The sequence below is a fragment of the Manis javanica genome, chromosome 10, assembly GCF_040802235.1.
Source record: "Manis javanica isolate MJ-LG chromosome 10, MJ_LKY, whole genome shotgun sequence".
Lineage (NCBI taxonomy): Eukaryota > Metazoa > Chordata > Mammalia > Pholidota > Manidae > Manis > Manis javanica.
The window spans coordinates 83,672,173-83,796,095 of NC_133165.1; the positions used below are offsets into that span (position 1 = coordinate 83,672,173).

Sequence of the window (123,923 nt, forward strand, 5' to 3'; positions counted from 1 at the left end):
CTGTGAATGCCCTCGTCTGTCCCTGCCCTGTTCCTAAAGGCCCTGGGCAGTGGGAGGGGAGGCTGGCCAAGGGGGGAGATCAGGGAAGAAGGGGAGGTGGGAGGAAGCCCAAGACAAACTTCCTTCATTTCAGCATCTGGCCTAAGGAGGGGCAGGGCTGGAGCAATTGCAGGGTGACTGCCAGCGCTTGGGCCCTTCCTCCCGCTGCCAGAGGGCACAGAAGGCTTCACCCTGGATGACAGAACCCAGAGCTGTCCGTGGCATGCAGGTGGGACCGCGCCCTAGCGGGACCCTGTGAAGCCCAGAAAGCCTTGTGTGTGCTGAGGACAGGCGTTCAGTTGCAAGGTGAAGCAGCCCTCCCCTTCCTTCCTGGAAATGATCCAAAAATGGACTCCAGATGCTCAGCAAAACTCACACCAGAGGAGGGCACAGGACATGAACTAGTTTAGCCCAGGGGCCCAGGACCAGGCCCCCAGTCCTAGGTGCACCCCACCGCCTCTCAGATGCTCCTTGAGCATCCCACTGCTCCTTCATGCCCACTTCTAGAGTCACCAGACCTGATGTAGAAGCCGTAGAGTTTGGAGTTAGCCTGAGCCTGTGTCTGAATCCACCCAGATATGTGACCTTGTGCAAATCACTCATCTCTGTGAATACAGATTCTTTGCTTGATAAATAACACATACCTCACAACCATCATGAATTAAATAAAATATCCCATGTGAATGAACTGAGGACAGTGCCCGGCACGTATCTGGAATTCCTGTAACTGCCTCATTCCTTCATTCCTGAACTGACAGGGAGCTTTGTCTGTAGCCCAGAGGACAGCCTAGTCATTCCTTTATTCATTCACCCTACTGATATACTTTGGGTCCTACTATGTGCCAGGTGCTGGAGAAACAATAGCAAGCAAAACAGATACAATCCAATCCATCATGGAAGTTCCATTCTTCTGAGGGAGATAGATATTAATTAAATGATCATACAAATAAAAGTAAAATTATACCAATAATGAGTGCCATAAAGAAGGGCAGCTCACACCCACCTGGTTGCTCCAAGGACTTCCAGAGATGGGCGCTAGGGCAAGCACACCCTTGGCATGGCCTGGGGCCGTGCTGGGGGCCTTTCTTTCCAGGTAGCTGGTTTCCCAGAAGCTCCAGTTCCCAAAAACAAATAGGGAACTTGGGAGGGGAAACCTGGAATGCTCCCAGATCCAATCCTGACCCAGGTTCCCCAGATAGTCCATCCCTACCCCAAAATAAATTAAGTCCTGTCAGGCTGCTTCCTCAGCAACACTAAGCAGCCTCCCCAGGGAAGACGGACCCTTCTACCACTCCACCATGAAATTCTTCATCATCCTGCTGCTGGCCAGCTTAGCCTCCACCTCTCTTGCTGTCCTGAATGGTGAGTCTGGCTTATATCACAACCCCTTTGTCCCTTAGAGGACATTGAGCTTGTCAGCTGGAGAGACCCGAGTACGAGGAAGGCTTTAATGTGTTGTGTGGAGAGGTAGGGAGATTCAGAACCAAAAGTTCACTCCTGGATGACTTCAGTGTGGAGACAGGGGACTAACACACATGACCTCAGGAATCCTGTACCCTAGAAAGCCTAGAGCTGGAACCAGAGGGGCCAACTGGATCCAACTGAGGGTGGACTATGGATCAACAGAGTCAGATTCGATTCCAGCCTCTGAGGACGCTGGACACCCCAGGCAGAGTCTACCCTTCTTTGGACCTCCCTGCCTCCCTCTGTACAATGAGGGCAAGACACACACACATTTTTTCAACAGCTATTTGTTAAGCACCTACTTTGTGCCAGACACATAGTTCCAAGCACTTGGGATACACTAACAAAACACAGAGACCTCAGTCATCATTGAGATTACATTCTAGGAGGAAGAAAGAGACAATAAGCATATTAAATAGACTACACCATATGTTAGAAGTGCTAAGAAAAACACAGAGCAGGATAAGGGAGGTCAAGAATGCTGGGACAAGCGGGGGTTACATAGGAGCATCCCACAGGCTAAACAGCTTGAGACTCTTATTTTCCAGAACCAGAAGATGAAATCTACTTAGAGGCTCAGTTTATAGATGCTTGTAAGTCTCATGTTAGCGTCCTTTAACGTACGTTGGAGATAGTAAAGATTGTCCGGGAGATGATGAATTCTCCACCAGACAGAGTAGTGGAGCACAGACAATCCCTCCTGTCAGGCCTTAATCCTTCCTACTGCACTAATTGGCCAAGATCTGAAGGCCAGGAACGATTTGAATGGCACTTCATGCTGGGCAGTCCTTAGAGGCGGGAGTGGGGACATCTCAGACCCAAATGCTAGCCGGTGAGGAGCTTCAACTCACCCTGAGATGAGGATGCTGGAGGGGCTCATCAGTCCCAGGCTCTGTTCCCAGCAGCCCAAAAGCCATGAACATTGCAGGAATCCACTTGGTGGATTATCTGCGAACATGTAAACAAGCTCACACTAGCTTCTCCCAGTTTACCTGGGAAAAGCCAGAGAAGGCAGACTCAAGCAATACCCGGAATTCAGAGGAAAGGAACCAATATTTGTTGAAGCTCTTCTCTGCACCAGACAACAGGTTGGGTGTTTGCATAGTTCATCTTTTTATTGGAGAGGTGGATTTGTTAGAAGTGGAATTCCTAGTCAACCACATTCAAAATCAGGGATGTGCCTCTCAGATTTGGGTGCTGGTATGGGATCCTCCCACTAACTGGGCAGTGACTCCACCCTGACCCCCTTCCCGTGTTAAGGGATATGACATGGTGGCTACTCTTACCATGAGCTCTTTCTCTGCTCCTTGCTCCCTCCATCTCCTTGGTCCCAGCTGCCCAGATCATCCCCAGCAGCCTCCCTAGAAAAGACCATGTCTCCAGTGAGGACATTTCTAAGGAGCCTTCCATCTCCAGAGAAGAGCTGGTTTCTGAAGAGGATGTGATCAAATCTCCCAGGATCCCAGAGAATCGACAACCGGATCTGCTTCACTCCGTGCTCCGGAAGGCCAGTTTCGGAAATGCTGCCCTTCAGTTAGAAGAGACTACAGAACTCACTGCCAAGGCTGGTAGGAGCCAAGGGGGAGCGGAAGGGGTTGTGGAGGCATTTAGCAGAAAAAGACAGCAGCTGGATGCTACCTCAGGGGAAAGAGTGGGGGTGAGGAGAGAAAGGAGGCTGCAGGGGAACAAGAACCAAAGGTAAATGAGAGTCAAAGGACCTGTAGATCACCTGTGCCAGCACTGTGGAAGGTCAGTGCCAGAGTGTGGGGCAGAGGCGGGGTCTAGCCTTACCCTAACATTTCTCTCCCATTATTCCCCAGCAACCACCTCAGAGGGAAAACTGGCCAAGATAGGCCATAAAATCGGAAAAAATCTGGACAAAACAGTGAAAGAAACCATGAACTATCTGAAAAGCCTCCTCCCTCATGCCTATGAAGTCATGAGGTCCTCATGATAAGGATGCCCATGGCCCACAGCACCCACACTCTGCTCACCCCGACCACCATCTCAGCCTCTTGCATCCCTCATTAAAGTGCTGCATCCTCAGCTGGCTCCATGGTGGCTTTGTTGAGCCAGGAAGGAAGGCCAAGAGGCCCCCACTCTACTGGGACCCTTCCTTAGTTACCCATCCCTTTGATTTTAAGCTTCTCCTCTTCCTTCACTTACAAACCTGTTCAAGTCTACATCCCACAATCCCCTTTGTGAAGTCTTGACCCTTCTCAAGCTGCCCCTCCACCTCATCAGTGCCCGCTGCCCCCACGCTCCCTTACCCCCGCCAGTCTGTTCAACTGGTCCCCCAAAAGTCATCAACCACAAACCCCATGGCTGTTTCCCAGTCCTGGCTCTCTTCACTCCCTCTGTAGAGCTGGACACAATTATCCCTTCTAGAAACTTTCTCCTCGCCAACCTCCCATGACACTGCACTGTCTGGTTCTGGTTCTCCAAGCTCCCTGTGCCTCTCCTGGCGGTCTCTGATGTGCACCCTCAGCTCCCAGCATCCTATCTTGTGCCTTCTTGTCTTCTCCCCACACTTCTTTCTCTACACCCTCACCTGCCAAGACTTCTGCTCCCCTCAGGGTGGATGACTCCCACTTACCTAACAAAAATCCACCAAGTATTCCTGTGTCAGACTCCTCTACCTAATATGTGCCAACCTCACCCCAACCCTGGCCAGTTTTCACTATAAAAGCATGTGGGACTTAGTGGAGGAAGACAAGCACGGGAAAATAAAAATCTCTTCCTTATAAATGGAGGACAGGCTGTCCATTCAAGGGTCCCCAGTTCCTGGCACAGGGCTCCTAACCCTTGTAATTTCCTAATAAGCACACTAGGAGCATCTCTTGTTCTAATATTTGGCCTTTGACCTGTCCTTGGCACAGGGCTCCTAAAACCCTTGTAAATTCCTGTGAAAAGAGCACCAGGAGCACCTTTTGTTCTACTGAGTCAACTCTGGGTGGGCTCCTGGACAGCCCCTGAATGGGGCCTGGTCCCAGAAAGACCGAGCCATGATTAGAAGCCTGGAATTTTCAGGCCCATCGCCCCACAACTTTTCCAGAGAGGGGAGGAGCCTGGAAATGGAGTTAATAATTGATCACGCCTCGATGAGGAAGCCTCCATAAAATCCCAGTAGTAGGTGTTTGGGGGAGCTTCCAGGTTGGTGAACACGTCCTCATACCAGGAGGGTGACACACTCCAACTCCACAGGGACAGAAGCTTCTGAGCTCTGAGCTTCATCTGGCTGTTCTCCTGTATCCTTTATCATGCTGTTTAATAAACTGGTGAATGTGTTTCCCTAAGGTCTGTGAGCCACTCTAGCAAATTAATGGAACCTGATGAGGAGGCTATGGGAACCTCAGATTTACAGCTGATCAGTCAGAACCACAGGGGACAAGCTGGACTAGCAATTGGCATCTGAAATTAGCGGGGTGGAGGACAGTTTTGTGGGACTGAGCCCTTAACCATTGCGATCTCACATTATCTCCAGGTAGACAGAGTTAGAGTGAGTTGAACTGTAGGACCCCAGCTGGTGCTGCAGAATTGCTTGTTGGGAGAAAAACCCCACATATCTGGTGACCAGAAGTGTAGTGTTCTGGGTGAAAGTAAAGAAATACTCACAGGGAGAAACCTGAGTCATTCCGATTCAGGAGCCATCTCTGATTTCTATTGCCTTGGCCCCACGACATGTGAAAAGATGTGCTCAGAAGACCCACAGAGTAACCAACCTACTGCCACGAAGGGCTGGTGCTGTCCTGGTCCAGGAAAACCTGGAATTGTGTTCAAAGCTAAGACAGACAGAATCATCTCCTTCTTTCCTTTGCTTTCTCCTGTATAGAAAGTTGTCACCTGCCCACTTTCCTTAGTTCACCCATCCTCCCCTCCAATACAAGGGCATACAACTCCACCCAAAACATCTCCCAACCTAGGAGGAAAGTTCTATTGGGGATCTTTCTCAAGCTGCAGCTTGAGAACGGCAAAAATCCTTGCCAAAATGACAGAGAAGGAGTAATGGGAGATGATGAGGTTCAAGAAGGAACTAAAGTGGAAGTTTCCTGAGAATATTAGATTAGCAAAACCAAAGTGTCTTAGAGATTAAAAACCCCAGACTCATCCTTCTGACCCTCCCATTCAGACATATACTGAAAATAACATGAGGGTCATTACCTAATGGGGAGCAAAGCAAAATACTCACCTTACTAATGGCTTGACAGATGTGCTGTAAACCCAAAATGTGGGATTCTGTAAAGCTGGATAAGAGATCTCACGCCAAAGGGGCCTCCTGCTCTCACCCTGTGCCCCCACCCCACCCCTGCCCGATCCAGGAACTGAACAGACACAGGGCCGGAGCAGCCACCCTCACTGTGAGACCATCTCCGACCCACACAGGAGAGTAAGCAAGGCACAGACAGGCAGGCCGAAAAGTATTCCCCCTAGCCTGCTCTCTAGTGGGGAGGGGACAGCAAAGAGGGAAAGCCCCCAACACAGAGCAGCCTCCTCTTTTCTCAACCTTTGGGCTTCACAGGTCACTTTGAACCTGAGATCAACCGCAGGTGTGGCCAGAGGGATAGCAGAGAGTGGAGAGCAGCATATTGGGGCGGTGTCTCCCACTTTGCAGACACTCTGCCATTTGTTGCCCTATCATATGGCCCACTGCTTCTTGCAGGTCCTACTTTGTGGCAGGAAGAAATAAGAAATAGATGTGCAAATAGGAAATGTGGAAATAGGTTTCCAAATGCTTTACACATATTAACTCATTTAATCCTTGCAAAAGACAAAAAGATCGTTATCCCCATTTTCAGATAAAGGAAGTGAAGGAACAGATTCTCACCTCTGCCTTTGTCTGTCTTCTTGGAACCAGTGGGGTGGCCAGTTTGCTGTTGCCCCCAAAAGCCTCTGAATTGGGTCCAGACAGGACGCTAATTAACTACCAGATTGTTCTGTGCTCTTAACAGTCACACTGCTCGGTTCAGCTAGCCTATGGGTCACAAAATAAGCACTACCTGGCAGTACAAAATGTCAAATAATTCAACACTAGCAACAAAAAAAAGCCCTAAATTTGAACCTTAAACCCTCTTCTAATTTTAAAAATAACAAAGAACAAAATTTAAATACACATTCTTTTAAATAGAAATAGAAGGAAATGAAATTTCTGAAAATCTTCCCTTCCCAGTTTCTTATTCTGCTCATTGTTAGCCAGTCCTATACTGCACAGGACTCCTAAGTATGTCCATTTGCCTAGACAGCCCCATTCCTAAAGAGTATCCATTTCCCACAAGGTCATTTCTCTATTTCCCCACCTGGACAAACTCTGTGACCTCTTGGGATGGGCGGGAGAGAGTGTCCTTTCTGTGGCTCCAGCTGTGTGGCAGAATGAGGTCTGGATGTGAAGGGAAAGGGTTGGCTCACACACCCTCCCTGTAACTTCAGCCTCCCAAAGAGTGGGTAGGGCTTAGGTCCCTGCTGCTCCCTCCCGCCTGGCCTGGAGCAGCTGCATCTCCAGACCTCTAAGTGTGACAGTAAGGGGGCTGTGGTGAGGCCTCAAGACTCCTAGTGATGAGGAGGGAGGAGAGCCGGCAGCCCGGGGAGCGCCCCTGAGTCAGGAGAAAAGCTGTTATGCTGGGAGGCAGGGGATTGGCTACATCCTGGTCTTTTCCCCGGAAATGTGGGCAGTCCCTCCAGCACCTCCAAAGCTGACTCAGTCCACCTCTGAGTGGCTCAGGGCTGCTCTCCTCCCAAGTCAGGGGAGTGGGGACACATAACACCCCGGAGCCAGCTCCACACCAACAAAACGTGAAAGAGAAGCATATTCTCAGGCCCCAGGGCAATTACAGGCCCAGGCCCAGAACCTGGTGCGAAGTTTTTTGTGGGTTGATTCTGACTTTTGGTTTTTTTCGTTTTGCGGAGGTGAGGGTGCTGCAAATAAAACTTAAATGAGAATTCAAGATGTAAGAGAAATGTTGTGGAGGGCTGGCTGTCAGCCACAGCCGCCCCAGGCGTGTATGCCCCACAAAGGTCCCTGATGGCGCTGCTGCAGGATGGGCCTGTCTCTGTGCTGCTCCTGAGCCTCATCTTCAGGGGCAGCTCACGGCAGCACCAGGGGCAGGAATTCGGCTTGCTCAGTCAGGGCAGAGTGCAGCTGGGACAGAAGAGGTGACGGCAAGCCATCTCAGTGGCAGTCTTCTCCTGAGATACGAGGACACTTGAGCCCAGCCAGAAACGAGTTGATTAATGCCAGCAGAGTGCCACAGCAGAAATTTAGTGCTATCTGTGAGAAGAGAGAAAACCTTGACTTCGCCTCACCGGGATGCCCAGAGACTGTGCCAGCTCTTTGGAGTTCCCAGCACGTGAACTTCAATCTTAACTGGGAGAACTCTCCCACAGAGAGTTTAATTTGGGCATTAAGCTTACCACTGGGGAGTAGGCACACATGCCTACTGTGTCTTCTCTCAAAGTAGGGTGTTTAAGACATTTCTGTCATCTTTGAAATCTAGAAATTTAAAACAAAATAGTGAAAGGACAAAAATTAGCAAGAATGTTTGATATCTTGATCTGGGTGACAGTTACATGAGTGTGTACACATGTCCAAATGCATCAAGCTGTACACTCAGATATGTGCACTTTACTGTATGTACCTCAATTTTTTTTAATTTTAATAAAAATAAAATAATGCTCCCAATAGTCCCAATTTAACTCAGAAGTAACTAGATTATTTCTTTCCTACTGAATTCCCTTTGTGGGTGTTTCTTCTCAGTAACTACATGGAGGGCCCTAACCACAAATCCCTGAGCATGTCCCCTCAGGGTGTGGGCAACACCAACCCCTCGCCACCAAATAACTGCCTCCCTTGGAAACTTGCCTAATAATACTCAGTGCTGGCCACGAACCCTCGCAGTCTTTTATGCCCTCACACAAATAATCTGAAGCCACAATTTAACAAACCACAGTCTCCACTAGTTTCCCGGGGTCACGCTCCCTCTAGCGGCCTCATTCTGCTTTGCACCGTTGTCAAACCTAGACCCTGTTCATCATCAGCTCCTATCTAGAAATGAATGAATATTCTGCTCTTTTCTAGTTCCGTCCTTAAAAGCATTTAGATGTGGAGACGGTTCCTCTTTCTCTTAATGTATCTCAAGCATGGCATCTAAGAATTCAACTTTTCTTCCAAGAAAATATTATCTTTCCTCCAACTCAATCAACAGAACTTCTTTTTTCTTTCCCTTTCTTCCTGGCTTTTCTCACTGTAAAACCATGCCTTGTACTTCACATGCACCCCGTGTTTCCTTGAGTCCCTAAGTTTGATCTCTACAGAAATAGTGTTCTGGACACAGACTTGCTCATTTCACTGTTATCCTTCAGGTTTGTAAATATGCCATTGAGTTTTTCTCCACTTTCATCTGTATTGGTTCTTCCTCCATACAAGGGGTCCTGGTCCTTCTCATCCACAAGAAGTCCACCACACCTCTTCTGAATTCCACAGCGCTGGCCAGGGCTTGCTTAATAAATGGACAGCCCAGAGGCTGTGCGGTCAGAAATAATTCTGAGAGTCTGTGGACAGGCCATAAATAAAATTCCTCCGTGGTTCCTTCTGTGGCCCTATATGCAATTCAAAACAAAGGAGACAATCGGGAACTAGGACCACCAACCTAGCGTTACTTACTGAAGATCAGCACAAATAATTTGAAGCCAAAATTTAACAGCACTATGCTCTGTACCCACATGGAACTGAGGCAATTTCATGCCAGCTTCAACTGCACCTAGAAAGCTGCAGGTCAGAGCTTGCCTGTACTGGAGGCCCCCAAAGCCAATCCTTGATTTCCCCACCAAGGCTCCAGGCAGGCCGACTGGCATGTCATCCCTCCACCCTCTGAATCCAGCCAATGGAGAAGGCTCCCTATGAACAGAGGGCAAAGAGGAGACCAAAGTAGCAATTTTATTAATGGCCAGACAAGTGCCAAACAACCCACAGCACTCTGACCTCTCTGGCAAGCTGAGCGAGATGCAAATCCAAAAGGGGCCTCCTCTGCTTCCTCCCTGCCTGAGCCACAAAACAGAGAGGAAAAGAGCAGGCAGCCCCCAGGGGAGAGAAGAGGAGGAGCGGAGAGGAAGCCCCATCCAAGCGTGTGTGTTTGCATCATGAGAGGGCAGCGGAGAAAAAGGCAACACAATTCAGGAACATTCCTGTTAATGCATTAACTCCAGTCCCTGGTGGAACACGTTCAGTTAAGTGTTCTGCCTGACCAGCTGCCCGAGGAGCCCACCTGCAGGGGGGAGCAGCTGCCGAGAAGAGATCCTCTCATCTTGTATTTGTTTTCTAATTACAATTTCTAATTCCAAATTACCACACATATACTGGCTTAAAACAACACACATTTGTTATCTTGTCATTCTGGAGGTCTGAGGTCCAGGATGGGTCTCACTGAGCTAACATCAAGGCGCCAGCAGGGCCGCAGTCCTGTCCAGAGGCTCTAGGGCAGAATCCTTTCTGTGCCCTTTTCCACCTCCCAGAGGCCCCCACATTCCTTGGTTCACAGCCCCATTCTCCCATGCCCAACACCCAGCCAAGTTCCTCTCACTTTGCCCTCAATCTGGTTCCCTTCTGAATTCCTCTTCCGTGTCTAAGGACCCTGGTGATTTCACCGGACCCACCCAGATAATCTCAGATAATCTCCCTATTTTAAAGCCAGTAGATTAGCACCCTTAGTTCCACCCAAAACTTTACTTCCCCTTTGCCATGAAACCTAACAGATTTATGGGCTCTTGGAATTAGGACGTGGACATCTTTGGAAGCCATTTTTCCGCTGCCTTGTATCTCCTGCCTTCATGGCATCAGTCACCACCCACACCCCTAAGGCCTTGGTACCCTAGGAATCAGTTGCCCAAGGCCTCAAACCATCCAGCTGGGTACTGAGGTCTGTACCCCATCCTATTGCTCTCTGAGGAAGGAGGGCAACAGAGTGCCTCCATTTCCTGCTTCTGCCAGGGCCAAGCCAAAACCTCCAGGACGCTGTTACGCAGACCTCCACCCCCGTTTGGCTCTAATCCAGCCCAGGCCTCTCTCTGCCTGGCCTCTTTCTCCCAAACCCTTTTATTGTGCCCTCTAGAATTCCTGCTCTATGATCAGCAGACTCCTTGATATTGCCAATATCCTGTTTTGAATGTTCTCTGGGTTGCCTAATCTTCGATAACACCTCACAACTCCCAGATAATTCCACAGCCTCTACGAGGCTCTCACAGGGCAGCAGCTTCTCCTTTATCACCAACGGCCTCGGAGCCAGAGAGGGAAGGGGGGTCCTCCTTGCTCCCCTGCGGCCTCTGCAGCACCACACCTCCTTCCAACTTCAAAAACTCCCTCATGTGAGGTTCCGAGCACAGGCCAGCACCCCCCAGCACCCCACCCTCCTTCGCTGGCGTGCTGAGCTCCTGTTTTACTCTACTCACTGGTCCTTGTCATCACTCCTAATGATACCCCACGCTCACACACGCGACTCTTAGCAGTATCCCAGCCTACACTTCGCCCCAGCAACCCCCCAAAACCACCAATTCAAGAATCCCATCTTCTGCCTACAAACTCCTGACCTCCCATCTCCCTTATTCTAGAACTCCAGTTACAGCAACTCTTTGACCTTATCCAGATATCCAACCTACTGACTCGCCCTTTTTTCCATCTAGCTAATGACTACACACCCCAGGCTTCCTTGCAGCTAGATGTGGCCATGGAACCAGGCTGTGGCCGGTAGGATATGAGCAGGTATGGTAAGGACAAATTATGGGCAGTGTGCCTGTCAGAAAGGAGGATGTCCTCCCCATTCCTCCGACTGGAACGAGGCAAAGAGACAGGAGCTGGAGCGACACTGTAGGCCACTACATGGAAGCCATATATTGGAAAAAGAAAGGGTTACAAGAGAAAAAGCCTGAGGCTTGAATATTGCAGAGCCCCCGTTGCACCATTTAACTTCTATTTACGCCATGGTATTGTGACCTTACTATTACGCCTGAACTAGTATCTTCACACACTTGTCCAGCTCATCCTCCTATCTCATTAAATATGACCTCTACGTATTCAATTATTCAAGCCCAAAACCTTCCAGTCAATCCTGATGTCGCCTTTCCCTCATTCCCCACACCAAAGGGGCCTTAGACTCTCCTCCAAACTGTATCCTGACTCCGTGCCTCTCCCTCCCCATCTCCACTGCCATACCCCTAGCTTCACCACCATGATTTATGCTTAGACTTCCACAGTGGCTTCCTGAGTAACCTCTCTCCCTCCACTCTTACCCCTTTCAGTCCATCCTCCATTCAGCATTTAGGCAAGTGATCTTTTTAAAGTATGTATCAAGTTGCATCTGTCAGTCTGTCACTTAAAACCCACATGTTTTTCAAATGCACTTTGAATAAAATCCTAACTCTTCACCAGGCTCCGCGTGGTCTGGCTCCCACCTCGTCTCACTCCACTCCCCTCTCAGTGCTCTGTGCACACACTGCCCTCCTCCGGGTCCTGGGACTCCCCAGCCCAAGGTTTTCATCCTTACTGTTCTCTCTGCTTAGAACCCTTCCCCTCTTGCTCAGTGCATAGCTGACTCCCTCCCACCCTTCAGGCCTCAGCTCAAATGCCATCTTCTCAGAAACAGCTTCCCAGGCCACCCCATTCAATGCCCACCCCATCATTTACTTCTGTCACTTCACCCTGTTTGTTCCCTCATTGCACTTACCATGTTCTGAGATGAATTTATTTATACCTTTTTTTACCTGAGTATATACTTTCTACCCCATGAAAATGTCAACACCTTGAAATCAGGAGCTTGTCAATTATTAGTATTCACCATTTTCTCTCTAGCACATTGAACAGTAATTACTGGGCAAACAGTTCAATGAATAAATCTGAATTAAATTCATGAATGAATTGAATGAATGAATGAATGAATGAAGTGATTGGTGACATTAGCTGCTCCTTCCTCAGTGCAGAGAGAGACTAGAAGCGTTCTCTCCCACACTCCCTACCTCCTGCATACCCTCCCCTCACCCCAGGAGACAGGATCATAAAGCCTAGAGTGATCTGGCCCTAAACCAGGACAGCCACTGATTCTCTCTACCACCAGCTCTATCTCCCCTGTCCCAGGGCCCTTCTCCTTCAAGGAGAATCACAGAATCTTCCATTTATAGACTCTGATGCACAGTTTCAGCACAACCCAAGATCCCAAGGTATCGAGTTAGAAAGAGTGAGCCCTTAAATGTCCAGCTTTGGCCCCAGACAGCCTCTTGGGTACTTCCACTGACAGAGATCTCCTGACACACAGTGCAACCTCCTCCAGACTTGGGTGGCTCTGATTGTAAGAGCATTCTTCCTTCCAGCCGGCCCAAATCGTCTTCCTCTCACTTGCATCGCTAGTTCAGCCTGGTAGAGCAGCCTGGGTAAGTTGGTGGTTTCCATGTGACAACCTTTGAAACATCTGAAGGCAATTATCATTCTAATAATAAATTCTACCATTTAACCAATGCTTACCAGGCACTGTGCTAAGCATTTTCTGTATATTAGTTCGTTCATTACTTGCAACATCCCTAGCATATAGGAATCATTATTCCCATTCTGTAGATTAGGAAATAAGCTTGAGAAGTAAAGCAATCAGACCAGGATCACTCGAGTGTTGGAAGAATCAGGATCTGTTCTGACTTCCGTCTGACCTCATCCGAAGCCCCTGCCTTGTCTCCCCTGTTGTGCCAAGATCCCCCCACCTCTAACTGAGTCTTCTTTCATCCCAACTGACAAGAAATCTGAATCATTTCTTCTCTGAAAAGCTCAAGTCTCCCATCTTCCCTATTTTCTCCGAGAACCTCCCCGAAGTTCCATACAATCCTTGCAGCCTCAGACCCTCTTCCTGGAGACTGGGGAGTCTCTTTCTGCTAAGAGCAGAAAATGGTGTTTTCCCGAAGTCCGCCCACTGGGCCCCGGTCTCCCCTTCCCCTCACAGACATCCCTGGCAACCCTCCCACCTCCTGCTTCCTCCACCTTCCTTGCCACCTGTCAACCTGCTTGTCTTCCAGGATATGCCAGCCTACCGCCCCCTTATTCTCATGCCTCTTCTTCCCCAAAGTGCTACTCATCCTTTAAAAAAAGCCTAACTCCAATTCCCCTCCACCAAAAAGCCTTCTCCAGCTCCTGCTCCTTTCTTGGGGTCCCCACTTGAAAGCTATAACATTGCATAAGTTTAAGGTGTACAATGTAATGATTTGATATGTGTATATGTTGTGAAATTAGTTTAGTTAACACATCCATCACCTCACATAGTTGTGTGTGTGTGTGTGTGTGTGTGTGTGTGATGAGAACTTTGAAGATCTCTCTTAGCTACTTTCAAATATACCACACAGTGTTATTAACCACAGTCACCATTCTGTACCTTACGTTCCCCAGAACTTGCTCATCTTCTGTAACTGACAGCTTGGGCCCTTTGATCACCTGCACCCATTTCCCCCACCCCTGCCCCCAGCAACCAAATCAGTCTGCTATTTCTATACATGGGTACAAAGCCCTTATTTCTGCGTCTACAACAGCACTTGCTATTTCGCTGCTTACCTTGTGTGTTCACAGGCCTGCCTCCCTGGCTGGGCTTCTCCAGCTCATAGAATGTGGCTTTAATCTCCAGGACCATTACAATGTAGGTGTTTAGTGAATGGCTGTAACTGTTGAATGCAAACTGACATTTTCAATACCTCCAGTGCAAGAACAGTGGTTAGACTGCAGAGAGAAGACAGAGCCAACATTGGAGACCAGGTTGAAATACAGGGAGAGCTGAGCCCCTCCACAAGGCTTAGCACTTGGGCACCACCTGCTCTCTGGGAACTGAAGGACAAACTCTAGCTCCAAAGAGTCCAAGGAAAGACGGAGGGTCTGAAGCATATCTGCTGCCCTCTGGTGGCCATTCCCCTTCTCAGCCATGGGTTTGGTGTCACCTTCCCCAATCTAAAGTTACCTGCATCAACATAGAACCTAATGCCCCTCTCTCCTGCACAATCCCAGATGCTTCTGTAAAACAGGATATTAACATTAGAATTTCACTAGACCAAAATACAATAGATGAAATTTCAAAGTGAGGTACCAAATCATCAATGAAGGATTTCAAAGGAAATTTTTAAGAACTAGTTTCTGACCCCCTCAGCCAAATCGAGGACATAAAAATGCATCATAGCAAAGGATTTTGTCAGGAGGAGATGTGCAGAGAAAGCTGTGCTGTGGGCCTCATACCCTGTCTGCCAAGGAAGAGGAGAGGAGCCTATCTGCTTATAGCAAACCTAGAGGACACCTGCATGGGCTACCCCAAGAGCTGAACATGTGGCCTCTGGACTTGGGGCTCCTGAGGCCTGGGGCACCCAGAAGTTTAGAAGGAGAGAGAAGGGCCAAGGAATGCCAGGTGGGCAGGCTGGCAGAGGCACTCTGGGATGCCCTGGGCTCCCAGAGTTGGCCAGGCAGAGGAGGAGCAGACTATGAGTCCTGGGAAAGAAACAGGTGTATCCCCATTCATCCATCTTGGGGGCTGTCGGGCTGCCTCAAGGGACAAAAGGACCCCAGCACTGAGGAAGGAAGCTCAGTGCCTGGGATAACAAGCGGGTGAACAAGGCTGAGAGCGAAGCTCTTAGCAGCCAGAGAGTGCCTGTGAGAGGCGAGTCACCAGAGAACATCAGAAAGGAGGGGGTGAGGATGCTACCAACTGACAGAGGAGGGGACAGAGTCCCACCTGACATAGCAACTCCCCTACTGGCTCCTGCCTGCTCTGCGCCACCCCACCTCTTCACCAACACACCTACCTCCCTGGGGAGCCGAATCTAGCGAGTGAAGGGCAGGGCTGGGGGCAGAACAGGACAGATACACAGAACAGAAGCCAGCCTCTCACCCCTTCCCCAGCTCCATCTGAAGCCAGGACCAACAGGCTGCTGAAGAGTGACTTTAAATAGTTTCAGGCTTTGATCCAGATACTGGCCTGGTCGTTCTGATTTCTGAATTGAGCCCATCTCTTACCTGGGAGTGAGCAGAATCTTCAACAGCTTTTCCTGGGTCTTCACCTAGGAGCAAGGGGAAAAATTAGTCCTCCCCACCGGCCCAGCAACGCCCAAAGGAGTGTCATGAAATCAGTCTCGGGTAATCAAAATGCAACTTTATTTTCATTACATGACATATTTTAGTTGTCATACATGTAATATATATATATATATATATATATATATATATATATATATATACACACACACTATAATATGTAATTACAATATATAATAGATACAATACAAGAACCCAGGATCTTCCCTTTAAAATCTCCTCGGCCTTCCTTCCCCCAATCGAGAGCACTCCAGCCCCCCTCCCTTTGCCTCTTTACCACCAGTAGCCTCCCTTTCCAGGCCTCTTGAGGCCCAGTGCAACCCCACCCAGAGGTCCAGACCACTTCCTCCACTTGGGGAGGGGGAGAGACACAGGGCCACCCCAGCACAGCCCCTGGAGTCCTCACCATCTCCCTGCCCTGTCAGCCTCTCATTATCTGCAGTGGGTTGAATAGCATTTCCAAAAAATTCACGTCCACCCAGAACTTCAGCATGTAGCCTTACTTGGAAATAAGGTCTTCACAGATGTAGACAATTAGGGATCTTAAGAGGAAATTATTCTGGATTTGGGTGGGTGCTAAATCCAATGACTGAGGTTCAGAGAGGGTAAGCCCCGTCTTCACAAGAAGAGGGGACACAGAGAGACACACAGAAGGAACAACGGCCATGGGAAGGCAGAGGCAGAGTGGAGCCAAGGAGCACCGGGGCCGTCAGACCCTGAGAGGGCCAAGGGAGGATGCTTCCCCAGGGCCTTTGAAGGGAGCACGGCCCTGCCAACACCTTGATTTCAGGCTCCCAGTCTCTAAATCTGTTGTGTTAAGCCACCCAGTTAGTGGTACTTTGTCCCTGCAGCCCTAGGAAACTAACCCACCCTCTCACCCAGGTCCTTCCAGCTACAGCAGCAATCAGTGGCTAACCCCTGTCAAGGGGAAAGCCAAGGCTTGGCTGGGGCCCAGCACTCTTTGCCAAGCTTGGGAGGAGTTGGGGAGGAGGGTGCTGTAACTTTCACATGACCCCCCTCCATCCACACCTCCCCTGCTGAGCAGCCCTGGGAGAGACCAGGCATCTGCTCCCCCAGCCACCTACCATCAACACGTCCAGAGCCCAGGGGGCCCCTTCTTTCTGCTCCTGGTAACCTACCTTCATCCTGTCCTGTGGCTGGGGAATTTTCCATCCACCCCCAAGTCAAAGCCATTAGATTTAATTATTAACAGGGTGGGTGTTAATTAGCAGGGTAGGGTGACCATCCATGCTGATGAGGACACAGCTGGACACCAAGAACAGCTGATCAGACAACGGTGGAGAGGAGCAGAATCTGGCTAAAAAGGAGTACGTGACCTGCAGAGAGCCCCGAATTCTGAAATCTTTGAAATCCCCGTTCATTCAACCCTGCTTTTTCCAGAGTCAAAGGGGAAAATATTGGCTAAGATGAACTCCTCAGTACGCATATCCATGTCTCAAATGCTTGATAGGTGCTAAATTAGGCACTTTATGGACCTGACCTCATCCCACCCCTCACTATAATAATAGAGATACCTGTTATTAACAGGTCAGAAAACTGAGGTTCAGAGAGGGTAAGCCATTTTCCCAAGGTCACAGAGCTATTAAGGGGTAGGGCTGAGATTTGAATCCAGGTAGACTGTTCCAGTGGTTGGTTTTTTAACCACCATGTTAGAAGGAGCTAGTATGGGGAGAGGGCTGCTGAGCAGCCAGAGGTTATATTGACCTTCCTCCTTTCTTGATGCACCTCATGCTTGTCCTCCCACTTTGTAGTACTCATCATTTATAAGTCTTTGGTCAGCCCACCATCACCCTGACTCTGCTAGGCTGTAAGATGCCAGTGGACGGGACTCTCTGCTTTGTGCTCCACTGTACCCCCAGCACTTAGCATAATGCCTGGCACACAGATACCCAGTAAGTATTGGTTGGAAGAAGAATAAATTCAACCTGTTAGAGGGCTGGGGATGGAAGGGGCTCGCTAGTGGCTAACCAGGGATTGGGTCTTCCAGACTAGTGACGATCAGAGTTAAAATGCATCTGAAGAGCTCATCAGACCCATGCTGCTGCTCCAGGCTCAGCCGTCACCCTGCCATAGCCACAGACCAGTTTGCAGGGAAAAGTACTGGCATGGGTTCTAGTTCTTGGGAGAGCAACTCCCCTCTCTGGCCTCAGTTTCCCCTCTTGCTCAAGGAGGTTGGATTGACTGGTCTTGAAGTATCTTCCACCCATCCTAGTCTGTGATTTGAGAAGAGGCAAGCACTTTGGAAATGAGCATCCCCTGTTTGAATCACCAGCTCTGGCCCTGTTCCCAGAGTGCCAGCTGCAGGGAGTGCACACCCATGCCTGGCAGAATTGCAGCTATAGGCTTTTTCTTGGACAAACCAGGATTTACACAGGCAGAAAAGGCTGGGCCTTCCAAGTCACCCCCTGAGAGGCCGCACAGCTACTCTAACGGTGCTGCTGGGACCCAGAAGTTCTGGACTTCTCTTGCAGAGAGGCCTTCTAGATGGGCTTTGGAGCCCCAGAAATGCACAGCCCCCTGCCGGGTGCCCACACTTCTGTTCCAGAGCAAGTTCTGCTCCCGACCAAGCCTCCTTCCTTCTTCCCAAGGCGTGACCCCTGAAGAGTCTCAGTCACTTCCAGAAGAACAAAGCCACCCTGAAGGAAGGACAAAGACCCACTCCCCAGTGAGAATTTTGGAGCATATGCCACAAGCTTTGAGATGATTCCAAAAGAGTTTCCAGAAATGTTTGCAAAACCCAGGCAAATTGGTAGGAGCATATGGCTTCCCGGGGGACCACTTGGATGGGGTTGTTGCTCCTCTGGGTGCATAAAATCAGAATCTGCCTCACAGAGCTGTGTGTGTGTGAAAAAGTGTGCATGCATCATGTACACAAGCAGGAGTTTACCCTGCCACGACGGCCAGGCAGGGGGAAATGTAAAGATGGAAGTAAGGTCCCTTCCAACCCTGCTTCTAAGACTTCCTGGCCATGTGGCCGTAACACCCCTAACTCAGAAAGACAAAATATTAGAATGGGAAGAAACCTTCACTGTCACCTTCCCTCTCTGTTTCGCAGATGAGGAAACTGAGAGCAGTTTGAGGAGTGAGGAAGGGCTGACCCAACAAGTTGGTAGCAGACGAAGGAATTGAACCCTGACCTCCCAAATCCCAACCCAAGCAACCCAGCTGAGCATCAGCTCTCTACATGATCCCACCCAGGAAAAGTAAAATAAAGACCCTAATATCTGCCCTCCCTCCTAATAGGTTGTGACGATTTGTGAATTCAGGAATTAGAAAGTTTGTGGGGGTGAGAAGGTGGGCAAATAAAAGTAGAAAGTGCTGAGAGCCACAAAGCCCACTCCCCCGAGTCCAGCTCCCAGAAGAGAGGCAGGTGGGACTGCATCCCCAAGTCACATCCTTGGAATCTTAAATATTTCACGGACCCAGAAGCACCCCACGTGGAAGCACCGCTGTTCCTCTGGTCAGGCTCTGACTGAAGCAAGGACATGAACACGCACATAAGATCACACCTCATACAGATACCTGAGAGCCTGGGGAAGGGGCTGTGCAGGGCAGGAAGGCTTCTAAGAGCAGACGTCAGGCCCTCCACATCTCCCCAGCCCTACAGGTGAGCAACTCTCGCCTCCTTCCACCCACAAGCCCAAAAGACTCTCAGCCATTCACCCCACCCAGGGCACGAATAAAGGTCAAAATACCCTATGCAGACAGACCCATCCACCCACACGGAGACCCCAGCACTACAGGCTCCAGCCCATCACACCCCACCTCCCACCACCCAAAACTGCTTAACCCACCTGACCCCAGCCTCCTCCAGGGAAGCCAGTGCCAGGAGCTGTGTCTCTCCCCTCCCTCTGCTCTCTCCACCTCCACCTCCACCCTAGCACCGGCTGCTCCCTGGACCCCTCTTCCCATACAGCCCCTCATCAGCCATCTCTCCAGAGCCTGAGCAAGCTGGACCCCTCTCCTTACCTGCAGCCTTCCGGGCATGCGGATCTGAGAATCTGGAGCTTGAGAAAGCAACATGAAGGGTGGCTGTGAAAATTCAGAAGAATTTCCATGACCAGGCCAAAGTCTGAGGGAAAGAAGGGAACATGAAAGAGGCCTGGGCAAACTGGGTGACTGAGCTGGGCATGGAGGCTTCTACCAGATATGTGACACCCCTAACTCTGCACTGCTGCTGGAGGTAACAAGACAACACGGACAGCCACTGTCCACTGAGGGCCTCCCCTATGCCAAGTACCTTACCTCATGTGATCCTCAGCCTTGCAGGAAGGGATTCTTCTCCCCAGTTTACAAACGAGGAAATCAAGGCTCAGGGAGGGGAGTCTGAGGCCCCCAGAGATAAGGGTGTGGGAAACCTGGCTTCAAGTACCAGGGTCCTGGTGGAATGGGGTAGGGGATGGACAAGTCACCTATTTAGAAGATACTTTGGATCCTGCTCTGTGTGGGCATGGTTAAGAAGTAGGTGAATGGAGGGGAAGCCAGAGTGAGCACCTGGGCCTAACAGCGCCCCATCCTTACCCTCTTGGCTTCACACCTCATCCCTCCACTATCACTATCATTATCACTTCTGGTGCAGGAGGCAGTCTCCAGGGAGGGGCTGGGCAACCCCACCAGCTCTTTTCCAGGCTGCCCCTGCTACATCCAAGAGAGAGCAAAGGCAAAAAGCTATCTCTACACACATGTTCATAGCACCATTATTTATGATAGCCATGACATGGAAATAACCTGAGCATCCACTGACAGATGGATGAAGAAAGAAGTTATGGTATATCTATACAATGGAATATTATTCAGCCATTAAAAATGAAGAAACCCTACCATTTATGACAATATAGATGGACCTGGAAAGCATTATGCTAAGTGAGATAAATCAGACAAAGACAAATACCATATGATCTCACTTATATGTGGAATCTTACAAAAAAAAAAACAAACTCATAGAAAAAGAGACCAGACTTGTGGTTACCAGAAGAGGAAGGGGGAAAGGGAATTGGAGGAAGGTAGCCCAATGGTACAAAGTTCCATTTGTAAGATTAAAAATTACTAGGATGAAATGTATAACATGACTATAGCTGACACTGCTGTGTGATATACAAGAAAGTTGATAAGAGAGTAAATCATAAGAGTTCCCATCACAGGAAAACTTTTTTTCCTTTATTTTCTTTTTCTTCTCTTTTTATTGTATCTCTATTAAAAGATGGATGTTAGCTGAACCTATTATGGTAATCATTTCACAGTATATGTAAATCAAACTATCATACTGTACACCTTAAACTTACATATTCATGTACATCGATTGTTTTTCAATAAAACAGGGCAGGGGTGGAGGGAGGCGGGTGGGAAAAAACACAGAGAAAGAAAAGGGGGGGGGTCATTCCTAGAGTCTAAGTGACAGAAATATGGGGCCAGTTGACATCATGCAAATGGAGGTCTGGCTGACCCTATACCCCAGCCTTGCCCTGAGAAAACTGAGCTGGGCCTGGCATGTGTAAAGAGATATGGCTAGAGGGAGGGCAGGGGAGGTTATTTTGGGAAATAAAAGGTGAGGGGGCCATGTGAAATCCAGGCCAGGGAAGAGCTTCCCAGGAGAGGAGGCAACTAAGTGTTGAGGTTGACCCCTTAGAGGAGAGAACGATCATAGGGTCCCCACAGAATGAGGCATGAATCTTTATGGAACTTTCCAGTTGCTTGGCTTAAGGCTAAAGAAACAGATCTCTGGCCCTGGCTCCTGCCCAGCTCCCCCAGAACTCCCTGTCCCTTCTCCTCCCTACCCTCAGTTCTTCTCCTCCCCCAAAGATGTCTCCAGCTTTGCCCCTTCCCAGTGCCCTAGCACCTCTCCTCTGTCCCCTGGTCCCCAGCCCCTGGCAAGATGCCCACCAGCTCCTATGAATATCCTCACTGCCTCACTCACTAGTACTGATTGACATCCTGGTCCTAACACCAAAGTACGAAGTTATTCACATAGTCTAACCTCCATCCCTTCAGTTACAGCAGATCATTTTCATCATTCTGCCAACAGTGGAATTGGAAACCATTGTCATCTGTAAACAAGCCACCCCAACAAAAAAAGTTTCCCTCTCCTGAACTCTCTCCTTGCACGCCTTTGCCTGCTCTAACTTAGCAAGCTAAAAGAGAAATTTATTTCACAAGCATTATTGGCTCCCCACCCGCATTACTCCTGCTGAGTCCCAGATGGCCCTCCCTCGCGGAGCCACTCCCATCAGCACTTCCAGAGAGAGGCTCTGGCTCTGGAGACCCTCTAAGGTCTTCGGTTCCCCTGCCGGCGGAGCGAACAGAGGGCTGCTGCTCAGACCCCACACCTCCCCCCAAAGGGTTCGCCTCCGCTCTAGTGTTTTCTTTTCGAAGGAAAGTCCCTCGCCGTGTCTAGCCTTAATCCCTCCTGTTGCACGCCTAAATCCCCTTTCCTTTTTTCCCTGAGACCATCCCCTTTAAGATCATAAATGAAATGGTCCTCTCGAGTGTGCTGCCTCCTCTCTCGCAGCGCCCCTCCACCTTCCCACCCGCTAAAACGTGCCCAGCTTGAAGTTCTTCCTAGCTGCTCCCCACCTCCTCCCAGTCCCTGCCCGGAACCTGCAGGAGACCTGGATGCCCGCCTGTGCCGTTAACTACCACCGGGACCGGAGCACACCAGCCCGCTTGCCCGCCCGCAGGGCGGTGACCCCTGCCGCCGGCGGCGCAGCCACGACGGGGTTAAGGCTCCGGGCTGGGGCTGGGGGAGGGGGCCGGGAGGGGCGGGTGCGGAGCCAATCGGAGGCCGCAGAGTCCCCGGGGCCGCGAGCTGAGAGCGCGGAGCCGGCAGCCGCAAGCTGAGCGCGCCGGGCCGGGGCCGGGGCAGGAGCGGAGCGGAGCGGAGAGGGAGCGCGCCCGCCCCAGCCCCGAGTCCCACCGCCTTCCCTCCCGCCGCAGCGCCGGCCCAGGGGCCTCCGCCCCAGCCATGGAGCAGGACAACAGCCCACGGAAGATCCAGTTCACGGTCCCGCTGCTGGAGCCGCACCTTGACCCCGAGGCGGCGGAGCAGGTGCGGAGTAGGGCGGGGCGGCAGGGGACTCGCCCCGCAAAGGATCAGGGAGCCTGGACTGGGGGATCTGAGATCCCTGCTTAGTCCTCCCCTTGCAGTGCGAGGGCGAACGCGCTCAGTTTGGGGGTCTTATATCCCCTCCCCCACCGTCGGGGCCACATCTCCCTGTATGTACTTCTTCCAGACGGACGGAAGGACCAGCGCCTCCACTCGAAGCCTGCCCCCCGAAGGTCGCTCTGCCTCCCTGCCCTGAGGGAGGGGGTCTCCCTGAGGACACGGCCCTTCCCCCCTTCGCCAGTCTGCATCCCCACCCAGTCAACCCCCGCCAGAGTTTATCAGCCGGGTGGGGGTGCTGAAGGGTACCGGCAGCACGGGAGGGGCCAGAGAAGAGGGCAGGTAATGGAGGGAGCCTGGTGCTGTAAGAGTTTAAAGAAGAGAAATCACCACCACCACCACCACCCGCTCCTCTCTAAGTGGGGGCGACCCTGCCAGACTCCAGAGAGTGAGAATAAGAAGAGGCTAAGGAAACTGGGGCAGGGCTGGGGGCTTTGGGAAGAGGGGTGATTGAACATGCAGGCTGAGGCTCCCCTCTTCAGCAAGTGTGTACACGTGGGTCCTTATTCCCAACTCCTGCCCTTTGGAGCTGGGAGAGGGGGTGGCATGAAGAGAATGGCACTGGAAAGAGATAGGCAGGGGCTTTCTAGAGGCTTTCTAGAGTCCACGCTGAGCCGTATGCAAGGGAGAAGCACCCTGCCAGCTTCAGCTCAAGGGGTGGGAGTCCAGGGCCCTGGCCCAGCCTCCTGGCCTGGCCTATTTTTAGCTCAAGCAGCCTGGCAGAGGCAGCAGTGTATGCGAGTGTGTGAGCAAGTGTGTGTCTCAGGGAGAGTGAGCGGATGTGTGGAGAGGGGGACCGCCCATGGTCACTACTACCACCCATTTACCAAATACTTGTTCACCACTCATTGCTCTATCTCTTTTTGTGTTCTCTGTCCATTTGCCTAGACAGCCCCATTCCTAAAGAGTATTCATTTCCCGCAAGGTCATTCGTCTATTTCCCCACCTGGAAAAACTCTGTGACCTCTTGGGATGGGCGGGAGAGAGTGTCCTTTCTGTGGCTCCAGCTGTGTGGCAGAATGAGGTCTGGATGTGAAGGGAAAGGGTTGGCTCACACACTCTCCCTGTAACTTCAGCCTCCCAAAGAGTGGGTAGGGCTTAGGTCCCTGCTGCTCCCTCCCGCCTGGCCTGGAGCAGCTGCATCTCCAGACCTCTAAGTGTGACTGTAAGGGGGCTGTGGTGAGGCCTCAAGTCTCTTGGGGATGAGGAGAGTGGAGAGCCAGTAGTATGGGGAGCATTACCTGGAATCAGGAGAAAGGCTGTTATTCCTGGAGGCAAGAGACTAGCTATGATAACCTCAGACCCAGGAAAAAGAGTCCAAGAGTGTGGGCTATGGGAATTAGGAGGGATGTTGGGAGCAGAACTGCCTTCCACTGGCACAGACAGGTCTCACCACCTGACACCTGCATCTGTTTGGTGTTAGAGAAGGCAGGTTTAGGTGTGGGCTGGGAGGATGAGGGGGCAGGGGAGGAGGATGAGGCAATGCTAAGGAGCCAGAGGGGAAAAGAGAGCTGGGACTTTAGCCTGCTTTTCTCTAATCTTCAGAAATCTGTGTCTGCTAGGCCTGAAACTCGACCTTCAGTCTAACCTCAGCCCCTCTTACTGTCTTACCCCAATGTGTAGGCAAAAAGCTTCAGCCTTGGCAAGGAGCTCCCACCCCAGACTGACATGAGAGGGGGAAAGGGGTTGGAAGCTCTGAGTTTATGGAGTGCAAAGTGGCAGGGGATAGAGAGTTGCCCACAACCACCAGGTCCTCAGCATGTCTGATTTGGAAATAAATCAGAGGCAAAGGTACCATGTGTTCCTTGAGAGCTAGGATTTGGGATGAATGCAAGAAAAAAGAAGAGAGACCATCTACTCATTTCCTAGTAGTAGTTCAAGTGCCTGGGAAGTGCTACAGGAAGTCTGACTTTACACCCTCTTTCTGTAAGACATCGAAATTCTCAGGATTCTGAGTGCTTAGAAGTCTTGTCCAAAGCAAAGAAGTTGGTTAAGGAAGAGGCCCATCCAAGATCACAGAGCCCTGCTGCCATCCAAGGCGCTCTCAATCATACTTACAGTCTTCTTCTCAAGCTCCCAACTCCCACTAATCCCCACCCTGCCCTCACCCTGTTCACCCTCTCCTCTGTTCCTCCACAGATAGACCCCTACCCCCAGGAAAGGAAAGATAGAGAGGAGTCCTTTCCTAGGAACGATGGCCACCACCCACATACATGAAGCACACAAGCCCACCTGCTGGCACCCAGCACATTTGTACCAGGAATGGCCAGAGACGGGCTCACAGCTAATGCTCATGCAGGACATGCGTATATGCACACACATGGATACGGGCGCGCACACACACATGAGCACACACAGGATTGTCCTGCCAGAGACCTTGAAATGTCACCCAAATCAGATGCCACTGATTTTCCAGAGAAAACAATGCCCTGTCGCAACATACCCGCAATCTATGCATCCCATTTCTTTTGGGGGGAGAGTGCCCCTTCCAGACTGACACTACCCCTCTTGTTATGGCTGGTACTCACTTTCTGGGCATAGAGAAGGACAGGCATCTTACCACTCCCACCTCCAATGGTAAAGATAGGAAGTAATGGACACAGAAAGACAGGAATTTGATCATTCAGTGTCCTCACCCTAGTCTCCTCAGCCAGGGACCATTTAAGCCCCTTTTCCAGCCCCATTAGCCTTTCATCCCTGATTCTGCCCTGGAGAGAGCTGCAGGGACTCCAACCACACAGTTGCCCCTACTTCCAAACCTCTAAATCCTCCAGAGAAAGGGGGAAAACTACATGTCCCAAGAGTCCTTGGACTGACTTCAATAACAATGACTTTATTAGCATAACAATAGCAGCCGTGGGTGGTGGGGGTGAGGTGGGAGGGGGAAGGGGCTCAGAGTCATCAGCTTTCATATGTTAATTTTTTAGAATGGGACTTGAGCCTTGAATAAGATTTTTCAGCCAGGCTTTAGGCCCTAACCCGGGTCCTGCCTGGGGCTCCTCTTTGTATTCTGTTTACCATTAGTAGGACTTACTCGGACTATATTCCCTGATAAATCAGAAAGCAGTATATTCACAGGTCGTGAGGACATTAGGAAGTAGGGGACTGCACATTCAGACCCCCCTTCTCTGTGCTGGCCTCCTCAGCTGAGTATGAGTTAGAGGGTGCTCTCTGCAGAGGCCGGCCCACAGACAGTAATGTCTGTTTGAGGGGTGGGCTGGGACACTGAGGGAAAAATCTTGTGCCCTCGTAGATTATTTCTGACCATTGATCTGGGATGGACGGAAGGACAGCAGGCCAAAGATCGATGCCTTAGAGCAGATATAGCTGCTAAGACGGAGACATGGGGCCAGGACAGGGGGAGATGCAGGGACAGAAAGGGGTGGGGAACTCAGGGAGTGGAATGTGTTTTTTGGGGTTCCCAGGGGGAAGGGGTGGGCCCAGAATGTCCACCCTGGGAGAGAAGGTTCAGAGTGATGTGGCATTTTTTGAGGTGTATGAAGTAGGTGGCCTGGATTATGTTGCTGAGTGGTGTTGGGTGAGGTTTTGATGGTTCCCCAATGTACTTGACCTCTTCCCTCAGATTCGGAGGCGCCGCCCCACTCCTGCCACCCTCGTGCTGACCAGTGACCAGTCATCCCCAGGTAACTCCTGGGATGGTTCGCTGAAGGGAGCGAGGGCCACCAAATACAACTGGGCCCAGTGAGAGAAAGTGGATGCTGGGTAGAAGGGCAGATCTGAGGAATCTGAGATCTCCTCCTCCTGGAAGCAGAAAAGTGGTGACTGGATTAGCAGGAGGATTTCCTTGGCTTTGGAAAGATGGAGCAGTGCTCAGAAGGGGAGGGAGACCACCTGGTTCCTAAGCCCCCAGGGAACTGGGGTGGTCAACTGAATTCTGGTTGCTGCAGCAACAGCCTGCCAGGTTTCTCCAGCAACAGAGATGCTGCTGCCCCCGCCCCCAGAGGCAGTGACAGCTGTGAGGGGGAGGGCCCGCCTCCATCAGCTATCTTCAGGGCCCCCAGAGGGGAAGGGGAAGGTTAGGAACAGCTCAGGGAGCAGCTGGCATTCTGGCCACCAATGTGCCCAGCAAGGTCTGGGGAGAGAACAAGATCTCAGAGAAAGTCAGGGGAGTGTGGCAGAATCGTGGATGAGAGGTGGTCAGGCTAAGCAGCTAGAGTGGGATTCAGGATGCCTGTGTCTGCAGCTTTCCTCCAACTACTGAAAATGAGTGTACCTTCTGGATCCTGCACACAGGATCAATTTACTGTTCTTTATCCAGGATTCTCTTTTATGCAGGGTTCAGTTATGGACCTGGGATGGGGGGAGTGGTTGGAGGAGAAAGAGAGATGGAGATACTTCAGAGGGAGGAACAGAGCAAAAGGCCCACAAACCCTGCCTTCAGGAAGCCCCAGGTCCAAGGCAAGAAAGAAGACACAGACGGACCACAGAGGCAATGACAGGACAAAATGCAGGGGGGAGAGCCAGCCAGCAGAGCAGGAGGGAGCTGGCAGGAGTAGGCCTGGGGCAGCGGTCAGGGCCAGCTTCCTAGGTACAGATGTGAGGGACAGACGGGTCAGGAAGGAAGTTAGTGCAGAGGCTCCTCCCCTTGGGAAGCCAGCCCTGCTGGGATCCCCTGGATCTCTGATCCTTGTCACCTTCTCCTTTCCCCGTTCCAAACAGAGATAGATGAAGACCGGATCCCCAACCCACTTCTCAAGGTGAGCTGGCCCCTCCCTCTCAGCCCAGCCCAGGACACCTAAGACTCATTAGGGGATTATTCTGCAGACTCCCCACCAGCTGTAGGGCCTTTTGACTCCCTCTTCCTGCATACCCCCCAGTATGCATGAGTTGCATGAGTGGACACACACACACACACATCCCCTACACACATCCCCTTGCTCATCACTGCAGGGTGGAAATGCTGGGGAAGCAGGAATTGTCTTCCCCCACTTCCTGAAGTGCATGCCCACCCCAATCTCCAATCCAAAAGCATGGCAAGGCAAAGGAGGCAGGCAAGAAGGGCCGGTGCCCACCTGTGCTCTGTGTCCTTCACAGTCCACCTTGGCCATGTCTCCACGGCAACGGAAGAAGGTGACAAGGACCACACCCACAATGAAAGGTTTGGAAGACCCTTCCCATCCCCTTCCTCCCCCCAGGCCTGAGGCTGAGCAGTAGACCAACTGACCCTGGTCGAAGGAATCCTTGCGAAGTCATTACGTCTGCCTTTATTAGAGTGGAGCTTTTGCTAGACTGTCTGGGCTGGCTTCCAGCTCTGCCTCCAAACAGCTGGGTGGCCTTGGAGTACCTACTTAACCTACTGAGCCCTGAATACCTCCTCACTACAGCAGTTAACTTAAATAAAAGATGTGAACTCACCCAGCTTAACGCACAGTACATAGAAGGTACTCAAACATTTCTTGAATCTAAATTAGGTCTTTTCTCTTGCCCCCAAGAGAGACCAAATATCTCAGTAAGTTAGGAGGGTCTTTTGTTCTTACAGGCTCTTCCCCTCCCCTCCTTAACCTTTGAAGGAAGTGTGTTTTATTTTCTAGCTTTAGTCTCACCTATTGTTAGCAAATGCCCTGCTTGTTTGGATCCCAGGGATGGAAACGTCATACTGGTGATGTGTGATGGCCCCTCAGTGGGGCTGTTGAATTGAAGGGTCCATGCCTGAGCAGTCAGGTCCAATGTTCACCCCCTTTCTCTGTGCCCCCAGAGCTCCAGATGATGGTTGAACATCACCTAGGGCAACAGCAGCAGGGAGAGGAGCCTGAGGGAGCTGCTGAGAGCACAGGGACCCAGGAGACCTGCCCACCTGGGATCACAGACACAGAAGCAGAGTCAAGGATGGGCACCTCTGGGAAAGCACAAAGTACGTTCAGGCTGGGGAGGGAGCAGCCCAGCAGCAGGCAAGCCTTACCATTTATGGGGCAGGGTCTAGCCACAGCCAGAAACTGTCCTGAGAACATGGATGTATATGCATGTATTGCATATGTTTGTATATCTTCTCCTTTCCTTACTGAATCACACCAACCCCTCCCAACTTGGACTTCAGAGCTCCCTGTACTATGCCAGCAGCCCAGCAGCCCACCACAAGGGCAACAGAATTCAAAGGCTAAAATGCCGGCCCCATCACTTAGCCAGACCACAGGCCATGAGCATCTTACTTAACCTCAGTCTATAAAATGATAATGATGGTGCCTATTGCATTGGGTTGTTTGTGAAAATTAAATGAGACTGGTTCTCAGCCCAGCAGCTGACACTTACAAAGCGTGCAACAAATGGAAGTGGCTAGTGCTGCTGTTAATACACGTCTGCAGTCCTTCACTCCAGATGTGTATTCCAAATTCAGAATTTTTCCAATTATATGAAGGTGACACAGTATAAATACTGTATATTAAAAACCACCCCCAGCAGAGCACCCTGTCATCAAACATATTAATAGTTCTGCAGTGAAATGAATGGCCCCACTGAATGGGATAAATAGACTATAAATAGTTTCATATCAGTTCAGGTCAGGTTTAGCCTGAGATTATTCCCAAATTTTTTTAACTTTTCTTAGGTTTTTTTTTTCTTCCCCAATTTCTGACTACAGATAAGAGAACATAGTGAACCTATCATAGTAATTGTGATCAGAGAAAATCCTGTTAGACTTGTCCAACTGTCCCCAGCTGGGTCCTGGGCTTCCCTCAGGGGTCACTGGAGTATAGGATGGTGAGAGAAGCAGCTCCCCCTCACCAAGCCCTGTGAAGACTGAATACTGCCTCTCCCTCCCACCACTCCTTTTCCCTCCTTAGAGCCTGCAGAATCCATCCCTAAAATTCAGGAGGGGGGCAGGGAGAAACCCAGCACAGAGGAAGCCCCAGCATATATACTACCATTGGATTCCCAGGGAGCCAACTCGGTAAGACCCCCGGGTTGGGCTGCCCGGTCTGCGGGAGAACAGGCTGTGTGTATGAGAGCAAGGGCTGAGACCTAGAGCCAGAGGAAAGGGGGACAGAGGACCAGCTTCAGTCACGGAAGAGCTGTCCTCAATGGCCGGGATATCGCATCTCCTCTGACAGACAAATGAAGAGAAATGAGATTAAGCTGAAGCAGGAAAGACTGAGTTAGACTCTGTATTAGGACTTCTGGCTCCTGGAATGGGTGATGGAACTAGACCATGGATTTTCTGATCAAGGGCATTTGGAGCCCAAAGGGAAATCCTCACCTGTCCAGGGGGCAGGGACTGGTGTCGGATCTCCGAAATTCAATGCTTGACTCTAACCAGTGGTTGGGCAGAACAGCAGGGGAGGAGACAGTAGCAGCTCTGGCCCCTCACTCATTCTTTATTTCTGCTCCCTTCCCCCACAGCAGGTCTGAGAGTGAAGAACATATCCTAGAATCAAGACTGCAGTTGGAAATGCATGGACACTGGATTTCTTATTTCTCTACTTTTGGGGAAAATCTCGTTTTTAAAAAGTGATAAATATGGTGTTAGGTTCTTGGAATTTTTCTTCTTTCCCCACTTGGACAATCTTTTCTCCCTCCCTTCTTGTCCTGCCTTTTCTATAGCCCCCTACCCTTCTGCTCAACTGCCTCTGTAAAAGAGGAAATAGGGAAGCTGGGCAGGAACTTTGAGAAGGGGGCAGTTCTTCCCCAACCCTGCCCTTACTTGTTGCGGGAGGAGAAGTGGGGATCAGAGAGGTGGGAGGACTAACTTCCACTGTACCAAGAAGGAAGGATGGCCCCAGGCTCTTAAGTTGGAAATGATAGAACCAACCACCCGGCAGGGTTGCCCTGCCCCTGGGAGACTTGCAGCTCTAAGGCCTGTTCCACTGTGACTGGGCGCCGTCTGCTGGACAAAGGGGGAACTGCACCCAGGTGCTCGGCCCCTGGCAGAGAGGAGGTTTGCGTAGTATGGGTACCTCCTTGCCGGCTCTCCAAGCCTCAGTGATGCCCAGGCTTCATGATGTGTGCCCTCCTCCAGCTGTAAGGAGACCACCACCCCTAGTCTAACCCATTAGCAAAGATGGATTGAGAACAGCAACAATTAATGAAGAGGCCCTTGCTAGAAACAGGAAAGGTCATCTCTCCCCCATGTCCTAAACACCAAGGGGCCAGGGTGAAAAACCAAATCCAAGCGGAGGAGAAGCAGCTCCTTCAGACTCCATAGCTAGTCCTCTCCTGCCCACTGCTTTTGGTTTTTCCAGGTGGTGGAGGGGAAGTGGGGAGAGAAAGCAAGACTCGCCCCTCCTTACTGGAGAAGCAGTGTGATGGAGGAAAAAAAAGAATCTCTGAAGTGTAAGGTTCCACTTCTGCCATCCCTACTGTGTTTCCTCAGGCAAGTCCTCGCCCCTCTGGGCCTCAGCCTGTCCACCTGTACACATATAACAGGGAGAACACCCAGAATTTCAGTGAGCTGGAGACAGTGTGCATGAAGATGCTCAGTGGACCCCCACCAGTGAACAGCAAACACAGCCAGGCCTGGTCTCCCTTCTTTATTGATCTCTGGCTATAGCAGGGTTCTGGGAGACCAAGGGCAGAGGTGAGTCACATGCGTCTCTGCCCCACTCAGGGTGGGGTAGGAGGGACAAGTATCAGGTGGCTGGTCTAAGAGACCATGGATATGAACTTCACACAAACAGGGCCCACTGTACAAATGTGTGGTTGGCTATTTACAAGAAAGGAGGGCAGTCACCTGGACATGGGCCTTTCCGGGGCCAGGGCAGGTGGGGCCAGAGGAGCCTGAAGAGAGGAAGGGCCTGGCTGGCATCTCTTAGAGGACAGGACAGCAGCAGCCCTGAGCCCCTCACCATCTGCCTTCTACATACCATGCCCACCTTGTCCCCCACAAGTGAGGGGCCTCTTGGTGCCTGTAGTTGGGCCAGGGCTGGGGAGAGGGGAAGGACCCTCTGTTAGCAACACAGGATTACTGGCTTACATCTCATCCTCCCCATGCACCCCAGACCCCAACCCCAGTAGTCTGTCCTGCCTGTGCTGATGCATCCTGAAGGTGCTTGGCTGGGGGGACCTCAGAGCACTTTACAGACACTGGTCAGATGGTAGCCTCCCAGCCCCAGAGGAGAGGAAGGAGGCAAAGGCTCAGGAGCAGCCGAGCAGGTGACAAGCCCCAGGAGCCTAGACCAAACCCAAATTCTTGAGGACCTCAGGAAAGGCCTCCACTCAGCCCCTGGTCCCAGCGGCTCCTCTCTTCCCCATGGTCATTTTAGAATGGAAGAGGGAAGGTTGCAGGGGCATCAGACTGAGGATGGGGCTGAAGCAGGTCTGGGGTAAAGAGGATGTCCCCCGCATTCCAGGCCCTAGAAAGGTACCATGCCCTGAAGGAGCCACTCCCCTCTTCAAACACAGGGCTCTGAAATCCCCAGCTTTTTATCCTATTCCAGCCCCTCCCAGGGGAGGAAAGGGGGACCCAGACCTGCCAGCTAAGATCTGGGGTCGGGGGCTGAGGGAACCCCCAAAATGTATTGCTTAGAAACTTGGAGGCAAAAAGGATGGGGGAGGGCCCAGGGGGCTGGCATCTCCCACCCTCCCCCATGCCCCTCCCAGTCAGCCATCTGGCCATGCTGGGAGTCCAGACGCAGGGGAGTGGGGACAGTGACCACTGGGAGCCTGAAGTTCCCCAGCCTTGCTGCTGGGAGATTAAAGTGCGCCCCAATGGGTGTCCCCCAACCCCACAATCTCTGGCATTTGGCTTTCGGGTGGGTTGTGTATTCCTCAACCTCCACACGCCCTTGGCAAATGGAGGAGCCGGTCCCGATGAATGGTGCTGATGACATAGAACATTCTGGACTCAGTGAGGACCTGCAGAAAGAGGAAGAAGCCACAGTGGTCTGTTCTTTGCCTGTATCTCTGACGTGACTTACCTTTTCCAAGTCCCACCAGATCCCCACTCAGTCCCACATACAGTTGTGCAAAAAGGCCTAGCAGAAGGGTGCCCGGCCAGGGATGTGAACGGGGGCTGCAGTTGAAGTCATGCCCGACTGACCTCACAGAGTCTTGTGCCCTGGCTGGTTGCTTTTCCCAAACCTCCCAAAGGTGTTCCCCAGGCTGGGCAGCCTTGCTCAGGCCGCACCCTGTCTGGAGGAGCTACCTCCTTCCCACAGGGCTGGGATGGGAGGGCGGTGTGGAAGGATTTCCCCACTCCTGCCTCACACCCTGGCTCAGTTCTGTGTTCACTTCCTCCATTTTCCTGCCTGGAAAGGTAGGGAGAACCTCACACTCTGAACCCAGAGGTGACTCCTGGTAGACGCCGTGTGAGTCACCCAGCTCTCCCTCCTCCCCGCAGAACCTCAAGGCCTCCGGGCTCCAGCAGACAGGCTCACCCGAGCCAGCCCCAGGCTAGTCCAGATTCCCATTCTGGTTGTGCTCATCTTCGGCAGGGGAGGGCGGGGTCTCTTCCTCACAGGGGGGCAGCTCGTCAACGGACATCTGGTTGGTGATGCCTGCAGGGGCGCGTGAAGCAAGTCGGGGCCAGAAGTCTCTTTCCCCAGAGTCCCAGGAGTACATGGAGAGAAGTAAGGGGTTCTCATGCATCCTCCTGCCTTCAAACTGAGCTGCCTTCACCCCAGGCCCACTTGGGGAGAGCCTCTCTAACCTTTCTAAGAAATTCACAACTGTCACCTCCCACCTAAATGAAGAGATTTCCCAGCCAGGCCATCCAAATCTACAGGGACACCATTTACATTGTGCATGGGTCTCCTGGGTTGCGGAGTACAGCTGTTCCTACCCTCTCTCTGGTCCTCATTCTAGAACAGTCCAGGGCAATCCCCTAGTCTTCCCTGTGATCTAACTTAAGTCTGCTGAGCTCCATTCCCAAGTCTAGGAGTCACACAAGGGTTGCTCCAGGCTTCAGGGAAACGGCCTGTCCCTGCTCCATTAGCCACCCTCCCTGAAGGCCTCGTCCCCCAGGACGGCACCCACCACTTGCTGCCCGTTCCTTCCACTTCTGCTTGTTCTCCTGAATGTATTTGGTCCAGGTAGAGCGGAAACTGACCACGTCAGGGTTGGGATCTCCCACTTCCACATCCAGAGAAGGCTGGCGCCACTGGAAGCTAAAAGCAGACCCCCACCCCAGCTCCAGAGGTGAGGCCCAGCCCACTCCAGAACAGCCTTCACAGCCCTCAGAGCAGAGGGGATGGAAGAGCAGGACAGGCATAGGGAGTGTCACCCTTCTCTTTTCCCTCTGCTTGGTACCACGTGTCCCTGTCCCTCTCCCCAATCCCACCCCTCCCTCTCCACACCTTCCCTCCTACTAGAAGGAAGCTACACACAAGATTAGCAGAAAGGCAATAAAGGTAGAGCTAATGGAAGAGACAAAAACATGGTGGGAGGGAACACAGCACAAGTCCCACCCTCCCACCCGTGTGTGTGACACGCAGCAGAGGGGCTCCCAAGCTTGGGGTTACCTGCTTCCCCTCACCCTAACCAGCTGCCCCCCACCCCATGAGTTGGTCCTCTCTGTGGGTGTCCAGCTTCCCTCACGCAGAACCAGAAGACCCGGCTACCCCAGCCACCCTCACCTAGGCTGGTTTTTCGACTTGGAGTCCTCATCTGCCAGGGGCTGGACACTCTTCTCAGCCACATCGGTCAGCACAGAGAACGTGGGCTCCACAATGAAGTCAATGAACCCTGCAGTGACGGGGGTAACAGCGGAGAGGTCTTACCTGGAGGGCAGGGCAGAGGACATGGCTGGCTTGGCTGTGACCATGGCTGCCTGTAAAACAGGGGAACCAGGGGCACAGAAGTTCCCGGTGGCGGCAGCCTTGCTGACTCACAGAACACCTGCCCACCAGGACTTCCTGCTCTGGCACAGCAGGCTTGCCTCTATGGGAAGAATGCTCTTGAGGGGCAGGGACTTGGAGCAGGCCCAGCCCAGGCCCAGAAAGCACCCTTTGCCCTTCCCAACCCTCTCTTCCCGGGGGAAAGGACACTCACCAATCTGGGACTGTGCCACGAGTGTGGAAGTGCGATCACACAGCGGAGAAAAGGGCAGGCCCAGCTCTGCCTCCTTGTCACCCTGGAGAGAAGATGGTGGGACAGCTGGAGGGGAGACCTCAGACTACCAGATCCAGGCGCAGCTGGGGGCAACAGGGGGTCATCATGGGAGAAGAGGAATTTCTGCGCCTTTGACCCAGAAATGGGTGATAAGCAAATGAACACAACTGCCAGCAACTGTTGTTAAGCTTTTAAGATAAGGAGATATTATCCCGTGGGTCTGGGATCAGGTCAGAAGCTGCCGGTAGCCAAATGAAGATCTGGAGTCAGAGCAGGGAACACGGAGAACAAAGGAGAGGGAAGACCCCACAGCCTCCTACCTGGCGAAAGAATTCCTCCATGAGGGCCTTGGTCCAGCGACTGTGAACTGACCACTGCTTGGTGGGGTGGCTGATGTCAGCAGCGTGGAGCAGTAGAGACAGGGCCTTGGACTTGTCAATCCTGGTCGGGGCAGGAGGCAAGGGAAGGGAGACTAATCCTTTAGGAAAAGGAAACCTCGACCGTTCCTCATTTCCCATCACATGCCTCTCTCATATCCTTTCCAGTAAGTGCAAATACCCTCTGAGAACACACACACTTCTATACATACAGGAAGCAGCCCATCTTTATACTCAGATGGCCTGGGTTCAAATCCCCACTGCATGTATCACACACTTGCTGTGAAACACGGAACAAGTTACTTAAAATTTCCGTATTTCACTCTCCTCAGTCCTAAGTGGGAATAATGACAGGATCTGCCACACAGAGCTGTTCTGAGAATTAAATGACATACAACATATAAGTATTTAGAAGAGTATCCAGCACATCATAAGCACTCAGTAGATGTTATCTACCATCATTGTTCCCCAACAATGACATGCTCTGACACTGCACACTGTCCCACACATAGACACCACACATTAACACACATCTTCAGGATACACACAGTCCATCCTCTCTTATACACATCTATAAACTCCCACCCACTTTTAAAGAACATTAGGTGTAATTATGGCATTTGTCCTGTGCCTTTTTTCCTTTAACCCTACATGACACCTCAATAGCCCTGTTAGAATAGGAACTGGTGGGGGCAGGCTCTTGGGGGCAGAGGCAGAGCATCTTCACATTTCACAGACAAGGAAACAAATCCAGAGGGTTGACTGATCTTCCCAACATTCCAGAAGAAGCCTGTCCTGTAGGTGCCATGAGAACGCTCCTCTCAGACTCCCCGCCCAGAGTGTCCTCCGGTAGACCAGCTGCCTGACCTGTGCAGAAACCCAGGGCCATGTGCACATACATGTCACACTCACGCATACAGAGATACACTCAGACACCTGGAACCAGGTGAATCCTTGCCATGCCAGTTACCCATGTGTACCCCCCCAGTTCGCACAGGCCTCCCTCTGGCCCAGCCCCAGCCACACCCCACCAGGTGCCACCTCTCCAGCTGCTGCAAGGCCGTCTTCATGGACTTCACTTGCTGGAAGTGGCAGGACATATCTGTGGCCAACACCATCTCAATGACCAGGGCCCGCAGCTCTCTGAAGGGACAGACAGAGAAGCGATCAGCCCCCACGGCACTGCTAGGAGGTCCCAGAGGCAGGAAGAGTCTCGTAGGGATGCCCACGCCTGGCTTCTGCTCACACAAACTCATCCTTGGCGAGGTTGATGAAAATGTTCATCTCATCATCCTGCATCATTCGGAAAACAGAGCTGAGGTGGTGATTCTCCAGCACCGAGCGGTCATTGTACAGGATGGCACATTCTGACCTACAAAGCCAAAGCCCATCACACCCAGTCCCCTGTAAGTGGAGACTCTGGCAGTGTCCCCCACATCCATCAGCCCCACCTGCCCCTGCCATGTCCCTGCCCCTCACTTGGTCTGGATGTGGAAGCTGTTGGTAGTGCCTGTGTGCTCATAGTCGTGGATGGCTGCAGCAAAGATGATGGCCAAGACCTCGATCTCTGACAGGCAGTGCTAGGAGGAGACAGCAGATGAGGGCTTGACCCTTCCAGTAACAGCACAAAGCCCTCCACATGCAGGCCAGACCACCCAGCACATCCCTTCCATTCTTCAAGGCCAGCTCTTGGGCTAATGCAGCCAGGTTTCTCAGCTCCTGGAATGGCCAAAGACCTTCCTCCATCCCAACCAGCAACATGCCCATCGCCTCCCAGCATACATCCCCAGCACTGCCATGAAGTTATGGTCCGCCTGGGAATTCTTTAGAGTAAGTCCCCTTTGACTCTGTAAAGACTTTGATATGCCAAAAGAGAGGAACCAAAGACAGAAAGGAGAAACAAGAGTATAGTCTAGACTTCCCAGTTCTGCAGCCATAAGAGCCTGAATCACAGAAGAGTGAGCCCCAGGGCACCTACCACCATCCCCGTGCGGAGCAAGAAGCAATGGACTGTCTGCGTAACATCAGCTGCATGGATCTGGTTGTGGTAAGGGTTCTTATACTTCCCATAGCCTGTCTCCAAAGCATCCAGGAAAGTCATCAAAAACACAGTGGGAATCTGCAGTAGGAAAGGAGAAAATTGAAATACATGGAGGCTCTGCAGCAATGGCAGGTGGCCCAGGACTGAAACCAGCAATGCCATCTTTCTGTAGAAGGCAGCAGGGCAGAGGGAGAGAGCACTGGCTCTGCAGTCAGGTGAACCTGGGTTCACATCCTGATCATACCACCTACTGGCTGTGTGACCTTGGGCAAGTCATGTGCCTCCTTGTGCCTCAGCCTCTTAACTGAAGAATGAAGATAATACACCTACCTCGAATTTAATGAGATAAGTATAAGGCACTAAGTAAATGCTCTCTAAAGAGTAGCTATAATTATTATTACTTCCCTGGGGATTTTTAAGAAAAGAAAAGAAAGCTTCCCTCCTCCTTTCCAGCCATCCCACCCACCCCAACCCAATACCATGAAGAGGGACTCAGAAGCAGGGGAAGGAATAGGATGAACAAGCCAGAGGTGGATGACCCCAACAAGCAGCCTACCCTGCCCTCTCCAACCCCAAAAACAAGCCCCAGGAGCCAAAGCTCTGGCCTGGTACTCTCTCTCAGTTCTGTCTCTGTGTCTGCATATGACCTTGGGGTATGTCTGCCTCCTTCAAAGGCTCAAGGCAACCAGAGGGCAGGGCTAGTGTCTGGACCCGTCCCTGCATCTCCTGAGGCCTGGAGCAGAGTGAGGCTCAGGACTTGGGGAAGCCTCTGCAGAAATAAACAATAATGACAAGACTCGGAATGTGCCACTAGTCAGTCAGACCCTAACATCCCCCACCTCCTACCCCAAGGGCTGTGCCCCAAATTCAGGGAATTTTAAAGGACTGTTTCCATGACAACTGCCCTTGCTTTTGCGTTGCCATGGCGTCGCTGCAGGGAAGGGAAGGGGAGGGGCAAGGGAGGGGCTGGGTGCCCAGGAAGGGAATGTGGAGCTTGAGAAGGGCAGCGCCAACTTGGGTCTCTACCTGGAGGGATCACTAAAGCTGTAAGTGCCCTCTGTCCCTGACTGCCTTGGAGCGAGGCGGATTGGGGCTCAGAGAAACCCAATAAGGCAGCTACTCCTGGGGTCCCCCAAATCCAGTCCTCCCAAGTAAGAAAGACAAGTTTAGGAGAAGCTGGTATCTGGAGTACGTCTGAGACCCAGTTTGGAGAAACAGGAGCTGAGAAACTTAGGAAAAAGAGGACCCTGCTGTTTCCTCATCTTGGAGAAGGCCAGTTTGGAGGGAAAAAAATGAAACTGCTGAATGACAGGCCTCAGGAAGGCACTGAAGAAAATCCCAACTGAGCATCTCAGGAAAGTTCTCGAAACCCTCTTGGGAGTTGTTGTAAAAGGAGGAGTCAAGGGTCTAGTAGAGACTCCCATGCACCACAGACTATTACAGTAGGTGGAGGTGGAGGAGGGCTGGACCATCTTCCAAAGCCCTCTGGGAGGCACCCCTGCCACAACTCAAAACACAGGCGTTTTCCTCTGTGCTAACGTGTACTGGCCACCCCCACCTAAGTGCTGAGCAAATACCCCTTCTATCCATTCTTCAAACCCCTCGCCCTCCACTTCCAAGTGTGGTTTCTCTACGTGAAAGTCGTTTTTTCCAGCCCCAATTCCCAAAAGACGCTCCCTCCTGGCACAGAATCTGGAGAGGACTTTAATCCTATATTCTTCCTGGCCAGCCAAGCTGAAGGGCAAATGGAGTTCACACACCCTCCCTCCCTTCATCCAGGCCTATCCAGCCTTGCCAAAAGCTGATCCTCTCCATAAAATTCTTTGGACAAAACTAGACCTGTGGGGACGAAGGGGCAGGGGAGCAGCCAATTTTATCCCATTCCCTCTACACCCAACCCCAGGAAACAAATGCAACAACTCTAGTCCCAAGGACACTGCTGTCAGCATCTGCACCCATGGCCTCTGGTGTCCCCAGGCAGGAAGCAATGCTGCTTAAACAGGAAGGTGAACTTCAGGCCAGGCTGGAGAGGACAGTTAGGGGAAGGAAGTAAAGGGGAAGAGAACAGCTCCTAGGCCAGATGGCTGCAGACCTAGACTCTTCCCCTAGGAAGGAACAGAGGAAGTGAGAGGCCAGGACTACAGCAAGTGAAAGATAGGCTAGCCAGGGGTGGGCCCGGGGGACTTCCCTGACAGTGAGGCTGAGAGGGAGTCTGTGGATCTACTTATTGGGGGGTTTTCAGGATAGGAGTGATGGAGTGGCGAATCCTGCCCACAGGCAGGGGTAGGATGCTGCCCAACCTTAAAGCGGCTGATGAGGGTATGCCGAGTCAGCAACTCAAAAACAATAGTCCGCAGTGCATGGTCATCTGCTGCCTGGTTCAAGGAAAAAACATCAAAGCACCAGAGGTCCAGGTTCTGTGGAGAAACAATAGACTAGGCAGGAAGAACCCCAAGTGGAGCATCCCAGCAGCAGTAAGGGTTGTAGTTAGAATTCCAGGTGGACTTCCCAATTAGTACAGAGACTCGGGAAGCAGGTGGCCTCTTTCCTCCCAGATCTCTCAGTATGGGAGAGACAAGAAGGCAGGAGTCTGCCTCTGGAGTGGACAAAAGTTGCTTTGAGGAAGACGGAAGTAACATGTTAAAAGAAAAGGCAAAAATTACCCCATAAAAAGTCTGAAAATTTCAGTAACTATTCCATCCCCCAACCTCCTCCTCTTTCCTTAAAACCCAGGGATCACCTTGAGACACTTGAGGACAGCAGTGGAATAGGTGGGTCCCACAGAGGTGTATGTTCTCCGGAACATCCTAGGGGAGAATGAAAGAATCTCTTGTATGATAGTCTTGGAGGTGGGGTCTGATCAGGTGGGGCTGTGGGGACGGCCTGTGGGGACGTGGGACCATCCTGCTGGTGGTATGGTGGGGTCCTGGAAGACCCGGGTAACTGGGAATGAAGTACCCAACTAGGGGCAGAGGGAGGCTGAGCATGGGCGAGCCTCACCTCTCCACGAAGATCCCAGCCTGCACAGCATGCACAATGCTCCGAAACTTGGGCTTCTCCTCTGCTCGGCGGCCTTTGGCCCGGGCCTGCTGGGTGAAGGTGGAGGCCAGCCAGTCCCGCACCTCAGAAGGCACAGCATCTGACCGCAGCTCCTGCAGTTCATCCTCCGTGTCCAAGATTTGCCTGAGGACCCAGAAGGGAGTCACAGAGGAAAGACAGCAGGTGCTTGCACAACCCAGAGGCCCTGGGCCCAGCCACACCCAACAGCTCAGTGCCACTGCACCAGATCTCTCCCCTCACTGACCCTCTCTTTCCTTTCTCTCGCTATGCCTTTTGATTTGTTTCTCTATCTGATGTCTCCAATAATAAAATAGGTCACTATGTGAGGCAGCAAGCATCCCAGCTCTGGAAGTGTTCCAGCAGACAATGGAATGGATACCGCTTGTCAGGGATGCCACAGACTAGCAGCACTGGCCAGCAGAAATAAAGTACAAGCCATATATAAGGAATCTTAAGTTTTCTAGAGCCACATTAAAAAGGGGGAAAAAAACAGGTAAAATTCATCTTAATGATAAATTTTTATTAACCTAATACACCCAAAATATGATTTCAATGTGAAATCAACATAAAATATAGAGTTATTTTACATTCTTTTTTCTAAATCTTTGAAATCCAGCATGCATTTCACATATACAGACACCTCCCAATTCACACTTGCCACGTTCCAAGCACTCAATGGCCATGTGTAACCAATGGCTTCGACATTGGAGAGCAGAGGTCTGGAGGGATTCCACGCTGGAAGGACAAGCTTTAAGGGCCCATCCACCTCTGAAATTCTTCTCTCCCTCTTGATATCTGTGTCTGTCTCTATCTCTGCAGCTCTACGCCCATTCTTCTGCCTCTTTATCTCTGCTGACATTTCCACCTATAGCTCTTTGTACCTGCCCCTCTTGCTCTCCCTTCCCGCTCAGGCCCTACATCTTTATCTCCAGCTGTTGTCTTACTCCCATCCCCAGGATCCCTGTGACTGACTGGTGTCTCTCTCCTGGGCGTCAGTCTCTCCCCGGGCCCAGCGCCCCTGCTCTCACCGCGTCTCATCTATGTAGACAGCCTCCAGCAGAGATGCCGTGTACTCCAGGTTTTTCTTCAGCTCCTCAATGTTTACCTCCCCATTCTCCAACTGCTTCACCATGTAGCGCAGCCTGTGGGGGGCAGATCCTGCTTAGGGGCCACTCTCTTGTCATAAGAATAGGATACCCTCTAATGGAGTGCATTTTACAGAAACAGCTTCAGTCTTCCATAAATCATGCATCTTTCTAACAGTAACAGCAGCTAAGGTTTTTCATCCCAGGCTATTGCCACTGCCTGTATTAAGTTTACCTTCAAAGATTAATCCTAGGCTTTTCCTGACCCCATCATCCCCACCCTGACCGTGTTTCCTGAAAATTCTTGTTTAGACTGCCAGGCCCAGCAGAATTAGGCCGGTACAAGACCTGGGGTGACATTTGTGGGATGATCTGTTTCATGTCCAAATAACCAAAGCTGAAACTGCTTACTTATTTCCCCCAAGAGAGAGGGTTTGGGGTCAGCATCAATCAGAAGGGCCCCAGGGCTCTCATGTCTCTTGGTTAGGGAGGAGGGGGGCAGGTGCATATCCACAGCCCTTCTGTCCCTGGCAAGGATGGAGAAGATGCAGAACAAAGACCAATCTGAATGCTTTTGCCTAGCCTCACTCCATCCAGGCAGAGTTAATGGATTATGATTCCAGAATCCATCAACCAGGACAAAGCAGGATTAACCCCTGCCTCCTCAGTGCCATGCCACAGAGAATCTCTGGCCTAATGTAGCTGTGCCCATCCCCTTCCTCTGCCCCACAGAATCTTCCCCAAGAGCCAAAGTGGAACAGGTAGGGACAGGGGTCTCACTTACAGGCTGCTTTGACTACAGGGACAATCCCTCATATCCTACACTCAAGAATTCTGGGGGTCAGTGATTAACTGGGAGGCTTCTGAGAAGTCTGGCAAGTCTAGCCCAGGCAGTCACAAAGCAAACAAAGCTGTCTTTAGATGGTGATTTTAAAGTAAGCAATTCAACATTCTCCCCTCACTCCTTCCCCAGCCCTGCCCCACCCCACCTAACACCAAAACCAGGGTGAAATGGTGGCCATCACGATTCCCCACTGAGAGGGGCTCTGAGGCCCAAGGTCACCCTATGAGTCAGGGAGGAGAGAATGAGTCAGGGATGAAGAGGCTGAAATTAGCATCAGTTCCCAGGGATGCCCGGGGGAGGGAGAACAATGGCATTCCTGAACAGAAGCAGCTCTAGAATCCTGAGGTCTCAGCAGCTTTGGAATAGGGGTGCCCAAAATAGCCGTCACAGGCCAACTCTCACCTCAGGGCCAGCAGTCCTGGCTGAAGACAGGTCTGAGTGCAAATGGGAGAGAAAGGAAAGGGGGAATGGGAAGGGAAAGTGTTGGAGGGGCACCACAGCCTCTTCAGTGGGCTGTCTTCAGCCCCCACTTCAGCCTTCCTGCTGCAGCTCTCCAAGTGGAAAGAGTGGGTTGTTTAACAAGAAAGAGGCCGGCCTCAGTAAAGCTCAGCCCCGGCTCCAGCTTCATTAGGGAAGAGGAATAGAGGCTACACAGCATAAAGGCTTTTCAGCCAGTGAGCTAGACATGAGGGACTGAGCCAGCATCTCCCCAAGCACTCACCCAGAGCTGGCACAACAAAGAGGTACGCGGCCACAAGCTGGGGCTTCCCTCTCCTGGTCACTCCCCGTGGCCAGGGACACGTGAATTTGGGGACCCACAACCCAGGAAGAAAGAAAGGTTTCTGCCTATCTCTCCCCCCTACTCCCATTCCAGCCCTTAATCTCCCACCTCAGTCAGCCCTCCAGAAAATCCAAAACTCCATCCCTAGGGGTCCATGCCCACCGCCAAAGTTTTCCAGTTTCTTTCTCAACCCATCTCTGGAAACACACATCCCAGCACAGGCTCCTCAAGTGAACAGCTGAGCCCACGGGTGCTCATTTGCATATATTGGCATAATCACTAACAATGCTGCCAGCTCTACATTTTTAAAAGTGCTTTCTCCTACTTTATCTCATTTTATCCTCACAATGGGCCTAGAGGGAGGGAAGGAGGTGGGAAGGAACTGCTACCCATCTTTTCAATGCAGAAACCAAGGCTCCCAGCATAGGTCAGGGAGGCAGGATTCAATCTTACCACTTACAGGCTCTGAGCCCTTGGGTAAGTCACTAATTTTTAATCAGTGTCTATCAAAATGTGGCCTGTAGACCACTGGCATCAGAATCACCTGGCATACTTGTGAAAAACTGAGATGCTACTGAACACCTACTGAACCAGAATTTCTGAGGGTATGGTCCAGGGATCTGCATTTATAACAAACCTCTCAGATGACTCTCATGCACTTAAGAACTTCAGTGTTAGAGCCTTGATTCCTTCATCTGTAAAATCATGAGGAGGATGACAAACCACCTGGGAAGGGCTGTTGAGAAGAGGATTCAGTGACATGACGTATGCAAAGGCCTGGTGCATACAGTCGGTCTTTACACATTTGATTTGAATCAGAATTCACTGACGAGCACCTTGCTGGCCCTACCTAGATCACGCCCTTCAAATCAACAAGTGCCTGCCTTCTCCATCCCAAGTCCAGGAAGAGAAGAAGGCTGGTAATTCGGAAGCCACCCACCAGGATATGGAAGAATGGTAACGGCCACGATGTCTCCTTTCTAATTACAAACCACATTTGAGCCTCACAATCACCTTTTGAGGTAGGTTAAGTGACTTATCCAAGGTGACACAACCTGTCAGTCTCAGTCAGGTCAGCAAGCTTACGACTCCCACTACTGGAGCCTAACTGCCCCAGCTACCAAGGTGTGGGGCAGAAGGAGCTCAGTGCAGAATCCACTTGGCAGGAGGCCAGAACCCATGCATCACAGCTGCGCCAGCCACAGTCATCCTCCCTCAGGAAGCTTGGTGTCTGCCGGCCCACAGCAGATCGTGAGCGTCCTGATGGCGCTGACAGTGACTTGTTTATCCTGGTTGCTGTACTCAGAGCACACAGTACATGCTCATTAAGAAATGTTCATTCTTAACATTAAGAAATGTTCACAGTAAACGTTCATTAAGAAAATAAGAAGGAAATGGAGCAGATTAATCCAGTGGGGGGCTATCTGCTGGAGCTCACAATGGAGATCTCTGAGCCAGGGTTTCTGAAACTAATGGAGAGCCTGGGAGAAGAGTGAGGTTGTTGCTGGCCTCCCACACACACTCCCCTCCAACCCCCTCCTGCCTTCACCTCTAGATCTTGTCCAGGAGCTCTTTTACAGCTCCCATTAAAATCAGAACCGAACATGATCCAGATACCAGAAGGAGAGGGGAGGAAGGGAAAGAAAGATTGAAGGATAAATTTGACAAATGGGGATTCAAGGAAGCGGACCTGGACTCGGGCAGCTGGAAGGCTCTGGGGCTGAACTTCACCTTCCTGAAGTTCTGTAGCTCCCCTATACACCCACTTTCTGGCCTGGCAGCAGACTCTGATTCTAAAGTCCTTCAGAATTAGGATCTCCCAGACACAAGTCATCTCACCATTCTTCTGCAGCAAATCCTACCTCCCCACCTATGTCAGTTTCAATCCACCCCTCTGGTTCAGTTCACTGAGAATCTGGCCAGGGAATGGTCTCTTTCCCTGCAGAACAGGATGCCCTCCCCTGTTCAGTTGTCATCCAGAGCTAAGGAAAACTGGAAACTTCACCAACAGTCCTTCAGCCTCCACCACAGGCCTGTCTCCAAACCACTACTTCTCTAGTCCTCCAGTGGTAGTTTTGGACCTTCAGCCCCTGCACCCAGAAAAGCCTCTGATCCTGATCCCTAGGAGGCCCCAGTCTCTCCCAGCTCTAGGCAGCCAAATGGAAGAGAAGGCTCCAGGCAGGAATGATCCCAACACCCAGAAGAGCTCAGCCTCCCCTGCCAACCAGTTCATATTTTTTGGATCACCACATGGCGGATGACCTGGCCACTTCCCAAGCCCCCTCCCAGTACTTCCAGCACCCACACTCCCAGAAAGATCACTGCAAGTAGGGGCTTAGGACAGGGCGGCCTCAAGCCAAGGGCCTGGGAGTTGGGAGAAGGATCCAATTTCCCTTTCGTGTTCTTAAGACCAGATAAGCAGATTTCAGAGGAATGTGAGGTTCTAAGAATGCTGGAGGTCAGGAAGGAGAGACAGGCGGGAGGAAACACCTGCCACAGTCAAGAGGAAGCAACAGAAAGGAAAGGGAGATGGAAGTGGGAGAATACGGTGAAAGGCAAGATATATGGGGTAAAAGGTACCCACACACACACACACAGGAGACTGGCAAGGCTGGATCCCTCCCCTCCATCAAACAACTGGTAGACCCACAGCAACCTGTCCTCGCCTCTCCCTCCCTCATCCCTGGCGCCTACCTGAGGATGGGGCCCTGGAGGTGGCTCCTCTGCACAGCAACAGGGTTTGCCATGGGAATCAGTTTCCTACTTCAGAGTACCAGAATGCTGCCCCGGGGACCCCGGGCCCTTGAGGGGGATGGCTCCCTCTTGGGCCCCTGACTTCCTTCTCCAGGTCTCTGCAGAACTGGGCGACTGACCAGAGAGAACTTTGGGGAGGGGAACAGGAGGGGCCTGGTGGGAAGAAGCGGGGAGTGATGAGGCACAGACCAGCCCACAGCAACCGGGTGAGAGGCCACGGGAAAAGTTTCACATCTGAATCAGACCGAAAACAGGAATCTGTTCTCAGAAGAATCCCAGAAAGGACAGAAATAGCACAGGCCAAACCCTTGCTCTGGGGAGGTGGGGCTCTTCTTTGGAGAGGAAGGGTTAGCCGGAGGCGCAAGGGTGCAGGGGCAAGGAACCATCCCGAATCCGTGGTGAGGAAGGAGTCTGCAGTGCGAGGGGAAGGGGCCCTGCCAACAGTCCCTCAGAGGAGCTAAGGCAGATTCAGCTCCCGCCCAGAGTCTTCTTCCAGGGCCGTTCTTCCAAATGAGCTTTAACCCACCTGAAAAGATGAATGCAAGACGAGGCCCGGAAGAGAACTAGGAACTGTAGGGGAGGGGCCTAGGGAGCAAAGGGTCCTTATCCGGAGACCCGCTCAACAGGGACGCCAGCCCCCGCCCAAGCAGTGAATGGAAGTCAGGAGGACTTGCTCAGAGAAACCAAGGGTTAGGCAAGTTACTTTAACACTCCCAGCACTGGTCTTCTCATCTGGAAAACGGGGACTGGGGGATTAACTGTGAATTAACCGGGGAGAGATCAGTCCAGCCCAGAGGAAGAAGAGAAAAGTGACGGGATGGCCAGGAGGGGTCTGGGGACCAGGAACCCCTCTGCCGCCTCCAGCTCTGCTCCTGCTCACGTTGGGAAGGAAAAAAACCAGCCTCTGCGGTGCAAAGTGGACGTGCGCATACAGCCCCAGCCCGCCACCGGATTGGCTGTGCGATGACGTCACCGATACAAGCGCATAGGGGCCGCGATTGGTCAGTTGAGGGGCTGGGCGGGGCTAACTCGAGAGGCGAGCTCTGGGTGAAGGCGAACGCGCCCAGGGAAGAAAATTCGGCGCGACTATCAATCATCTCCTTAACCTAGGAGATGGGTCTGGGTTGGGAGTAACGTGGAAATGATGAAAGGAGACTAATGGGGATGAGTATGACAGGAGGAAGGGAAAAGAGAAGAAACAGGCCAAGAGCCAGGATTTTATGACGGGAAGCCTTCCCTGCCACTCCTACCCGGCAAAAGCAGGGATAAATTAAAATACCTTGCCACTGTGTCAAAGCCTTGAAGAATTATAAACAAATGAAGTTTTGAGAGCTGCTGTTTCTCAGCTCCAGTGAGTGCTGAGATAAGTGGAAGTGGGTTTCAACAGCAACCAGAGAAATGGAAGTTAATTATCTACGAGTTGTTTCTAGTGAACTCCTGGTAGCTGTGAAGCAGGGCTGTCCAGGTTTTGGAAGAAAGGAAACCCACCCTCTGTCCATCTCATTCTCTCGGTGCCTCACCCCCCTCGCCCAAACACACACACACACACACAACACACAAGTTAGTGTTTTTAGAGAGAAATGACTAGACCAAGAGTCAGAGACCTAGAAGTAACACCCAGGGGATGAGGAACAAATCGTTTGGCCTTTCCTGCAAACATGCTTGCTTGGAGGGATAGGGACAGCCTGGAACAGCAACAGACACCAAGCCAGGCCAGCTCCCCTCCCTCACCTGGCTCCAGGCCCTGCCACCCTAGCCAAATAGGCACTAACTTGAAAGACTGTGCACTGACTTTTCTTAGCCTAAAAAGCTCTGGAGAATCTATCTTGTCTATCCCTCTTCTCTCTTGCCCAGCAGAACCAAAGCGGTTGGACAAATGACTGCTTACCACCTCACCCCACATATATACATGCTGCAGCATCCCAACATACATCCCATACATGCTCATCTCAGCCTACTATTATTATTCACTGTTCCTAATAAGGAAGAATATTCATCAACCACCATCCCTTCCTGGGGAAAAAATTTCACACATACCCCTCACCCACACATATACATATGCCACACCCTACTTCTGTCTGTGTCAAGGAGACTGTCCCCTGGGCGTGAGGCAGGGCATAGATGCAATGACCCCAGCAGAGTCCAGCATGGATTTTCCTTTAACCCATAAGTTTGGTTTAAAACAGCAAAGAACCCAGCCCTAATACCTCCCACCCTGGCCCATGTCCAGCATTCTCCACCTGTACTGAAGCAGAGGTGCTGGGATAAGGCATGAGCCAAAGACAGGAGACTCTACCTTTGGTCAGAGAAGAGGGGTGTAAGGGAGAGAGTGGGGGTCAGGGACGGGGTGGGGGGAAGGGATTCACTGGCTGATTTCAAGGCTCCAAAATCTCAGGAATTGAAAAAAACAAGGAAATCATCGAAACCCAATAGAAAGAAGACAAGAATTAAAATCAGGAGCCTTCTGCCTAGATTTTGTCACTATGTGTGACCTTGGACAAGACTCTGTGAGCTCTAGTTTCCTTGTCTGTAAAATGGATTACATGTGCTTGACAGAATTCACACAAGGATCAAATGAGATCATATGAGAGCTCCTGGGGAACTGTAAAGTGATTCATAATGCCACAGACCACCCACTGCCACCACTCCAGCGGTCTAGGGCTTCTCCCTGGCTCCTTATTCCACAGGGACTAGGAGGCAATGGAAGCAGGAGCTGAGGGAATATGGACTGTGGAGCTCCAGAGACCAGGAACACCCAGACCTGACCTTACCCAAGCACTGCCAGGCCTCTTACTCCCCTTGCTATACAAGCAGCCCCAGCTCTGGCAGCTGGCTGGGCATAGGGGCAGGGGTGGTTCCAGAGATAAAAATAGCCCCCCATGGTGGTAGAACTTCAGTGCCATCTGGGAGGCTGCAGGCCACAGGTCGACATAGCAGAGGTAGTAAGAGATCTCAAGGCCCCAGACAGAGGAGCTTGGGACAGGGGTTTGAGGGGGGAGCCTGGCAGGGCCTGGGCAAGACCGGGGAATAGTGGGGGAGGAGCAGAAAACAGGAGAGTGGAGGACATGTGGGAGAGGGGCAGGGGGTACTAAGGGGGCAGGAAGGAAGGGAATATGAAGGGTGCTGAAGAGGAGGGTCTGGGAAACACTGAGCAGAGGAGGAAGAGTTGGCCCCCACCCTTGCTTATCTAAATGCAACTGCCCCTCTGCCTCAACCAGAAGCTGTTTCTAATAGGTATTTCTACCAACAGCCCAGCGTAGCTCAGATTAGATGAAGAAAGGGGTAGTCTGAACAGCTTGAGCCTTAGTTCCAGACTAATAAGGGCCCTGATATCCCACTCCCAGCCTAGCACCCAACTGAGTCACCTCTCCCTCAGGCTTCAGCCCTTCTGAAGGGGCAGAAATGGGAGGGGTGGGCAAAGCCAGAGGAAGGCTAATCTGAGAAGAGGCTCTCTGGACGCAGTCCAGAACTCTTTCTCTGATTCACTTGTCCACCCCTTTGCTCCCTCCCTGCACTATTTAATTCTGTTCATTAATGACCTCCACATGGACCACCCCACCAGCCCTCAAAACCACATCCCAACACATGTTCCCAGCAGATGCCCTGCTGCCAGAGGATCTACCAGATGCTGAAGGTGGCCTGGGATGGGGAAGTGAGTTAGAAGCTTGGCAGGGGATTGACTGCAGGTGTCACGGGAGCAGCACTAGATTGTGGATCCGCAGGACTCAGGCCTGGCTGCAGGCCTGCCCCGACCTTACCTGCTCCCTGAGTATCAGTTTCCTCCTCTGTAACACAGTCTTGTTCTCAGGTTCAGTGCCTGGGCTGGAGGCACAGGGATATGGGATGCCTGGGTCTCAATTCCCCAGTTCAAGTTCATCCTTTGGGACTGGCTCATTGCTTCCCCCAATTCATCCCTAACCTGATGCTTAAAGGAGGGTGGCTTCTTTGTTGTAGGCAGGTCACATTCTAACCTTAATGAACTTTCCAGGAAGTTCTCCTGCATATCGATCTTCAATCCATCTTGCTGCAATCAAGACAACAGCAAATTTTCTTGGCATTTCAAAGAACAGACAAGAAGAAAACAGGCAAGACAAAGAAGTGTTTGGGATGGGCCTGGTGCAATCTGATTTACATTTCTTTCAGATTGGAAATTGTAAAGTTATTGCTTGGTATAGAGACAGTTCAGGGAGCTTGGCAACACTGCTGGCATGTGTGTCTTTACAGCCTAGGACCCAAGAAGTTTCCAAGCAGGATGGGCATAGAGAATAAGGGTGATGGCACCAAGTTAGATACAAGAGCTAAAATAGAAAGAGGGGAACAGGGAAGCCAAGTAATAGGAAAGAAAGGAGAAGCTTCTCTAGCTCCCAGGTCCTGCCTACCAGAGAATCACCAAGCCCCCTGGAAGTCAATTTCCCAACCTAAGTGGTGCCAACACCGGTTGGCAGCCTGATCATCCCACTGCAGCCTCCATAATTACATGCAAATCTGATTTCTCATGGCAGCCATGGAATCCACTGACCTGAGAACTTGGTGGTATCCAACCTTCGGTACCATCTGAAGCACCACTTTCCAGCTCTTCTCCCAGCCCTGTACCCCAAGACCTCTTGCTTTATATGCCCTGGCCCTCTGCCCACCAAGCCTACTTCTCCACCAAAAACCCATCACAGCTCCCTCGGTGGACTTCTGCCAGGTCTGGGATGCTGAAGTAAAATCCTAAACTGATGTTTCCTTCCCAGGCCCACATAGATGCAGCAGGAACTGGGGGACAGGAGTAACTGCAGGACTGGGGGATATTAGGGACAGAGGGACAAAGGCACTGGCATTTGGGACCGCCTTACATTAAAGGGGCAACTTGGTTTTCTCCTTTCCCCTTCTCAGGGGCCCTTCATCCCCCCCAGTTACTACCTATGACCTCCTCAGTATCCCCAGGATGCTGTCCCAGTTCTCCCAGACCAGTAGGTCTTCCTCCCTCAGGGTGTAATCTCATTATCTAACAATTTCCAGTCTCCCAGGTGTCTCACCTGCATCCTTCTGGACAACTTGGTTTTGCCCCTCTTCCTCTGATGCTCTCCTGAAGAGAGTTGGAAAATAATAGCTGGTGAACTTCCCTACCTGGGAAAATCAGCCCCCTGAGATCCAAAAGCAATTACTTGGCTTCCTCGCAAGAGGAGCTGGGAGGGTGAGCTCACTGAGAAGTCAGAAGGAAGGCCTTGTGGAATTCAGGAGTTGACGGTGGGCTTCTCAGGAGGCCTGGGTGCCTGCAGCTAACTTGGCCTGCACCTCAGCCAGCACCGCCACTAGCACACCCAGAGCGGGGGTGGGGTGGGAAGCCCCAGGGACTCTCAGACTCCAGGCCAAAGTGAGGGAGAGGTAGCAACACTGAAGGGGAGAGTGCAAGGGTGAGTCAAAGGGAATAGGGAGAGAGGGGACATGGGACAAGAGAAAAAAGGAAAATGCAGCCTAGCAGAGAAAAAGAAACCAGAGAAAAATGGGAACAAAGGAGGAAAGGATTCAGGGAGAATTAAAGAAGAGGAAAGTAGAGAGCAGAGAGAGCGGAGAAACTGGAAACAAATCTTCAATGATTCCCTTAAAGGCTCAAAAGAGGGAAAGGTCAGTTTCGAGATTCCCTGCTCTTCCATCCCAGTCTGATGGGAGTGGCCAAAGAAAGAGGTGGGAGACAACCATTCATTTCACTGACTTCAGAACTACCTGGGCAGGGGCAGATGGAAAAGGGTCTAGAGCTGACCAGACTTCTCTCCTACGGAGTCTCTCACCTGGCCTTCCAGTCGGAGCATTAGGGGATTTCCAGTCACCAACCTACTTCACCCTACTCCTGACAAAAGTGGTAAACGCAACCTCAAATGTGGGATCTCCTCTCTCAGTCTTTCCAACTAGCCTCTCGGAGCTCCTGGGCAAGCAGAGTGATATTTGGGGTCTATGGGATTTTAGAGATTCTCTACAATAGGATGTGGCTGACCTCTTCGTATCATCCCAAGGCCTAGGGACTTAGGATAAATGCCAGAAGGGAATTCCTGCGATGCTCACAGAGCTCACCAATAGCAGTCCCTGGGCTACCCACACCCACCGTGTCTTAGAACTACACTTGCTCCATCTGCTTCTAATTTGATCACTGGGAAAAGAGATGATGAGGAGTAAGTCTCTCTCCTTTCTTTTGACCTCAGTGGCTCACACTCTTTGTGGAACTCAGTCCTCCAACCCCACTCAGGTTCTACTCTTTGCTCAGACACCTAGTTCACCCCCTCTAGACATTCATTCATCAAGACTTTCCAAATTACATCCCAGCACCAGAAATCAAATCTGTTGAGTAATTCATATTCTTACCTCTTGAATCTTTATCTGTCTCCCCATTCAAGCAAATGGTCACCCATTCATTCCCATTCCCCTGCCTCTTCGCACAGCAAGCTCTCCAATGTTGAAAGAACTCTGGACTTTATCACTTAAAAACCACTTTCATCTGGATGATATCAAATGAAAACCTGAGATGCAGAGAAACTACGTGACTTCAAGATCATGTAGCTGGCAATTGGGAGAGTGGGAACATGAACTCAAACTCAAGTCTCCCAATATTCCCTGTGCTCTTCCGCTATCACCCTCTGCAGCCCTAATTCCTTCCAGCCACCTATTCTGACCAGAGGCTTGTGGAAGTTCTTCCTTTGATCTGAATATGATTTCCCCTATCTCTGCACCTCTCCCCCCTTCACCTTATTGCAGGAATTTTCCACCCACTACCATCCAGAGATGCCTCATTCAAGACAAAGCTGATGACATCTGATGGGTGAAGCAGGTATAAAACCCAGGGAGGAGAGATTCCCTTTACTATGGTTGGAAATAAAGGAGGAAGGGCTGATCCAGGGAAAAAGGCACTAAAAGTCATCCCTGCCAAGGCCTGGAAGAAATGATGCTCCCTTTTCTCCAGAGGCCCAGGGAGCCACTGTTTATCCTACAATCTCCATGGCAGCTCCACAGTCTTATTCAGAGAAAGAAGGCAGCAGCACGGTTTTCAAACTGGTACAAGCACAGAAGATCATTCCATGGGACATAACAAAAGGTGAGAAAAATCAGTGAGGCACCCAGTCCAGTTCCTCTGTCTCTTCCTCCTGCCCATTCAGTCTCCCCAGGATTATCATTTAAATGTGTCACAAACCCACATACAAGATCACAGATATGTATTATCCCATTACCTACACACACACACACACACACACACACACACATCTCATTCATACATAGGACAATTTCATGTATTCAGGTAAGTGCGTATCTTCCCAACATATTTATTTTCACACATGCCATTTATAAACATAAAAACAAAGAGACATCCTCATGGAGCTCTGACTCTACAAACTTCCCCCAGTACGCACATCAACCTTTACCCGGACACATCTATATAACATGTCAGTCATTCACATTTCGTCCTGATACAGCCCATCCATACATCCAAATAACACTGTTCTGTATCCTCTCTGTAACTCCTTCAGTTCCAGGCACTGTCCCAAGGCCCTCAAACCCACACCTTTTAAATATCACCCTCTCAAAAAACATCTCCCTTTCTTTCATTCCCATTTCCTACTCCCAGTACTGCTGCATGCAGGAACACATGCAGAACAGAATCAGAGATAGAACTGGACTCCATGACATATACACACATATGCATTAACAAATTCATGCATTCCTTTATTCCACAGCATTTATTGAGTGACTATTATGTTCCAGATACCACAATCGGCTCTGATGAAACAAGGTTGGGCAAAAACAATCCCCAGCTGGGTCCTTGCTCTAGCTCAGCTGTAATGACCTTGAACCACAACTTAGGATATCAAGTCTAGACCTTGAAAGTCCTGAGTGAGTACCACTTGGAGAAAGAAGAGAAAGGGATTATGTCTATACTATTCCAAAGAGAGAAGTTCTTCTGTAAAATTCCAGGAGAAACTGGAGCAGAGAGAAAAGAATGATGCTTGTACTATCTTGGGAAAGAGAGAAAGAAAGAATTCATATCTATGATTTTTCTGTGTGTATAACTCCCCGAAGGAAAAGACTGGGCAGAAACCAGAGTGGTAGAATTTTACCACTTGGTTGGGTGCAGCAAAACAAAAAACAGGTGCTTTCCTTACTCTCCATTCCACCTGGAGTGGAACCAGATTATAAACTCCATAGGACCAGGAACTGTATCCATTTTGTCCACCACTATATTACCAGCATCCAGTACATCACCTGGGCCTCAGGAGGCCCACAATTAATGGTTGTTGAAAGGATGAACAAGCTAAGGATAGAAATACAATCTCAGCCCATTAACAAAAGACACAGAAAATCCCTTCTAATTCTGCTGACCCTCCCCCACACTCCTCATGGCCCTCTGGTCTCAGAGAAGGATAGGAAGGCAAGTCAAATCCTTCATCTTAGAGTTACAGATGCTGAAAATCATCCTGCTCAACCCATCACCTTCAGACTGCCTGTCTCAGCCTCTTTCATGCCTCAGCTTATGCTGAGTTAGGAAAATTTTCCTGCTAGGTAGAGAGGAAATCCCAGAGTTAGAGACTTTCCAGCTCATATGCTGCAGATTCTGAATTTATCTTTGGCATAGTCCTAGTGTGGGAAACAGAATTTCTGGATGCCCTTCCCAAGAAGAAACTGTCCTGCACAATTATATTAGTATGGGTTCTGTAACCAGAAGCAAAAGCACCATGCCCAGCCTGCCTGAAGAAAATCTAGATGTCCTAGATTAGAAATTAAAGGGTATGGCAGTGGGGTAGGATATGTTAAGTAGGGGAATCAAAACCTTTATATATTTATATATTCCATCTGTCTTCATTTCTATTGGGTACCCAGTCCTCAGATAAGCATGTCTACCCCCTTTTTCCAGACTAAACAACCCTTTCCCACCCAGGTCCATTTGGGGACAGGTGGTGATTGGGGGGTGGGGGAAGAGGAGTTCAATTTAGAAGAAGGAAATACCTTCTTTGTTCACCTCTTCAGAAACCACTCCATCCTGAACTAGAGAATTTCTCTCTCCTACCTAGAAAAATCTTAAATCCTTTTCTTTCCCTTCATCTGATCGACAAAGTCTCCCCAATATTCAAACAGAGCCCAATCCAGTAAGCCACCAACTGGAGACCCACCCAGATACCAAGATCTTTCTCTGCTTTGAGAAAGTGAGATTGAGAATCTATTCCTGGTGCTTAATAACACAGAGTTGGGATTTTCCTGGGTAAGTTATGACACATTTCTAGTACAGACCAGAATGCTGAAGTGAGTGAAGACAGAACAATCTAACCAATAAGGTTGTGATCCTTGTCCCCCATGACCTCCTAAGAGGACATCTCAGCTCACACGCTCTGTAGGGGCAGCTGCCTCTGCTCCCTGTTTTCCCAGGTTCCATACCTCCTGGGATCCTCTTCTCTCAGCACCGAGTACTTCTCACACTAAGGGAAGAAACAGCAGTTTGCTTCCAGGAATGACTGTTAGTTAGAAAGGTGTGCCAGACAATGAAACAGGTAAAACCTGCTCTTTTTCAGGGCCCGTTACCTGGAATGGAGGTAAGTACATGATAAGCTGCCAGTGCTATGGGGAAGCACCCTGGGACACCTCAGATTCTCTTTTTTACAGACCCTGAGGTCCCGTCTCTGCCTTTCAAACACTTCCTCAGCTCCCCTCTTCCCAGCTTAGTTACCATTAACAGCATTATTTTCTATCAAGAATCACCCAGTGCTCCTCCCAACAAAAATCAATTCAATCCAGTTTTCCATTTCTTCATCCCAGAACTCATTCCAAGGCTGTGCTTCACAGAGCTCAGTAAATTGCATTGGCTAGAGGCAGCAAAGGAAGGGAGCTGAGAAGCACATTTGGATTCCAAGCCTTGTTGCCCACTATGCCTTGGTTCTCCCTGAGGCCTCTCCAAGCAGCTAGTGCATAAAGCACCCACCCAATATGAAGGCGTCATCTTTCCACCAAAGGTGAAGTATTTGAAGTGCAACACACAGTCGTAAGCTTCTGTCCACCTCTTACCCCATGTCACTCTGCCAGAACCCAGAAATGGAGAGCTTCAGTGCTCACTATTGAGGGCATTGGGGAGGAATCAGGTTTAAGGGCTGCTTCCTGCCTTTCTTCAGTAAACATCTACAGCCTTTTCCTGGACCTCTGGGAGTCATATCAGAGAGAGGCACACCTGCCCTTCTTCTCTGATTAAAAATCAACAGACTGTGGAGGTTACCTGATGGCAGCCGACTGGGAGATAAACATGGTGCATGGCTTGTCTTTGACCAAGACCCGATCCTCTCCTTCTCGAGGAGCAGGAAGAAAAGTTCCTTTCTTCCCCTGTGACTGGAATATGGGACATCTGAGTCCTTCCTTACCCTGTTTATCACTCCCCACATGCCCTAGTCCTGCAACAATAAGAAGAGATGCCTAAATCTGCTTGGAGATACTTGGAAGACCCTTTAGCAACAAAAAGGCTTGGACAGTTACCTTGCCCCTCACAATCAACCAACATTCACCACCACCTCCTCAGGTCCCACGTAGAAGCTCCACCGCTACCACCACACCAGATCCCAGGAGGGGACTCCACCTCTTCTCCAGATCCCAGATGGGTCCCCCATCATTAATATGCAGAGGGAGTTTCCAGGTCCCAAGAGAGATGAGCAGCTTAGGTATGGGGCTTCCACCACCCCCATCCCCTGAAGGATGCAAGAGGCAGAAACCACCAATCTCAGCTGATACCATATGACCCACAGCTTGGCACAAGTATCCCCATGAGCTAGACCTGCAGCTGTATGCAGTCACTCTACACACATCTCTGTGTCCCACAGACACTCATGCACATATGTGTGATGTGCCTCACATCTGCACAACCCTGCACATGAAATACGTGTGAGTCAGCCGGGCACCTCCTAAATGTTGCCCATCTGCAGCCCAACACACTGTGCCAGCCTCTCCGTGCTGCGTGTGTCACCCCCGGGGGTCCACAAGCACAGGCACCTTGGTAGCTGTGCAACTCCCAGACCCACTCCAACACGCCGGCTTGTTCCGCACATGCCTTGCACATGTGTCCTGGCCACGCGTGTCAGGACAGCTTATTTCCTCACACCTGCCAACATGTGTGCCCAGGAGAATCCACTAACCCGCCTCCAGCTAACCTCCCCCCTTCCAAGCTCCCTAAGATCCCTTCCCCCCACTGCCCGGCCTGGGACTCACAGAGACCGAAGCTTAATCCACATCTTCTTGCTGGGGGCTGACTTCAGCTCCAGGGGTGACGGGCAATCCGGTTCCAGCATCTCGGGAGGACTGCAGGGGGACAGCTCCATGCTCAGCCTCTGTCTAAGAAACAGAGAGAGGAGACAGCACCGCGACTCAGCCTCAGCCCGAAGCGGGGAGACCCTCATTCCCCAACCAAGTCCCTTCCCACCTGCGGCTGGCGCGGACCCGCCAGGCCAGTGTCTCTAGGTTCGGCCCAAGCTGGCAGAGCTGCAGTTCCTGCGGCTCCTCCTCTCTGCTGTCCAGCCGAGCTCTGGGCTCCCAGTCCAAGCTCTCCGCGCCGCCGCCGCCGCTGCCGCCACCGCCGCTACCGCCGCCGCCGCCGCCGCCGCGCGCTGCCAGAGCCGCCTCCTTCCCGCTCTCCTCCCCCGGCCGCGCTCCCCTCCCTCTGCTCCCTCCCTTCTCGTCGGCCTGCGCGCTTGTCTCTCACCCCTCGCAGCCACTCCTCCCCCTCCCAAAGGAACGACTGGAAGCCGGGGGCGCACACAACCAGAAGCGCCCAAGGGCGAGCGCACGCTCCCGGGCACCCGGTGCAAGTGGCTGCGCGGCCCCGCGCGGGGGCTGTAAGTGCGTGAATACAGGGCGCGGCGCAGGCGGGGCAGGACTTCAGTGTGGGCGGCTGTGTGTGGGTGCCTTTGGTGTGTGCTTTGAGTTTCTGTGTATGTGCGTGTTGTTTCGTGTACCTCCATGTGGGCCCAGCCGCTTGTGCGTCCCATGTGAGAGAGGTCACGGGATGAGCCCACATCTCTGCCTGGGGGCCCTGGGCACTCGGGCTGAGTGTATCCACCCACCCTCAGAACCTAGCTCCAGACCCTCACACTTGTGCGCCTGCCTTTGAAGGGAAAAGTTCAGTATCAGCTCTGAGTTGCGATGGTATTCCACCCCTCTCCTTAGTTCCTCCCAGCTTGCTGGCCCATTGCTGTGGCCTTCCCCCTGATGCCTTGGTTTGGTCGGGGGGAGTTTCTCCCAAGCTTAAAGCGTTCCAGAGAGAATCCCCCAGAGTGGGCAGCACCACATTTTCTCCAACTGACTGACTGAATTAATATATTTTTTTATAGGGCTGTGTGTGTGTGTATCTCCATAGAAGCCAAGAAATCATTCCTGGTATCTCATCTCAACCCTTCCTGTAGCTGTTCCTATTTATTTCCACTGTCTTCAGTGAAAGCAATCAAATGGCTATTGGCTAATGGGGGCAGCACAAAAAAGCAGCCTAGCTGCTTAAAACATTTATAGAATGAATGAACTGGAACTGGAACTCAAGACCTTATAACAGGGCAATGCCTCTTCCATCTGAGTTCTACCGGGGACTCTGGCAGAAACCACCTTAGGACTCCTTAAAATTGTTCTCCTCCTTAATAACCACCGACTTTGGCAGTGGGAAAAATCCTATGTAAACAGAAAATGGAGAGTATTCACTAACTGCTAAATCCAGAGCAGGCCACTAATCCAGAACCCCAGATTGTGAGTTTTTATTTCAGGAACTCTGGAGGTTAGGAGGACTGATCCAGAGAAAGTATTTACTCCATTCTAAGTATGAGGTGGAGGCTCGCTGCTTCTCAGGCAATGGAGGAAGAAAAAAAAAAAAACAGAAGTGAAGTGGCAGGCTGAAGCCTTCCAACATAAAAGATTTGCCCTCAGGCAATTAGGTTAGGTCAGGCCTTCAGATCTGGCAGGACAGAGAAGTATGAGCAGAACCAGCTCCCAGAAAGTACAGGGGCAGGAGATGGCAGTCAGAGATGGAAAAAAAGCAGAGAGAATACAGGGACTTCCCCTTCCCTGTCCACTCAGTTTCAGTTTAAGGACCCTTTCCCCTCCTCGACAGAGGAACAGTCCCAGCAAAGACATAGCTGCATCTGAGACCTTCATCAGACTCCTACACAATCCAGTTCTCAAAACTTGAGAGCAATCAATCATCTTCCTTAGAAACTGGAAAAGAATGGGCTAGAAACTACAAAAGGATTGCAAATTAGCATTAGAGCTAAAGAGCTTTAATTAGGAAATTAGGATTACAGCTAAGGAGCTCCCCAAATTTCACAGGTATTTCAGCTAGAAGAGAGGGAAAAGAGGCCGAAGATTTCTCATCAACATAGTGGCATATCCTACCCCTGCTCTCCCGGGCCCCCACCTCCTAACCCATTTTTTAAAAAGGAAAATTCACCAAAAAGAATTATTCGTGTAAGATAGTCCAATTAATCTAATGCCCTTCATTTAACAAATGGCAAGACTCGGCCCAGAAAAATGATGTGGTCTCCCAGAGAGTAAGTTACAAAGCCAAGGCCAAGCCCCTTAACCTTTTTCCAGTGCTTGTCCATTCTGTGCTTCTCTTTCTCTTTAGTCACCAGCTCTGGTGTGTAACCTCAACCTCATTCTTCTTGCAGGAATCCAATCCCATCTCTGCCTTATCTAGATAAGAATCCCGATATATCTCCTCCATTCATAGCCTCAAAAAATGGCTATTCTTCTCTCCCTGTCCTGTCCTCTGGTCCCCTGTCCCCCATCTTCCCCAGGCTCCTTCTACCCAACCTCACTCCTCTCCTTTTCAGCTTCCAAACTACCCCTGGCCCCTGGAGACCCTGCCTCCTCACTCCCTGAATCTACAATCTCTTCCGACAAGCTTTGAGTTTGATAGAGACCAAAAACGATGCTTTGGCAGCAGTGACGGATGGATGTGATCTGCCTCCTACGGGAATGCTATTTAAAGGGGCGGCCTCACAATCCTCTCCTTCCAAAGTGACAAGAAAAAGCGGCTCCTCAATCTCTCCAGAGCTGCAAACTCCGCTCAAGTTAACTTCTGATTTCCTCAACCTGCAGCCTGGCCTGCTGCTCCTGCTTCCTATTCAGGTGGGAGGGAGAGTACCTGACAACTCCCTGAGGTGTGGGGGCTGAGGGGAGATTCATCTTCATCTCTTTTGATGACAGGTACTTAGGAGGAGCCGGAGGCCCTGTAGGGAGGAGGACTGGAAGAACACTCTTCCCCCAACCTCCTGAGTGCATTTCAATCACATGCCTGCTTCTTCCCAAAGTCAAACTTTGTTGGAGAAGAACTCATGTAGGGCATGAGGACCTAAGGTTAAGGAAGCCTTATTCCTAGCTGGGACCCGTTTCCCTCCTAGGTTCCAGTGCTCAAAGGGTCGATGCCCTCAGCCCCGCCCAGCCCCACAGCACTTGGAGGCTGCCCTCCCCTGCCACCTGGCCTGAGCACCAGTGGGGAAGGCACTGTTTATACCACCCAGAGGAAAGGGAGCTCCTCTGCAAGCATCTCCACCCCAGGCTTGGTGGGAGGGATGATTCCATCTCTTCGCAGCAAACAAGTTAATGGAGATGTTAATGAAAACACTGCACTAATGAGAATGCTGAGGCTACCAGCTACTCTACCGGCAAGACAAAACAACCAGGGTCAGAGTTTCTCCCTGATACTCTCTCATCAGTTCCTCTCAGGAGGGAATAAAGTGAGCCCGGGATCTGATTGCGAAAGCAGTTCATAGTTGATTGTGTCCCAAGCTCTGAGGGGTCAGGGACACTTGGGGTCAAGCAAGCAAACTGCGTAAGTGCTGATGGGTCGGTCCTGTTACCTCATCTGCCCCTTCACCTCTAGGTGTTCACCATTCAGGCAGTAAAAGGCCATCATGTCCTCATCTCCTATTTGCTCATTCTTAACTCTCCAGATTCTAAAAACTAAGTCTTCCTAGATGAAGAGGCAGTCTGCTCAGGTAGAAAAGGTATAGGACTGGGTATCAGACTTGGTTCTATTAACTGTTAAACATGTGACCTTCAGTAAGCCATTTAATATCTCTAAATCTGTTTGCTGGCCTGAAATAGGAAAGCCTTCCCTGACTACCTTGCAGGCTTGTCATAACAATGCAAAAGTATTTTAAAAAAGGGTAGAGAAATGTGTGTGCCATTATGTGTTTATAAAAAGATATTGTGTCAAATGACAAAATTTTAGAAAAGAAAAGATTTATGTTGCCAAGGGTTAGGGAAAAGGCAGGGAGTTGCAGAAGGAAAGTGGGTGTGGTTATACAAGGGCAACATGAAGGATCCTGGTGGTAAGGGATCTGTTCTTGACTGTGGCAGTGGATGCACGCACCTACACATGGTACAGAACTAAACACATACACACAGAGAAACAAGTATAAGTAAACCTGGGAAAATCTGAATAGGCCCCATGGAATGTATCAATGTCACTATCCTGGTTCTGATAGTGTACTAGTTTTGCAGGATGTTAGCACTGAGGGTAACAGGTAGATACACAGGATCTCTGTATATTATTTCTTACAAGTGTATGTGGAATAACTGTCTCAAATTTTTCAATTAAAAAGGTATTATGTCTACCCTCTATTCCTCTGCAGTAACTTGTTTTGCTGTCCTCTGGGAGGGTCCTCTCAGGCGGTTCTATATGTACATGGAAAAGGTGTCTCCATCTCCTCAAGAAGAAGGCCCCAACAGAGAGAGATACAAGGGTGTAAGAGTTGTTCAGGTACTTCTGAGCCTTCTCTTCCTCATCAGCTTTGCCCATAGTCTCAGTGGGCCCAACCCTGAATCACTCCTTAGAGGTAATGTCTTTTCCTTAGCAAGGAAGGACAACTAGAGGCTGCATGAAGAAGGAATTCTCTGTTGCTTCTACCCTGAAGAGCAGACAATTGTTGCTAAGAAAAACTTGTGGACTGATTATTGGTGCCAAGTTAAAAAAAAAGTTATCAACTAAGCCTGGGTCTCAAGAAATAAAGATCAAACACACATACAAAATCCAAAAGCAGCTATCAAACAGCTTTCATAAAGGCAAGATGGTTTTGCTGAAAGCCAAAATTACTTCCCACTTATTGTGGACGTAGGAACATGACCCTAATCAATCAGTTAGTTACTTGTATTTGACCACTCCAACCATTCCAGACCTGTGCTCCAGTCCTTCCTGGCAATGGATACACAGAAGTGATGGATGGGAACCACCGTTTCCTGCCATGGAGTTACCTAAACCTAGTTTAGTGCACTTTGAATGCCCCAGGCTTTATGATACTTGAAATTCTAATTAGTGCAGAAAAGGGCTTAGTTGAAACAGCTTGTACTCCCTCAAGTATACCCACTCTCAGGGCCCTATAACCTAATGAGGTCAATGAAATGTAAGATCTAGGAGAGAAATCCCTGCCTGGAGCAACATCTGTACCCAGGAAGACAGGGGATTGGGGTTCAATTAGTCCCTCCAGATAAGAGGGAGAATACCCCAAATGGTCTTGGGAGGAAACCCACAGGACTTCGTTCCAGTTAGTGGTTGTGTGACCTACAGTTATCTAGACTGACCCTCTGTGCTCTGGGCTGTAGTGATGTGAAAGCAACAGCAGAAGGGGTTAAAGTTAAACAGAACTTACTACCCACAAGGCATGGTAGAGCAGGTGAAGGGGGTCTGGGGCAGTGAAAATCTCTAAGAGCATTTCCTCATGCCCCTATAGGCAGTAGAGCTAGAGGCAGAGTAAGAAACCCAAACCCCCTAAAAGAGCCCCCACAAAGGAAAAATGGGGTTCCTTTGCCACCACTTTGCAATAAGAGCAGGCTGAATGTTTGCTGAACACATTTGGAAAAGGAAGAGAGGAGATAATCGTCCTAATGAATGTGCAGGAGACAGTAGCAGCTCCAGTGGGAGGATTATAAGCTCATTATGGTTTAATATGATGATTGATCATCTCTGCCCTCCAGCATTATTCTAGAATAGTGATGAAGGTCGAGAGACCCATGCCAGTCAGAGCTCTAGCTCTAGTTACCAGAAGATAGGAAGCACATTTGTATGGCACTCGTTTTCTTCATTGTAAAAATTCACACATGTAACCCCAACCCCATAAACTTTTCCCAAAAACTGTCCTCCATCCCCCCAGCCTGCCCCACTTCTCTATGATTTCCCAACCCTGGACTGTTCCTCCATATGCCTGACTGGCTCTTAATGCCGGCTCTGGCTCCTGATCCCGCCCCATCCCCACGCACTGAGACAATGGCCACAGGTCCAGTATAGCATGAGGTTTAGCGAAGTCCAAAGGGCCTTTTAGTGGGTACTGCTTGACACTCGGTTCAGGTGGAAGGCCCGGGACACCTCCCGATAGGCATTTCGAAGCAGGACATAAGGGAAACAGGACTCCAACATGTCCAGAGTCAGGAAGGAGGACTCCTCCACCACCTGGAAGAGAAGCAGCCAAGAGATGAGAACCTCGGGGAGGGCGTACCTCTGTGACACCATTTCCTCTTCAGGCCGTGCCCGGGGCCCTTTGAGGCCCTTAGTGTTACAAGTGAACAGGGTTCCAAATCACCGGGCCCCCTTCCTCCCTCACTCTGTTTAGCTCTAGGAAAGCAATGCGGCCTCTTCAGCTCCATTAAAAATGCCCATCTCCTTCCTCAGGGTTACATGAGGGGCTCAGAAGCAGAAGGCAGGGAAGAATCACTGCCCTAGTAGCAGAGCAGGTCCCATTCTCTTCTAGTCTGGATGCTAAACCGTATGTGAGTGGGCAGCGCAGATGCAGGCAAGGATGGATAAAAGTGCTAATAACAGAGCTCTGCACAGAAGGAAACCATGGCCACCGCAGGCCGACAAAGAGGGGCCTGGAATCCACACGGGTCCTGTGTGCTGGGCCTCACCCTCCTCCCTCCCTCAGTACAGTGCTTGGGGAACAGTCAGGATGCTGCATAGAGGAGCAGGCATGATTAATTAGTTTAATTAGGAGCCTATGTGCTGTGGCAATCCCAGCAGCCCCCACAGCCCAGCAGAAAGATAGATCAAATTGCTGGGATAAGGGGGCCCGGGAGGGCATATTAGAGAGCAGCACAACCTAGCATTAGGCTGGAGGGTCTCATCCCTGAGGAAGGAACAGCACGTATTTCCTTCAGTACTTTCCTCAGCCCAGAGGTTGTGGGTCTAAAAACACTGGAGGGAAGTGTCCCATATCCTCTGGCAATTCACAGAGAGGGACCCTCCCCAATATGTCTGTTGTTTCAAGTTCTGAAAATTCACTCAAAAAGAACCTACCATATCCACTCTAACATGTTCTCTCTCTGAAGTCCTTTCAAGTTGTAAAATTTGTAAGATTCTGCTGTTGTCAAATAAATGCACACAACAGCCTCAGAAGAGCAGACATTGCAGGCTGAAGGAAAGGAAATCTGCCTGTAAAACTGTAGCTCTGACTTAGGTTTAACAGCTCTGACTTCGGACTAACAGAAAGAATTCCTTGCTAGGTAAGACTTTCAAACTTTAAGCCAGGAGACAGATAAGATCTCTTTTCCAGGATATGACCCTCAGGTACAGAGAAATGAGTGATGGCTTTAAGAAGGATCCACTGACCTAACACTTCCTATTCTTTGCTCCATTAAGCACCAGAAAATAACAAGGCCCTGACCTGGAGGAAATCATGGTAGTGGAAACAGTGCTACAGGGAAAGCCAAAAAAGTTGGGTTCTAGACAAGTCAAATCTGCCCTTACAATTTGGAGGAGCCCTTGAACGTCACTGTTCCCTCCCTCTCCTCAGTTCCCACACCTAGGAATTATAAGGATAGGACTAACAGCCAGGATCTAGTCTGGTTCTGCCATCAGAATTCCATGATTCTATGAGTCATATCTTCACCTGTCAAACCCAAGCAGGCTGGTAACACTAGCAGTGGGCACTGCCCAGGCTTGACAGCCAAGACAGAAAGACCCTGGGGAGAGAAGTACCTGGCCAGGATTTGGGGCTACAAGAGTAGCCTCTGACCTCAGAATACAGCTCCTTCCCCTTCAGCCATTCCAGTTTCTCTGTGGAAACATTTGCATTTAAATTGTTTTGCAGCAGCTAGTCCCTCAGTCTCTCCATCCAACAAAAAGCTCCTGGTCCCGTAGCTCTGTTCCAGCCACTCTGCAGGCTTCTCTGCAATGCCACAAGGAACAGACACCTTTCCACCTGTGGAGGTGGGGCTGGGGGGATGAAAGCAGAAGCGGAAGGCAGGGCTGAATGGCAATAAAGAATCACCTCCAACCTTAGGGAAGTAAAAGATCCCTAAGGGAATGAAGAGGTATGCCTAAGCCATCCAAAAATTAAAATGACCAGCAGACAGAGGGAACTAACATTTATTGAGCATCTGTTATGTACTAGGCACTTTCACATATATTACCTTATGAATCCTAAGGATTATTGCCCACTTTCAAGGGTACAGAATCAGAGGCACAGAAGGTTAGTTAACTTGCCCAGGGTCATGCTGCACCAAAGACTGTGCCCCTACACCTAACATGTGACTGGCATTTGCCCTCATCTGCCTCCTCTGCCTTCTCATCCCTCACCATCGCCAACCTCATGTCCAGTCTCTCCACTTCTCCATCCTCATCCTTAATCAGCCTAACCTAGGCCCTTTTCTAGCTGTGTCTAGCTGAGACACAGACACCGCTCAAACCCAGAGGGAGCCTGCCCCAAACATTTGCGGGGCTGGCCAAGGGTACAAATGGAAGCCCACATACCATATGACTAAATAAATCAAACTACTGTGTTCATCTTTCAACCTTCATACTATACCTGTAGAATTTGATGCAAGGCCAGGTTTGAATTAAGAATTCTTAAGCTCCGTAGAGTTAGTTCTGCACCAAAACATATTGGAGAGAACCATCCCAGTCTAACAATCTTGGATATACACATAAACTTCCTATCTGAACTCCAGCCATACATTCCTTGGGCACTAGAGGTATATCCGCCAGCAGCAGGCTGCCTCAGGAGGATGGACTTGGGGATGATGCTCCACAGCAGCCTACGAATAGGCCGGACCTACTTAGCAGAGGGTTCTGAGGCCCCAGACATCCTTAGTGTGGACTCTGAGGGGCAGCACAGGCTCCAGGTGGGCACATCTCCTCCCCTTAGGTAAGAAGGCCTCTTAGACATGGAGACCAGGGCAGGACCCACTCCTGACTACATCGAAGTGCAGGACTAACTTGGAGAGTCAGACTTTTAGAGAAAAAGAGTAAACGTGGTGAAGAGGGAAACAGGGTCATGAGGAAAGAATTTTTTTTAAGTTAACTGAGTCAGAGTTCCCAGAACTTTCTGCCAAAGGAGGGAAAGCCCAGAGCGTGGAAAGAAAGAAGAGAGAGCAGGAGCTGCCTGATTCATGGCCCACCTGGCTCCCTGCCTTACAGCTTTTCAGCTGAAATCCCTTTCCTCCTCTGAGCCCTCACCTCCCTCCCGCAGTTCTGCTCTGTGCTTTTCAGCACCCTCTTCGTAATGTCCTTAGGGACAAGAAATCTAGTAGTAGAAAGTGGTCCGGTAACACCAAATGTGTACTGGGCAGGTAGTTACAGATAAGGGGCAGACTGCCCCACCAGGTCAAACAAGAACACTGAGCCCAGTCAGCTAGGGGCAAGGAAGGCTGTGTCCTGCAGAGAAGTCCTTAAAGACCCCACCTTGGGAATACAGGACAAATAACCAGAATGTGAGGACTAGACCCAGAGGGTCAGGCAGAATTCAGTTCTTAGTTCATGCTATTGGGTGATGACAATGGCAGGGACCCAAAGACCCTAAGAGGATTCCCCCTCTGGCCCCTCCCCCCTTTCCCCAAATCATCTTAAACCAGGCACATACCAAGCGCATGAGCAGAGAAATGGATTCCCGATTTCTGGTTTTAAGCTTGTCAGTCTCCTGGCCCAGCTGCAAAAGGCTGACAGAGGCCACCTGTAAGGGAAGAATTTGATTTGTTAGGAAGCAGATTTTTATGGAGGTCAGAACAGGACAGCCCCAGGCTACAGGAAGTTCGGACAAGATCAAGAAGAGTTAAGAAGTGCTGAGATGCTCCTGGAGACTCAGGGTGGAAAAGTGGCAAATCCCCCAGGTTTCCGAGATGCACAGTGCCTGTAAACCAGACAGTGCAGACAACTGCAGGTTGCCAGGGGTGCTGGGGGAGAGGAAAGGACCTAGAAAAAGGGCAGGTAATACTGTATGCCAGGAGATTAACCTCTTTTCCTACGCAGTCTCTCAACACCACTGTCCCCAGGCAGTTTACAGCTGACTCCCCACCAGACCAGAAACAGAGCTGGGCCTGTGATTCAGACAGTGGGACAGCACTCTTGATATTCTCTACCTGTCAACTCTCAAATGGCTGTCCTCCCCATTCACCTCAAGGCTCCCAGATCAAACAGGGAGGAAGAAACGTGATTAACTGTATCCAGGCTCAGGTTTAGCAAACAAAGAAGGGAAAAGGGAAAAGGAGGGGAAAAATTCCCTTCCCACCAGGTCTTAGAGATCTGGTGTGAAACCTCTTCATGTCTAAGATGCTCAAAGCCCATTCTGTCTAGCTGGTTGTCCCACTTTAAATAGGGACCCTCTAACTAAGCTTACAAGTCCCCAATTTGTATTTTTCAGGGCAATGGTATGATTTCCAAGATAATATGATCTACTATGTTTTCTCCTAAAAGGAGACAGATGAGGCTGTAGTTCTTAAATTAGAACCATGCTTTGCAAAGGAATAAGCTCCCTGTTACTGACAATGCTCAAGCAGGCAGTGGCTAATGGACCATGTATCAGAAGTGTATGGACAGGATTCCTCCAAGGAGAATTTAGAATGGAAAACTCTGGGGCCTCTTTCAACAATGGAAAGAGATTACTTATTCTGTGTTTTTCCAGAGGCAAAACTAAGATCAATGGTGATAGTTACAGGGAGTCAAACTTTGGCTGAAATTTTTTAAACAATTTTTTTCAAACAAACTGAAAATAACCTACAGTAGAATCCGCTGCCTGGTTGGAAGCACTCGTCCCTAGATATCTAGACCAGTGGTTCTCAGAATGAGACCCCAGGATGAACATCATCATCATCACCTGGGAACATGCTGGATATGCAAATTCTTTAGCCCCCCACCTCAAATCTACTCAATCAGAAATTCTCTAGGTGATTCTGATTTACACTGAAGTTTGAGAATTTGAAAAAAGTTTGACTTTTTGTCAGTATTAGAGTTGGAAATGACTTTATATATTATAAAATTCAGTGTCTCTCCCACTTCATTGTGCATCAGCTCTCCTGGAGACCTTATTAAAAACAGAGACCTAGACCCCCCCTAGGATATTCTAGTTCAGTAGGTTTGGTGTAAGGATCAGGAATCTGTATTTTCACAAGCTCCTCGGGATATTCTAATCCACACCAAGGTACTGAGCTATAGATTCAGCTTAATCACCCTATTTAATAAATGGAAAGATTGAGGCCCTAGAAGTTTGGCTCTTCAGAGCCCACACAACTTCTTAGGGCAGATCCAGAACTAGAACTCAGATCTGCTGACTCTTAGTCCAGTGCTCTTTCCAAGTATTTGGGCAGAGGCTAAAACAACAGCTGTTAGGGAATTTAGAAGAAATTCTTGCACTTCACAAAGTGGCCTCTCACTGCTTATTGAATAAAGGAGGTTAGACACCAAAGCCTGCTTAATAATACCTGTCTGTGGGTTTAAGTCAAACCAATTCTGCTAGACTTTGCAATCTTCCGTTCCTTATAGACTGGACCCACTCACCACCAAAAATTCCTTGAGATGAGTTTCTATGTTCTTGTTGTAGAGTGTAAAGAGGGCAGCAGACACCTGGATGATGGCCTTGGTCAAGCAGTGAATGTTATTGTTGTAACCTAGATTAGTAATGACAGAGGAGAAAAACAAAAGGACACAATGAAGTGAGCCACACCCAGGCTGACCCCCTCTGGTAATTTCTCATTTTTCCAGGCTGGGCCACCCCTGTATAACACTAAAAGGACTAAAAGGCATTTGGGGGTTAGGAGAAAGATATTCCCATGAAATCTGACTGGCACTGAGTGTTATGGATAGGTCATTCTCAAGTGCTTTAGAAACAGAACTTTACACATGAATCAGAAGTCTACTTTCCAGAAAAAGGTCTCCATCTCATCTCCCTACCCCAGGACACCAACCTAAATAGCACTGGTGCCTCAAACCTGCTCCTTACTTACCATCCTTCTCAATGCTATAGAATGAAGAAGGGTCAGTGGCAAGGAGTGGGAGGGAAACAGCAAGAAAGATCAAGAGCAGGCAGGCGACCTTATATTCTTCCTCAGGAGATGAAGTATCTGGTAAGAAGGAAAAAGGAAAAGAGGAAAAGTAAGGTCAGTAAACACAAATTATCTTTTACAGGGGGCCTACATCACCAAATCACTGTGAGGATAAGACATATCTATGAAAACACTCTCTAAAATACTATAGGCAAGTCCTTATTGCTGAAAGGGACAGGACTAGCCTCCACTTACAGTGACGGCCAAGTCCTGGAGGCCACTGATGAATGAAGCAGAGCTCTGTGCGAAGGGCTCTGCTGACAGGCAGTCTGACAGCACTCTGTGTGATGGGGTGAAGAGGCGGGAGGGAGAGGAAAGAGCCTCACCAAAACCAAGAGAGCAGAGGAAGAGCCAGTCTGGCAATTTTGAAAGGGCTTAATACCAGCCCCCCTTCTGTTCTGAGCGTGTACAAGTATGAATATGCTAATCAGAGGAAATGTGCAGTGTTTCCATATGACAGACATGTGTGAGACTGGGGGAAGAAGTGAATAGTGTCAAGATGATTACATGGTGGGGAAGAGCACACGATCACCCTGGGGAACCTAGATGCTATACCACACAACCTGGCATGACATCATATACTACTGTGTATTGTTCTCTCATTGTTTCATTTGCATTAACCTTATTTCCCCAACCAAACTGCAAGCTCCTTTGAGCACTTGCTGAACATCAAACAGATTCTCACTTACTACTTTCTAGCCGATTGACAGGTCAACTGGTTGGAACCTGTCCAAGAATCTAAATTATCTACATATATATTTTGTGGGGGTTAGGGACTTTTAGTCTCTCCTTAGCTCCCAGGTTATAACCTCTGAATTCACAATCTCAAATAAAGCCTTCTTTGACATTGACATTTTTCTACCCAAAATTATAGTTCAAGCCCCCTTTTTCCATTTCCCCAGTTTTACCAGCTTTCAGATTGGCAATGGCAGCCACCAGGGCTGGGTCAATGTCACAGCCCACTCCTGCAGCAGATGCCAGCTCAAAGACACTCAGGGTCACCTGATAGAGAAGAAAACATGCTGGAAAGGATTCCCAGGGGACAAGTACCTGGCCGAAACTACAGGTAGTCAGGATTCCTGGATCACAGATTTTTAAACTTTTTAAGAGGATAGGTGGACTATCCTCTTTTCTAGGTATTCCTTTCACAGCTGTCCCTAACCTACAGGGGAAAAGCCCAAAATGCATTAGCATGGCATTCAGATGCTCCACAGTACAAATTTGCTTTTTCAACCTTTTTTTCCCAAATGCTTCTTACAGTCAATGCAGCCAGCTTAATTTAGTCACGGTGTCCAAAATACAACTTACTTCCTGACTTGTATACTTTGGTTCATGTGCTTCCTTCTTTCTAGAGTGTCCATTCTTGTGCTCCACTTATATCTAATTGACATCTGCCCCTTGAGGCTTAACTCAAATCCCATATTCTCTGTGGAGCCCTCCCTGATTACTTCAGTCCAAACCCATCTCCCCCTCCTTAAACTGGTACTACCAACTTGGCACTGATCACACACAGCACCTAGTATTATGAGTTACCTTTTCAGATAGGAGGTGAGACATATGGCTTATCCCACCAACGAGATTATAATTCTTTAAAACCTCACACCATAGTCAGAGGAGAAAAAGGCTTTGGAGTGAGATTTGGGTTCAAGTTCTAGCAGCACCACTCACTAAATGTGTGACCCTGGCTAAAAGTTACTTAACCTTTTAGAGCTTCAATGTTCTTATATGTAAAACTGGGATAATAATCCTTACCTCACAGAGTTGTGATGATTAAATTGGACCACATGTGTAAAGCATCTACCCTAGGGACTAAAGAGTCACTCATAGACTAATAAACATAAATTTTCTCCCCTTTCTTTATCTCAAATCCAGAAACTCTGCATTTCTTTTTATCCTTTCCAGCTTTTAACACATTCCTAAACCCATGGACGGCATTCAATTAAAATATGACTGATACCCAAATCCCTCATTGTACTTAAAAGCAGGTTAGCAGGATGTAGTCCCAAACTTCGACTGCTACACCAAGCACTTAGACCCCTCTCGAAGTTAAAAGAAAAAAAAAAGACTCGAAAATGTTTTGGAAGAAAAAGGATAGTTGTTTCAAGAGTAGACAGCTATGTGGAGTATTTATGCAAAGAACCCCAGAGATATCCCAATAGATTACACACTTTGCCTATGGTACTTCACACAGAAGGTAAACCTTAGCTGCATGTTCTCCTCTGCCCTTTATTTAAATTTTCCACTAACTAAATGACCCTGCTCATGGTAAGTATGGCCCAGGAGATCAGGGAACTGGTCCCTGAACTGTGGTTTTCTGAGGGAAGAAAGGGATGACTGAAAGGGTCTTACTTTCTCTTCTCCTAATCTTCTCACCCCTCTGAGGCAGTAACAGAATCTCTGATGGACAGGCCATCCCTGTTTCTCTGCCCTCACCAGCTTATTTTCACAGACAGGCAGAGCCTAAAGCTCAGAGCTGCCCAAGCAATATCAGCTAAACAAGCTCCTGACAGGCTAGGGCATTCAGCCCCAGCATCCGCAGCTGCCAGAAACCCAGGCTCAACTGTAAAGTCAGAGGCTACTCAAGAGGAGCAGCCTCCCAGTGAAACATCACCCCCTCGCAGCCCCCATGACCATCTGAGCCTCATGCAATTTCAGGCACAGAGGGGGAAATATCACAGGTCTTTTGATCTCAAGGTAAAGAAGTTTTTCTTAACATTTAACTTTAATTCTTCCTGCTAACCTGTTGCCTCTTATCACAGGTCTCTCTTGGTTACAGGAATGAATAAGAAAAGAGCCTACCCTATGTGTTTGAAGGCCCTTGTGTTCCCAGCCTTTGGCTGTATTTTCTGCATAACATACTTGTTTGTTCCAGGTGATTCAGAAGACAGGAAGAAGCTACAGAGGTGGAGGAGGGGCAGAGAAATGGATGTTTAACTTGGGGTGCCTGCAGAAGGCCCTGCTCCCTTTCTCCATCTCTGGAGTAAATGGGGGCCTGAGCCAGGTGACACAGATATAGAGGAACCAGGTTTCAGAACAAGGAGGAAGAAAAGACCAGAAAAAGGAAGGAAACTCTGAGGGCCCCCAGGTGAGTGGACATGGAAGGAACAAATCTTTTTACAAAAACTCCTAACTAAGCTCCTAACTGAAGAGAGGACTTGTTTGCACATAGTTCAGTATCTAATTTGCACATTTTAGGCGGAAACCAACAGATGTTCTCCTAGATCTTACCCATCTCTCCCAACCCCCACAGGGCCTCCCCAGCTCTGTCCTTGGTCTCCAAGAATATCTGTCTGAGCAAAGCTCCTCTCTCCCCAAAATCTTCCCCAATGTTTTCCTATTTAAATCCTGGCTCTTCTCCCCACAGTATTCTTCAGGAGCCTCTCTCCCTTATAAGATCTTAGCTACATCTTTTCAACAACAGAAATCTCCTTTTCGTTTCCACTTTGCAGTCCCTCATACCTTGATGTCTGTGTCTGGTGTGACAAACTCCTTGAGGCACTCAATGGGACCCATGAGAAATGGGCAGTGGGAGGAGAAAACCTGGAGGGAAGAGAAGATAAATGAGTCCACATGATGGCAGTGGCCAGTGCTTTCAAAAATAGGTGGCCTCAAAAATAAAAAGGGCCTCAGCTTAGACAAGAACCAGCCAGCTTCCCATGCTATCTCTCTGCTCATACCTCTATGTTTCCTCAGCTCATCTAGCCCCAGAGATCTTCCAGGACCTCTACCAAATTAAACTCCTTTCTCCTTGATGCTCACCAAACATTTCCCCAATTTCTCATACAAACCCAACCCACAGAGGTGTCTGTGATTCTGTGGCAGCCCCCACCCCCCAAATCACCTCCCGAAGTCCTTCTTGGGCCATGGCCCTAAAACTGAGGATAACTCCAATGATGGTCATGCGCTTCAGGACATTGTCAGCTCCTAAGAAAAAAAAGAAAACAGAGTGTTAGTGAAGAGCACTTATGAGAATAGCAATGGCGGCCTAGCCACCAGCCCACCAAAGCCCTTGTCACCCACAATGCTTTTCCCACAATGCCTTCTCCTTTTACGGGAGGTGCTCACCCATCAGCTGGGGCAGCAGAGAAGCCATCAAGTCCACCTTGCTGAAGTTGGATCTGATCTGAACAAGTACATCCATGTTTTCCACCACCAGTTTCTGCAGCCGGGACACAGAGACATTCAGCAGGAAAAGATACGACCCAGGTACATCCTTCCTAGTCTTCTACTCCTACGTTACCTCGCCCAGGGCTGGGCCCTTTTCCCAGGGCTGGCTTCCAGTACCTTCAGCTCCATGATCTGAGAGGTCACATGCCACATCAGATTTTCACTCAGGAACTTCATGCCATAGGGGCCCAAGAGTTCAGCCAAGGCCCGCATCTCTGAAATAGAGTTACAGAGGTACCAGGTGGGACTCAGGGGGCACTGGAGCATCGGCACAGCAAACAAAGGGTAATCTGCACATTTGAGATGTTTCTTTAGCAGGGAAAGGAAGTGGAAAGTCAGGGAGCGAAAGTGGCCTGAAATCCTACATTTAGGTGACAGATCTGGCCTGCCCAAGGGACAACTTACCTTCTTCCCTCTGGTATTTATGCCCAGACCTACCACAAATGATAACTATTTACTTTACATTCTTATAAGAATCTATATTTTCCCAAGTCCCTTTATGTGGTGCGTAGGTTTTACTCTTTCTGGATTAGGTTTATTAGATATAAAACCTTAAACAAGTCACTGAACCTCTCTGAGCCTCAGTTTACTTCTCTGTAAAATGAAGAAATCTGCCCTGAATACCTCATAGAGCTGTTATGAAAGTAATAAAATACTACATTATAAAAACTGTAGGAAACTATAAGGATATATATGAATAAGGGATTATCACAATAATTATTAACATCATCCTGGTTTCACAGACATGGGGGTTAAGTGCTTGTCCAAGATCCCTTAGTCAAGCCAAGGGCTAGTTTCAGAAACCTAACTCAATGCCCTACTGCCCTTACTGGGTCCCAGCAGAAACCACAACTCATTCCTTATCTAAGGTCTGGCTGTTTCTACGTTCCTCCCTCTGTTTCCCTTACTTTATGCCTCACTGCCCAGATTTTCCTCTCCCAGAGCTACCTTTTCTTTTTTCATAATGAACACACATCCCCAGAGTCCTAGTCATTTTTTCCTCTAAGTCCCTCTTCCCTCTAGTCTGCCCCAATGCCTCATACCTCTCTACCCACCCTGCTTCTGGCACTTGGTGAATTAAATAAAACCTGCCTGGGAGAAATCCCATGTTAGAAGCACAAGTGACAAATTCAGACAGGAAGGAGCTCTAGCAATGATCTTCGGCTATGGGCCATCCCAGCAGACAAAACCATAAAGGACAAGAAGAAACAACAAGAGACCAACAGCAGAAAGGCAAGTTTAACAAGCGTTCAGAAGGAAAAGGAAATCAAAGCTCCACACTCAAGTCTTTTGAAGACAGAACCAGTTGATCTCCACCTCCATCAGTGACAGGGGAAGTAGAAATGGTCACAGCTACCGACACAGAGACTTGTCCAGAGTAAATACTAGGCATTTTTAGAGTCACCTATTTACAATAGGAAGAATTGAGCTGAGAAGTAGAAGAGGATTTCCTATCCTGCTAAAATGGCTGACAGAGGAAAAGAGGGGCTGAATTGCCTTCTCTGGAGAGAAGCCACACTGATCTACTGGTTTGGATCTGCCAGATCTCCTTACTCTGGGCTTCTCTATTCCAGACTAGTAACCCACGGGCAGCCTTCTTTTTCCATCTACCTATTTTTACAGTAGCATTGCCCCATTACCATGGTAACCCAGGAAAATTGGGGTGGGGGTGGAAGAAGGGGGAATCAGCATTACCTCCTGCTGTTCATCAGTTGTCAGCAAGACTTAAAGCTGAATTTAGATGCTGCCTACAGTTTGTGGGTGGAGCTGATGAGAAGGAGACCTCTGAAGCCTCCAGCAGGTAAGAGTAGGGCCAGCTTACTGATGGAGTCTCAAAGAGACTAAGAAGGAGGCAGAGCTGGAAAACGGAACTGTGTACTCTGACTTTCCTATCACCCTACTCCCACCATGCCCAAAGGAAGGGGAAAAACAGAGAGGGCAGAGTCAATGAAACATCTCCTACCTGTCCCAGATACCATGCAGGATCCATGATTTACATGGAGGTGAGAGGAAGAAGGCAGCAGTACAATAGTTCATTAGTCAGTCAGTCAGAAACACAAATCTATTAAAAAGGATCTCTGTGGCTTCAGCTCTCTTTAAAAAGAGAACACTTCTCAATTCATTCACAACACACTCCTTACTGCTTCGAGACACAAAAGCACTTCTATACTGGAAAGCAGCATTACAGGGTGCTTAAGCACCTAGGTTCCAGAATCTGACTGCCTTGAGCTGAAATTCCAGTTCTACCATTTATGAATGTGTGGCCATGGGCAAGCTCCTTAACCTGTCTGCAGTTCAATGTCCTCATCTGCACAATGGGGGTAATAAGAGTATCTACCACAAGGCTCTATGTGAGGATAGTTGTTGTTGTGAGTTAATACACATGAAAGCTTAGAACTTAGCCCACAGTAATTGTCATCTACTGTTTGATCATCATTATTAAATATCAGGTCACTGTTTAATAATCCCAAATATCAGAATGTCCTCCTTACATTTATCCTTTACCCTTCATTACATGGCTTACTCTTTATTCTTTGTGGAAATAGGTAATAACTGTTTACTACCCTTCAAAGAATGTACCCCTTCAGTGACTAACAGCCTTGCCTAACTCTTAACCTCCTCATTTTCCTACTCTACCTTCAACTCCAGGCCACTTGTCAATTTTGGGTCTCACTTGGACTCTTTTTACTGTCCCTACAATGGAATCTAGCAGAGATGCTGAGAAGAATACAGAATGAGCCTCTGGGAAGGTAGGAGGATTTACTTGCCGTCCTCAGGCTGAGGGAAAAGGCTTAGCTCCTTAACAAGGAGACCAGGCCCTGGGCTCACCAGAGATGTCAGAGAACTCCTCTGCGCTGAAGTTCTGCTCCCCGTCTCTGGGGAGGCTGATGAAGGCCTGCATGGCTGGGGAAAGGACGATGGTCCCACTGCTTGCCTGTCTAAGCAGACTTTCTAGGTACCTACAGGGTTGGCCAAGAAAGCAGAGAATATTAGTGCTCTATCTCTCCTCCCTACCATTGCTCCTGCCACTACCAATGGGCTCAGGAAGAGAAACTCTGCCAAAGGCTGGGGTGGGCAGAAGAGACTCAAAGAAAGGACAGCACTCTAACACCCCAAGCTGTTGGCTCAAAAAAAAAAAAAAAACTGGCAGTAGTGTAATTCTACTTGGCCTAAAACTGCAGGGTATTTCACTGGGCTGTCCAGTGTAAAAGCATGCACTTCCCTCCCTCAGCCCCTGCTCCTTCCCAGCTACTGCTCTGCCTTCACCCTGGGCCTTTCTTTGTCAGGTAAGACAAGCCCCCAAGCTGGCTAGAAAAAAAACGCCTACTAGTTGGGGTCCTCTGAAATAAACTTAGCCTCAGCTTCTCTAAGGAGAATACTGGACTGAGGACCTAGGACCCTGGAAGTGGGTCTCAAGTCAAACCCACTGGGCAGAGAGGAGCCCTGTAAACACTGGTCTTCCAGTCTCCAAATATTCCCTCATGACCTCTGAGCAAGCTGACTTCGCAGCCTCCAGCCAGTGTCATCAGAGAAGGGTTTGGCCAGCTCACTCCACTCACCCAGGCTGAGCTTGGGGCCTAGATCTTACAGAAATCAAAAAGCTAAAATGGGTGGGCCAAACTCAGCCATCAGACATGGTTTTTTTTTTTTCCTTTTAATTTGGATTACTTGTCAAAATTTTGAAACAGAGATTTCTCACTAAAAATAAGAATTTAGTGGGTCAGTAATCAGGTGGAAATAAGTGGTGGCTGCCTCCATCACAGGGGCATGCCCTCTCCAGATACTCAAAATTCCTACCCAGCCCACAACACCCATTGCCTTACCTGCTGGGCCCCTGCTGGCATTTGCAAACCTCTTCTCAGCCTTTTCCCCTTCGCAGAACGAGAAGGGGTTCTTTGCAGCCTATCTCCTGCTAAACTGATATTGGATTAAGAGCACCACCCAGTGTCTTGGGGAGGTAGGAATCCAGCTTCTTTCCATCCTTCAAAGTTCAAAAGAAATACTGCTGATTCCTACTTCCTCCGGTTTTGGGGAGATGGTCCCCTTCCCTACTAAGAATAATCCACTAGACTCAATGTGGTTGTGTCAAGGGGTAGTGAGGAGATAATGTTCTGGAGAGATAGTGTCAGATGGAATGGTCTTCAGAGAGAGAAGCTGGATGAACAGAGAAACAGGAGAACTTGAGAAAGAGGAAGAGAGATCACTTGAAATTAACACAGTAAGAATCCACAAAAGGAAAGTTAAGAACTGAAGATTAAGGGGAAAAAGATAAAATTGGTAAAGAGCAGGCTGATGGACATTACATGGAAGGTTAGAAAGAAACCTCATGATGAACAGAAGGGGTTCTGGGTCTGCCTCAGCTTACTGCTCCAGTCCTCAAGCAGAGACAAGCCTCAGTTTGGGGCTCTATGACTCTGGGAACTAAAATGCCACCAAAAGTCCCATCGTGTAAAAGAAAAAGTGCTAACCAACAGGCAAGGCTGAGGAAGAAGATAAGCAGCACTGACCAATTTGTGTAGAGAGTGGTGATAGTCTGTTCCCCACACGAGTCCAGGGGCTGTGTCTGCTGCAGGAGGGCATTACGAATGACTCGGGAAACATCCACACCCAAACACTGGCCCAGCGACTGGATGAAGCTGATGTACGCTTTAACTCCTGCCAAAAGCTCAGAAGGCCTTGCGATCTCCTGGGTTGTGGCATTGTAGCCCGCCAGCCAAACAATGGCTCTGGGTGACAAAAATCATAATTGTGAAAACAATGATAAACATAGTAATGGTTATGGCATTCTACTGTGTTCCAGGTGCTGTGCTAAGATTTAACTGCATAGATTATCACATTTGAACCTCAGAGAAAACCCAACAAGATAGGTGCAATTATCATTCCCATTCTACCGATGAAGAAACTAACACGCACAGAAATAATAAGTCACTTGCTATCTTTGAAGACCACAACTGGCAAGTGGCAGAGCTGGGATTTGAATCCAGTAACAGTTGAGTCCTAAACACCATGCTTTTCGGCCACCTCTGAAGAAATTAGGTCAGGTGTATCTGGGAGTATCCAGGCTTCAGAATACCATGTAAGTCTAGCTGTGGGCTCATACCACTTGCACTCTCAGGGACAGTATTTGACTTATCTCCTTAGAAAGAATTAGTTCCACCCACTGTGCTCTCAAATGGAAACTACATCCAGAAAACCTTGGAAGTGCAGTGCAATCCTGAGTGGCGTGGGATGCCAGGGCTGGATAGCAAGTACACCTGGCTTGCATGAAAGTATATATAGCCAACCCTAGAGAAGGTGGAATAACTCCACACTTTATTATTTTAGGTGCACACCAAGAATGCCCCTCCCCACTGTACCCCCAACTCCTTCTAAATACCTTCCCCAAGAATATGAGAAATCACAACTACAGTCAGTCCTTTGACTTAGGCTTTTTTTCTTTGTTAATATGTAAATGGACAGGTAGGTCACCGGGAAGGCAGTACAGTAAGGAGAAGACATGTAATGACTCTATAGCATCTTACTACCGTGATGGACAATGACTGCAATGGAGGGTGGGGGGACTTGATAATATGGGTGGATGCTGAAACCACAATGTTGTTCATGTGAAACCTTCAAAGATTATATATCAATGATACCTTAGTTTAAAAAAAAAACAAAGATACTGAATACCACTAGAAAAAAATAAATAAAAGAAATAAACACTTTAATTTTGAGCCTAAAAAAAAATTTGTAAACAGTAGGTAGGGGAAAGAGAAACATTACACTTTGTCAATGACAAGCCTTTATTAGTCATTTGCACCTCAGTATGAATGAGTTTATCAGATCCTTCCTAAAGCCATAGATGTTTGGGAGATGCTTTATTTGTTTTGTGTTTTTAGCAAGCATTTATGGCAGGAGGGCCTGCTCCCCAGATGAAAAGGAAAAGACAGGAGAGAGTACTTGAGGGAAAAATAATACAGGAGGAACAGACTGGTGGGGGGGTAGGGGCTGCCTGGCTGGGCAAGCCTAATCTATTTTAAAGTTTCCATTGAGGCCAACCTCTAGGCCAACCTTGGGGCTTTAGGAACAATGATGTCAGTAAAGAAAGTATCAGAAGTATTCAGGGAAGACTAGTCACACCCATGCTGTTCCAGGACCTAGAAACCACTGTCAGCTTCTGAAGGTTTACACATGGGCAATTATCAAACTGACATTGTATATGCACTTGAGATATTTTCTTCCATATAGCTGATGTGTACAGAATGAAAACAAACTAATTTTACTGCCAACCAAGCAAAAACCTAACTGAAAACTATATCTGCATCTCTCCTACAATCAAAATAGACTCCTGTTCTCTCTGCTCTGTCATTGTCCCCCTAGTGTAGCCAGAGTGATCCTGTTGAAATACTGAGTGAAATTGTGTTATTGCTCTACTCAAGCCCTGCCAAAGCTCCCTGCTCACTCAGAATAAAAGTCACACCGTAACGCAGAAGCACCTCTCCGGTCTGCCACTCCTCCCACCTCTCTAATCTCACACGGTACCAGTCTCCCTCTGGCTCATTCTGCTCCAGCCTTCGTGACCTCCTCCATGTCTCCTGAACATAACAGGCATGTTCTCACCACAGAGCCTTGGCCAGGTTGTATGTGTGCTGTTTCCCCTGCCTGGAATGTTCTTGCCCCAGATAGTCACACACTCGGCTTCCCTAATTCGTTCAGTTTACTCAAATGTCATTTTCTCAAGCAGGCCTTCCCTGGCCATCCACCAACTACAGCACACACACCTTACTATATCCTTTTCCTGATTTATTTTTCTGCTTAACACTTGTCACTATCTAATCTACTACATATGCTACTTTCTTATTTTGTTGTCGATCTCCCCCACTAGAAGGTAAGCTTTATGAGGACATGGATTTGTATCTGTTTCGTATTCTGCTGTATCAACTGCTTCTAGAGCACTGCTGACACATGGTAGATGTTCAATAAATATTTGTGAATATACTACATATTCCAAAACAAAACAGAGGACTAAGGGGTTATTTATTATAATTCTTCTCTTCATTCCCCTAATTGCTGACTTCAGTGCCTAATTCCAATAGAAGGAATGCTCCTCCTCCTTTAGGGGGCAATGGAATGAAGAACAAAGTGGAGGGAAGGGGATCTATCTTGTTGAGGCCTATATATGTCAGAAGCTTTGCTCTCATTATTATCTTCGATTCTCTACCAATTCCCCATTACAGGTAATTCTCATTATAGGGTAAATACCATTATCCTTACTTTTCAGGGTAGGAAACTAAGGTTCAAACAAGTTAAACTGCTCCAATATCTTCGCTAATGACCAGGATGTCAATGCAGGTCTGCTGACTGCAAACACCTCACTCCCTCTGCGAAACCAGTGGTGATCAATTCTGGTTGCTCATCAAAACCCCCTGTAGAGGTCTGGGGTTCTTTTTGTTTGGTTGCTTTTAATAGAGACTGGGCATATGCCAGACTGAGTGCATTGGAATGACCACCAAGAGGAATCTGACAGAACCAGCTTGAGAACTACCACAGTACACATACATGGAAGGGAAAGGAAGAGTGGTACCTGTTGAGTCTGGTCTCCAGATGGCTGCTGAGATACTCAGAAGGGAAGATAATGTGTTCAAACACAGAGAAGCTGTATACATGATTCATTGTCAGGGCCAATTCTGTCAAGATTAGGTGTAGCTTGTCCATGCTGGGAGAAATTGAGACAGTGAAATGAGCGTGGATTACAGGTCTGGCACTGCCTGCTAGCATCTGGGAGGGATTTGTGAGGTCCATGACCTTCAGACCCCTTTCATATTCTAGGAATACTCAGCCTAGAGCAGTACACATAGATGCTGACTTCAAAGGCAAAGCAGAAAATTCACATTTATGCATACTTCTGTATCTGTCATCCCCACCACCACTGCCTCATTCCTTTGCTGAGCACCTTCCCTCTTCCCTCTTCTCCCTTCTTTGATGTCGTGCCCAGATGGCCCTCCAGGGTCCAGGTCCTCACTTGGTGACAATGCTGCGGTTCTTCCGGTGACTCTCAGCTCCTGGCTTGTCCCTCTCAGGCTCTCCTTTTCGGGGAGTCTGCCTCTGCTTCATGGTTTTCTTATTCTTCGCTTTGCTGATGGTAGTGGCACAGTGCTTAGGTAGAAGCTTTAGAAACAAACATAAGAGAATGGAGAAATGAGATACATTCCTTAGACTGCCCACTAGCCCCTCTAACAATATGAAAAATCCTCTCCATTAATGTCTGTCCTTTTATCTTTCTGCCTCTCTCTCCTTCCTTGCAGCATCTCTTTTTCTAATGGGTGCCTGTTTGGAATATGCTTACCTCTTACTTTTCATCAAATTATCTCCCACGTTTAGACTCAAAGTCTGAAGACGGCTGTGTCTTTTAGGGTTCAGATCATCAATCTCTCACCCACACCCTGAGAGTCTTTCCTAATGGAAAAATTCAAGTAAAAAGACTGAGATCTAAGAGCCCCCTCAATTGTACTTTCTAGGGTTTCCCAACCTGGGAAGACAGTTGGTTGTTTTTTGCCAGTATGGAACAGCCATCTCACTTGCTACCTTCCTTCATATTGTGTCCCCATGGAGACAGTTACTCACACTACCACAGCCCTTCAAAGACTCAGCTCACAAGTGTGGCCAGAACTCTCCTTCCACTTCTTTTTTTGTTTCGTTTTGTAAATGAGATATCATTTTTTGCTAGTTTAAACATCAATCCTGCAGCCTTTCTCTTCACCACAATAACCCAGTAAGCCATAAAGAAAATATAAGATGGAATTATATAGTGGAATTATATATTCAGGTATCTCTTTCAAGGCAATAACCTTGGAGTTCTTTCCATGTAGTCCAATGCTGATGAGCATGTGCAGAGCATGTCTGGAAACTCCACATTTGGAAATACTCTTAGAGCTGGGTATGAGCCAAAAAAACCTGTTTTTGCTACTTTAAAGGTATACTTTGTTTTTTGAAGTCCAAACTCTGTTTCAAAATAATCAAGACCACTTTGATGGACAAAGATGCATCAACCCTGAAATTGTGCAAAAGTGTCTGTTGTAGATTCTGAAACTAGTTCCAAAAAATGTAACTCCATTAGTAATGGCAACATCACTAATTTATTCAAAATCTTTAGAGGGGCCAATACTCATCTGAATGCAAAAGTTCTAGTGTGTGTGAAAACAATCACTTGCATCATGTTTTCATCATCACTGATACAGCACTGAGCAAATCTCTGTGTCCCTTGCAGGTAGTAGGTATTCAAATGGAGTGATGAATATACACATAACTTTACTTGCTTGCATATCTTCCTCATGTTACTTAAATTTTTTTCAAACATGTATTTGTACTCCTTTTTCTCTTAAACTGGATTATTTCTCTAGGACACGGATTATGTACCTTCCTTCTAGCACCCCATCCCAAAAACCCAGCACAGGGTTTAATGCCCAGTAAGTACCAAATAATATGGCAGCTAACATCTATTGAGAGTTTTATACAAATATTTAACATACTCTATTTCATTTTTATCTTTATGTTACCTCTGTAAAGAAGCTATTTTTATCCCCACTTTACATATGAGAAAATGGAAATGTTAATAGTGTAACTGTGCATATGTATATGTACACACACACACACACACACACACGCACGCACGCACGCACGCACAAAATCTGTCTCCCGCTTCTACCAAAGTTGCTACAAAGCCTGACTCAAAGTCAGAAAGGATGGGTAGTCTAGGAAACCTAAACGACTCCAGGGCAACAGCACAATGTTCCTCATTTTCAAATTTTCTGAAATTTAGCTAAGCTAATCATGACCAGGTGCTGTGAGTCAGTCAAGGGAGAGGAGGGAAAAAACAAGCAGACAGAGGTGCCACCTGAAAATGTTCAGAGGCCAAAGACTATAGTGCAGATGGACAGAAGGGTGAGACAAGCCAGATGATCGGAGGGCCACTGTCCTAACTGTGTGTACACATAGCAGAAGGAGGAGGGGAAGAAAATTAGAAAATGAACTCATCTCTTGGAACTCTTCAAATGAGAGCACAGATATTGTTGGAGTGCAGCTGTTCAAATAAGAGTATTTTTAGACACCTCTATCTAGTCCTAAGGAAGTAAAGACTGCAGGGACTACTCTTAAAGGAAGAAGCCTGCCATAAACTCAAGCACACAAAAGCCCTGGCCCTACTTGAAAGAGTTAGAGAACTTGGTGTTTGAGAGGAAGACAAAGGTAAATAGAGAGGAAGGCACCAAGGAGTGGCAGAGGGGACAATGAAACAGAGCAAGCACTGAGTCCACCTGCTCACTCAGGTTTCGCTGTTCAGCACAGATCTCCAGGACACAGTTGCTGGTCTGTTTGGCCAGCTCTTCCAGGAAGGAATTGCAGTGATGAAGGCCATGGTTCTTCAGGTGGGGGTACTTTGGGAAAGAGGAACCAAGAAAGAAATTGTTATCACCAAGACAGCCACTTCTTAAAGATTGCTCTCATCCCCTGAGCTATCCAATCCTTCTACAGAAGAAGAAACTGAGACCCAAAGAGAGGACACATCCTATGTCACAGTGAGACTTTTAGAGATTCATGTCATATACCTATGTTTGTGCCTTTCTTGGGACCAAAATCAACCTTCAAAATTGTGTTTGGGGAATAGGGATGAGATGTGATTAGAAAGATTGTAGTTCAGAGTACTCACCTCCTCTGGGCACATTTCATGAGTGCAGTGGACAAAATGAGCACAAATCAGGGGGAAGGCAATAGCGTGACGCAACATGGTAGGTTCCTCCAGGGTCATGGCGAACATCTTCTCAAAGGCACGGAGATGAAAGCTGCAGGAAAACGGAGAGAGAGACTTAAAACCAGGGTTTAGGAGCTGTTCCCTCTGAGAAGGAGAGAATATTCATTTTTTCAACAAATATTTATTAATATTTACCACTATTTCCTTAATGTCCCTACCCTTTAGGCAGATGGGAACCCAAAAACCTTGACCCTTTCTGATTCAAGGCAGTTTAGTGATAATCTTCCTTTCCTTTTACAAAATTTGCTATTCCTTCCTCAGAATTTCTGCATGATTTGGCCATTCCCCCTAGTGTGGAAGTCCTTCAGTTCTACTGACTCACATCCCTCTCAAAATTTGACAGGCAGGCTACAGAAAACTTTCTTAGATTAATTCTATGAGACTGCTCTTCCCTCAACCCTATATCCTCTGAACACCATGCTTTCTTTTGACACTTTTCTACACTTGTAATCATTATGTTGATGTCCTTTTCACACCTGGGTGTTCTAGCTCTCCACCTATATTGAACCAGAGAGCAGAGCCAACACTTAGTGCTGTTTGTTTGATGCCTCAGGGATAGAGTTAGGCACAATGTGGTGCTGAATAATACCAAGTGAAGACAAATTAATATTCATTCTTCAAAAGCCCTATTTTCCATTCCTCTCAATTATTTTCAGTCTCTCCACTAAACCTTCAAATTTTCCATGTCTCTTTTAAATCACAATGTCCAAAGAATAAAAAGCTAAAGAACTTTCCAAAGATAAGTAAGGAAAAATATTTGTCAATGAATTATCCCAGAGAAGAGAAGTCTGTTAAAGTCTTTTCCTAAAGAAAGCCAGAACAAAAGGGAATCAACTTCAAATTCCTTTCACTTGGTAGAAGCTGAAATGAGTGAACTGTGTACCTTGAATATCTGCTCAAAGGAAATCTCAGAGAAAACAAGACTTTCCTATCTATCTGGGGAATTACAGTCCTCCATAGACTCTAGACAAGAGATCAAGTCAATTGACAGAGAGCTCTGAATCAGGACGTACCAGAAAGTAGACAAGTCAGAAGTTTCCACCAGCATATTCTCTACTGAGTCCAACATTCGGGAGTGAAAGACAATGAGGTTCATCACCTTGGCTAAGTCAGGGTTCTCGTGCAGGTGCAGGGGAGCCTTAGCCACACTGGTATATGCCTACGGTTGAGATGGTGAGAAAAGGGTGAAGAAAAGCAAGATAAATGAGAAGGACCCCCCAGCCTTGAGGCTACAGTTTGGTTAGGGTTTGTCCTGCCCCATCATCAACTTTCAGTGTTGAATCATTCCATAAAGCAGAGCTTAGAAGGTAAAAAGAGAAGGGACTGTGAGGGAAGAAGAGCCTTGAGAAATAGGGGGACCATCAACAGGAATGGACCTACCTGGAGACGGAACCAGTCCAGCCTCAATCCAGAGAATTCAAATTTCTCTCCATTATCAACTGCAAGAAAAACAGAATTTTAGAAGGAAATAATAAAACAGCACCCTATATTCAAATGCATATAATGGCAGGTCCTCTTCAAAGTCATCTTGTCCATTCCTTGGCTCAAGAGATATTTCTAGAAAAAACATGTTCACTCTCACATATACCTTTTCTCTCCACTTCCCTCCAGTTACCTTGCTTGAGATTCAGAGAGGAGAGAGTACTGACAAATGAGGACATTATGATGGACTCCTCTTCAGGACACACAGACAGGTTCTAAAAGAGAAGTCAAGAGTTACTATCAAGTGGGCACAGGATCCACCAGGACAGAAATGAGGACCAGGCTCAGTCAACATATGAAGGTAGAACTGCTAAGTGCCACCAACAGAGAGAAAGAGCCAAGCAAGAGATGGAGGAATTCCCTGGGTTCCCCGCCATGTTACCACCAATTTCTCCTTATTTTTCCTCTTCCTCTCTGTATACCTTACCTCCACTTGGGGGCAAAAAAAAAGACTGCTGAGATTATTAGTCTTTTTAATCTTTTGACAAATGTAGAGGGGAAAATCAGGTGTTGTAACTTACAATCTACAGAACGTAAGATTCAGCCAGGCTAACACCCAGGACAAAATGGTCAGGGAATACCTTGAAATTTCCGAAACATAAACAATTAAACATACTTGAATGATGTCACTGAGCACAAGAGCATCAAATCTGGCCAGGTATTGAAGGTGGTATTGTTGTATCACTTTGATGTGTCTTCGCACCAGAGCCCTAACCTCCTCCAACAAGAAAAGCAGTTCCGCAATGCTCCTACAAAGTCAGGGATGAGAGCAGAGAGATGTATGGGACCAGCAGTATGAACTGAGACAAAGACAGGGACAGGGTAGAAACTGAGACTCGCTGAGGTCCCTTGCTGCCTCCCTGCCACCTTCCCTGGTCCATATGGTTTTCCAAACCATGTCAGGTACTAACGAGTCAGCATAATCCTCAGGTGTCTTTGTCTTGGTGACGTTTTCTGTGTGGCGAACCAGCCAGGTGACCTCATCACGAATGAAGGACAGGGCCATGAAAGCAAAAAGGGCCTAAGGAAAGGACAGGGACTATGATAATTTTCAACTTTAAAAATGGATTTCAAAGCACAGAGAAAACTATCATGATAATATGCATTTGGATACAATTGTATAGCTGCACCAAAAATAGTGTACAATAAACAAAAAAAACATGACACATAATCAGACATGTAAATATGTTGACATTAGCTCACAGTCAATACCCTTTTTTCTCTATCAAATTAAATTTTAGAAATATTTACTTGGCATTTATGTGGTTTAAGAAAAAAAGAATAAGCTCTATCTTCAATGAGTTCACACTCAAATAGAAGATAAGATGAGTACACAAATAGCTATAATGCATGACATGCTATGATAGTGCCCCCAAAAAAAGATACAAAAAGTTTTGGGGTATTCCAAGAAGGTTCAAAGGAATCATCACATACAAATGCAAATAGAACACAAAAGGCTCAGAGCTGCAAACTTTTCTTCTGCTTGCCTTGGGACCTAGTAGTCCTGGCTCATCAGTTAACACGGTCTCCAACTCCTTCACTGCCATCCGCAGAAACTGGCGCCGTTGACAGTGAAACTGACCACTGAGGAAAGAAAGTGGAAACTAGAGAATATTGCTTCTCTCACCCTTAAAAATCCTCCAAAGGCAGCACAGAAGAGAGCTGCATTTAGGAAGGGGTATCAGGCAGGAAGAAGGTTCAGTGATATTGCTGTTAGACTTGGTAAGAAAACACAAGAATCTGCGGGGCAGCAGCGGCTTCCTGGGTTGAGGCAGTAAGGCAGGACAGAGACTGGGGGTGGCTATAGAAAGAAATATTGCCGTTTGCAGCAACATGGATAGAACTAGAGGGTATTATGCTCAGTGAAATAAGCTAGGTGGAGGAAGGCAAATACCATATGATTTCACTTATTTGTGGAATGTAAAAACAAAGCAAAACAGAAGGAACAAAGCAGCAGTAGACTCAGACACTGAGAAGGGACTGGTGGTTACATGGGGGAGGGGTTGGGGGGTAGGAGGGCAAGGGGGTTAGAGGGGCACAATCATAATGTAGGTAGGTCACAGGGATAGTAGTTCAGCATAGAGAATAAAGCCACTGATTCTGTAACATCTTCCTATGTTGACAGATAGTAGCTGTACTAGTGGGGGTGAGGATTTAATAATATGGGTAACTGTTGAATCATTGTGTTGTAGTCTTGAAACCAATCTAAAATTGTATATCAATTTTAAAAAAAGAAAGAAAGAAAAGAAACTTGGAGTGAAACCGAAGATCAGGAAAGATTCCTATTCCATCCCCTCTTGGAGAGCCCATTCCCCACCTTTACCTGTTTGCAATCATATGTTCCTTGCTTTCCTTTATGTCTGCGACTCGCTTGCCATACCTGAGGATTGACACAAGCACACCAGGGTTGGCCATACTCAGTCAGAGGTCTTGTCCCACCTTCCCAGTCCTCAGAGATTCCAAAGTACAGCCTCTGGGAGGGAGCATGGGCAGCCCTATCAAGATCTTTCCAAACCCTACTTTTCACCCTGGCCTATTAATAAAGACTCACAGCACTCAGAGATTATCCAGTTTTGTTCATTATTTTACAGATGAGGAAAATATCTAGGGGGGAAAAATGATTTGCCCAGGTCACATAGGGTTTTAATGGCAAAGCTGGTGCTGGACTTCTCATCCTGTGCTCCTGCTTTGCATCTTAAGGTCAAAGTACTCTTCCCGCTTGAGGGAGATGAAAGGAGCAGCCCTGCTCTCAAAGGTAGTCCCATTCTCACCACCTCCTCTTAGAATTTAACTTTATCAGTTACCCTCTTGTCATTTTCATCTCTCCCTCTCCACTGGTTTATTCCCTTCTCCCAACACATAAGCTCAATGCCTCCCTTATTCAAAAAAGACCCTTGCTTGACCCTGGCAATCTACTGAACTTTGCCCCTTCTCCCACACCACCAAAATCCTCCAAAGAAACATCTATACTCCTTTTACTCCCTCACCTTTCACTGACCGTTGACTCCCTCAAGGCCTTTGACACTAAACAAATTGCTCTAAGGTCACTGTGCACTTTTGAATCACCCAATTAAATGGCCTTTTCATTGTTCTTTGTCTGTAGTATGTGACTCTCCTGACCATACCTCTTTTTTTCTATTAACTAATGACCTGTGCTCAAAAATCGCCCATTACCTTAGTCCTGTGATCTCTACATTCCTTATGTCTTCTTTTAGCCTGCATCACTGTTGCCACCACATTAGTGGGACTTCATAACCTTTCTTTTCCCTTCTATAAACCACTCCCTTATTGAACTTAGCACAGAATCAAAGAAATTTGACCTGGAAAATATCTTAATTAAATCAGGATTCAACTCCACAGCCTTCCCACAGATAACTATTTCGACCTCTACATGGTATGATGAAAAACAGTAAGATTAAGAGTCAAAAAATCTGGAGTCATTTCCGAATTCCACCTCGTATTAACTAAGTGACATTGAGACTGAACCTCCATTTTCTCATTTATAAAAAAATATATATTAATACTTATACCTGAGTATAAGTAACATGAAGATCAAATTCAATCATTTATATCAAAGAAATCCCTAAACTACCAATCTTACATATTAGCTGTGCCTAGTGATGGGGAACTGAACACCCTTCAAACATCACTTCCAGTCCTAAGAAACAATAATAATTAGAAAGTGTTTCTATATTTTATAGAGATCCAAATCCACCTCCTGTAACTTCTACTTATTAATCTTAGATTTACTCTCTCTTAACTCTAGAATGACTTTTTATACTAATACATGGTTGTTGAGAGTATGAGAATAAGTATTCTCATAGATTGCAGATAATGCATCTGTTTGAAGGGCAATTTGGTAAAAGCTATTAAAATTTGAAATATGCATACCCTTTACCCCAGCAAACACATCTGAAAATCTATAGAAAAATCCACAAAGATATAAGTTTAAGGACATTCATTACAGCATTGTTTGCAATGATTTTTTAAAGTGGAAATAGTTCAAATATCTACCACAGGGGATTGGGTAAATAAATAATGTTAAAACCACATAATGGAATACTATTTGACTATTAAAAAGAATAAGGTAAATCCACTATGTTTTTTGCAGCACTATTTACAATAGCCAAGATATGGAAGCAACCTAAGTGTCCATCGATGGATGAAGATAAAGAAGATATGGTACATATACACAATGGAATATCATTCAGCCATAAAAAGAAAACAAATCCTACCATTTGCAACAACATAGATGGAGCTAGAGGCTATTATGCTAGTGAAATAAGCCAGGTAGAAAAAGACAAGTACCAAATGATTTCACTCACTTATGGAATATAACAACAAAGCAAAGCTGAAGGAACAAAACAGCAACAGACTCACAGACTCCAAGAAGGGACTCTCTGTTACCACTGGGAAGGGGGAGGGAGGGAGGGAGAAGGGGACTGGGAGAAGGGAGGAGGAAGAAGGGCACTATAATCCACAACAACAATATAGGTAGGTCACAGGGAAGACAGTACAGCACGGAGAAGACAAGTAATGACTTTATAGCATCTTACTATGCTGATGGACAGTGATTACAATAGTGTGGTGGGGGGACTTGATAATATGGGTGAATGTTGAAACCACAAGGTTGTTGATGTGAAACCTTCACAAGATTGTATATCAATGATACTTTGATTTTAAAATTAATTAATTAATTAAAAGAATAAAGTCTCTATAAACTGATATGCAAAGATGTCCAAAATACAGTAATTGGGGAAAAAAGCAAACTACAGAATGAACATAATGTAGAGTTTGGATTCACTGCTTTTTAAAAATTGCTTATATATGAAGTTGAAAATACATGCACACCTTTACACATCTATACACACACTTGAGCATCTGCAGGATTTACAACACGCCAAACCATTTTGGGAAGTGAAACTGTGGTTAACTTCCAGTTTGTATTTTGTATATTTCTGGATGTTAGTTTTACAACTATAAAAAATAAAGGTATTTGACCCCTCCCTTAATTCCACATCTCTTTTTCATTTTATCTCTCTCTCTATTCTTCCCTTCACAGTCAAACTGCTTATGTTACTTATTAAATTCCTTATCTTCCATTTGTTCCTAATCCCACAACAACCCAGCTTTCAATCTCACCACTCAGTGAAGCTGTCCACAGGGCACTAAGACCTTCTTTATAGACAAATCAATGAATATTTTCAGCCCTCATTTTATTTCACTTATCATCATCATCTAACATAGATAACCAGCTTTTCCCTCTTAGAATGTTCTTCTCAGCACCCCTCGCCGATTTCTCTGACTGTGTTGACCCTGAAATATCCATGTTCCCAGAGTTCTGTCCCAGTCCGATCTCACTCTACACATTCTCCCTGAGTCATTGCCCTACTCCCATGGCTTCAATTACCATTTCACCAATCTTTATCTGAATCCAGATCTCGCTCCTAAATTCCAGAACCACAAAGGAAATGGTCTAATACACATCTTTCTTCAGTGTCCTACAGACACTTCAAATTCAATCTGCTCAAAACTGAATTCAGTATTTACCCCACAAGACTGCTTTTATTCACATGTTCTCTATTTTAAGGAAGATTAAGCACCCACACCAGAAACCTTGACTTCTTCCTCAATTCTTCCTAATTTACTTAATCTCTGCCTCAAATTTTGTCCATCTAATCTCTTCTTCCCTGTAGCCAGAATGATTTTTTTCTAAAATGCAAATATGATCATGTCACCCCCTGTCTGAAATCACTCAATGGCTTCCTATCCTTTTCCGGACAGGTTCAAACTCCATGGCAGAATATACAAGGTCCCAGCCTTTCCAAATCTGTCTCTTAACATCCCCACCTTTGTAACCCAGCTGCCCGTGCACTGACCTACAAGAATTTCCTAGAACTTGCCATGCTTCCTCTTGCCTAGAAATCTTGATAGTTTCTCTGCCTAGAATATCTTTCTCTGCCTTACACAATTCCCCTGCATTGGCACCCTTGCACACACACCCTCCCTCTTCCTCTAGAGCCAGCTTTAACTCTTCAGATCTGTCTCATTCTTCTGGATCCTCCAACACCACTTAGTTTAAGAGTCCTTCCTCCTAATGCTCCCATGGCACTTTGAGCTTATACATCAGAATCCTTTACTGCACCACAACAGTTGTGTGTCTATTTTTCACCAATTTTTAAGATTCTTGAGAATACTCTTATCTTTTTTATTTAAAAAACATACCCATATAGCACTTACAATGTACTAGGCACTTCCCTATGGCTTTATAAATAGTAATTCTTTCATTTTTCATAACAACCCTATGAAGTAGGTCATAGGGAAGGAAGTACTATTATTATCCACATTTTATAGATGAAGAAATTGCCACATATCCTTGTGTTAAGTAACTTGCCCAAGATCACATAGCCCATAAGTGGTAGAGCCCAAGTAATCTAGTTTCAGATTCCATGCTCTTAACTTCTCTGCTATCTTATTAATTAATGTAGACCTAAAACCCAGTGAAGTACCTAGTAAATAATAGGTGTTTGGTAAATATTTCTTTAATAATTAGAATTAATCCTTACCACCCATATTTGGGACACTCATGGAGACTGAAAAACGATGTCAAGAGTGACTAAAAAATCCCAAAAAAAGAATGGTTTGGCTCCCACGTCTTACCCTTTCAGACTGCTAAACAGGTCCTCAGTGACCTTGTGCACCTGTAGCACATCCTCCCGAATGAGAGTGATGTACAGGGAGCCCTGCAGACACAGCTTCCACAGTTTCTGGCACTGGCTGTTGGAGTTGAGGCACCCATGACAAAGAAGAAACCCAACTGTAGGTGGGTAAAACAGAGCATAAAAGGACTTTTAGAATTTGCTGCCCGTGTAACATGCTGCTTTAGCTATCCCCACCTAATCCCACAAAGCTTACTGATAATCCAACGCTCCATCACTTCCACAGACAGGTACTCACAGGCCATCTGTGAGAAGAGAGGCAGAGATGAATGAGCAGTTGTTTAAGTTGGTTTCCCCCAAGTCCAAGACAAGGGAAGTCAAGCTAGAATTTGAGAATCATACCAGCTTTTGTTTTGCCTGACTGGATTGGGGCACTCTGATAAACAAATAGCTGGGAAACCTGCCAGTACCTGAGATGAGGCACTGTAAGTAGAGTGAGGAAAGAAGAATACAGTTGAGAAAAGGAAAAGGAGCTTGATCTGAGAGGACAAACAAAAAGCTTAATGTAACTTCTCTTCAACAGTTGAGATACTTTCAATAACAGGAAAGCAAGACTTGAATGCTCTCACGATTCTTTGAATTCTTTTACCACTTAAAGTATAAATCTCTCATTTGGTGCTTCTCATTCATCTTGTACCATCACTTGTATTTTTATGACTGTGTGGCACATCTTCACTACTAGACTATAAATTCTTTGAAGCTAGGAGGTTGGGCCCAGAGTAGCTGAAGAAAAGCATCTGTTAATTGACACCTGTACTTAACTTCCTGCTTGCCTGAATAGGTGTCTAATGACTCAGTTACATCCATTCATTCATTTTATGAATATTTATTAAATTCCGTCTGTGGGGAGGCATACACTAATCCTGAAAGCTCCAACCCAACCATGATTTTTTTTTTTTAACTACAAGAGTTTATCAACTTAGAGGCATATCCTAGAAGAGGACTGACTAAAGCCCTCTTAGGGCTGATATTTCCTGAGATAAGCACCCTCTACAGAGATGGCCTTGGCAAAAGAATGCCTCCACTAACAAGAGGGGAAGGGAACGCACTGTGTCTGAACTAGCAGGGTTAATCATGGTTGGCGGGGTGCTGGTGAGACTCAGAAGCTGGGCACTGCGCCACTGCTCGGCCCCCTGGTTCCTTCGGACAAAGAGGAAGTGCAAAGAGAGGAGGGCTCCACTCACAGCCTGTGCGGAAAAACAAATGAATCCTTAAGGTCAATGATGAGGGCAACTTATTTCTGCCTGAGGAATTCTCCACTCTCCCAGGGAACTTGCCTTTGTGTGAGGCCCAAACTCCTCTGTCAGCTTCTTCAGAGGGTGGTCATATTCCAAAACCATCTGACCCAGACGGGCAAAACTTGGGTCACTGAAAGATAGCATGGGAAAGAAGAGTTACAGGCCTCCTTAACCATGTCGCAAACTCTCATGTTTGCATATAGGATAATGTGTGCATAGGCTGGCCTTCTCCACCACCTCCAGAGATATACATACTAAACTGTGAATTACATATATAGATAACCCTCCCCTGCAGCAGGTGTATAATATGGTTAGTTGAACCACACAATTTGGGACAGGTCTATGAAAGTTTCTTCCTTATAAGCACCCAAAATAAGGTTGGACACATGCTAGGTACTCTATAAAGTCATGTTGATTAGTTCTAAATCAAGTAATATGCCTGGACTCGAATCTGTATACAACCCAAAAGGATATATATACACAGTCAAAGCATGTGCCTAGGTATTGATATAGGTACATGTGGGAATACACATCATGATTAGAAGAGCATGCCATGGCCTACTCTAATCCCACTGGTCTTCATTATTTCAGCCCTTAAATACTTCTATTTGCACTGATGGAGGGGGCACAGAAATGCAGATAATCCAAAATCCATTTATATTTGGCTTCAAATGTATTATCATACATTACTTATTCCTAATGGCTTTTCCTTGCTAATATTATTCCTACCAATACTAAAAAGAAGTTTCCTTGCCTTTTTCAATAACTAAAAAGCCGAATGGAAGCCAGCCCAGGATTAAAAACTGATCAGAGACAATGCAAACTGGGTAAGCCACTAACAGATATTTAAGAGTTAACTATATATACAAGTGTCCTTGGTGGTGTATGCCCTTGTAAGTACTCTAAATTGTTTTATTTTGCCTTGGTCATCATGTAGATCATAGATTCTCATAGGAGAAGGCATGGCATCTATTTCCTTTTGTCCACCCCTCACCCTATACCACCACATATGAGATTCTTCATCTCCTCCATACCCCTAACTCACCTATGGCCATGCAGCATCTCATGGGCACAATTGTACATGCCAATGAGTATCCGTCGGTCCTCAATCCGTGACAGAAGTAAAATAACTGAGGTGTATGTTACAATCAAGTCCAGATAATTCCGAGTGAAGTCAAAGTTGAGATTCTACAATGAAAATACATAGGAACTCAAGAACAGCAAGGCCAATTAATCTTTACTACCCCAGCCATTCCAAACACTACTAAATAGACTCTGAAAGTCTCTATGTAGGAGAAACTGACAGGATTCAAATTTCAGAAGGAGAAAATTGGAACAAAAGTTAAGGGCTAAAAGTGATTTTAAGATACAAGGAAGCCAGGAAATAACGTAGTGTATGGGGATTGGAAGAAGTGGCATAAGAACATTCTTGTGTCATTTTTATATTAAATAAATCACATTGATGATCTGCTTAACATGAAAATACGTTTTCACTTCAGCACTCTTTACAAAAGAATTATAGTCCTGGAATGAATAGCCATTCATTCATCATATATATTATATAAGCAATATTACAGTCCTAGAGAAGTAGCCATTCCTCCAGTTCCACCCCACCTCACACTGTGGCTCTAGCATAGAAGAAAATTGCAAAGAATCTTACGATATCAAAATGGCACTGGCAGGCATCAATGGTATTGAGAAGTTCATATACATGATCCTGGGGGGTAGAATTGGAGATGAGAATGAATAAAGAATAAAGAGAAGATGACATGTACTACCAGAATTTGAAGGGAGGTGTTCTCTCACTTACGGGTCCTAGAAAGGTCCTGAGTAACATAAGTCAAGCATTGCTAAACACAGGGAGCTCCTCCCCAGGAAGCTGCCAGGAGGCCCCCATCAGGCTTACCCTGCCAAATGCCTATATTTCCACAGGCACAGGCCACTTCTATATTAACTCCCTGACCTTATCGTCCCAGTGCTCCCTTACTCCACAAAAAGGTTACAAAATGCAGATCATCTGCTAGGCTATTTCTAAAATGCCGAAAATCATAACCATTTTTATTGACAAATCTCAAAGTTAGTCTATTCTTGGATTCCATGTCCTATTGTCAGAAGCTAATCATTAACAAATGGGAATATTACCCAACTTTCTATGTATTTCTATTTACTGACTACCTACCATACGCTGAGTACTTAGTAGGTAATTTGCATATACTTCATTTAACACTCATTCCAGTATGATAGGGATTCTTTTTCTTTTCATACACAATGTTACCTAAATAAATATGCAGTTTTATTATGGATACTTGCCTCCCCCCCACATCAGCACTGACCCTCCATCCTGAGCCAACCCCCAGATAAAACAGTTTAACAACCTAGATTGTCCCCTCTTAATTTTCTCCCTATTTATATAATCCTACTCAGGAAGAGAGAAAGAGATAGAGGGACAGATTTTCTTTAATTATTTGTATTATAAAATCAAGATAACATTAGACCTTTCTTGTCATTTTGCTTTTCTCATTCAACCTTACCCGCTGAAAGTCCTCAGATTCATGTGGTAGAACATTAATGCACTTTCTTTTAGTGGCCAAATAATAGCCCAAGGTATGGCCAATTCATTCAACCTTTTTCCCACTGGTGGACATTTGCTTTTGCTCCCAATTCCTGAGCTACCCACTGCATACTGGTACTTTCATTTCTACAAAAGTGAAAGTGCTAGATCAAAGAATATATATTTTTTTATTTTAAAAATATGCTGTCAAAAGATTTGAACAGATACTTTACAATGAAAATATACAAATGGCAAATAAGCACAGGAAAATAAGCTCAACAATATGTCATCAGGGAAATGCAAATTAAAACCTCTAAAGATACCACTGAATACCCACTAGAATGGCTAAAACTGAAGTCTGATAATAGCAAGTGCTGATGAGAATGTGGAGCAACTGCAATACTAATATATTACTGATGGAAGGGGAAAATGAAACAGTGATTTTAGAAAAAAATTCGCCAGTTTCTTATTAAGTTAAATATACACATACCATATAATTCAACAATTCAACTTTTAGCTTATTTACTCAATTGAAAAAACAAATGTGTTCCCACCGTGAGCTGAACTCAAATGTTTATAGTAACTTATGCATAATGGCCAAAACCTGGACACAACCAAAATGTTCATTAACAGGTAAATGGATAAACAAATTGTATTCATACAATAGAATAGTACTCAGCAAAAATAGGGAATTAATCACAGATACTTGAAACAACATAGATGCATCTTGAAATTATGCTGAGTGAAAGAAGTGAGACACAAAAGAATGCATGCTGTATAGATTCTAATTATATGAACATCTATAAAAGAAAGATATAATCTGGAAAGCAGATCAGTAGTCGCCTGGCACCAGGAGTTAGGGAGGTAGGGATTGACTGGGGGGAAAAAAGACACAGGAAACATTTGGAAATGTTTGGAGATGGAAATTTTCTATACTTTGTGGTGCTTGTGACACAGTATATACATTTGTCAAATTTATTAAAAATGTGTGGGAAAAAAATACTTGCAAGTTATCTTCTCAAAAAGGCTGTATCTAAATTAACATACGGGGAAACCGAGTCTGAGAGTACTTAAGTTGCCCAAGATCACAAAGCTAGTAAGGGATAGTATCAGAATTAGAGCTCAGAGCCCATGATCTTCCCTCTATACTGCATAACCTCTAGACTCTGTCTAGACCTACACTGCCTCATTTGCTAGGAGAGCCTTTCTAGAACTCCTTCCTGCAACCCGATTCCCAAAGGATATGGGTGAGCTCTTAGCCACCTGTCATTACACAGGTCTTATACTCTAAAGAGATGAATCAGAAGGGAATGGAATTAACATTTGTTGTCCTATTACTTTACTATATGCTAAACACTGAGCTAAATGCTTTCCATGCATTATCTCATTTAATTCTGACAAATACCCTATGCAGTAAATCTTATCTCCCCATTTTATAGATGAAGAAACAGGAATTCAAAGAGTTTCTGGTTTAAAGTCATATATCTTGTAAGTGGTAAGGCTGAGATTTGAAGCAGGTCTGTCTGATTCACAGCCTACCTACTTTACAATGTATAATACCTCAGTATCTCTATTTCCCTTCCTGCCCTAAATGAGCCCTACCAAATGTTTTGGACTCAGAACTTTACCACTGTAGCAACCAGAAGGTGTCCTAAAATCTTTGGATTCCAATTTGATTGGAGTCAAGGCTCTTTTATGTTTCCAGCATTCTTTCCATTACCTCCACCAGAGCCTACCTTCTTCCTAACCACCACTTTCAGTTCCAAGATTAGTAACCTCTGACCTGACACTCCTTCAGACTTTATAGTCTTCCATATTCCCACTTTTCTCTTCATTGTGTGATCTCATGAATGATCTGGATTAACTCCCTAGGGTAGACACTGCACCCGAAGGAGGGTCCATACTTGTGTCATCTGAAGAAATACTATAATACCATCACAAACCTGGATTGCTTATATGGCTAAAATTTGTGTTATTTCTTTAACACGTCATACATGCACATTGCAAGAAAATCAGAAAATACAAAGATAATTTTAATTAGTTTTTAAAACTACTCATAATCCCACCAATCAGGAGTTCAAATCTTCTTTATATGCATATTTATCTATGTAAATACATATTTTAGGGACATCTTATGTCTTCAGCTGTATTGTAATTTGCTTTTACACTAAAAAACGTGAACATTTTCCCATACCAATTAATGTAAATACATATTATCATCTTTAACAGCTGAATATTCATTTATAGACATATACTCTGAGCTTTTAACCAAACCTCTATTTTTTGGATGTATCAATTATCAAGTTGTCACTATCATTAAGTAATACAACAAAATATATTCTTATACCTATATCTCTGAGTTTCTGTTTCCTTAAGACAACTTTCTAGAAGTAGAATTGTTCACTTAAAAGTCTGTATTTTTAAGACTTCTGAAACACGTTATCAATTTGCTTTTCAGAAACATTGTACCAAATTTTTTAGTTTGTTTACATTTACAAAAATAATACATGCTCATCATTATTAGAACTCAAATAAAATATCATCCATGTAGTATTGCTACCAAACACTGTTAACAATCAGATAAATCCAAATTGATGGATATTCTGAAAAATAACTAGTCTAGGCTTTTTGAAAAGTCCATGCCATAAAAGACACACACACAAAAAAAATTCTGGAAACTATTCTAGATTGAAGGCTACTGAGACATGACAACTACATTCAGGGTATGATCCTTGAGACAAACTGAAGGAATGTAAATATGGGCTATAAATTAACTAATAACATTGTAGCAGTGTTACTTTTCCTGAACATGATAACTGAATTAAGGTTATGTAGAAAATGTTCTCGTTCTTAGCAGAAGTATGCTAAAGTACTTAGGATGGGAAATGTAATGTCTGCAACTAAAATGGTTTGAAAAAATAAAGATACGCAACCGTGGCAAAATACAAGCAACTAAGAAATCCAGAAGAAGAACAGAATGATATTTATTGTACTACCCTTGGGATTTTCCAGTAGGTTTGTAATAAAATATTGGGTAATAATACTTAAAAATTCTTAACTCAAGAAATACAAAAATGTATAATTTCATAAAGACAATCACAGTCCACCTTCAAAGACAGTTATTTTTAACAATTTAATGCATAGTGTTCCAAATCCTTTATCCTTTATACACACACACACACACACACACACACACACACACACCAACATTATGTATATATAAGCTTATCTTTTAAAATAAAAATATACTTGTAACATACAGTATTCTGCAACTTGCTTTCACTTAACAATATAACTTAGATATCATTCCATATCAGTACATCTCTCTTATTTTTTCAAGAAAGAGTAGTAAGCAACATAAATGGACATCTACTAAAGAAGGAATAGCCTCCGAAGGACAATGCCTGCATTAGGGACCTGTGCTAGGGATAGCTCACCCGAAATTCCATGACATCCACAAATGACTGGTAGTAGTTGGTGAGGAATCTAATTATCTCAGCTTTTTCCCTATGTACTGGTCCTAAATGTTGCTGAGAGAAAAACAAAAATTTTAAAACATGAAATAAGACAATTTATACCCAAAACATTCTTAAAGAAGATTGAAATATACTTTCAAAGAAAGCTGGAAAATCTCCCACATTGTAAAGGTCTTTAAACAGAAGAGATTCTCTGGGTAGGATGGTTGCATGTGATCCTGACTAGATATAGAGTACTAAGTGAGAGGAAATTCCAAGGCCCCTCTTAGCCAAAGAAGTCTGCTTTTTTATCAAAGTCAAAGGAAGCAGAATGAGAAGATGCTACAAGTAAGACAGTAAGAAATCTAGAGCTAACATTTAATAAGGGAGAATTATGCACTGGATGCAAGGAAACACAAAGTGGGAAACAGAAACAACAATAAAATATATATACCCTGCTTGGTTAATAGAGCAGTCGTCTGTACGAGAACAAAGTGTTCTCCTGAATCTTGTAGTGGAGAAAGGCACAATGCTTTGCTCAAGCTTATCCTGGGAGAATCCCAACTTATCTCAGAATTCTCAAGACTACAACAACCTGAAGCCCTGTGGTTGAAACCAGGAAAACTAGAAGACTACTCCAGCCCCCACCAAGTTCAAAGAGAAGCAGTCAAAAGAAAAGAGTCTGAGCAGTCCAAGTACAGAGATATTTTAGAGAAAGGAGAGAAGACGAACTGCATTCTCACCGTGCTGTTTCGGACATCTATACTGGGAAATTTCTTGTTGATATACTTGAGAGATGATTCCATGGACTTTTCCAGTAAGAAAGGTGGCTTGGACTTGGGGTCTGAACAAGTCTGAACAAATAAAGCACACAATATTTCAACCCTTTTCCCTGCCCCTCAAACATATCTCTTCCTGCAGCATTCATTCTCACACAATCTCTTAGGGGGAGAGTATCTGGGAATTAATTATAAGAGCCTAAGAGTAGGTCCAGAACAAGTTACAGGACATTAAGAAAACCATCAGTAGAGCTAAACAACCTGCATCTTGTCTTGCCAAGAAAAGTTTAATGTCTGCTTGGCCCCAGCACAAAGAGGAAACTCTCCACACCTCTCATTTGAAGCCGGAAGTAGTGAGAGAAGGAGCTGCTCAGGAGTTAGATTCTGTAGAAAACTCAGTGTCACAATTACATCCATTATATAAGTATCTCATCCCGAAGGGCATTTATAGGAGACACAGGGATAGAGAAACCTTGTTCCTGGTGATTTGTTTTGCAACAAAATGCAAATATGTGCCCTCTCCAAAGTCCCCTATTTTCTCCCAGAAACTCCCCACTCCTACCAATCATTATCTCTATTTCCCTAGGCCCAGGGCCTAGCCTGGCTCCTGCCACCAGTCTCCCCCAGCTCCAGAGTACCTCTCCTAAACAGCTGCATACAAAACCACAGCATGAACTGTCTCGGGCTCTAAGTACCTCATAAGGCACCTACCCTTTGCTTTAATCTAAATATAATCTTTCTTCCTTCTAGGTAAGTACTTCCATGGAAAAGTCTTTTTCCAACTTTGGATATCTTCAGATCAGCAAAAAACAGTAAAACCCAGAATTCTAGACCCTAGACAATTATTTACCACCCCACCCCTACCCCCATACCAGCAGCAAGCAGACACTCTCAGAAACAAGAATCATTTTGAGAAATGGGAAGCCCTAAAAAAAAGCCTCCCTCTGCCTGCCAGCACTGGCTGGCCTATACAGTTCAAGTGACTGAAGGCCAATTAAACCAGTAGGAAAGAGGAGGGAGCCTAACTACTGGACCTGCCCTACTATTGCTGGAATAATTCATACTAGTCCAGGTATTTATGCTTACCTTCTTGATGTTATACATTCGGATGAGAACCCCCTGACCTCGATCATTCAGGATAGTGAGCTTCTCTGCTAATTTGTGCTGGTAAGCAGAGGTCAAAGACATGATGGCCACCAAGAGAGCAGAGCATCCAAACAGCAGTGCCTGATCTCCGCAAACACTTTCAGCTTGGGTGGTGACACCCTCTGGGCGGAGGGACCCAGCCTGGTTGGTGCGCTGGTCTTCCTGTTGCCTCTACAATTGGCTCATGGGTGAAAGCAGTCATTACAGCTCACAGGCCCTCAGTGTCTTCTTGTGCTTCCTCTTGCACACTCAGCAGTGGAGACTTCCTCATTCTAGCTGTGCAGCATTTTTGGTAAGACTGTGAAGTGGGTGGAGGTGGGGGAGACGGATAGGCTTTCAAAGCTGTTCAGTCTGGCACCAATCTTTTTGGCCTTACCCCTCCACTAGTATCCTATATAAAACTCCGTATCAGACAAAGATCGACCACCCCAGTCCCACACACCTCTATACTTTCCCTAGTCCCACACACCTCTATACTTTCCCTCTTTTATATCCCCATCAACAATGCCTAGGCTATCTTCTCCTGAACCTTAGGCCCACCCATCTTTTAGGGCCCAGATTAAATCGTAACTCCTCCTAATTAGCTCATCCAATGTCAAATATTGTATATAGCATTGTATTCCTTGTAATATTTTAAAGTATATGTCTTATCTCCCCCAGCCTAAGCTCCTTAATTGTAGAAATTGTATTTAATATTTCTTTATATCCCTCACAATGCTCTAGTATAGCAATTCTCAAAGTGTGGTCACATGAGCATCACCTGGAAACTGTCAGAATGTAGATTCTCAGGTCCCACCCAGACCTACTGAATCCAGAACTCCGCGGTAGGTTCAGCACTGGTTTAACAAGCCCTCCAGGTGATTCCAATGAACTCTCAAGTTTAAGAGCCACTGCTCCAGGACAATGGTTCTCAAAGGTGCTTATGAAACAGACCAACTTTATCCCCTGAGATTCAGGATTGGTAGGTCTGCAGTTGGGCCTAGAAGTCTGCATTTATAAGTACCCTGGGAGGGTGTGAGGAAGTTGGGGTTCCTATGGCCAGGATCCTCACTGAACTTAAACCACCTGATGATGGAACTGGCCTGTTGCTAGGCTACCACTGCCACACCTTCAGGCAATAAGCTATTGTGCTATATAGAGAGCTTGTCCCAGTGCCCTGGGTGGAGGTAGAGACGCTGGTGCTCGACCTTCCGCTGGGAGAACAAACCAGGTAATAAACCCCGTGCTATCTATTTCTTTGGTCACACTGAATCCATAGCGAACTTGCCCAGGGCTGAAACCCATTGGCAAGACAATTGGTGCAAGTCAGCAGGGTTCATTATTGACCAAGGAAAGCAACAGGCTGCCCTTATGGGAGGAGTGCTTCAGTGGGCTGCCCCTGTGAATGGGGAAACAGTGGATCATCCCCCAGTGGGTATGTGGTCTGAGGTGGCTTGCCTCCTAGAGGACTGGGCCCCACCCCAGGACTGGAGGCAAGTGGAGGTGACACCTCAGTCAGTAGGGGTGGCCCTTGGTATAGTAAGCAAATCCTTTGAGAAGCAGAGTGCCCGTGAGGCAGGGGAAACTGTGGGTTGGCTGCTTCTCACAGTCTTAAAAAGGTCTACAGAGGAGACCCAAGAAATGGGGGCACGAGAATGCTAGCTGCAAACTTCTGTGGATTCCCTGAGGATGGAGATGGTATTGATGCAAGAGGAGGTGGCACAAGAACGTGAGCTGCAAACCTCTGTGGATTCCCTGAGGAAGGAGATGGCATTGATATGAGAGGAGGCAGCATGAAAGCACCAGCAGCAAGGTGCCATTGGAGATGAGACAGCAGCGCTGCCAGGTGTTCTGAAGGAGGAACAAGCCATCAAGGAAAAAGATGAACTCCTGAGGGAAGCACAGGCGGAGGTGGCACGACTTCAGCTGCAAAGCATTGAGGTGAAGGTAAGAGACTGAGCTAGCACTGCTGTGAGGCACAGTAGAAAAGGTAAAGGTTGTAGTGGAGGAGGCACTCGGGGGAGGGGAGAGAAAGGTGCCATCAGCCCCAGAAATGGAGGAGCTGGGGAAGGGTGAAGGGGTGATGCCGGAGGCACTGGTGCCTCCTGTATTGAAAGCATACCAAGTGGTTGTAAAGAAAATAAAGACCCAGCAGCTGAAAGTTCCCCAAAGAGAGGAGCAGCCCCCTCCCCAGGTCGTGGAGCACTCTATGCTCCGCCCCTATACTCATGCTGAGCTGATAGATTTGGGCTCCTGGTTTAGGCAGAAACCCTCGGAGTCAATATCAGCTTGGCTCCTGTGTCTGTGGGACTTAGGGGTGGATGGAATTATTCTGTCAGGATCAGAGATGGGAAAGCTGTCTTCCCTGACAGTGCTGCCTGCCTTGAGGCAACAATTACAAAATGCACATCAGACCCCAGGGAGTCACTCCTTCCTTGATTGGCTTTGGCTGCACTTCGTGCTGTGTGGCCCAATCCGGGTGATCTAACATCCTCTCCTGTTAGATGGCAGACATATGTTGAACTTCAACACTTGTTGTGGCCGCTGACATATATTAGTGAAAAGCAGGAAGAACTTGCTTTTGAACCATTAGTAGCAGAGAGTCCTTATCAGGAAGGAAGAGCCCTTATATCTGAAGATCAGATCATAGTACATAGATGGCTCCAGCCATGGGAGGCCCCCAAAATGGAGGGCCATACCTTTCCATCCTAAGACAGACAATATGGATGGAAGATGGTGAGAGGAAGAGCAGCCAATGGGCAGAGTTGCTGGCTGTGTGGCGTGCGATCAAACAGGAGCCCTCCCCTATAGTTGTCTGCTCTGACAGCTGGGCTGTCTATCAGGGCTTGACTCTGTGGCTACCAACATGGCACCATGCTAACTGGCTGGATGGTCACCGACCCCTTTGGGGCCAAGAACTGTGGCAAGACTTATGGGTCTGTGGTCAGACTAAAATAATTACAGTATACCATATGACAGGTCATTTGTCACTGGCATCCCCAGGAAATGATGAAGCAGATAAACTGGCCCAGATACATTGGTTAGAAGGAAAGCCTGCCTCCCATGTAGCCCAATGGCTACATCAGTGTTTGTTGCATGCAGGGCAAAAGACAATGTGGGCTGTAGCCCATCAGCGGTGGGATTTGCCTTTGACCTTCAAAGAAGTTAGTAGAGCCTGGCAGGAGTGTGCCGTGTGCTCCAAAAGGGACTTACACCGAGTTCCACAGCAGCATGGGACAATAGCTAAGGGGCCTATATCCCTCGTCAGGTGGCAGATAGACTATATTGGGCCTCTACCTGTGTCAGAAGGATATCGGTATGCGATGACTTGTGTGGACACAGCTACTGGACTTCTGGTTGCTTTTCCTACCCGTTGTGCAGACCAGCAGATGACCAAAAGAGGCCTGGAGCATCTCTTTGCTGCTTATGGCCGACCACATCCATATCCCTATGGGAATCAAGTGGAAGTTTCATGTGCCATACAATCCTACCACAGCAGGCATGATAGAGAGGCACAATGGCTTATTGAAATCCAGACTAAATTCAGATACCAATAGTCTGCGGGGATGGTCAGTCTGCTTATGAACCGTGCTACGGAGTTTGAATGAGAGACCCCGAAAGGGAGCCCTGAGCCCCGTAGACATGTTAACACATACTGCTGCCTCCCCTATACAACTGCAAGTACAAACCAAGGAAGAATCACTGAAGCCAAGGTTCGGCCACCAGAATAACATCTTGCTGCCAGCACCAACTGCACTGAACCCCAGAGACTCCATTGAGTGGACATGGTCTTGGACCTTTTGACACATGGACCAACAATGGCTGGCTCTCCTGACACCTTGGGGACAAGGCCTGGAAGCTGGCCTCCTGTGTATTCCTGGACAGCAGAGTGGCCACCAAAGGTCACAGTAGTATATCCTGAACGGCCAGAAGGTAGGAGTATCTTACCAGGGAGTTTTATTTTATCATTATGGCCAGTGCATGCACCTCTAGTAGTAGCACTATATTTAGACCCTTCAGTAACCCCCATGGAGAAAGGGGTAAAAGTATAGTATACTAGACCTGGAAGGGACCCCCTTCCTGCTACATTCCTATCACAGGACCACTGTCTTCATGCATCCTACCTGATGTACAAGATATGCCTATGTTGGTGTCATTAAAACATGTGTCTTATCGTCGCTAAGGTCTTTGTGGATTGGGAACTTCCTCTGGCTTGAGGATTATATATTATTATAATTTTTGTTACCTGTATCAAAATATTGCTGTATCTTAATTTTTATTATCTCTAAATTGTTATCCTCTGTTGCTATTGTGGAATCTGGTTACAGTGCTCCAGCTTTCTCGCACAGGGACCATTGCAGAAGATTGAAAGCGTGTAGATTGTAAGGCAAGAATCCTGGAGGGGTGGAATGGGGAGAAGTTGGGGTTCCTATGGCCAGGATCCTCACTGAACTTACACCTGATGATGGAACTGGCCTGTTGCTAGGCTACCACTGCCACACCTTTAGGTAATAAGCTAGTGTGCTATATAGAGAGCTCCGCCCAGAGGCAGAGACGCTAGTGCTTGACCTACCACTGGGAGAACAAGCCAGGTAATAAACCCTTTCACCCCAAAGAACGTTTTGCTGTCAGTTTCTTTGGTCACATTGACTCCATAGCAAACTTGCCCGGGGCTGAAACCCATTGGCAAGACAGAGGGTTTGGTCCAAATGTTCCATTGGACGCATTGTTGAGAAACAATGATCTAGAACACCACCTCTTGGACCCAGAAGCCACTCAATAAATATGCTGATTTGTTGAATTATTAAGACTAACTGGGAAACAGGCTCCATGAAGAAGAACTAAATTAACTGAGATTAACAAGGAGATATTAAAAATAGACTTTAAATCTTAGAAGACTGAATGAATCTTAGCATTAAAATATTCTTGCCATTCCAAACAGGCATTAACTCCGTAACTCAAGAAAACCAATTTGCTTTCAAGGTTCTTTCTAGGCAAAAAGCAGAAGATCCTCGGAAAAATTCTAAATCAGAGTTGTTTTCATATCTACTTCCTTACCAGTACCTTTTCTCCACTTTTTAATCATTCCTACTTTCCAAATCCAAGGCTCTCATTGTCCCAATAAATCATGGGATGGAGGGAGGAACTGATCAGGATTATTCTTTAAGGAACTTAGTAAGTTTGCTCCCAAAGGAATATATTTTTTTAAACAAACAAGAAGATAGCAATGCTTATCACATGAAGTTTCAAACATCTCTAAGGGTGACTTTGAATTTTTGGAAAATATAGAACTGCTTTCTGGTTTATTTACTAGATCATGTTTCTAGAAAACTATGAGCCAGACACTAGGTGATAATGGCTCTGAAGATTTGAATCACCTGCTATTATTTCAAAGAAACCTAGGCTCTACTTAAGAGATTTGTGGGATTTCTACTGGTTTTACACCTTGATGGGGAAGAATAAAGAACAGACAGTAAGATGCCACCATCTAGGAAGCTGGGCAGCAGTATAGCAGCAGCCTGCCTTCTTACAGGTTAGTGTAGTTCTATTGGATCTTTTTCACTTGCATTTTTTAACCTCTTCCTGAAACTTTTATTGAGGACTCTTACAAAGAGATCTTGTTTTCTGCTCTCCCATAATATGTACTCCCCAACTTCATGGGGACCATGTTCTCAGTCAACAGTGAATGTGTTCTGCCTTTCCCACTTATGGTTTCCCTCTTGTTGACCCAAATCCTACTCAGTTTTTTGGATCTAGCTCAAATAGTCCCAAGTACAGCCTTTGCTAAACTCCCACAGCACTTGGTCTATACCATATATTTCACATCTAAATTAGGTCCACCTTTAACTGCCCATTCCATAGTATATTACCAACCCCCACTGCACTGTAAGATTGCTGGGGCTGGGAAACACTTATTTGCCTATACTTGGTATATGGGAAAAGCCTACATTTTGGCATCAGACATAATTTGGGGCTCAAATGTAGCTGAGTTCAATGGGCTGAGTCTTATGACTTAGAGGCTAAGAGCCCAGGTTCTGGACTATATGGCTTGAGTTAAAATCCCAACTCTATCATTTAGATCTGATTTCCCTGTCTGTAAAATGGAGATGTTGATAATATTCTATTCCATGGGGACAGTGTGTGTATTAAATTAGCTACTACATGAAAAGTGATGACCTAGTTGTTTACTGCATACCAGGTTAAGAGTTTTATATGTACTACCTCAAATAATTACAGTACTCAAACACTAGCTTTGTAACTTTAGTATATCTATCACCACTGAACTGGTTTGCTAATCTATAAAATGGTGGCAATCCCTCATATAACTGTGCAAATGATTATATGATATGGTATTTGTAAACATTTGGCTTAAGACCTGGTACACTGGATTAGGAATGCCAAAAATAAAGTAAAATGATGATTTATTTTTAGCATGTAATAAGCTTATGTTGCTTTCTGCAGAATTCTATTTGGCACCCCATAGAGAAAAAGGCCAGGTTTAAAGATGAGACTCATCATGCCCCCTAAAGAGGAACTTCATTGCAAAGATCATGCAGCAGTTCCTCCTAGAAACTGGAGGAATCCTTCTCAGGGTGGCTTAACTACTCCAGAGCAGGGCCTACTAACCCTGGCTACAAATCAGAATCCCCTGTGGAACTCTTTTAAAGCCATGGTCAGCCAGACTGCATTTGTGAAGATGCTAATCCAATGGTTCTGGAACGGGGCCAAAGAATCCGTTGCTTTAAAACTACTCAATGATTCTCATGCACAACCAAGATTGAGAACCACTTGTCCAAGATTTAATTATGATATCAAAAATTTCCAACCTCTGAGAAACCATAGAACATATGGTGGGAGAAGAGGAATTGAGTAGACTGAACAGAGTTGATTCACATCACTTGACAAAAGGTACTGTGCTTTCCCTCTCCTCAAACTGCAGCTATTTGCCTTGTTTTGCCTTACAGAAGGATTGGTTTCCTCTTTAAGTGACACTTCCCTTCAGACTCTTAGGCTACTTCAAGAGTAAGGTAGGTCTTGAAAGCCTTTAGACTAGGTTTAATTGTCAAGGTAGCATCAAAGTTCGAATACTCTTGCCAAGTCTAACATGTTTCATAGTCTTGACCTCTCTGCATAGGATATTCAGCTATCAATATTTAGGTGAATGATCCCATGTCACCAATTCTCACTGCCTATTCTAAAGCACTCTTTGTTATGAAGACCAGCCTTATCAATTTAGTCAAACTTTTACTTTTCCAGGCTGTTGGCTAAATAAGAGCTTGGGGGTTATCAGCAGACTACATTCAGGTATTAAAGCTCTTTTTCCATTATTGTTTAGAATCTAAAAATAACTGTATAATATTGGATTATTCTGCAGCCTTTATTTTCCAGAGAGCCAATTTACTTCATAATAAGTGTTCATGGCTCTAATAATATCATTAACATACAGTGTAAGCTTTAAAGAACCACCCTGGCTTGTGTTCCTGAAAGGTACCTAAATCTAAATCCCTGGACTTAATCATCTAAATTCCCTCAGGAAAATCTGATATTGAACAGTCTAGCTCTGTGCCCTTTGTCTATGCCTAAGGCATGATGCAAAGAGAAATGAAATGGGCTATCTAGGCATTTTTCTATCCCTACTGCTTATACCAGTCTGCCTTGATCTTTCCCCCCTCTATCAGACTATACTGTCCCTGATTTGCAGAAATCTCAGCTGTAGCTGTTGCCTGGAAACTCAGGAGTCCTTGAAGTAAATGTCTGCTAGGACAGCTAAAGACAGCTAGCCATAGGAAAAGTAGGCTTCCTACTGGCAGTCAAATGCAGCAGATTTAAGATGGTGTATTCTTAGTTCACTTCTAGGAGCCTTCATATGGTAAAATACAACTTTAGAGATTTCAGACCAGCAGTCTCAGATAGTTATAAAGCCTGAACTTAAACATGGTACTGTTCATTCTTCTGATCCCTTCTCCCCAAAAGTGGCTATGCTGCCCTTCTGACAAGTAGCATCCTTGTCTGGAATAGCACTGATTTTAGATAAGTTTGGCAAAGATATGGGAGGGAGCAATGCTAAACAATAAAGGAACCAGCTGCCCCAGCCTTGCTTTCTCTAGCACTCAAGCTTATGGTGTTAAACTTCATCTTACCCCAGCACTGTGAGTTTTGCAAGGAATCCTGCTTGTTTAATACTCGATTTGGGGGCAAAACACTCTATTTAAAACAAGCAGTAAGACTAAGAATTACATACAAGTGTTAATTTTTGGTCTTCCAAGGCATATAAGCAGTGACTTTCTCCTATTACCTAACTGGCTAAACTATTGCTCTAATTATCCAAAATTTCCAAGGTTAAGACTTAAGATACCCAAACAGTTCACACCACTCTTTGGAGAACAGAAAAGAGGCCTATGTTAAAAGACTACCTCATCTGAAATGTCATTATGTTCATTGCCAACCTATGGTTCCTGCTATTTAGGCCTCATGGAGCCAGAAGCCTTAGAAATACGTCCTTATGGCCCAAACCACAGGATGCCAGCCTGCAGGTTACAGTACCACTTGGCATCATGTAGAAAGGTAAGCTTTCCTGATAAGAACTGTTAAGTCACTACAGAAGAAAAATAAGTTCATAATGCAAAAGCTAAAGACTTTTTTTAAAAGAACAACCTTCTGGCCATACATAGCACCTGGTAATTCTAGATGATGGAACATGGTACATCTTCAGCATTTCCAGAAAGGAATGGAGGGTAGAATACAGGCAAAACTTAATAGCCATTTAAGAGGAACTTTTTCCTTTCAGAAAAATCCAAAGATAGCTTTAAAAACATGGCTGACTACAAACATTATGCTTGTCATGTGGTCCCAATCAAAAGGCTCAAGGAACATGAAGTTAGCTGTGTCAATAGAACTGCTATAGATGATCGTAAGATTTTTTTTGGAGTGGGGGGCAGATAAGTGGTATCAAGTTCTATTTCCTCACACATACCCCAGCTCCATATTCCATAGTTATAGAAGTCTTAACCAATAAGAGGAGTAAAAAAAATAAAATAAAATAAAGGAAGTTTCTACTCTGCTTCTATAACTTTTGGTCTGCTCTATTTCAGAGCCATTTAATCTTCCAAAGGTTATCTCTCCAAATTTGGGACCAAGCGAAAAACTTTCTAGTCTGCCAACCAGACTCTTGACCCTGACATCTGGAACATGAGTGAGCAAGGGTAAAATGGTGAATAGTCATAAATGAAGGCTTGGGCCCCAAGTCCTTCATAGTTATTCAGGACAGTGCTTAATACCTAAGTCTTAAGACTCCTCCCACAAAATCATTCATCAAAACAATCAAAAAAGTAAATTTGAGAATTTCATCTGTCCCTGGAAGGGCAACTCAATAAAAAGGAGAAAATTAGAACTAAATTACAACAGTTTAAAGAATCTTATCTTATCAATACCTGGTCACTCTCCATAGAAAAAATTTACTGGTATAAACCAAAATTTGTAATCTGAAAGGCTGGAATTTATCCTATCTCAAGTGATTTCCTTTCTCTAAGACACAGCTTGTTATAATGGAGAACTCACTAGCTTTTCAGTCAGATTAGGTTCAGCTATCCGCCTTGGCCTTAAAGGAAGTTGCTTCTCAAACACATCTTCCTCATCCATAAAAAGAATAATACCTCCCTCATAAGGTGGATTAATACGAAATAAAGATGTATATGTTAGAGCAATGAAAGCTCCTTTAACAGACAAAGTTCAAATTGTGTTAATATCATGGTTTAACACAACAGCAGTTTCCTTGCATACAAGGCCAGTGCAAGTATTCAGTAGAAGTGGTGATTTGAGGGTCTTTTCATCTTGTGAGTGTCACCTTCCACACTAAGATTCCCAAGCTGCCACAGAAAGAGAATGGAGGTGGTGCAGCTGCCTCCTCAACACCTCAGCACAGAGGAGTATACTTCTACTCACATTCCATTGGCAAAATGTAGTCACATGACCATACCTAACCATAAGGGAGGTGGGAATGTAGTCTGTGGCAGAACAGCCACTTCCCAGTAACAGACTACAGAAGGGAGGCACCTATCTGTTGCCAGCTAACCTTCTCTGTAACAATATACAAAGGCTTTGTACTTGTGTTACTTCTCCCTCCTCTCCTTCTTTCTAGATAACACACAGTATCATTCTCCTTCATTTGTTCTTAAGACATTCCCTACAAAAATGCTAGTTTGTGAAAGGTAAGGTAAATCATCTTATAGAAGTTTCTGGAACAAAGAGCAGAATACCTTTAAGTTGGACTCTTAAAGTGAGATGGCCACTAGGTCCATAAACATAGCAGATGCCTAAGCTTCAATTATGAATTTTTTTTAAAAGCAGTATTCATTGGCCCTGAGTACTTCATTTCTTTCCTAAATCTCCACATAGGACTTCAATCACTCAAGGACTTGATTACACAAGGTTCTTGATTCTTTGTAAGATTTTCAAGGAATAAAGCACTGATATAAAGTGGAAAGAATTAAACAAGGTCAGGATCCCCAACCCAACAAGCTTGAAGGACACATCTAAGAGAAGAACTATCAATGGAGTTAACCACCACATAGTTAAACACACTCAGTTAACTACTGAGGGAAGAGAACTATTAAAAAACAGAAGCTAGTACAAAATCATCTATTCCCATCTATACCCTGACATTCAGTATATCAACTATTTTTGATAAAATAACTTTATTTTCTAGAGCTAGTTATCTAGATCAATGCTCTAGTTCTGGTTTCCAACCAACTTTCCTCTTTTGGTATTCTCCTACAGTGACTCAAGAGACTTAAAAAAAGAGACTACGGATGATAAACATCATAACTATAAGTCCTGATGAAAAGGTAGAGTAACTTTTTTAAACTAATATCATTAGTTCTATGATATTAACATAATTTTAATATCACTAATGTTACATTCTAAATCTTCAAAGATTCTTAGATAAATTTTTCTTTAAAAAAAAAGTTTTTTCCATGCTAAGTCCTCCTCTGCCACAATAGGATGTAGGGAAATTCCTGATGGCTTTAAATCAGGCTTTACAGAAAGAGCTGTCTAGAACTCTATCTGAAATGCTGCCAGCACACATCGAACTTAGGTCTTCCATAAAAATACTATCAAAATGACACTACCTCAATGTTCTTTCTACCCATAGGTCAGAAAAACTGATGGAGAAGTTGTAGACTAAAGAGCCAGCAGACAGATTTATTACTAAGTCTCTTAAAACTTTGGGAATCTTCAAAAAGACATATGCACCCCTACATTTATCACAGCACTATTTACAATAGCCAAGATATGGAAGCAACCTAAGTGTTCATCAGTAGATGAATGGATAAAGATGTGGTACATATACACAATGGAATATTATTCAGCCATAAAAGAAAACAAATCCCACCACTTGTAACAACATGGATGCAATGAGAGGGTATTATGCTCAGTGAAATAAGCCAGGCGGAGAAGGACAAATACCAAGTGATTTCACTCATTTGTGGAGTGTAACAACAAAGCAAAGCTGAAGGAATAAAATAGCAACAGACTCACAGACTCCAAGAAGGGATACTGGTTACCAAAGGGAAGGGGTGGGAGAGGGTGGGTGGGGAGGGAGAGAGAAGAGGATTAAGGGGCATTATAATTAGCACACACAATATAGGTAGGTCACAGGGAAGGCACTACAGCACGGAGAAGACAAGTAATGGCTCTATAACATCTTACTATACTAATAGACAGTGACTGCAATAGTGTGGTGGGGGGACTTAATATGGGTAAATGTTGAAACCACAAGGTTGTTCATGTGAAACCTTTGTAAGATTATATATCCATGACCCCTTAATTTTAAAAAAACTATACTCTTTACATAGTCTGAAAAAAAAAAAAGAAGTGATATATATACACAATGGTACATTATTCAGCCATAAAAAAAGAAACCTGCCATTTGCAACAACATGAATGGACCTAGAGGGTATTAGCTCAGTGAAATGAGCCAGGTAGAGAAAGACATACCATATGATTTCAATTAGCTGTGGAATATAAAAACAAAACAAAATGAATAAAATAGCAGTAAACTCAGACACTGAAAAATGACTGGTAGTTACCATGGGGGAGGAGTTGGGGTGGGTTAAGTGGGGAGGGTAAGGGGGATAAAGAGGCACAAAAATTCTCAATCATAATATAAGTTGATCATGGGGATGGTATTACAGCATGGAGAATACAGTCAATGATTCTATAACATCTTCCTATATTGACAGATAGTAACTACAGTAGTGAGGGTGAGGATCTAATAATACGGGGAACTGTGGAACCACACTGTTGTATATTTGAAACCAATACAAGATTGTATATCAACAATATTTCAATTAAAAAAATAACAAAGTTAAAAAAAAAAGTCACCCTGTAATATAATTAGTTATAAGAAATACATATTTGGTAAAAAAAAATTTTTAATTTAAAAAATTAAAAAATAAATACATATTTGGTCATTCTTAATGACCAAATATATATTTCCCAGGTATACTGGTCTTCATCCACAGATCCTGAAAACACTACAGAGCCTTAAAGATAAAACAGATGTTTTGTCATGTTAATGAGAGATTTTTGGTCTCCCCACCCAAGGGCAGGGCTGGAGGCTGAATCAGCCACTGGCCAATAATTTAGTCACTTATGACTATGCATTGAAGCCCTCACAAAATCCATGAGAAGAGCTCTTGCTTTCGCGCTCTCTCGCTCTCTCACTCTGCTCTTCCTGCTTTGCTCGGCTGGCCCCTGCTTCTTGGTTGGAGAGAGCTTCTATGCTTGGGGAACTAGAACACCTCCACTTGCCACTGAGCCAGGCCCCAAGCTCCAGGAGTATAGAAGCTCCTTTATTTGGGACCTTGCCCTGTGTCTCTCCATCTGGCTGTTAATTTGTATCCTCTACAGTATCCTTTATTAAACTGGTAAATGTTAAGTGTTTTCTGAGTGAAAGGGCAAGCACCATGATTCTATTTCAGCCAATTGGGACCCGGATCCTACCTCAGCCAATCAGGACCTGGATCCTATTTCACCCAATCAGAGCTTGGTCTCTCTCCTCTCCATTCAGCAAAGAGCTCACCCACCACCCTTAGACCCTGCCAATTGACCAGATCTATGACCTATCACCCCACCAACTACCCCTAGATCCAGCCAATCAGCCAGAGCCATGACCATCACCCCACCAACTGCCCTAGAACCCCATAAAACCTTTGTGATATTGAAACTTGCTCTCTTTCTCTGGCATCTTGCCACTGCTTTGGTATAGATGAGAAATTGAGCTCAAGCTAGCTTAAATAAAGGCTCTTTGCTTTTGCATCAGTGTTGGCTCCTTGGTGGTCTTCTGGGATTCGCAACTTTGGGCACAACATTTGGGGACTCATCTGGGATCCCAGAGACCCCCAGGACCCCCGACCTGGAGAGCCCTGTGCCGGCTGGTGAGTGCACTCAGTTATCTGTCTGTCTTTGTCTGCCTGTGTCTCACTGTTTTTGTTAATGAACAAGCTTGTATAAGCCTGTAGGAGCTCCAATCTGTATCTGGGTCAGCATTGACTTAGGCAGATGCGCTGGCGGGTCACCGACCAGGGGTCTTGGGAGACGTCCCTTGCCCCCGTCTGGAGGATGAGGTCCTCATCTGTGAGGAAAGTCAGCTGCTGCTGCAGTCCAACAGGCCCTCAACTTACTTTCAGTTTTGCCTCTGCAGCCCCGGCAGATTCTTCTCTGTAGGCACCTTTTTGTTGTTTGTCATGTTTGTCTTAGTCTTGTTGTCAGAAGAAATGGGACAGACACAGATGACCCCCTTGTCTCTCATGACAGACCATTTTTCTCAGACATTAGGGAGAGAGCTCACAATTTGAGCATGGACATCAGGAAGAGAAAATTTCGTGTTTTCTGCACCTCAAGTGGCCGTCCCTTAACATTGGCTGGCTGCCGGAGGGAACATTTAATCCAACCACTCTTTTACAGGTTAAAGATATCAGGGGAAGAGCTAACAACCTCAGTGTGGAAGTCCAGAAGGGTCGGTGGCAGGCTTTTTGTTCTAGCGAGTAGCCAGTTTTCAATGTCGGCTGGCTGCCAGAGGGAACCTTATCATTATGTCTCAGTCTGTATGTTTGTGTGTCTAAGTGTGTAAATGAAAATATCTTTCTACCTCCAGATGGTATTAATGAAATTGATTTAAAAACAAGTGCTTGTGAAAATTGGGCATTCTAAAACTTCCAGAAAATCTGATAAAAAATGTTAAGCATTAATGCTAATTTGGGTTTGCCTGAGGTGGGCATGTCCTTGTAGTTATCAGCTGCCTAAGTTTACCTAAGGTCATTTAAGTCGATGTTATCTGCTAAATCTTTTAAGAATAAAATGCTTAAAGGCTTGGCTTTGTCTAATATTCAGTAAAGGTCTTGTAAGTAATCTAGCACAGTTGTTACGAATGAGTGAACTAAATGAGTGTGGCAAGGGAACACCTCTTTAATTGTGTGTTACAGTGTGTATACCTACCTGCAGCCTGAGAATCTTTGTAGTAACCTAAAATCTTAAAGTTTTGCTAAGTTGATATACTGTATGTTTAGTGAGAGATTGTGCTGTAAAGCTCATAGTTACAGAAATTATAAAATGTTCATAAATTTGTCAATCTAAAGAATGCTAGTGTAACAGTTTACAATAGCCTGCTTCTCAGTGTTCACTAGAAATTAAGGTACCTAATGATTTTAAGTTCTAATTAAAACTACTTAAAGTAATACGGAAAACATTTCTGCATGCTAAAGAACGTGTCTTTTGATAAAAGAAAGTAACTTTATTGTAAAGTACAGCTGTTTATTTAGAAAGAGAAATCTAAATATAAGAAGGTTGTAGAAAGCTTTGGAAGAATTTAATATGGTCATGCTATATAAAATTAAAGCAAATGAATCTTGGTATCAAGTACACAGCAAAATTAGAATTTTGTTTTCAGTTAAAAAGACAAAGTTTTCTTAAACAGTCTGCTCTTAATGTTGAAAGATTGCAAAAGGCTTTCTAATTATTTTATCAAAGAAGTTTCTCATGCTTAAAGTCTCAATGAGTTGCCTGAGTATTTAAGAAAATAACATCAATATTAAAAAGACTAAAAGCTAAAGTTTGCTAACAACTGTGTAAACTTCTTTATTTGCCTTTGAGGTATTTTGTCATTCTGGTTAAATAGATAAGTATTGCTTCATAGCAACCTATAATACTATTTAAGCAAGTGCCAAATAAACTTTCTTCTGACAACTTCCCAAAATCAAATTCAAAAAGGTACTTTTACCTCTAGTTAACTCTGATATTTTCCAGAGAGCCCCTGGAATATGTCAGAGGAATTTTTTTCTCATTGGAGAAAGTATTTGACTAATTTGACTTATTTATCTGATACATACTTACCTGCTTAATTACCTGGAAAGCACTGTCAAAGGGAATGATGCTAAACTTTGTTACTATTTTTTTGTTACAGAAATATCCAAATTTCCTTATGTCTACTTTCTTGCAGTAAGCTCTCATCAGATCTTTAACCATTGTCATTTGTAAGTCTTTTGCCATTTATAGTCACTGTTTTATTACTCCTACACTAGTAAAGAACTAGATTTCAGCAGAACAGGTATTGGTTACATAGGATTAAGTGAACTAAGGAAGATGGTTTTGTGACTTTTTGTTTCAGATGTTGCTGATAAAGTGTTTTAAGCTTTTTCTCTTAAGCTGACAACAGTTTCATGAATGACAATACCTTTATAAGCAGAATTGAAACATTTATCTTTCTACCTGATCCCTCAAGAATTTAAAAGCTTTCAGTATTTTTATGTTTTATGGCAGTATGTTTATTTGCAAAAGTTCAATAAGAACCTACTTTCCTTGTAAGAGGACCAATTAAAAACACAAGTTATACTACCAAGGCTTTGACTGGAATGTCATACCTGAGAGATAAGTGTATATACTCAGATATGAACAAGACAGCTTTAAGGAACTAAGGTTGACTTTATAAAGCCAACAAAGCCCCTTGGAAGAACTGGCCTGGTACCTTGCTTACAGAGTTCCCAGCAGCCTTACCAGGTGAGTAAGGAAGGTCACTTCTTGGCAGGTGCAGGAACCTCAAGAAGAGAGGAATTCACCCAAATCTACAGGTACTGCAGGCAAAACCTGATGGCAAGTCTGGCTTGGCTGTCTGGCCTCAAGAGGCCTTTAAAAGTTCAATCTGAAATTCCTTACAAAAAGTTCCAGCAAGGCACGTTTAAAAGAGCCTATGTAATCAATTGCTCTTCTTGCTGCACTTATGCAAATAACCAAGCCAACTCTTAATTGTTTTCTTAATCTGGCTAATTCTAATAAAAATAAGGGTGATTTTAGAGAAAAGTGTTGTTTCAATAATGCTGTCTTATCTATACTAAATTCTAATATCCAGAATTATAGTTTCCCCATAATACCTGACTATGATTCTCAATTAGAGTCTTCATATTTCTAGTTCTCATTTTCAGCCATGCATTCTTAATCTCGTCAAGTTTGTCCTTCCAGAATAGAAAATCCAACTCCAGATGTTGCTACTTGACCTAATAACACAATTTGTTTTATCTTGCCTACAAGCCGCAAAACTGCAAATAGTAATAGAAATGAAACCCAAAATAGAAGTGCCAACCTTCTGAGGCCCTCTCAACTGACCAGTGATGGAGACCTAGCTGCACCCTTTACTGCGCCCCCTCTCAGCACGAAGCAGCCAGAGTGGACATCACCCCTTTTCCCTAGCAGCAGCTAGGGTCTCCATCTGTAGAGGAGAGAATGAGACAGGGACCATAGGCTTAGACAGAATAAGATGAGAGCCTCTGGAGAAAGCAAGGCAGGATATTTGCAATCGGAGCAACGTAACTACATGCTGGAAACCCGCCCCCTACTAAAACTATGTTGAACATTAAGCTCTAGAATCATTCTTCAGTGAGATCAGTTAATGTTCCCCAGATAAAGAAAAGTAGCACATGTTTTATTATGCTAATCATTTGTGATCGTGTATAAGATTCACTTTAGCATACTGAAAGGCCCAGGCCTATGTGCTGTCTTCCCTCCTTCAGATCTGACTAGGTAATTTTGCAAGCTGAGCAATTGACTTAGCATGCAGACCCAGCTGTAGATGGCATAGTAAAAGGCAGGTTTCTTTAGCAAATAGACAATATCTCAGCCCACCTTAGAGGCTGGGCACGCAGTCTTTTGACGTGCGCCCAAACCAAGGCACCAGTGTCCCAGAGAGAAATCAAGGCAGGAAATTATCTTTAATATTCAAGAACCCCTTGCCATCCTACTACTTTTACTAACCCTTGGGCCCTGTATCATCAACAGGCTGGTCCAGATTCTCAGAGACCACGTGGGGGCCATCCAACTGATAGTCCTCCGTGCTCAATACAAGCCCCTAGTAATCTTGTTACCTTTAGACCATGTATCCTCAATAAACTGATAGCTTTTATTAAAGATAGAATTAATACAGTCCAGCTAATGGTGCTAAGACAACAGTATCAGCTTTTATCTCCTTACAACTGCAAAACCTTATTAGACCCATAATTGGGTCCCTTCTTAGGATCCAGAGAAAGGGGGGAATGAAAGGGCAAGCTCCAGGATTCTATTTCAGCCAACTGGGACCCAGATCCTACCTCAGCCAATCAGGACCTGGATCCGATTTCACCCAATCGGAGCTTGGTCTCTCTCCTCTCCATTCAGCAAAGAGCTCACCCACCACCCTTAGACCCTGCCAATTGACCAGAGCCACGACCATCACCCCACCAACTGCCCTAGAACCCCATAAAACCTTTGTGGTATTGAAACACTCTCTTTCTCTAGCATCTTGCCACTGCCTTGGTGTAGATGAGAGATTGAGCTCGAGCTAGCTCGAATAAAGGCTCTTTGCTTTTGCATTGGTGTTGGCTCCTTGGTGGTCTTCTGGGATTCGTGACTTTGGGCACAACACTGAGTTCTGTGAGCCACTCTTAACAAATTAATCAAATCTAAGAGACAGGTGATGGGAACCTCCTGTCTATAGCCGGTAGGTCAGAAGAGGGAACTGCTTTGGGGCTTGTGACCAGCATCTAGAGTGGGAGGTGGAGGGCAGTCTTATAGCACAGAGTCCTTAACCTGGGAATCTGGTGCTCTCTGGGCAGATAGCATCAGAACTGAGTTGAGTTCTCGGACACCATGCTGGTGCTCGAGAATTGCTTGGTGTAAGTATGTGTGGGAAGACACACTCCCACATATTTACACACATTGGAATCCGGTCCAGGTACCCAAATGAAGTCATACCATTACCATTGTGTATAATATTCTTATCATTATATATGCATGTAGAAAAAAAAATACACCATTGCATTTGGTGTCAGAGATGTCACACACCCCTTTAAGCATTCAACTCCCTTTTCTAGCTTTTTTTTTTCCGTCCAGATCTTAATCCTCACCTCATTTAAACCTGTCTCTAGACTCAACCATACCACAAACATTCCTGAAGGAAGTCAGATTCACATGCTGCTCTGTATCTGCTATACCCCTAGCCTGGTGCTATGTATCTAGTAGATATTCAAATACTTGGTGCTTAAATTCAACCAAGACCTAACTTGTAACTGGCCAAAATAGTTCCTCTTAAGCTGAAATTTTTTATCGAACCTAGCTAATTTTAAAATAATGATTTTGGGGTTTTTTGCTAGTTTACTGATTAGTTAGGTATATTTAAACAATTAAAAAGTAGAAGCTGTAACCAAATGAATATTTTCTGCCCTTAGGGGATGTATCCATACCTAAGTATTTTCTAGATCCTTTTCAAATGATCTTTTTTATTTCAGTTAAAGCCGACAATAGAAGGAGAAAAAAAACACTTTTAGTATCTAGCACATTCTAGTATACATTGTACAAAGGAGGGCTACTGACTTTTTCCCTTAAATTGACATAAGATTTTTATCTCCTGATCTAAGGCCTTGCATACATTTGGAATTTTTTTGAATTATGCTTTGGTTTATTAATACTATATTAACAGACTATAAGAAAACAAGAGAATGTTTCTAGAGAGAAAATGGCCCAAAAATGCAAATATGCCTTCATCATATTTTAGGTATATGGAATCTTTCCCTAAAAGGACAGGTAGTCTGAATTGGGATAAGCACATAATTTTTTATCCAAACCAAGGTACTCTTGAACATCAAAGGGGGAATAATTATTCTGAGACAACCAGATACACCAGGTCAGTCACCCTTGTCTTAAGGGATAAAACATCACTTATCAGGCAACTGTGTCATTCAAAATACAGGTACCAGATCCAGTCAAATCTCATGTCAAGAAGCTTCAAGCCCCTTTGCAAGAAAGCACACTAAAAAACAAAAAAATCACTTTACTTGGCCTTTGCCATAACATTTGGTCAAAAAGACCAAATAAACTTTTTGTTTAAAAAAAAGAAAAAAGCAAAGTTTAAAAGTAATTGCCTGGAAACTTACCTAGATTCCTCAAAGTCTTGACTATTCCCCCTGTTCCCATAACAGGTGGCTTATGTCTCCACCTCCTTTCATTCTGATTTATTAGTATTAAACTATAAGATCCTTTAGGGGAGGCATATTCTTGACTATGTACTAGTCCTGTACCCATAAAAAAGTCAAAATTGCCAGATGAAGAATCTATACTTTATAGACATGGTGAGGTAAAAAACAAACAAAAAAAAAAAAAAACTCAGTACTCTGAGCTAAAGATTTATACTGATTACCTTTCAAAAACCTTGGCAACCAGGTTCACTCATCTTCACCAAAAAGTCCTATCAAGGCAATTTAAATTTTTATAACTTAATTAGACTTTCCAGCTATATAGTTTCTTCCCTAAAATCAGGTTTTGGGGTTTCTACCCTTTTATTCACAGTACGAATTGTGGGGAGAAAATTGCTAAGGCTTATTACTCATGGCCTAGATATATATCAAAATATACCCCATTAGTTCTACATCTTTATCCTATTGTTGGGCCACACTTTATGGGACTTTTGTGCAAGCTTTCCAAGCAGCTGTACTATAAAACAGGGAAATAAAAAGTCTCAAATATTTTAGTCTCTTCTTCCCTCATATTCTCTTACAAGATAGATGATATCTTATAGTTGTTTCAGCTCCTGGCAAAATACACCTGTGCTCTCCAGTCAAACAATCAAGTATTTACTGTGTTTGTGGCACTATGTTAAGAGCTGTGGTGGCCATGGTCCATTATGGAAATAAAGTTGACAACTATAGTAGAAGGCAATGGTTCTCAAACTTTAATGGGTATCAAAATTACTTGGAGGTTTATTAAAACAGAGTGTAGTTTCTGATTCAGTAGATCTGTTGTAAGGCCCAAAAGCATTTCCTCAAATTCCCAAGCAATGCTGATGCTACTGGTCTGGGACCACATTTTGAGAACCACTGGTGAGACACACAGTTTAAGTGCTGGGAGGGAAGGAGGTTATAACAAAACATAAGATCTTAATCCAGGCAGAGGTTAGAAGGCAGCTTCACAAAGACAATGACCCTTGGGTTTTAGACATTTGACTTTCCTTAAAACAACAGATCAGAAGAATGGCAGTATGGGAATTTTAGAACTGTTCAGTGCAAAACTAGTTAGTCCTTTACATACTTTTTAGTCGGTAAAATTTCTTTAATACAGTTCTGCCATTCTGCCATCTTTTCAACAAACTTTTAAGAATTTTCCCTTTCCTTACTTACATCTGTTCATTAAACCTTGTCAAAGTGATACTAACAATAGTTTGAAAACTTTGACTTACCATTTATATTTTAGATGCCAACACCAGAAAGGGTCTGAGGGGCTATTTGTTGTTGTCTTGGGAAAAGGAACTACCTACAAATCAATGAAAAACACAGAGAAAAGATTTCTCAAGTACAATTAAAAGCAATGTGGAATACACAGGTATAAATATATTTACATATTAAGACAGTAAGTTTAAAGTATAAACAAAAAAAATCATTATTGATTTTTTCATTTATCCTGTACCATCCCATATTTCTAGAGCTGAATATTGGTTATTCTTACCAAACTCCCATTAGTGGCTCTTTTTTAAATATAAATTTATTTTCACTGGCTTCCTAGTAGAAAGTACCTCTCCCTGCTACTTTGCCTGAAAAATCAAAACCAGCGCCAACTTTCCATTCTCTTCTAAAACAATACCTCCCGACCCATCCTCATTAATAAGAACATCTGTTATGTCCCCCCATAAATCTCTGTCTTGCCTGGGGTTTTCAGCCCTGGGAAAATTCACTGTGGATACAATGAGACTGAGAAATAACAACGGAGCATTCTTGGGGTAAAAGGGTTTATACCAAACTTCATTCCCACAGTGGCAGGTCAATCACTAGAATCCCATCCACTCAGAGCACCATCTGCATGCAGCAAGTCAGTCTCTGCCTCTGGGCCTCTCTACCCCGCAGCCATCTCAGTGTCTGTCCTCCGTGCTGCCACCACTCCAGTCTCTGTTCTCCTGCAGCTATACAGGCATGCGGCCATGCCACCAAGTCACCCAGAGCACTGGGTGGAGCTCTTTATATATAGAGTCAATAGTAATGTATTGCCCACACATTTGTAGTGAGCTAGCCAACCAGGGCCAGGTAAGAATCCTGGCCATGGGAACCTTCACTTTATCTACACCCGGCTTTATTCTCACAGCGGTAGTAGAGCACTAGAATCACATCTACATCCAGCTGTCTGCAGGTCCACAACCTGCCTCCTTCTTTGCCTCCACCCAGCCCACTGGGTGGAGCTCTTTATATATAGTGACTCGGTCAATAATAGCTCACTGCTAAGGGTATGGAAGCACTAGCCTAGCAGTAGGCCAATTACACCATCAAGTAGTTTTGGGTCAGGTGAGGATCCTGGCCATAGGAACTTCCATTTTCCCCACAATCTCTCATTTTGAAATATTTTGCAACTGCATTTATTGAATAGTTTTCCTATTTTTAATTATACACTTAACTACCAATCAGAAATCATAATCAGATGAGAGAACCAGGACTTAGTTAACAACATTCAAGTAAGAAACAAATAAATTTAATATTTGAATCTTCTGGTGGGCTAAAGTTTAAGTTTTATTAGACTTGCTGAAACACTGAAAGTCTCTAAAGAATCTCAAGGATGACCAAAATTCCTTCAATCCTAAAAGCTAAGAAAATTCATTTTCTAACAAAGATTTTTTCAATCCCTGGAGTCTGGATTTTTTTTTTCTTTTTACTTATTAGTCCAAGGTCTAATGGACTACTTATTTTTTAAACTTTTAATATTTTTTAATTTATAATAAATCAAAAATATAATCAATAACTTAGAGATAAATACTAGCATATCACCAGTGTGGAGAATGTGAAAGTTCCTATGGCCAAGACTCTCACCTGGCCCTGGTCAGCTAGCTCACTACACATGTGTGAGCAATACATTGTTATTGACTCTATATAAAGAGCTCCTCCCAGTGCTCTGGGCAATACAGTGGCCCTGTTGCAAGGCTGCAGGAGAGTAAAGACTGGAGTGGTGGCAGTGCTGAGAACAAGACTGAGATGGTTGCAAGGGGACAGACAGGCCCAGAGGCACAGACTGGCTTGCTGCATGCAGACTTGCTCTGAGTGGACAGATTCTAGTGATTGACCTGCCACCATGG

At 46.3% G+C, this 123,923-nt stretch overlaps 4 protein-coding genes, 1 long non-coding RNA gene and 1 pseudogene across 15 annotated transcripts; 3 read left to right on the top strand and 3 right to left on the bottom strand.

Annotated features, from left to right (window-relative positions):
- Nucleotides 1-1,235: 1,235 nt before the first annotated feature.
- On the top strand, nucleotides 1,236-3,535 carry LOC108408504 (glycosylation-dependent cell adhesion molecule 1-like). Its single transcript, XM_073214221.1, has 3 exons — nucleotides 1,236-1,401; nucleotides 2,838-3,071; nucleotides 3,324-3,535. Exons 1-3 carry the CDS (start codon nucleotides 1,338-1,340, stop codon nucleotides 3,455-3,457), a joined length of 432 nt encoding a protein of 143 aa, XP_073070322.1. The 5' UTR covers nucleotides 1,236-1,337; the 3' UTR covers nucleotides 3,458-3,535.
- Nucleotides 3,536-14,073: 10,538 nt separating this feature from the next.
- Nucleotides 14,074-19,670, bottom strand: LOC118970326 (uncharacterized). Its single transcript, XR_005058257.2, has 3 exons — nucleotides 19,577-19,670; nucleotides 15,509-15,552; nucleotides 14,074-14,230 (listed from the first exon to the last, which is right to left on the bottom strand). It is a non-coding gene; the product is annotated as an uncharacterized lncRNA (long non-coding RNA).
- A 2,718-nt stretch (nucleotides 19,671-22,388) lies between these two features.
- Nucleotides 22,389-30,237, top strand: PPP1R1A (protein phosphatase 1 regulatory inhibitor subunit 1A). Of its 2 annotated transcripts, none has more exons than XM_017678581.3 (7): nucleotides 22,389-22,649; nucleotides 26,347-26,407; nucleotides 27,444-27,481; nucleotides 27,819-27,882; nucleotides 28,480-28,635; nucleotides 29,561-29,667; nucleotides 30,117-30,237. In XM_017678581.3, exons 1-7 carry the CDS (start codon nucleotides 22,566-22,568, stop codon nucleotides 30,123-30,125), a joined length of 519 nt encoding a protein of 172 aa, XP_017534070.2. In that variant the 5' UTR covers nucleotides 22,389-22,565; the 3' UTR covers nucleotides 30,126-30,237. The 2 variants fall into 2 exon arrangements, with proteins under 2 accessions (XP_017534070.2, XP_036863140.1); XM_037007245.2 differs by having other exon boundaries at nucleotides 30,120-30,237.
- A 991-nt stretch (nucleotides 30,238-31,228) lies between these two features.
- PDE1B (phosphodiesterase 1B) lies at nucleotides 31,229-57,322 on the bottom strand. Of its 9 annotated transcripts, none has more exons than XM_017678627.3 (16): nucleotides 57,122-57,322; nucleotides 56,911-57,033; nucleotides 41,267-41,380; nucleotides 40,179-40,361; nucleotides 39,919-39,985; nucleotides 39,479-39,595; nucleotides 37,116-37,256; nucleotides 36,617-36,717; nucleotides 36,384-36,509; nucleotides 36,179-36,280; nucleotides 35,081-35,201; nucleotides 34,701-34,782; nucleotides 34,286-34,394; nucleotides 33,687-33,817; nucleotides 33,089-33,246; nucleotides 31,229-32,567 (listed from the first exon to the last, which is right to left on the bottom strand). In XM_017678627.3, exons 2-16 carry the CDS (start codon nucleotides 57,018-57,020, stop codon nucleotides 32,481-32,483), a joined length of 1,749 nt encoding a protein of 582 aa, XP_017534116.1. In that variant the 5' UTR covers nucleotides 57,021-57,033; nucleotides 57,122-57,322; the 3' UTR covers nucleotides 31,229-32,480. The 9 variants fall into 9 exon arrangements, with proteins under 9 accessions (XP_017534116.1, XP_036863139.1, XP_073069539.1 ...); XM_037007244.2 differs by having other exon boundaries at nucleotides 33,089-33,208; nucleotides 57,122-57,320; XM_073213438.1 differs by lacking the exons at nucleotides 56,911-57,033; nucleotides 57,122-57,322 and adding an exon at nucleotides 55,102-55,123.
- Nucleotides 57,323-58,926: 1,604 nt separating this feature from the next.
- Nucleotides 58,927-101,422, bottom strand: NCKAP1L (NCK associated protein 1 like). 2 transcript variants are annotated; one of them, XM_017678644.3, is made up of 31 exons: nucleotides 101,255-101,419; nucleotides 100,133-100,243; nucleotides 99,372-99,464; nucleotides 95,044-95,100; nucleotides 94,429-94,571; nucleotides 93,423-93,513; nucleotides 93,195-93,332; nucleotides 92,342-92,390; nucleotides 92,087-92,243; nucleotides 87,750-87,806; nucleotides 86,914-87,010; nucleotides 86,338-86,447; nucleotides 86,043-86,175; nucleotides 85,560-85,641; nucleotides 85,325-85,383; nucleotides 84,958-85,103; nucleotides 83,843-83,975; nucleotides 83,451-83,570; nucleotides 81,161-81,306; nucleotides 80,723-80,854; nucleotides 77,667-77,885; nucleotides 75,988-76,118; nucleotides 73,276-73,373; nucleotides 73,057-73,150; nucleotides 72,833-72,915; nucleotides 72,451-72,531; nucleotides 69,900-69,993; nucleotides 68,893-69,009; nucleotides 68,447-68,556; nucleotides 66,537-66,626; nucleotides 58,927-63,130 (listed from the first exon to the last, which is right to left on the bottom strand). In XM_017678644.3, exons 1-31 carry the CDS (start codon nucleotides 101,354-101,356, stop codon nucleotides 62,999-63,001), a joined length of 3,405 nt encoding a protein of 1,134 aa, XP_017534133.3. In that variant the 5' UTR covers nucleotides 101,357-101,419; the 3' UTR covers nucleotides 58,927-62,998. The 2 variants fall into 2 exon arrangements, with proteins under 2 accessions (XP_017534133.3, XP_036863138.2); XM_037007243.2 differs by lacking the exon at nucleotides 58,927-63,130 and adding an exon at nucleotides 64,635-64,891 and having other exon boundaries at nucleotides 101,255-101,422.
- A 7,717-nt stretch (nucleotides 101,423-109,139) lies between these two features.
- LOC140843795 (gametocyte-specific factor 1-like) lies at nucleotides 109,140-112,744 on the top strand (annotated as a pseudogene).
- The last annotated feature ends 11,179 nt before the right edge of the window (nucleotides 112,745-123,923 follow it).

Bases quoted from the DNA above. Each gene is read 5' to 3' on its own strand.
- PPP1R1A (XM_017678581.3), top strand. From the start codon at position 22,566: ATGGAGCAGGACAACAGCCCACGGAAGATCCAGTTCACGGTCCCGCTG. The intron at 22,650-26,346 runs GTGCGGAGTAGG...CTCTTCCCTCAG, and splicing joins ACCCCGAGGCGGCGGAGCAG to ATTCGGAGGCGCCGCCCCAC. The intron at 28,636-29,560 runs GTACGTTCAGGC...TTCCCTCCTTAG, and splicing joins CACCTCTGGGAAAGCACAAA to AGCCTGCAGAATCCATCCCT.
- PDE1B (XM_017678627.3), bottom strand. From the start codon at position 57,020: ATGGAGCTGTCCCCCTGCAGTCCTCCCGAGATGCTGGAACCGGATTGC. The intron at 41,381-56,910 runs GTGAGTCCCAGG...TGCCCCCCACAG, and splicing joins TGGATTAAGCTTCGGTCTCT to GCTGCGCTACATGGTGAAGC. The intron at 36,510-36,616 runs GTGAGGGGCAGG...TTGGCTTTGTAG, and splicing joins AGCTTCCACATCCAGACCAA to GTCAGAATGTGCCATCCTGT.
- LOC108408504 (XM_073214221.1), top strand. From the start codon at position 1,338: ATGAAATTCTTCATCATCCTGCTGCTGGCCAGCTTAGCCTCCACCTCT. The intron at 1,402-2,837 runs GTGAGTCTGGCT...CCTTGGTCCCAG, and splicing joins CTCTCTTGCTGTCCTGAATG to CTGCCCAGATCATCCCCAGC. The intron at 3,072-3,323 runs GTAGGAGCCAAG...ATTATTCCCCAG, and splicing joins AGAACTCACTGCCAAGGCTG to CAACCACCTCAGAGGGAAAA.
- NCKAP1L (XM_017678644.3), bottom strand. From the start codon at position 101,356: ATGTCTTTGACCTCTGCTTACCAGCACAAATTAGCAGAGAAGCTCACT. The intron at 92,244-92,341 runs GTAAGCTTTGTG...ACCCACCTACAG, and splicing joins GATGGAGCGTTGGATTATCA to TTGGGTTTCTTCTTTGTCAT. The intron at 73,151-73,275 runs GTACTGGAAGCC...TCCCGGCTGCAG, and splicing joins CTCAGATCATGGAGCTGAAG to AAACTGGTGGTGGAAAACAT.